The sequence below is a fragment of the Momordica charantia genome, assembly GCF_013281855.1.
Source record: "Momordica charantia cultivar OHB3-1 chromosome 1 unlocalized genomic scaffold, Mcharantia_2.0 BLBB01000001.1, whole genome shotgun sequence".
Classification (NCBI taxonomy): Eukaryota; Viridiplantae; Streptophyta; class Magnoliopsida; order Cucurbitales; family Cucurbitaceae; genus Momordica; species Momordica charantia.
Window position 1 is genome coordinate 23,173,472 of NW_028275157.1, and position 118,715 is coordinate 23,292,186.

General features: G+C 35.8%; 16 protein-coding genes, 2 long non-coding RNA genes, 1 other non-coding gene and 1 pseudogene across 25 annotated transcripts; 12 read left to right on the plus strand and 8 right to left on the minus strand.

Annotated features, from left to right (window-relative positions):
- Positions 1-4,319: 4,319 nt before the first annotated feature.
- On the plus strand, positions 4,320-6,027 carry WRKY71 (WRKY DNA-binding protein 71). The gene is made up of 3 exons (XM_022286569.2): positions 4,320-4,747; positions 5,273-5,416; positions 5,510-6,027. The coding sequence occupies exons 1-3, from the start codon at positions 4,407-4,409 to the stop codon at positions 5,904-5,906; spliced, it is 882 nt and encodes a 293-aa protein (XP_022142261.1). The 5' UTR covers positions 4,320-4,406; the 3' UTR covers positions 5,907-6,027.
- A 4,669-nt stretch (positions 6,028-10,696) lies between these two features.
- Positions 10,697-17,586, plus strand: LOC111012417 (protein REDUCED WALL ACETYLATION 3). Its single transcript, XM_022286564.2, has 17 exons — positions 10,697-11,156; positions 11,289-11,339; positions 11,844-11,935; positions 12,132-12,275; positions 12,366-12,422; positions 12,507-12,579; positions 13,087-13,245; positions 13,873-14,022; positions 14,157-14,412; positions 15,032-15,147; positions 15,243-15,329; positions 15,429-15,517; positions 15,664-15,726; positions 15,822-15,878; positions 16,753-16,849; positions 16,953-17,111; positions 17,216-17,586. The coding sequence occupies exons 2-16, from the start codon at positions 11,307-11,309 to the stop codon at positions 17,106-17,108; spliced, it is 1,629 nt and encodes a 542-aa protein (XP_022142256.1). The 5' UTR covers positions 10,697-11,156; positions 11,289-11,306; the 3' UTR covers positions 17,109-17,111; positions 17,216-17,586.
- A 1,887-nt stretch (positions 17,587-19,473) lies between these two features.
- Positions 19,474-28,882, plus strand: SS4 (starch synthase 4). Of its 2 annotated transcripts, XM_022286481.2 has the most exons (16): positions 19,474-19,875; positions 20,814-21,054; positions 22,442-22,523; positions 22,618-23,677; positions 23,750-23,801; positions 24,260-24,382; positions 24,485-24,560; positions 24,648-24,832; positions 24,900-25,094; positions 25,173-25,244; positions 25,481-25,687; positions 26,239-26,364; positions 26,526-26,675; positions 27,967-28,028; positions 28,122-28,197; positions 28,282-28,882. In XM_022286481.2, exons 1-16 carry the CDS (start codon positions 19,736-19,738, stop codon positions 28,462-28,464), a joined length of 3,030 nt encoding a protein of 1,009 aa, XP_022142173.1. In that variant the 5' UTR covers positions 19,474-19,735; the 3' UTR covers positions 28,465-28,882. The 2 variants fall into 2 exon arrangements, with proteins under 2 accessions (XP_022142173.1, XP_022142174.1); XM_022286482.2 differs by lacking the exon at positions 19,474-19,875 and having other exon boundaries at positions 20,883-21,022.
- Positions 28,883-28,955: 73 nt separating this feature from the next.
- Positions 28,956-29,905, minus strand: LOC111012357 (chlorophyll a-b binding protein of LHCII type I, chloroplastic). Its single transcript, XM_088121048.1, has one exon. The coding sequence runs from the start codon at positions 29,864-29,866 to the stop codon at positions 29,069-29,071; it is 798 nt and encodes a 265-aa protein (XP_087977174.1). The 5' UTR covers positions 29,867-29,905; the 3' UTR covers positions 28,956-29,068.
- A 1,592-nt stretch (positions 29,906-31,497) lies between these two features.
- Positions 31,498-32,489, plus strand: LOC111012353 (chlorophyll a-b binding protein of LHCII type I, chloroplastic). The gene has a single exon (XM_088121053.1). The coding sequence runs from the start codon at positions 31,571-31,573 to the stop codon at positions 32,366-32,368; it is 798 nt and encodes a 265-aa protein (XP_087977179.1). The 5' UTR covers positions 31,498-31,570; the 3' UTR covers positions 32,369-32,489.
- Positions 32,490-32,704: 215 nt separating this feature from the next.
- Positions 32,705-37,297, minus strand: FLS2 (Leucine-rich receptor-like protein kinase family protein). The gene is made up of 2 exons (XM_022286476.2): positions 33,519-37,297; positions 32,705-33,235 (listed from the first exon to the last, which is right to left on the minus strand). The coding sequence occupies exons 1-2, from the start codon at positions 36,661-36,663 to the stop codon at positions 32,898-32,900; spliced, it is 3,483 nt and encodes a 1,160-aa protein (XP_022142168.1). The 5' UTR covers positions 36,664-37,297; the 3' UTR covers positions 32,705-32,897.
- A 3,376-nt stretch (positions 37,298-40,673) lies between these two features.
- On the plus strand, positions 40,674-44,245 carry LOC111012396 (basic helix-loop-helix (bHLH) DNA-binding superfamily protein). The gene is made up of 4 exons (XM_088121112.1): positions 40,674-40,837; positions 41,439-41,581; positions 41,907-42,097; positions 43,072-44,245. The coding sequence occupies exons 3-4, from the start codon at positions 41,990-41,992 to the stop codon at positions 43,804-43,806; spliced, it is 843 nt and encodes a 280-aa protein (XP_087977238.1). The 5' UTR covers positions 40,674-40,837; positions 41,439-41,581; positions 41,907-41,989; the 3' UTR covers positions 43,807-44,245.
- Positions 44,246-45,387: 1,142 nt separating this feature from the next.
- On the minus strand, positions 45,388-48,459 carry LOC111012316 (putative beta-D-xylosidase 5). Its single transcript, XM_088121108.1, is given in 8 exon segments — positions 45,388-45,628; positions 45,631-46,020; positions 46,107-46,520; positions 46,611-46,952; positions 47,057-47,157; positions 47,248-47,417; positions 47,505-47,810; positions 47,887-48,459. Coding segments are annotated over 8 exon segments (2,400 nt in total). The 5' UTR covers positions 48,343-48,459; the 3' UTR covers positions 45,388-45,407.
- LOC148213463 (uncharacterized) lies at positions 46,376-47,226 on the plus strand. Its single transcript, XR_015789408.1, has 2 exons — positions 46,376-46,514; positions 46,598-47,226. It is a non-coding gene; the product is annotated as an uncharacterized LOC148213463 (long non-coding RNA).
- Positions 48,460-55,182: 6,723 nt separating the features above from the next.
- Positions 55,183-55,289, plus strand: LOC148213464 (small nucleolar RNA R71). Its single transcript, XR_015793044.1, has one exon. It is a non-coding gene; the product is annotated as a small nucleolar RNA R71 (small nucleolar RNA).
- Positions 55,290-63,495: 8,206 nt separating this feature from the next.
- LOC111015692 (mitochondrial ATP-independent inner membrane protease subunit 1a) lies at positions 63,496-66,260 on the plus strand. Of its 4 annotated transcripts, none has more exons than XM_022290788.2 (5): positions 63,496-63,691; positions 63,770-63,994; positions 64,145-64,255; positions 65,006-65,069; positions 65,920-66,260. In XM_022290788.2, exons 1-4 carry the CDS (start codon positions 63,563-63,565, stop codon positions 65,066-65,068), a joined length of 528 nt encoding a protein of 175 aa, XP_022146480.1. In that variant the 5' UTR covers positions 63,496-63,562; the 3' UTR covers position 65,069; positions 65,920-66,260. The 4 variants fall into 4 exon arrangements, with proteins under 4 accessions (XP_022146480.1, XP_022146481.1, XP_022146484.1 ...); XM_022290789.2 differs by having other exon boundaries at positions 65,959-66,260; XM_022290792.2 differs by having other exon boundaries at positions 66,158-66,260.
- Positions 66,261-67,650: 1,390 nt separating this feature from the next.
- On the plus strand, positions 67,651-68,828 carry LOC111015822 (agamous-like MADS-box protein AGL61 pseudogene; annotated as a pseudogene).
- Positions 68,829-81,047: 12,219 nt separating this feature from the next.
- On the plus strand, positions 81,048-84,423 carry LOC111015818 (uncharacterized protein ycf23). 2 transcript variants are annotated; one of them, XR_015791921.1, is made up of 10 exons: positions 81,048-81,363; positions 81,621-81,686; positions 82,315-82,389; positions 82,512-82,574; positions 82,673-82,732; positions 82,927-83,016; positions 83,101-83,208; positions 83,621-83,743; positions 83,859-84,044; positions 84,185-84,423. XR_015791921.1 is itself a non-coding variant. In XM_022290977.2 (9 exons), exons 1-9 carry the CDS (start codon positions 81,169-81,171, stop codon positions 83,988-83,990), a joined length of 912 nt encoding a protein of 303 aa, XP_022146669.1. In that variant the 5' UTR covers positions 81,057-81,168; the 3' UTR covers positions 83,991-84,126. The 2 variants fall into 2 exon arrangements, 1 of the variants encoding a protein (XP_022146669.1); XM_022290977.2 differs by lacking the exon at positions 84,185-84,423 and having other exon boundaries at positions 81,057-81,363; positions 83,859-84,126.
- On the minus strand, positions 84,313-87,206 carry LOC111015820 (HMG-box (high mobility group) DNA-binding family protein). Its single transcript, XM_022290978.2, is given in 7 exon segments — positions 84,313-84,713; positions 84,886-84,966; positions 85,263-85,307; positions 85,417-85,474; positions 86,366-86,542; positions 87,040-87,075; positions 87,077-87,206. Coding segments are annotated over 7 exon segments (492 nt in total). The 5' UTR covers positions 87,121-87,206; the 3' UTR covers positions 84,313-84,662.
- A 983-nt stretch (positions 87,207-88,189) lies between these two features.
- MCM3 (Minichromosome maintenance (MCM2/3/5) family protein) lies at positions 88,190-93,232 on the plus strand. Of its 2 annotated transcripts, none has more exons than XM_022290962.2 (16): positions 88,190-88,412; positions 88,511-88,620; positions 88,994-89,202; positions 89,357-89,487; positions 89,569-89,807; positions 89,985-90,221; positions 90,370-90,524; positions 90,603-90,811; positions 90,930-91,095; positions 91,166-91,365; positions 91,546-91,605; positions 91,692-91,781; positions 91,896-92,077; positions 92,297-92,368; positions 92,477-92,618; positions 92,744-93,232. In XM_022290962.2, the coding sequence occupies exons 1-16, from the start codon at positions 88,347-88,349 to the stop codon at positions 92,801-92,803; spliced, it is 2,328 nt and encodes a 775-aa protein (XP_022146654.1). In that variant the 5' UTR covers positions 88,190-88,346; the 3' UTR covers positions 92,804-93,232. The 2 variants fall into 2 exon arrangements, with proteins under 2 accessions (XP_022146654.1, XP_087984125.1); XM_088127999.1 differs by having other exon boundaries at positions 88,190-88,409.
- A 702-nt stretch (positions 93,233-93,934) lies between these two features.
- On the plus strand, positions 93,935-96,038 carry LOC111015805 (NAD(P)-binding Rossmann-fold superfamily protein). Its single transcript, XM_022290964.2, has 5 exons — positions 93,935-94,181; positions 94,477-94,692; positions 94,797-94,916; positions 95,364-95,636; positions 95,713-96,038. Exons 1-5 carry the CDS (start codon positions 94,026-94,028, stop codon positions 95,875-95,877), a joined length of 930 nt encoding a protein of 309 aa, XP_022146656.1. The 5' UTR covers positions 93,935-94,025; the 3' UTR covers positions 95,878-96,038.
- On the minus strand, positions 95,985-100,233 carry LOC111015806 (uncharacterized protein At4g18257-like). Its single transcript, XM_022290965.2, has 3 exons — positions 99,760-100,233; positions 97,095-97,415; positions 95,985-96,438 (listed from the first exon to the last, which is right to left on the minus strand). The coding sequence occupies exons 1-3, from the start codon at positions 100,032-100,034 to the stop codon at positions 96,279-96,281; spliced, it is 756 nt and encodes a 251-aa protein (XP_022146657.1). The 5' UTR covers positions 100,035-100,233; the 3' UTR covers positions 95,985-96,278.
- A 1,019-nt stretch (positions 100,234-101,252) lies between these two features.
- Positions 101,253-103,416, minus strand: LOC111015828 (large ribosomal subunit protein eL20). The gene is made up of 4 exons (XM_022290992.2): positions 103,258-103,416; positions 102,996-103,111; positions 102,781-102,844; positions 101,253-101,819 (listed from the first exon to the last, which is right to left on the minus strand). The coding sequence occupies exons 1-4, from the start codon at positions 103,270-103,272 to the stop codon at positions 101,478-101,480; spliced, it is 537 nt and encodes a 178-aa protein (XP_022146684.1). The 5' UTR covers positions 103,273-103,416; the 3' UTR covers positions 101,253-101,477.
- An 8,431-nt stretch (positions 103,417-111,847) lies between these two features.
- LOC111015695 (uncharacterized) lies at positions 111,848-113,038 on the minus strand. The gene is made up of 2 exons (XR_002602068.2): positions 112,920-113,038; positions 111,848-111,895 (listed from the first exon to the last, which is right to left on the minus strand). It is a non-coding gene; the product is annotated as an uncharacterized LOC111015695 (long non-coding RNA).
- A 442-nt stretch (positions 113,039-113,480) lies between these two features.
- On the minus strand, positions 113,481-115,288 carry LOC111015778 (cytochrome P450 710A11). Its single transcript, XM_022290929.2, has one exon. It carries the CDS (start codon positions 115,173-115,175, stop codon positions 113,649-113,651), a length of 1,527 nt encoding a protein of 508 aa, XP_022146621.2. The 5' UTR covers positions 115,176-115,288; the 3' UTR covers positions 113,481-113,648.
- Between the last annotated feature and the right edge of the window lie 3,427 nt (positions 115,289-118,715).

Sequence of the window (118,715 nt, forward strand, 5' to 3'; positions counted from 1 at the left end):
CTTCTTTTGAAATTATATATTTTTTTTAGTATAGAGTTATAGAATTTATAATTTATTTGTAGTGCGCATCAACTTGCAATTATGGTATTCTTTCTTGGATGATTTTATTGTTTTATTTTGGTGACAAATAGAAAAAAAAAATACAGGATAATAAATAGTCGTATGATTAGACATTTCTATCTTCATAAAATATAATATTTATTAACTTTCAAATCGTCAACAATTTTATGGTATTAAAATTAAAAAGTTGATACCACTCGACCTCAAAAAAAGAATATAAAAAAAACTGACAAGACGATCAAAGATAATACATCATCATGAGAAGAACTACGAAACTCAAGAAAGAAAGAGTTCTAGTAATTTCAAGTTTCTTATTTTTATAGGACACAACTGATTAATTATTACCATGTCAATGCTACCAAATAAGTATTTAAAGACATGTGTCTTAGTTCATCAGCGAGATTTGACCAATTTTTCAAAGACAAACCTTCCATCTTAGCTAGAGATACGCTCACGCATGCACTTAAGTCATGTCATTTATAAGAAGGGTTATTAACCTCTTTACTTTAGCAATATAGATGTGTTAGATGGCGCCACACGTGAAATGAGCTATCTCACCTACTTTGTTAAGTCTAGTGTATATTAATCTCGCTGGAAAGGATATCAACTTTAGTACGTTAATATTTGCTCTCCCTTACTACATTGGATGATCCTTATAAAAAAGCTAACATAATCAATTTACACGGCTGATTAATGTTATATGTAGCTGGACAAAATTTCACCTATAATAATAGCATACCCACGACTTTTTCAAAGTTCATATCGTGGGATGAATGTTAATTATTATTTTACAAATTAAGTGTATTTCCTGTTCATTTTCTCTTTTCACACCCTTCAAAAAGTATTTTCTTAGCATTTTTTTAAGAAGAACGTATACACCTTTCTTATCTTATATATACATTCCTTCAAAGCAAAAAAATTCCCCTAGTAAAAGGGTATAACAGAGAGAGGAAAAAAAGAGGCGAGAGAGACAAAAGTGAAGTTTCCATATTTATAAGGATTTTGTACATTAAATATTATTTCATACTAATGTGATATTATTCTTATTTTACTTAATTAATTACCAATCAAACTATAAAAATTGACCAAAACTCAGCGGTAATTGACATGTACCTTCAACCATGAGATCGTGAGCTAAGAGATAATAGTAAAATTAAGATATTTTATTTCTTTAATAAATAAAAGAACCACAATAAAAAAATATTTGAAGCTCTCATTTACTCTTTAGAAATCTTATATCTATCCCATGAGTTATGTTTTGAGCTGCAAAGGATTCAATCTCAAATTGAATTTGAAAATGAGCCTCTTCAAATTTGTATTAAATATAAATATAAATTAAAGCTTAATGACCATAATCAAAATATATAATAATGTAAGAAAATATAAAAATATAAATTAAATAAACGTAAAAAAATCTAGTAGAATTGAATAAATTATTCAATATATGATCACCATAATATACTTATAAGATATATAGTGAAAGAGGTAATCATGAAATGTTAGGGTAAATATATCAAAATGGTCCATCGTCTTTTAGGTAATTCAAAATTTAGTCTTTTATCTTTGAAATTATCAATTTTACACACAAATGTATTAAAAAATCTTAATGGACTCTTCCCGTTAAATTATTTTCTTATTAACATATTTTGAAAAGTAAGCATGTCATTTAAGAAAAATAGATTTTGTTGATGAGTGGATTGAATTTTACTAACAAAATATACCTTTTAGAAAATTTTACAAGAATTTTTATTAATTGAAAACGTTTTAAACATTAATAGTAAATTTAAAATTTAAAATGATGAAGGACTAATTTAAAAATTACCTAAAAATAGGGATCATTTAGCAAAAAAAATTATTAGATGTATTTAATTTTATAAATATAAAATAGTTGTCACGTTGTGTCGTCTGGGCGTGGGAGCGGTGTTAGGGAAGGGGAGTAGTGTGTAAGGAAAGCGGCAGCAGAAAAAGGCTCAGTTAATTTGCCGACATGTAGTTTCGGCTACGGTCAAATGACGGTGCCAGTTGGGGCACGTGTAACTCTGCAACTCCATTTTTATTATTTATTTATCCCTCGAAAAGACTGCTTTCTTTTTTTCTTTTTTGTTTGCTAAATCAAAAGTTTGAATTATTGACCAAAGACTCGATTTATTGCCCCTCGTGACTGACTATTACGTATACCATTATTCACCCTCTGACTCATCCTCCCCCACGCGCTCCCTTCCCCCGTCTACTCCACGCGCTCCCTTCCCACCTCTAACTCTCTTCATTTTTGTGCCTTTGACCTTTTCAAACTCAAAAACTTTCTTAGCTTTATTTTTCTTTCCTTATGTCGGGAAAGATTCCCCGCAAGTAAACGTTCTTCTCGTAAATATTTTGTTAAATTAAAATTATTAAATTAAAAAATCGTGAGTTTAAATTTACTTTTTTCATATATTATATTTTAAAAAAATAAAATTTATTTTTTAAATATAGTATAATTTTAGTTTTTTTGACCAATTATTTTTAAACAAGTTTATCTCAACTAATTATAATATTTATTTTCGATCACAAAATTGTGAGTTCAAATTCCTACCTCAAAAATTTGCTTAAGGTATATACTTAATGTTACATTTAAGATAGATTTTGTTTGAATATGCTATATATAAAATTTTAAACTTTATATTATATTTAAAAAAATATATTTATTTATGCTATTTATATAATTATCTAAAATATTTGTTATCTTCTGTAAGATAATTATCCCTCATAACACACCACATTGACACTAAGTGATCTCTGATAAGTTAAAGACTTAAATGTTGCCTCTTATAAGGTTATATTGTCACCAAAAATAAATAAGAAAAGAAATCTCTTCGTCTAAATATATTTGTCGTGATATTTCTCTTTTTAAAATTATTATTTGTAAAAATACTCCTCAATTTAAGAGATTAAATGTTTTGTATTATTTCTCTTTATTTTCTAATTCGTTTATTAAAACATTTATCAAATTATAATCAAATTTCAATGGAAAAGAATTAATTTAAAAAATAAATCGACTAAAATCCAAAATTTATTTTTATAGAGTGAAAAACTAAACAAGTGAAAACTATGAGTTTCTGTAAATATAATTTTTTATGAATTAGGTTGTTATCAAATGGATTTAGGTTATTAAAACTAACTTAGTAAATAAAAGTCAACGATATTTTTTTCCTTTAATATACCAATGATATTAATGAAACAAAGACAAGTTTTTAATTGCATTTAAAGTAATTTAGTCAAGTTTATAAGTGTGATTACTCTACACCTCTTTCTAGGTTTTATAATAAAAATTAATTAGACTTAATTAAATAGCATATATAGATCATACACCAAACTACTCCAAAGAAAAATCATACACCAAACTTCACTTTAATATCTCTCATTTTTCCGATAAATCAAAATTTGTTTTGAACTGCACACAATAAATTCTAACCCATTATTTAAAAAAAAATAATAACAACAATAATAATAAATTCTAACCCATTCAAACACGAGTTGATCACATTTTAAAAAGTAATGATAATAATAAAAAGAAATTATAGCAGTAAACTCGAAAAAGAATCTAAATTCTAAATATCTTTCATCATAAGACAATTAAAGTTGGAAACAACTTATAATATATAACAAATGATGCCTAAATAGAATTCTGATTTAAAAAAAAATTAAAAACAAATATATTCTCCCTATTAAAAGAAATATAGACGACATCGGAGATTTGAACATAATTCAAATGGTTAAATGCTTTCGAATCTCCACATATCCGATTAAAATAGTGATTTTATTTTAAAAAAATATATAATCCTCTCTTCTTCTTTTTTTTTTTAATTTCTTCTCTCAACCTAAAAATTCAAGGATAAATTTAATATTTAGTGTACTCCATATTAGCACATAAATTATTAATATGAATTTTATTTTATAGTCATAGGGACTAAAAATTTAGGAGGGGTACAACTCTTTAAAATTATCCAACTAACATTAATTAATTATTATTTTCTTAGTTTCCAATATAAATATCATGACCTTAAAAAAACAATAATTATATTAATTATGGAGTCGACCACACTATTATTACTTTTAGCAGCTATAATAATAGTTAAATTAATTTTAAGTACCCAAGAAATACAAACTAGTTCGTCAAAGGTCTTTATAGAATGATTATTATTTTACTGGTCCAATTCAAACCTAAACACTTTTCACTTTCTTATTTATTTATTTATTCATTTTTATATAAATAAGAAGAAGACGTTCTATTATAATCCAGAAGACTGATATAGCTTCTTCTTCTTATCCGTCGTCGTTTTGATCTTCTTCTTCTTCTTGATTGCGCCATGTCTGATGAATTCAGAGAGCTTTTTTTTTCGAACCCTTTTCGAGATCATGGTGGGATGGATTATACGGAGGGGATGGACTACGATTCTCTAGCGAGAGCCTTTGGGTTGGATTCTGATCAAGCCATTGATAATATTGAATCGCCCCACCAGCGCCTAGGCGCCGGTGGTAATAGCAACAGTAACGAAATTTCGGGGACTCCCATGAATTCTTCTGGTTCGTTTTCCTCTTCTGAGGAGGATGATTCTGGAAAGAGTGGGAAAGAGAAGACTGATCACCAGATTTCCAAAGAAATGGAAGAAGATCATAATTATGGAGGAGGAGAGAGCTCTAAGGCTGCGTAAGTTCTTCTTTTTTTGGTTATATTTACATCTACTTTTATGGGGTGTTCGAAATATTTTGTAATTTCATTCTCGTATGTCTAATCTGTGTAAAACTATCTACTAGAATGTCCGGTTTCTCGTGGAATATAGGTACTAAAAGTGTGCAACCCAATCTACGAAAATCAATTAACAATCAGAGATTAATCACAAATTAAAAATCTCATCTCGATTAATTTAAGATTAGAAATTTCGTAAGTAGAAATTCTCTTTGTTCTATGACTTTTTTTAGAATGACATACTTGTGTAATCATGTATCACACCCTTAGAAATGAGAGATTTGAAAATAAAACACAACATATAGTATAGATATTAAGTTAATAATTGAAAATCAATAATTAAATAAAAATGAAAGTGACGTTACAAAGTTTGAAGGCAAGTTATACCTTCTATTTTGACACCATGTTAAATTACGTAAAAGTTTAAGTTGATGAGTTACTGTAAATTTAACGAAATCTTTCGTGTTTGTTTGATGAAATGAACAGGACGAAATCAAAGAAGAAGGGAGAGAAGAAGGAGAGAGAGCCGAGATTTGCTTTCATGACAAAGAGCGAGGTGGATCATTTGGAGGATGGATATAGATGGAGAAAATATGGACAAAAAGCTGTCAAGAACAGCGCTTATCCCAGGTAATTTGATTCTCTAATTTCATGTAATTTTAAATTAAACTAATTAAAAGGCCATAAATAAATTAATTTTAATTTTCTGTTTGGTTCTTTTAGAAGCTATTACAGATGCACGACTCAGAAATGTGGGGTGAAGAAACGAGTGGAGAGATCATTTGAAGATCCATCTATTGTGATTACGACGTACGAAGGACAACACAACCACCCAATTCCGGCGACGTTAAGGGGAAACCTGTCGGTTGCCTCCGCGTTTCCGCCGTCCATGCTGACGCCAATGCCGGTGGTCGGTGCTGCCAGGTTTCTTCCAGATCAACTATTGTTGAGTAATAATAATAATGCTTCTGCAGGCCATAACCACGTCGCCGGCGCCGCCGCGTCCGCTTATTCACAAAGCAGCCTCGGCTATTCTTATGGCGGCCGGCAGCCGGAGTATGGGCTTCTGCAGGACATTTTTCCGGCTCCGTCGTCGTCGTTCTTTAACCGGCAGCCGTGAGAAAGGCCTTTGTTTTGTTTTTTTTTTTCTCTCTTTTTTTTTACATAAAAGAGATTTTGATCACAATTTCTCCCTCTCCTTCTCTCATATATAGTAATATACTGTAGATATGCTTGTTGGATTTTTTGTTTCTTTTTTTCTTTTTTTCGAATTAGATATCGTTGTTGGAAACTTGGATAGACTATAGACAATCTTTTGCGTACATTTTATACTATACAACTAGAAAAATTATCGGCTGACTGGTCAATATCATATATATATATATATATATATATATTTTTTTTTTTATTGAAAAAGAGAGAAAAGGTAGGAAAATAAATATATTTTCGTTTTCCAAAAAAAATTGTCAATTTTTTATCGATAGTTAGCAAATAAATAAATATAAAAACATTAAGTATTGTTCATACAACTATGACCTGTTGGTTTTTTTTTTTTTGGAAAATACTTGACTCGTGAGAATTAATAATTGTGTTCGACACAATGGTTGAAAAATAAAAATGAAACGTAAAAATGAAGATTTTTTTTAGTAAAAAAACTAAATAAAGGCAAGAGAAACTAATTTAAGAAAAGTATTAATTAATTAATTTGAATTGAATCGATAGGGGATGACAAAAAATTCTTGTGGGTCGGGTCTTTGCCTCACCCATGTGAATTGGGATCGGAGTAGGTGATGGAGAATTATTTTTATTATTATTTTTTTTTTAAGGGATTGAATTCTTCATCTTGACTAGACTCTCTCTGTCTGGGTTTTTAAATTATTGTTTGATATTTCTTTACTTCCTTTTTTTTTTATGATTTGTTCAGTAGGAAACAACTTTTTTTGGGTTATGTGACGATGATCTGAAATTATTGGATGGAGTTGAAATAATGTGGCTGACCACGCTTTTCATCATTGAAAGTATGAGAGAATGAAATTTACGAAATATATTTCCAATCTTGTATCCAATACAAAGTTAGTAGGGAGACATATATATACAGAACATTTATCCAATAGTATTATTGATCAGAAGATAATTAGTTACAATGTACTGTGATAGTCATATTCAATAATAATTTGTTCAACGGACTCACACGAAAAGTAGGCAATTAAATAGCTTTTATTGCCATTTATAGTAATGAATATATTTACCTTTTTTAGTACAACATGTGGGATTGAGATTCAAAACTTACGATCTTTTGATCAGATATAGGTATCTTTAACTGAATGAGCTAGATTGAACTTGACTAAACTATTTACTTATTTAATTTAATATATAACTAAATTATAACTTTCTCTTCCATTTGATGTATTCCAAATTTAAAGTATATGTTATGTTATATTATTGGTGTGAATTTTTAGGGTTGTGTCTAATAGGTCTATGAACTTTAAAATTTGTCTAATAGAGATTCTTAAATTTTCAATTTTGATTATAGATTCCAAAACTTTCAATTTTATGTCTAATAAGCTTAGTACTTTATTAAATATATATTTTAAAAATTAATTGACGTATTAGACATAAAATTGAAAGTCTAGTTAGACTCAAAGTGTGTCTAACTAGACTTATGTTGTGTCTTATCCTAATATTCTTTATTCAAAAGAAAAAAAAAAGAAATCCAATCTTCCAAAAAATTCTCCGAGTTAAAACAATTTTTTTTATCAAAGGATTGTGAGTTCGAATCCCTTAAAAAAAATTCCACCCTGTAAATCTTCGAAATATATATTTCAATATCAAAACGCCTTTTTTTTAGTACAACATCGTGGGGGTGGGGGTTCAAACTCATGACCCTTTGAGTATAATATCAAAGCGCCTTAAATGATGAGTTATTCTCTAAAATTTAGATATATGGCTATGAATTTAATTTCATGGCGTCTCTTCTCATAAATGGGCACTTTGATCTATTTCAAAAAAAAAGAAAAAAAAAGAAAAAAAAGAAAGGCACTTTGAAGTAGGTTTCTTTAATCCCATATTGTAAACTAGATACAAGATATCAAAATTTAATTAACACGTTTTTTTAATAATGTTCTAGTGACTTATTTTTCTATTGAACTTAATTAATTGGTTAGAACAAAATCAATAATAGTGCTATCAAACACTTTTTTTTAATAGAATATAAAGAACAAGAGTCAATAAATGATTATGAAAAAAAATATTTTTTTTTTCTTTCGAACCGAAAAAGAAAAATAAGAAGAAGAAAGATTGACAGAAAAATGATTTAGACCATTTGAAATTTCAATTATTTTGTCATGTTATACAAAAGCTAAACAATCACACATGGTTGTTACATGTTGGCCATCAACATAATTAAACTTCCACCGTAAAATGATTGTGAAATTTTTTTTCATAATATTTAAAATGAAGCGAGCATAGATCATCGATAATTGACATATATAAAATGTTGTGTATTCGATCTTTTAACTCATACGTTATGAAAAAAACAAACAAATTAATCATTTAAGTAGGAGAGATAAAAGTAGTTTCAAATATTACTTGACTGTATGAAAATGAGAAGATTAAAACAAACCAATTTAATTTATCTCTTGTGCTGTATATAAAAAGTTTTAATAAGATATGGGAGAACAAAAAAATGTATATATATATATATATATATATATGATGATTTACTTTTTAAAATAATAATAATAACAACATGTTTGTTGATATGTCAGAAAAATTTGGGGACTGTTTTTAATAGTTCAATAATTGTAAAGAGAAAATATTGAATCATAGATGTTTAAATTGATAATCTTAACATGGTTTAATTAAATGTATATATACTTTATTAATATAAAAAAATAATAAATATATATTCCCATTTTGAAATTTGAATGTTTGGAAGAAGTTTGAGTACAAAACAAGGCTCAGTAGGCCCAAATTGGGAAAATCGTTATCAAACCAAAGTTACCGAACCAATCTGTCCGCAAAAATTAGATACCAAAATTTAAAATCTAATCGACAGTTGACTTATGGAAGCAAATCAATTGATTACACGTATTATTGGTTTTCCTGAGACGTGGATCTAACTCACTATTCAAAATCAATATAAATGAATTTACTCAACACATCAACTTACAATTTTAGATTGAGTCGTATTTATTTATCTTTAAGATGATATTATAGTGGAAGGTTGTTGGAATCTTGTTTCCTAAACTTAAAACCTCAAATGTATCCAATAAAATATTTAATTTTCAATTTTTTGTCCAATGAAATAGTTTTTTTTGACATTTTCAACTTTTTTAAGCTAATAATCTACCCATACACAATTGAAAGTTTAATAACTTTATATATATTGGAGAGAAGAAGTTACTAATTTTTATTTATATATATATACATTTTTTAGTCCAACGACACGTAGGAGTGAAGAATTTTGGATATGATTATATGACGAATAATTACAAAATGATTATTATTATTTTTTTAGTACAATAAATTGGGTAATAAGGATTTGAATTGAACTTCCTATTTCAAGGAGAGGAATATGTGCCAATCTATGTTGATATTGGCACATTACAAAATGATCATTGATGGGTGTAGTTATTGTTACCAAATGGGAAAGAAATTCATCGCTCGTGGCATGTTTATAATCATTAGATGTAAGTATGTTTTTATAATAATGGTAATTTTAATTTTCACGTGCATCCATAACTTTATTTTTCTTTTTCTCTATGAATCAAAAACTTAAATGAGTATACATTATAAATAGGATATTTATAGGTTGAACGTAATTTTAATATAGTTGGAATTCAATTTCAATTTGCTATATATGAATTTAAAAGATGTTCATACAATTTGGTCCAATTTTGTTATCATATTGAGATTATATATGTGATAATAAATTTGTATTTTTCAATTCTTTTAAAGTTAAGCGGAATGTAAATGAAAAATGAATGACTTTTTGGATGTGTTAAAAATGAACGAAGGAGGGTGAGGCTTAACCAAATTAAAGAGATGACATTTAAAGCAATCTCAAACTATACAACCTATATTTATAACTTTATTATATTTTTTAATGTAAAGTAACCGGGTTGAATTATCTTATTTATAATATGATATTTAGAAAGAAAAAAAAATTTAATATCATTTACTTTAATACAAGGGTGGAGGATTCACAATTTGATGAGAAGAGAGACAAAATTTTGTTACATTTCCCTCGTAAAAAAAGTTTGGGAGGAAAGAAGATTTAGAATCTTAATATTGTATATGATCTTTAAAACTATTTGATATTATTTTGATTTAAATCTTAATATTGTATATGATCTTTTAAACTATTTGATATTATTTTGATTTCTCCACTTCTACTTTAATTTATTTTAATGGTGGTATTTCAATTTTAGCATACATACTTGATTCTTTTATTTTTATTTTTTATCTCACTTCTTTTAATTATAATTTTAGATGATACTATTTTTTATAAAAAAAAATTAAATGAGACTTTATCTATTAATTTAAACGTAGCATTAAATTTGTATTATTTTTTATGTTATGTATAAAATTTTATAATTAAAAATTAAGTTGATAACTTTTTAAGAGCATAAAACCAAAATAAATGTTTCAAAATTCAAAAATTAAAATGAACTAAATTAAAGTAAACAAATCAATTATTTAGTTTAGGAAAGATCCGATCGAAAGATGGAATCTCCATAATCACTCTTATTCCTTCCTTCATTAGCGGCCGTCGTAGACAATGATATTTAAAATTACAAAAAAAAATTTGTCAAAAACCAAAAGTGACGAAGCAAAAAATATAAAATATAAAATTTTACTGATAAATTATGTTCCATTAATTGTACTGTTCTTCTCAAGTTGCCCTCTTGTCTTGTAATTCTCAACCGGAAAAACAAAAGAAGAAGAAGAAGAAGAAGAAGAAGAAGAAGAAGAAGAAGAAAAAAAAAAGACGCCGGGCAACTTTGGGAAATGGGAAGCATTATAAAATATTTCAACTGTCGTCAAACCGGAGCCAAATCGGGAGTGGCGATCACAAGATCTGCGGAACAGTGAAAACAACAAGCCAACTACTGCAGAACTACCGCGTCTCAACAACATCTACTGCGAGCGACCCATCATCAACTTCCCAAAGATCAGTGGAGAACGACCCACCCGCTGACATTTTACCCAATCTTGAAGCAAACGCATTCCCTCTTCTGTTTCGTCCTCTATATCACGGGGAGGTGTTGGATCTTTGCCCTACTAGGGTTTCTTTTTTTATCTCCTTGTCTTATCCCGGATGTGCTAGGCTCTCGTTTCTGCATCGGATTGCGCTTGTGCGTGCACGGTATGCGTCATTCTTCGATCTGCATTTGTGGCTATTTTTGTTGCTTGGTGTTTGGGATTCCGTGTAATTCGATAGAGGGTGGTGGGTTCCTTTTTTTGATTGTTTTGGTTTTGTGCATTTTGATTTTGGCAGGCTTTGCTGGGATCTCTAATGGAGGATTCGCAGGGAATCAATCCCGGCCTGGTACAATTTCTCCCCCTTCAATCGTCGGTTTAATCACTTCTTTGTTGTTTAGATTAATCGTCGAGGAGTTTTTGTTTCTATACTCTGAATGGATTGCGAGTTAGTTATTTTCAGGTGCTGCTTCGTAGTGTAGTTTAATTGTCCATATATGGTATAGTATTTATTAATTTTGTCGTTCGGGGAAGTATTTATTGTCAATGGACTGAGCTGGTGGTAATAATAAATGTTAAACAATTTGCAGAATTAGCTTCGACTTTTTGATTAGTGGAAAGTCTCCGCTTAATTTCTTCATCCCACGAATGAAATCAATGTACTAATATCGAACTTGAGGTGAAATTTGTTTGTATGCCACGTGCTCAAAAAACTAATTATGGAAAGAGTACAGACTAGACAACATGAACGTACTTGAAAAGAAATCCTTCCAATTGCTTATGTTTACTTGGTTTGTTTTTCACGCAACACTTGATCTCATTGGTGATATCAAAAGTTATTGGTATGCTTCAGGTTTCATTTTTGCTGGGCGTGATTCCAATTTTTGTTGCGTGGGTATATTCAGAGTTTCTAGAGTATCAGAAGTCTCCACCTCCTTCTAAAGTGTGAGTAATTTTCTTCGATGTGTACCATGGATGGTGAAATGAATTGTTTCATTTATCCTTGAAATGCTGAGCTGGATCTTAGTTATGTCTTTGCCACCAACTTTGAATTTATAGAATAGGCTAATACATTTGTAGGGATCTGGTAATCTTATTGAGTCTCCTGGGGCTCTGAATTCGTTGCTCTCTATGATTACAGTCATTCAGACAATAATCTTGTTGAATTGGGTGAGGTGAAAGGTGATAAAATTAAAGATGATGAGGCTGCTCTGCTGGAAGGAGGCCTTACAAGATCAGTCTCTGCAAAGTTGCATAGTTCATCAATTAAGACAAACTTAATCAGGTTATTTCATATTTCTTACTATACTGCTTTACCTCTTTTTCTCACATACGCGCCAAATACATCCTTACTGCTCAAACTTTTACAATTTAGGTTTTTGACGTTGGATGAGTCTTTCCTGTTGGAAAATCGAGCTACCTTGAGAGCAATGTAAGTTGTTAATTAAGCAGTTGGCAGGTAATGATGCAAAAACTGATGACTTACAACCGTGCACTCATTAACAATCATATGTAGGTCCGAATTTGGGGCGATCCTTGTGTATTTCTACATATGCGACCGAACAAATATACTAGGAGATTCTAAGAAGGTGCTTGAACTCGATCTTACCTCTTGTTCTATCTGTAACATTTATCAGTATCTGGATTTTTATTAGCATTCCATTATACATTGCAATGTTATATTGTTCTGGTAATATAAGTCGTGGAAGTGCACCATATCTATATAGCACTGTTGTAGTGTTGTAAGCTTCTCGGTGGTATATTTTCCAACTACCATAAACTTAGACTAATGTTCTGTAAAAGCTCTTTCGATTGAGTGTCAAGTTTTGGCTTTTCAATTCTTTCTTGGTCCTTGCTAGATTGTCTCCTCCCTCCCATCCTGCTTTTCTTCCATACTGCAGATATTTCTAGCACCACACACAAATAAATAGGGACTTGCTGTCAACCACATTTTTGTTACATGTTCATAAAATTCAGATTTCTCACATTATTATATTTCTTAGAGAACAAGAAAGGAATCCGATCATACTTATCGATAGATTACTTGATGGAGTTTAGTTTACTCAGCTAATTATTAATGGTTTTGTCTTGAGCAGAATTACAATCGGGATCTCTTCCTCTTTCTCTACGTCCTTCTCATCATAGTTTCTGCAATGACTTCTTTGAAGAAACACAATGATAAATCAGCATTCTCTGGAAAGGCAATACTTTACCTAAATCGGCACCAAACAGAGGAATGGAAAGGGTGGATGCAGGCAAGTGCTTCGCTATAAAGATAAGACCTGTGATTAAATACCTAAACTAACAAATGGTACAAGTTTAAGTCCTAAATGTGAGGGGCTTATGCTATTTATCCTTGATTCTTTGTCATTTCTTTAGCAGTTGTAGGTGTCAAAAAGTTAATTTCTTGCCATAAATTGAGGATATTTTGAGTTTTTTAATTTTTTCTTTTTCTGAATGAGCAATAATATTCTACTAAACACTAGAGGTATACCAAAAAAAAAAGGTAGGATGATTAATTTGGATATTTTCATATCTATATTAAGCGATGCTTCAACTTTTGTTAGATCATTTTAGATGTAGTGTTGGGATCTTTTAGGTCACAAGGTTAACGAGTTAGTATATCTTGAAGAGAAATTTCTATGTGATAGAAAAAGTTGATATATTCCATAGAGAAGTTACCATGTGATTTAGTTCAATTGAATCTTTGGTCTAATTTCAGGACTTGTAGCTTCATGTTTGTTTCATTTGAAGTAACCTTGCTTCTGGGTATTTTTAGCACGTGTTTGTTGCTCCCCCAAGTACCAGTTGTACATTTCAATCAGTTTCTTGTGCTTCCCAACATTGTGATTGCCTTTTTACACTTATTTTGGTTCTTGCAGGTTCTATTTTTAATGTACCATTATTTTGCTGCAACGGAAATTTATAATGCAATACGGGTATTTATTGCTGCTTATGTGTGGATGACTGGGTTTGGCAACTTCTCCTATTATTATATTAGAAAGGATTTTAGCTTAGCACGCTTTGCTCAGGTGATTTTACGGCTTCTTTTTCTTTATTTAAACCTGCACTGCACAATTGTTTCACTGATCAAGTTTGTCTGGAACTTCCATCCTGAACTCCGGGATACCAACAGTGCTTGACCTTTTTCTAATATGTGATGCAGATGATGTGGCGGCTAAATTTCTTTGTCGCATTTTGCTGTTTTGTTCTTAATAATGACTACATGTTGTACTACATCTGTCCAATGCATACACTCTTTACTCTCATGGTGTATGGAGCTCTTGGAATCTTTAACAAATACAATGAGATAAGATCAGTGATGATTGCGAAGATTCTTGCTTGCTTCCTTGTGGTTATTGCAATTTGGGAAATTCCTGGAGTTTTTGACATACTCTGGAGTCCATTCACACTCCTGTTAGGTTAGTTTTGTGTTTTTTACAGATGAAGTTTGTTCCTATTTAACTTGCTCTATATTCTTTTTTTCCTCCATGGGATGCAAATTTATAAGGTGTGAAGGTATTAAGTTGATAGACATTAAGGGTTGTTTGGAAATCTGTTCTAAATGTAGTCTTCTGTCTCGTTTCTAAAATTATTTTCTTAAAATTGTGATTGAATAACAAGTAAAATTATATGTTTGTTCACATCAAAATTACTATTTAAATTAATGTTTCTGAATAAAATAAACACTGAAAGGAAATGCCAAATAATAATAATACTAAACTATCCTAACACATTATTACATAATTTTTGTTCTAAAAAATAGAAAACTTTTTTGAAGACAGTTTCCAAAAACCTCTATTTTCCCTTTCCAGAATCTTATAGTAAATTTCACTGGAGTTTATATCATTGTAAGATATAGGTTAGTGAACTAGTCATTTTCATGCTCTGTAAGTGTATCTAGTTATTTGTCCAACTTATGTAATATGGTTAATTTTGTTGTTCAAAGGTCAATTTTAGTTGTGAAGTGCCACATTCTCTGCTGACCTGACAGTGTGGAGTATAATGAATTTTTTTCTTTATTTTCCTTTTTATTGACAGGGTATACCGATCCTGCAAAACCTGATCTTCCCAAACTGCATGAATGGCATTTTAGGTCTGGTCTGGATCGCTATATATGGATCATCGGCATGATATATGCATACTATCACCCCAATGTAAATTGGTCTATGTTTTTTGACATCAGAATTTCATAGATCTTGCTGCCTTGGTCCTTCAGAAGCTGACTTTTAAAATGTTTGCAAAATTCCAGGTTGAAAAATGGATGGAGAAATTGGAGGAAGCTGAAACAAAGAAGAGAATTTCGATCAAGACAACTATTGTTACGGTTTCTGTAATAGTAAGTGGCACGATTGGAGTTCTTTTATCTGTGCTTAGGTTTGACAATCTGCTTTCATACTTTCAGTTCAATAGATCTTATTCTGGTTTCCATGATTAGGCTGGTTATATGTGGTATGAGTACATTTACAAGCTGGACAAGGTGACTTATAATAAATTCCATCCCTACACATCATGGATTCCCATAACGTGAGTGTTTAATATATTATTTATACCTTAATCAATATTATGGTCGGTTTATTTTTTTATCCTCCCAAGATGCCTTACAGATGCAGAATTTGGGTGTATGGAAATTATCACTATCTTAATTTTTCTTTTGCTTTATGTGGTTCCAGTGTCTACATTTGCTTGCGAAACTTTACTCAGCAATTGCGAAGCTACTCTTTGACCCTCTTTGCGTATGTATCTCTTTTGTCTGCCAATATAATGCTCAGACTTGATTGCGTTAATTCTCATTTCACACATTCATTTATTTGCTCCACTGTGTTGTTAGGTGGCTTGGAAAGATAACATTGGAGACGTATATTTCACAGTTCCATATATGGTTGAGGTGTGTTAAGATGATTTTATTACTACTCTGTCATTCACTTTTTGCACCAGAGTCTATAATCTTAATTATAACTTGGTAGTAGATACGAATTGTTCTTTCATTATTCTACCTTCAGATTGTTATCACAGAAAACTGACATTTGTCCATAAATTCTTAATTTCATGCATTCAAGAACTACCATATTGCTGAAGTCATCCTTTATTTTGTTTGTTTGTTCGTTTTTTTTAATTTTTAAAATAACTTAATTGAATGGATAGATACTCTTTGTGTGGAACAGAAAATGTACGTTGTGGTGATTCTTTTTCGTTATAACTTCAAGTTTGTAAATGGGTATTGAAATTTCGTGCTTACTATTATATACATTATACAGAAATGGTTTCAGCCTTCAAGTCTTCCTTCCCTTCCTTCCCATATCACCATAATCAACGTCGGTTCAAACATGGTAGTCACCTACTAAGATTTAATATCCTACGAGTCACCTTAGCAATCAAATATTGTCGGGTCAAGTGGTTGTCCGGTAAAATTAGTTGAGGTCGTGCAAGCTAGCCCAAACACTCTCAAATATTAAAAAAGAATAAAAAAAATCAGCATCGGATGTATTTAGAATTTTCTTGGCTGCTATTTACTGCTTATTGACCATGGAGATGGGGTCAGTCATGATTAAGTAAATAGAATACAAATCGCATTTGGAATATAAAACCTGAAGTGGATGGAAAATCTGCACCCCTTCCTTTCCCCTCTTGTCTCTTTTAAAACTGAAGGATAAGTGAATGGTTCGAAACAAAATAATCAATGAGAAGTTCTGAGTAAATGTTTCATTGTAATTATTATGTAATATTATTGCAATTGCATTCTAATTTATTCTTGTGTGCAGATCGAATGTGCCTAATGGACAGCCAAAGTGGCTTCTCTCAATCATTCCAGACTTCCCGATGCTCAACTTCATGCTAACAACTGCCATCTATGTCATAGTAAGAACTATCTCGGTCTTAAATCGTCAAGCATGGCGAGCATTGGTTGTTAAACTGAAACTCATAATCAATATTGCATTATTTATACTTTTCTATTTTGCAGGTCTCCCTCCGGATTTTTGAGCTAACCAATACACTTAAGACAACTTTTGTACCTACAAAAGATAACAGACGGTTGTTGCATAATTTCCTTGCTGGATCTGCAATTTCTGTATGTTTATATTGCACCTCGCTGATTCTTCTCCTGATCCCTCATTAAATGGTAAGCCTCTTTTTCTACACCGCGACCTCCATCACTCTAAGCTCGTGGTCTTGTTAGAGTTGGAATTTGCATGTTCATATGAGCTGTTTGAATGAATTTGACAGGCAAAGTAGTGAAGACTGAAGAGACGTTACATAGAAATTATTTTGAATTTTTGCTTTTCGACCAGAAGGGAAGACTTTTGTTGGAGGGAGGGGGATTGCAGATAGATAGATCATGAGAAGAAGTGTGGTAGGTTGGGTGAGAATAAAAATTCTCAGCTGGATGAGTTTAGTAGTTGCCAATTGTGTCTCCCTTGAAGAAGTTTTACAGGAAAAAAGGAAAAGGAAAGAATTTTTGTAATATTGTCATCATGTATCACTTCATTCTTTTGTTATCAGCTCATTGAAGAAAATGACGATTCTTGTGCATAGATGTGTTGTCTCAGGATCAACTCGACTTCTATTATTTCTAATGCATTCATCATTTGCACTTATTTTTGTCTTCCTTCTCCCAATGTTGGGTTATTACCAAAAATAGGCTCATTTCATTCAGCATCCCTTCAAAGCAAGAAAACACAAGATTTTCTGTGTCATGATATTCCAATTCAGGCACTAATAATTAATAATTAATAATAATAATAATAATATATATATATTGAGAATATGGATATCATGACAAATCTGATGGCCACAGATAAAATGGTCAAATATTTTGCCGATAAGAATGAACAAAAGTAACAATTCAAATTGATAAAATAAAATTACAACAGGAGCATAACTATTGGTTTATATGTGAGGTAGTAAATGAAACAAGTATTCATGCTGTTGTAATACCAAAAATTTTCATGTCAATAAACATGGCATTGGGTGTTAGAGATCCATGTTCTATTGAACGTGTTTTCTTGTTAAAGTAGATACAACTATAGAGAAAATGATTATTTTTGTACTAATGTAAGAAGGTTTGAACAATGAAAGATCTTGGTACGTTGAATTGAAAAGATTTTAATGGATCCCTTGTTACTTCTTAGAGGATAAGTAATAGGTAGGAATGGTAGGATTGGAACTGGTGACATTTTGTACCCAAAACAAAAGAAGCTTAATCTTTTAAATATGCTTATTTAGTTGTTAATATTAACATAGCTCAATTGATTAATGTATATATGACTGAAAAGTTTCAGTGTTCAATTCCTATCTCTATGTGTTGAATTCAAAAAAGAAAAAGAATAGCATGCTTGTCTGATTCAAAAACTTAAGCAACTTTATTAGAGGATAAGTAATAGGTACGAATGATAAGATTGAAACCGGTGACATTTTGAACCAAAACAAAAGGAGATTAATCTTTAAGTATTGCTTATCTAGTTGTTAATATGAACATAGCTCAATTGATTAATGTATATACGACCGAAAAGTTTAATTGTTCAATTCCTATCTCCATGTGTTGAACTCAAAAAAGAAAAAAAATGCTCATCTGGTTCAAAAACTTAAGCCACCTTATTAGACAACATAATTAAATTTGGAAAGGTCGTGATTTTATCTAATGTATCCTTCATCTAATTAATTTTTTTAAATTTATGAATTTATTAGAAACAAAATTTATTGTTTATTAGATTCAAAATTGAAAATTTAGAAACATTTAGTTTGTTGGTTTATTAAACATCTCTTAAAAATTTAGGACCAAACTTGTAATTTAATTAAATTAAAATTTTAAAGTCGCGGAATTTAATTAAGTTCATACCATAGGGACCAAATTTATTAAATTATTTATTTTGTTCTCAGTAACAAAAAAAAAGAGTTAAAAAGTAACAAATAAACTATTTAAAATTATTTAAAAAGTTAATTGCACATATCACTCTACGTTTGTAATTAAGTAAATAATTTTGATATAACTAGATGTCTTTCTTATTTTCTTATTTTAATTCTTCTTTTAATGACTTTTTAATACAATAAGCGTGAAGAGATTTCTTGGTCGGAGATAAGTATTAATTACGGTTGATTTAAACTAATATTTTTTTTAACGATTCGTTTTGATTAACTAAATTATTAAATTAGTCGTAATTAAACCATATTTTTAATATTAATGATCGTAATTAAACAATACCTTTAATATTACTTTTACGAATTCTGACTTTTGCAAAAACAGGAAATTATTTTACGAGTTCTGATCTGTCTCTCTCAGTTACCGTTTCTCAACATAAAATTAAAATCGCCAAAACCAAAACAAACAACTAAAATAGATCTTACAATTTATTCGTTGCTGATACGCAGCATCCCCACCGTTGGATTGAGATAAGGTTTATGATGCGACACTGATACTTTATGTTGTGAACCATTTTATCTGGGTCTCGCACGTGCGGCTGAAGAATCCCTCACGTGTAACGTGGTGTGTACTGGTCAGTGCACTTTTCTCCTGCTCAAGTCTCTCGCTGTGATTCCTTGGAAGTTGAAAAGAGAAGAACCGAACTCTCGCCCAACTGTTGCCTGTTGGATCTCTGATCAGATCAGTCTTCTCCTCGATATGCTCAATAAAGCTTTATGCAGCTGAATTCAAGGCCAAGCGACTGTATAATCTCGCTATTTTTCTCTCTCGAGGATGCGGTGATAATGGCATTTTGAGGTAGCGGAGGGGAGCTTAGTTTGAGCGTAATGGCAGCGAAGCTCTCGACGTGGTTTTTGAGCTCCGGTTTTGGTTCTTTGAGCGGGAAACTATCGGATAATCCACAGTTTCCTTATTCTTCTCACTATTTGCTTAATGCTTCCTGTAAAATGCGACCGCGCCGTCTCAGGTTCTTTCTCGCTGCTTCTCGTTTCAATATCCTCTCGTTGCTTATTGATTCGGACGTCTGTAATTGCTTCGGGAACTTAGGTTTTGAACTTATTCGATTCCCCGCTGTGTTTTATTTATCGGTTTCCACTGGATTTCCTCTTGTTTCTGAACGGATTCTTGGTATTCATTTAGGTTTTGTTTGCTAACTTACCTTTTTTTTTTTTTACGTAGAGAACGTGCGCTTTTGATAACCCTGTGCATTTTCTTATTTTCAGTTCTTTTTTCTGAAACGTTATTCATCTTTTTGATCAATCGAGTTTTTTAAATTTATCATCTTAACAGATTGTTGATGATTTTTTTCCCTGAATTTCGTCTCACGAATTACATTTTGAATCGTGAGGAATTGGAAAATTGTTGATATATTATAGTCTAGAGGTTACCCTTCATGCTTTATGATTTTAGTTTCTCTAATTATTATATTATATTATTTATTTATTTATTATTATTATTTTTAAAATTCAAATCAATTGAAGAAATCTCCTCCAGATGTCCTTGTCACTGGCTTCCTTTGTAACTTTTTTTCTCAGTGAAAGTTTAACAGGAGAAAATGAATACGAATATCATAAAACTAATAACCATAGATTAGTTTGGAATATATTACTAAATGAAGTTTCATGCGTTGATTTATTTTTGTTTCAATACAACAGAAAAAAAAAAATTCTGTAATGGTTATTAAAGAGTAGTTTTGCATCTTATGAGAAAAAAAAAAGAAAAAAAAAAGCAGGTTATAATGCATTTCTTGTTCTTGTAATTTATTTTTCTAAATATATATATATGTGCTGAGCGCACGTGTATTATTTTCATTTCACCTTGACTGTTGTTGTGTTTATGTGTCTGTCTGTATCATGTAATGGATACATGGTTTACTCCAATTTCTCATATATAAATTTTGTACAGTTCTCGGCACAAGAGGAAACAATGGAAGAAAGCCTCCTATGAACATCCGTCAGTGCATGCTGATAGTGATTTCCATCCAAATGATGGTGAAGACTCAGGAACTGAAATTGTGGCGGAGAGAGTCCCAATTTTGAATCAGGAGAGCTTGTCTAGTGCTGTTGTCAACAATAGCTCAGCTGTGCAGTATATCCCTGAGAAAGAAATAAGTGGTAAAACTGCACCTGGTGAAATTAAACATTCGGTAAACTAACTGCACTTGCTGATGATTGTTGTCATATTTACATCTTTGATCTTTCAATATAATTGATGCTATAAGGTGGAAGAATCTTCAGATCTCCTGAGTCATGTACTGATTTTATTATGGAGTAATATAAAATTCCAACGTGATGATTCTTGAGTATGTTATTTTCAAGATAATTGACGCTGTTCTATCGAGTGTTATTCTCTTTCTTCTGTCTCTTTTCAGTTGAAAATATGAATGGGTTATGGTTACTGCTTACATTCAGAAGTCAGTTCTGCTACTAAGCCTCTGTTGTTGCTCGGATGAACATACCTAGAGTTTTGGGACTTTGATATGCATATATTATTTTATGTATCTGATTGTTTCTGCATAGGCTTACTGTATCAACTTTGTCTATCATTCAACGAAGATTTGATATATCTCATTTATATAATTTATAGTTTTTCTTATATAATCTAGCGACGAAGTAAAGGATAACTATATAACTATGTTTCTAGTGTTTGATTAAAAAGGCATGCATTTCAGATTTTTTATGGTGCATTAAGGTTATAAAATCTTCAACATATTTAATGAAATTCGAATTAAGGAGTTTAAATAACTTATGTGAAACTTTTTTTTGGAAGCTTCAATTGGTCAAGGAGCAGAATGTCTTTTACTTATCTATCTTGGTGAAAAATGAAGTCAAATAAAAGATTGAAAAAAAGTAATGTTTTCTTGAGGGGAGTAGAGACCAGATGGACTTTCATTTCCGTGTTCATATTAGAGAATTCTTTTACTTCTTATCAATTTCTTTTTCTTTTTTTTTCAAAAGACATAACATTGGGTAACATTTTCTGAACTCAATAAATGAAGCTCCTTGGTAAGAGAATCAACGGAAACGATGTTCTGATTTTCATGCATACCAAAGTCACTCTGTTCAGTAGCTACACTGAAATTTAGCTGCTTCTGGAACCTTTCCAATTTGTCTTCCAGCTGTTCCACGTGTACGTTCTCTTGGGCAGCAACTTTAATTCAAGCATCAGTTTCTGCAACTCTCTTCAGTTTCAACCAAGCCTGAGTTCATAGCCTGGAAGAATATCTTGAAAAAAATCCTTTGAGGAGAAATTTCTGAGATTAATGGCTTGGAAATGAGATTAGAAGAAACTGAATCTGAAATTAGAGTTGCTGCCCAGGAGAAGGTACTCATGGAACTGCTTGAAAGTCGACCAGGAAGTTTCAGAGCAACTAAATTTTGGTGATGGTACTGTATAGTGCGATCTTGACTGATATGCTTGGAAATCAGAACAATTTTCATATTGGCTTTGTTATAAGTAGCTTCATTTATTGTCTTGTCTGGATATATAGCAACTGAGGCAGACAATTGAATATAAGTCTTCTGAATTTTCAGACCGGGAAAGTTGACACTGAAGAGAAGAATGCAGGTGTTCAACTTGAAGATTTGATTGGGATGATAAAAAATGCAGAGAAAAGTGGGGTTTTTTTTTTTCTTTTAATCTTTTAATGTTCTATTTGGATGTGCCCTCCTATTTCGTGCTGTATGCAATGTTGGTTCTTATTTTACAGATATCCTTCTACTCAACCAAGCTCGGGTTCACACCCTCAAGGATCTTGAGAAAATCCTTGCCGAGAAAGAGGAATTGCAGAAAGAGATCAATGGCTTGGAAATAAGATTAGCAGAAACTGATGCTCAAATTAAAGTTGCTGCCCAAGAGAAGGTGCACGTGGAACTGTTGGAAGACCAATTGGAAAAGTTGCAGAAGCAGCTAAATTTTAGTGGTGGTACTGAACAAAGCGACCTTGGTATGCATAGAAATCAGAACAGTGTTCCTATTGATTCCCTTACTGAGGAGCTTCATTTACTGAGGTCAGAAAATATTATCCTGAAGAATGATATAGAAACACTCAGGGAAGAGTTGAATAATGTTAAGAATACTAATCAACGTCTGGTGTTTTTGGAAAAAGAACGATCAGTTTTGGAGTCTTCGCTGAAAGACTTGGAGTTTAAGCTGTTGACCTCTCAGGAAGATGTTTCAGAACTGTCTGCTCTGAAAGTTGAATGTAAGGACCTACGGAAGAGGGTCGAAGACTTGCAAGTTTTGCTAGGCAAGACAACCAAGAAGGAAGATCAAGCTATTCTGGTCTTGCAGCAGAACCAAGAGCTGCAAGCAAAGGTCGAGAAATTGGAGGAGTCCCTTGAAGAAGCTAATGTCTTTAAATTATCTTCTGAAAAGTTTCAGCAAGAAAACAAACTAATGCAACAAAGAATAGATGTATTGGAGGATCGTCTTCAAAGGTCGGATGGGGAAATACAGTCTTATATCAAATTATATCAGGAATCTGTGAAGGAGTTTCAAGATACGCTGGATACCATCAAAGAAGCAAGCAAGAAAAGAGCTGTAGATGAACCTATAAATGATATGCCTATGGAGTTTTGGAGCCGAATATTGCTATTGATAGATGGTTGGTTGCTTGAGAAAAAAATATCAGGTGATGATGCTAAACTGTTGAAAGAGATGGCATGGAAGAGGGATGCACGCATTTATGAAGCTTATATGGCTTGCAAGGAAAAGAATGAACTGGAGGCTGTCGCTATGTTTCTTAATCTGACATCATCTCCAAAACGGTACAATAACTGTAACTTAGAATATATTGCCTTAGAGGAAGATGTTTAATCAGTATTCTTGTTTATCTTTAGTTCAGGACTCTATGTCATCCACATTGCAGCAGAAATGGCACCAGTGGCTAAGGTGAGTTGTAGGTAGCTCAATAGTTAATAGGCTCTGTTAATATTAATTTTTGTGTTTGAAGGTTAGTGCAAACTATGATAATGATTTTCTTAACTTCTTTTATTTTCCCTATCCTCGTCCTCCCTCCCACCCCCCTTTGGATGAGAAATGTAAGGAAAAACGAAAATGAAGATTAGAAATCCTCTTACTTGCACGTTAAGGCTTTCTTACCTCTATGCTCCCCTCACCTCTCTAGTCATATGTTCTACTCTATCCTTCTTTGGTTGCAATTAATGCAGAAAATGCAAAATAAAAAGTCAATTATCTCGAGGAAAGGCTTTTAAAATGCAGTGCATCTTCATTTGTGCTTTATATTCAAGTGTCGTTTGAAATGTGCAAATAGAATCCCACATCTTTTAGAATTGCTTTTTTTATATGTTAAGAGTAGAATAGTTTAAGGAATGACATTTCTTTTGCAGGTTGGTGGTTTGGGTGATGTTATCACTGGTCTCAGCAAAGCGCTGCAAAGTAGAGGGCATCTTGTGGAAATTGTTCTTCCTAAATATGATTGCATGCAGTATAATCGTATTAGAGATTTAAGGGTATCTATTTTTTAAGTATAAAACTAATGAAGGAATAAGCATTGCTAATATGCTATTTTGGTGTTTTTATTACTCTTTTATAGTACTCTGATTGTTTTACAGCTTCTGGATGTGATACTTGAGTCATACTTCGATGGGCGGCTGTTCAAAAATAAGATATGGGTTGGCACTGTTGAAGGTCAATATTTATCCTTTGTCTAAACTTTTATTTATTATTATTATATTTTTAAAAAGTGTCAATCTAACTTCTACTCTTTTTCTGCAGGTCTTCCTGTTTACTTTATTGAGCCTCTTCATCCTGATAAGTTCTTCTGGAGGGCTCAATATTATGGAGAGCATGATGACTTCAAACGTTTTTCATATTTCAGCCGTGCTGCACTAGAGTTACTTCTTCGGGCTGGCAAGAGACCTGATATAATTCATTGCCACGATTGGCAAACAGCATTCATTGTACGATTTTTAATGTTTGTTTATGATCATTCTATCTTTTGGCAACTGACATTAATTTCTTTCTCAGGCACCATTATATTGGGACTTGTATTATCCCAAAGGATTGAATTCTGCAAGAATATGTTTTACTTGCCACAATTTTGAGTACCAGGGCACTGCCCCTGCTTCAGATTTGGCTTCTTGCGGTCTTGATGTTGACCAGCTAAACAGACAAGACAGGTTACAGGATAATTCTGCTCATGATAGGATCAATCCTGTTAAGGTGTGTATAGTATTTCAAATTGACCAGTCTCTATATTTATAGCGAGGTTTACATGATTGGATTGACACTGTTGTCCAGGGTGCAGTTGTATTCTCTAATATTGTCACAACAGTATCGCCTACCTATGCTCAAGAGGTGCGGACAGCTGAGGTAAGATATGCATCAAATATTTACCCAAATTAAAGAGAGTACTTAGTATCACAACTTGATGTTTAATTTGCTTGGGGGAAAATCTCGTTTTCTATCAGATGATAGTGTGAAGACCCAACTTTTCTTTTAATCATACATTTTAGATATTTGCCGTTAGCCAATGTGCTTAGAAAGTGTTTGTTTGAAGTTTTTCTGTCTTCTGAGGCACTGGGACTGACTTTCCGTTTGGGCTACAGGGAGGACATGGTCTCCACTCAACACTTAACTTTCATTCGAAAAAGTTCGTTGGCGTTCTCAATGGAATTGATACTGATGTGTGGAATCCTACCACCAATTCATTTCTCAAAGTCCAATATAGTGCAAATGATCTCAAGGGGAAGGCAGAAAATAAAGACGCTTTAAGAAAGCATCTAGGGCTGGCTTCTAATGTCAGAAAACCTCTGGTAATTATATTTTCTTTTTAAGACAACAATTGATGTTATCGGGTGCCTTCTGTTTCAAAGTTTACTAGGTCCGTTTTGTTTCGTGTTTAATCTATAGGATTTGGTTGTGCACCATTGTGTACGTTAAGACTGATATAACGATACCCGGTATCATATGCATGACACCTTATATGCATTCCTTTTTTTTTTGCCCTCTTGTGTTGAGTACCGAAGCTTCACTCCACCTTTTGATTACTGGTTACAGTTGTGAAGTGGGATTTATTAATTGTATTCTGATTATTTGTTTGTGACCCCTCTTAAATGTATGTCAGTTATTTTGATTTCATGCTAGCGTAGCATATTTATAATTTAGTTATTGCATTTGGAACGAAATCCTTTTTTTTTCTTTTTAATTTGAAGAGTTGAGATATGATTACAAAGAATAGTCAATGAAATATTTATCCGCACTTTAGTTTCATTTCTGGTTTTCCATGATGTGGTAGCAGTGACGTAGGCTGCATAATGAAATTGGAGTTTCGTTGGATTTAATTCAAATATTGGTTGTGCAATAGGTGGGCTGCATAACAAGATTGGTACCCCAGAAGGGTATACATCTTATCAGGTACGCGATATACAGAACGTTGGAGCTGGGAGGACAGTTTGTTCTTCTGGGTTCAAGCCCAGTTCCTCATATACAGGTTAAAGTTTTGTGCCTCACACAAGAAGTTCAATTACTCTTGATACTGATTTCTTTGTCATTTGAGATTTTTTTGATCTGACCTTGTTGGCCTTCTATGTTTGATTTGCCAACTCTCATGTGACTAACGCCCTTCTTACAATTGCTTTTTGGTCCATGCAGAGGGAATTTGAGGGTATTGCAAACCATTTCGAGAGTCATGATCAAATTCGGTTGGTGTTAGCATATGATGAGTCTCTTTCTCATTGGATCTATGCTGGATCTGATATGCTGATAATACCATCTATCTTCGAGCCATGTGGCCTCACTCAGGTAAGAGAGAGGTTGTTGGGCTTTTTCTTTAACCAAAAACAAAAATTTTTCATTGATATTTGAATAGCTGTAGTATAGACATCAAGAAACTCCCTTTTGGATATTACAAGGATCACCCAACAAAGAAAAATCCCTGCCTATAGTTTCAAAAAAGCACCCAACAAGATTGATTACATTGGTGGAATTAGTAAATTCTTTTGATAGAATAGTGATACTAAAAAGCTGCATAGTGTTAATAATCTCTACTCTTTCCTCCCAAGTAACTTATTTGCTTTAAAAAATGAGTTGATTTCTTTCTCCCTTTTGAGTCGCTATTACTACACTAGTCCACGATAATTTAGCACTATTTTTCCATCCCATGACCTCATAGAAATATAATAAGCATTGTTTTCAACGCCCAGGTCAAAAACACACGGACAACAAAACCCTTGAAAAACTGCCTCCCAATTTTTTCTGCTACAGAAACAATTAAATAACAAACGATTGATACTCTCCTCTGCATTCCAACACAAACTGCAGCAGCTTGGATTTATTGATATATAAGGGCGTCTTTGGATTCTTTCATCCAGTTTGACTCATCCAAGAAGATTAATCGCCTTTTATAGGGCATTTAGATTTTCACAAAGTAAAATGGACTCTTAGTCAACCAAGGACGCCTGCCAAATGTTTAAACAAGTATTTAATTGGGAAACCGGCCACATCAAATTACCCTATTTCTTATGTCTTGTCTTCTACTAACTACACCTAAAATCAATCACAATCCATTTCTTCATCCCTAAGGTTTTTTCTTACTGCAACTTTTAAAGATCTCGATTTTTTCTCCCCATGCTTGACCCAGAGTATTTTTTCCTCCCAAGTTCTATAGATTATGACTTATGAGAAGTTCACTTGTAATACACCCAAACAATTCCAGTATAATAAGAATCCAGATTCTTCTTTTTTTTTTTTCCATCTATTAATCTTATTAGAGGCCTCCACTCGGTCCCATTAAGAATGAATCTATGCCCATCTTCCTTCCCACAAATTTTTGTAATGACTAAGGATTCCATTTAGAATTTTCTTATATTCGAGGAGACTCATCACTTTATCTGAAACAAAGGTTTTCCTCTTTCTTGAGCTGGCAATTATTGGAAAAGTGCAAAATTTTCATCCCCTTTACCATTTGATCTTATCTTTTTGAAAAAGACTACTCCCCTCTTAACAAATATCCATATATTCTTTCACCCCCCATGAAAGATAAGGAAATTATCTTTACAAAATCCATTTTTTCATCCCCTTCAATTTTTTGTAGATGATTGCTATGCGATATGGTTCTATTCCTATTGCAAGGAAAACTGGCGGGCTAAATGACAGGTGAGATGCACATGACCCGATCTTGTAACATCGTCTGTTTATCTATTTCTTCAGAAGTTTCTTTGCTTTAATGGTTCAATGTTTACTGTGTAGTGTCTTTGATGTTGACGATGATACAATTCCTCCCCAGTTTCGAAATGGATTCACATTTTTAACTCCCGACGAGCAGGTAGGACACGGAAAATGAACTTAATACTGAGTGCATCAATGAGATTGATCTCATAACTTTGGCAACTTATATTTGTTTTGACAGGGGTTGAATAATGCACTGGAACGCGCCTTTAGCCACTACTTGAATAACCCAGGCGGGTGGCAGCAGCTGGTTGAGAAGGTCATGAACATAGATTTCAGTTGGGAAACTTCAGCTGCGCAGTATGAGGAGCTTTATTCAAGGTCTGTGGCTCGAGCAAGAGCGGTTGCCACAAGTCGTGCTTGAGGAGAATGCGAGTTCCTTCTTCCTGGGCAATCTGTTATTCATACTCTCAAAAAGTTTCATGGAGAGAGACTGTCTGAGAAATTTTGGTGCATGATCGACTTGATTGTTACCAGACACTGAATTTGAGACCAATTTGGTGGCTTATCCATCCTAAGCTAGCATGAAACCGATTAATTGGTCATCAAAATAGCATAATATTCCTTGACAATGGACGTGACACTTAGCCCCATACAGCACTAGTTTTTACTAACAATATTTACTTATCAAACGAAGACTGCCTCGAAAAAGGAAAGGGGAGATCTGCCCTTTGGGGTTTTTTCTTCTTTTTCTGTAGATTATTTTTTTGTATATTGTATTAATAATCTTTACCTCGAATATCAGAATAGAATTTATCTGAAATTCAACCATTTTTTTTTTCTCTATTGAATTTAACCATCACCGAAGTCGATTTTATTGATCATGAAGAAAGAAACACTATTGGCAAGGCAAAATTTCACACAAAAGAACTTCCATTCATTTTTCATCTAATGTACACCACCAGCAATAATTTCAACAGCATAGAAACTCTCTCATTCGCTCCTCTTTACAAATTCTACTTCCTCACTCACTTTCCGGGAACAAAGTTTGTGGCGTAGGCCCAGGCGTTGTTGTTAACTGGGTCTGCAAGATGGTCTGCCAAGTTCTCCAATGGACCCTTTCCAGTCACAATGGCCTGAACGAAGAACCCAAACATGGAGAACATGGCCAACCTTCCGTTCTTGAGCTCCTTCACTTTCAATTCAGCAAATGCCTCTGGGTCATCAGCCAAACCCAATGGGTCAAAGCTTCCACCTGGGTAGATCGGGTCGGTCACCTCACCGAGGGGACCACCGGCAATACGGTAGCCCTCGACGGCGCCCATCAACACAACCTGAGATGCCCAGATGGCCAAAATGCTCTGTGCGTGGATCAAGCTAGGGTTACCCAAATAGTCGAGCCCACCCTCGCTGAAGATCTGAGATCCGGCCTTGAACCACACGGCCTCGCCAAACTTCACCCCATTGCGGGACAGAAGCTCAGGGAAGACACAACCAAGAGCCCCAAGCATGGCCCATCTAGAGTGGATCACCTCGAGCTCACGGTTCTTGGCGAAGGTCTCGGGGTCGGCTGAAAGGCCAGCAGTGTCCCAGCCGTAGTCACCGGGGAATTCTCCAGTGAGGTAGGACGGGGGCTCGCCGGAGAATGGGCCCAAGTACTTGACACGGTCGGGGCCGTACCAGGGGCTGCCGGAGGAAACTGGCTTGGAGACGGATTTCCTCATGCTGACTCTTCCATTGCCCTGAAGCTCAGGGGCGGAGGGGGAGAGCTTCACGGCCTTGCCGGCGAGGGATGGGGAGGAGAGAGCCATGGTGGAAGCAGCCATTGGTGGGGCTAGAGAGAGAGAAAGTTGTGATTTTGAATGGGCTGTTGGTTTCTGTGGTGGGAAAGAAGTGTGGGTTTGGGGAGTTTAAATGGTGGGCAGAGGCAATAGATTCTTATCCATTGGTATCTATATCTTCAATCTCATTGGAGTTCAAAGATTTTTCCTTTGTTTTTATCCATGTCCACTTGGCTCTCTCTCATCCACCAAACTGCTGCAGATTCATTCTGGTACACAGTGAGTCTAACGTTACATTTAAGATTTTTAGAGACTAATAATATTGAATCTCTTTCTTAGAAGGAAACTGTATTGGAAATTTTATTTTATGTGGTGGGAAGATTAAAGGGTTAGCAGCCATTTGGGTGGGTACTGGAGATTTTCTTATTCATATGTGTTTGAGAGATTCTTGTAGCTGTAGGTATGTCTTTTTAAGAGTTTGATGTGATTCGTACAATAAATTTATAAACAGATATTGATTCCCAATCAATTAAGAATACTTATAACGAGAGTATTAAATTACCGTACACATGTCTATTTCCATCTAACATTTTTATATTTCTATGGCTTCGATATCGACATTTTCATTGTATCGCAAGAAAATTGAAAAAAAAAATATATATATATATCAATAAAATATCACTAATATGAATATAATATTAATATTAATATTTTAAACTAATTTTAAAATGGTAAAATATTTGTTTGTTATGAATTTTTTTATTTTTACAACTTTTTCATAAACATCCATTGATATCGATATTTTATCAATATTTTTATAAATTGAGATCTCAACTTTTCCATCGATATCAACATTTAAGATTTTACTTACAACTAGAAAGTATTTTTCCTATGATTCCTACCAACAATGTAAGCTTGATATGCGTAGGAGGGGCCTAATAGTTAATCTATGGCTGCATGAACTCATAAACTTTTTTTTAACAGTTATTAAGCAATTGTCTCTAACTATAGTTAGAATGAAGAGTTATAAATCTACCTAACATGTTAATGAGTTATATTCTAAGATAATAGATTAGTCTAAACTTTTTCTTACGTTTCAACTAAAGTAATACCTTAAAGCATTACTCGAATTCAGATTTTTCTTTTCAACAAATATGATTTAAGACTCTTATGTCATTCGAACAAAATATCATAACATAGAGACCATTTACACATCCATCAATAATTTAGCATATTAATTTCTACGTAACTTTGCTACTTAACAACAAAGTGAGATCTAGTAAGCATCGACCAAAAATAATGGGGACAATAATAGAGCTTTGATGAGATTGAAATTAAAATCATAGCATAAATAGTTAATTTATCTACAAAAATGTAGAGAAGGAGCATATTACTCAATATCCAAAAACTCAGCCATCCTCAAATCAGCAAATGACAGGTGTATACCCAAGTCCATCAGGATATTGGGGGCTATCCAACAACACACGTGGCGAAGTTTCATTGGAAGAAAGGGGAGGCCAAGGAGTTGCCTAAGATTTTTGGAGCTGTAAGTGGCAGTGAGGAAGCCACGTGGAGTAAGGAAATCAACCTCTGAAAAATTTCAACCAATAAGGAAGCTGATATTGATTTCCTTGGATAAGGACCCTTCCCCAAAATCCATGTATATTATGCCCCATCCCACCGCTTCCAGCCCATCCAACAACTTCTCCCCTTTCAATCTTCATACCTTCTGAAGTCTAGAACATAGCAATGGCTGCTTCCACAATGGCTCTGTCTTCCCCATCTCTCGCCGGAAAGGCCGTGAAGCTCTCCCCCTCTGCCCCTGAGCTTCAGGGCAATGGAAGAGTCAGCATGAGGAAATCCGTCTCCAAGCCAGTTTCCTCCGGCAGCCCTTGGTATGGCCCCGACCGTGTCAAGTACTTGGGCCCATTCTCTGGCGAGCCCCCGTCCTATCTCACCGGAGAATTCCCCGGTGACTACGGCTGGGACACTGCTGGCCTTTCAGCCGACCCCGAGACCTTCGCCAAGAACCGTGAGCTCGAGGTGATTCACTCTAGATGGGCCATGCTTGGGGCTCTTGGCTGTGTCTTCCCTGAGCTTCTGTCCCGCAATGGGGTGAAGTTTGGCGAGGCCGTGTGGTTCAAGGCCGGATCCCAGATCTTCAGCGAGGGTGGGCTCGACTATTTGGGCAACCCCAGCTTGATCCACGCACAGAGCATTTTGGCCATCTGGGCATCTCAAGTCGTGTTGATGGGCGCCGTTGAGGGCTACCGTATTGCCGGTGGGCCGCTTGGCGAGGTGACCGACCCGATCTACCCAGGTGGAAGCTTTGACCCATTGGGTTTGGCTGATGACCCAGAGGCATTTGCTGAATTGAAGGTGAAGGAGCTCAAGAATGGAAGGTTGGCCATGTTCTCCATGTTTGGGTTCTTCGTTCAGGCCATTGTGACTGGAAAGGGTCCATTGGAGAACTTGGCAGACCACCTTGCAGACCCAGTCAACAACAATGCCTGGGCCTATGCCACAAACTTTGTTCCCGGAAAGTGAGTCCTAGGATTCAGAGAGTGAGAAGGGAACTTGTGTTTGGTTAAACCATTGATGGTGGTGTAAATTTCGGGTTTGAACAATTGAGTGCTCGGTTTGAATGAATTTCATTTTGTTTTTTCAACGATAACAAGGCGATGATATATTTCTTGAAATATGAACACTTGCACCAACTAAACATGTCTTTCGAAGAAGGGGAGTGTTTTCTTCATCTAACAATGGAGTCTAAATTGTTGTTTCAAAAGGCTTTTAATTTGTCGTCCCTGAAAATGCATTATGCATACAGACCTAAAACTCTTGGAATTTGTTCCTAAACTGTAATGCATCTGCAGTACCAACTTACAAGAACATATAAAGGTGGGAACTTGCTCACCCGCATCGATGAATTTCAGTTCAGAACTGTGTTCTTTATATCTCATGTCAAGCATGAGAATCCATTGAACTTGGCAAACTTGAACGTGTAATCATTCATACAAACTCAATATAAGACTGAGTTTTATTGTTACTACTAATATTTGTACATTTAAATCTACTATTCGTCCATCTGCAGCTTCAAAAGGGTAGACAGAACTTCATTCATGTCAGGTCTATTCTCAGGATTTTGGTCGGTACAGCTTACTGCTAGTTTGAGTAGTTCTTCTAACCTTGTTTGCTCCTTTGAGTGATCCAAGACCAGCACAGGATCCAAAACTTGAATAAGCCCTTCCTTTCCATTTGCTAAAGCTCTCTCTACCAGTTGCTGCAAGCTGACTGGGAGTCCATCAGCTTCAATGGTTGCAGTTGGCCTTTTCTTTGTCAGAAATTCCATCAGTATTATGCCAAAACTGAACACATCTACTTTTGTTGTGACTTTCCCCATGTATGCGAACTCTGATAAGAAGGGAAGATTGCATAAAACTTTTACAAAATTTTAGTTTGGATAAGGATCCATTCAAATTCTTGGATTAATTTTCCAATTAAGGTCATTGCAGAGCCAAACTAGAGCCAGTATGGTTAAAAATATCACGAACCGACCAAGTTCTTTAAATTCAGTTTGCTTATACCAAATTCATGATATGGGATGCCGATTGATTATGTGATTGATCGTAATATTTTTGCATGTGGGGTCATAGTAAGAACCTTATAATCTTTCAAATGGACTATAAGATATTACCTGGAGCCAAATATCCGATAGTGCCTTCAAAAGCTGATGAAGAGGAAATGCTACTTGCGTCTTGGCTTTGCACCCCCAGGACTCTTCTAGCCGTTCCAAAATCGCTCACATGGGCTGTCCAGTCTCCATCAAGGAGAATATTTGAAGGTTTCAAGTCACAGTGAATGATGGGAAAATCATATCCATGGTGCAGGTATTGCATCCCACTAGCAACAGAAACGCAAACATCAACTCTCTTCGACAATGTCCAACTACGTTGATCTGTTTCAGGGTTATGTATTATTCTTTCCAAGTTCCCATTTTCCATGTATCCAAGAACGATAGCCTTCAGTTTCTGGCTTTCCCAAGCATATCCGAGTACTTTCACCAAGTTCCTATGTCTAAGTTGACTAAGAATCTTGATTTCTCTATTGAAGCAGTCATCTGATTCTGCAGAGAAATATTGCAAATTGAGTCTTTTTACAGCTACAATCTGTCCATTCTCCAGTTTACCTTTGTAGACAGTGCTTAAAGAACTGGAACCTAGAATGTTGTTTTCACTGAAGTATTCGGTTGCAATCTCCATATCATTCTTATCAAACCTCTCAAGGGTACATGCGTAGTCCAATGATGGTTCAGGATTCTCAGTACTTACAGATCTCTCAAGCTTACAATATCGATTGAGGACTAGAATTAATAAAATTATAGCTAAAAGTATAATAATAGATCCAAGGGTTATGAGAATTAGTAAGGTCTTTTTTGATAGATGTCGTGAACCTTTCTTTCCACAAGGAGCAAAGAAATTGGATCCACAAAGAGCAGGATTTCCTATCAAGCTCGATGCATTTATTTTTCGGAATATTCCAGTGTCTGGAACAGGACCTTCTAGTTGATTGAAGGAAAGGTTGACGTACTTCAGAGCTGAAAGTTTTGCAAGGTTCTGAGGGATGCTGCCATTGATCTGATTCTGAGAAAGGTCCAACGAGTACAAGTGCTCCAGATTTGCCAATTCTTCTGGGATTTCGCCAGCTATTTTGTTCTGTGAAAGGTTCAAGTTTGTGAGCATATTCATTCCAGTAAAAGCTTTATCTGGAAGCATACCAGAAAGATCATTTCCTGACAGATCAAGAAAGAACAGATTTCTACAACCTCCAATTGCCGTTGGAATAGTCCCAGTGAGATTGTTGTTTGAGAAGTCAACAGATTGTATCATTTGCAACAACCCAAGCTCAGTTGGAATACCTCCTACCAGAAAATTGTATGACAAGTTCATGTATAGCTGTATATTTTTCGTACCTAAGATTAAAACCCCAGGAATTGGTCCAGATAGATGGTTGTGGGACAGATCCAACATCTCAAGTCGATAAAGATTCCTCATACTTTTAGGAATGGATCCATTAAGCATGTTACCATGGAGATCCAAATATGAAAGGAGCTCTAGTTTTGAGATGGCGTCTGGAATTGGACCTATGAACTTGTTGTTCTGCAAATGAAGATGAATCAGTTGTTTCAGATCAAATATTTTCTCTGGAATCTTTCCTTCCAATGCATTGTCATGCAAAGAAAGAGCTTGAAGAAGAGAAAGCTTAGACAACTCTTCAGGAATTTGACCTGAAAATTTATTTTCTGCAAGTATTAATGTGTTGAGTCTGCTTAAGTTACCAATTTCCCTTGGAATTTCCCCAGAAAATGAATTTGATGCGGCTCTGAAAACTTCAATATTGGAAAGCTTGCTAATACTGGGTTTTAACAATCCAGTGAAATTGTTTTCGGCCAGGTCAACGATAACCAGAGATGAGCAATTAAAGAAATCATCTGGGATTTCACCAAAAATCCTATTTGATCCGAGGAGGAGGGAAGTTAGATTCCGCAACTTCCCAAATCCCTTAGGTATTTTCCCTGTCAGCCCATTAAATGAAAGATCAATGATAAAAAGCTGGGTGCAATTGGTAATACTTGATGGAATTGAACCTGTAAGGAGATTGCCGCTCAATGTCAATCTCTTCAGGTTATAAAGTAGACCTATATTGGATGGAAGCTCTCCTGTAAAGAAATTGAAGCTCAGAGACAAATGTGTTAGGTTTGTCAAGTTTATCAAAGATGAAGGAATCACCCCAGAAAACCTATTTGAGTGAAGAGTCAAAACCTGCAATGATCTCAAAGATCCAATATCAGAAGATATATATCCATTTAACTCATTCTCTGAGAGAAGCAAATGGGTTAAACCTTTCAACCGAAAGAGAGATTGTGGTATAGTGGAATTTAGTCTATTTTTATATAGTCGCAAGGTTTGTAAGTGGACCAGAGAGCCTAGCTGTGAAGGAATTGGACCACTGAACTTATTGTTGTATAGTTCCAGAGCAAGAAGGTTCTCACATTTACCTATCTCTTCAGGAATTTTCCCAACCAAAGCATTCTCAAACAATAAGAGAGACTCCAAATTCAACAAATTCCCAACCTCCACTGGTACAATCCCAGACAAGTTGTTCTGACTAAAATCTAGAGCTTGCAGTGCCTCTAATTTGCCAATCGAGATGGGAATGGAACCTTCTAACTTGTTGCCGTAAGCAACCAGAATCTGAAGATTGACCAAGTTTCCTATGTTCAATGGGATTCTGCCTGTGAGATTGTTAAACACCACACCAAAGGCCAATAAATTCGTGCAGTTGCAAATGCTCTCAGGAATGCTTCCTTTCAAAGAGTTATTGCCCAAATCAACTGATTGCAGGAGGCCAAGGTTTCCCAACTGTGATGGAATCTGACCTGAAAGAAAATTTCTGTAAAGAGTGAGCTGAGAAAGGTTGGAACACGAACCCAACTCACCAGGAATCTGCCCAGTAAACGAATTCTGAGTCAGATCAAGAACCTGGAGAGCAGAGAGGTTCCCAATAAAAGGAGAAATCTCGCCTCCAAGCTGCTGATCAACCAGAGTAATCGAAATGACACGCTTGGAATCAGGATCACAGACAACGCCCGACCAATTGCAGTGATGGTTTAGGTCCGTCCAATCAGAAAGTGCTCCCAATGGGTCTAAATGGATGGCACTCTTGAAGGCCTTTAAGGACTCGAGTTCAACTTCCATGGCCGAAAGGTGTTGGGCAAATAGAACTGGAACCAGAACAAAACTAGCTATCATGAAAATGGCTAACCTGACGCTAGAAGCCATTGTTACTGCTTTCCGAAGTGCACTATCTCTCTTTCTCTCTACAGACACTTATAAATAACAAAATAAAAACATAACCCATCGATCACAGAAGTCACGAGTACAGCTCAGAAAAATTAATCAATGACCACAGAGATATAGGACAAATAGAATATTCAATTATCTCAATTATCAAAGTAGGAGAAGTTGACTATCGAACTTAAATTGAAGAATCCAAGCTCACTTGCCCATTTGCCACCGACTCAGGCATTGCTCGAATGGAAGAAAATCCAAAGAATCGAGAGTTCGATCGGTGATATTCTGCAGCAATTGGCTGTGTGTGAACCCGCCATACAGCTTACCAGACGCGGATTTCAGTGAATCAATGTGTGAGAGTGGAAAGCAGAAGCAGCAACTTGCAAGAAGGGCAAAAAATGGCGAAGTGGGACTCTGACAATCCCCATTGACGAGTGTGTCGCTTTGCAGTATGAAGTAAGCGCTGAAAATTGTTTGACTGTGGATGTTAGCGGCAATTGGCAATTGGCAATTTGGCCTTATCTTTCCAGAAAAGCTTCTGCACAGTTTACAGAATGTAAATACTCTGCTGTTTTTGATTTATACGTTTCTCTTCCTCTCTCTCACTCCATCTTTTGAATAATAGAGTAATGGTTTAAATAGTTGGTTCATTTAAGTCCAATCTTTTAAATACTTTTTTTTTCTTTTATCATTTCACTCGCAAGCCAGGTTTATTCATGATTTTACTATCGATAGACTGATATTTCGAAAAAAAGAATCACGAAAGTTGTGAAAATTTATAAAAATTATTTAAATTAGTAATTAAAACTTTAATTTCAACTCAATTAGGTTAAAATTGATCACAACTTACCTGAAAATGTATAGAAATATCGGAACATAATAATTATTAAAATTTAATGTTTCTTAATTTGAGATTGAGTGAGTTATGTTTCTAATAGATAAAATTGTGAAGAAGAATCGAAAATATAGACATTTGTAATAGATAAAAATATTAAAAATTCTAATAAGGTTAAACAACATTTCGATAATATTTCGACATCTCCTCCCCTTTCAACCACATGTTGAGGTGGTCGACACATGGTTGTATTGATTGATATTTAATATCTTGATTATAATATAAATTATATAGTTGACTATTTATAATATTCTAATGAAATATTTGTTATACAGTTAAAGAATATAATTAAGAAATAGGATACTTATGTAAATACCAATTCCCAAATCTCCCAAAGCCTTAAAATCGGCTCCCCATTTTCCAATCATAAATTAATTGAAAATGTTTAGCAGCTGTGTTGAAGATGGAGGAGAAATTGCATGGGAAGAAAGTACAAAAACACAGATAAAAGAGAGAGAAAAGGAAATCACGAGGGATTCATCTTCCTCTCCTTTATCGGCGCGGGGTGGCTCCAGGTGGTGGCGGTGGCGGTGGTGGAGTTGCCGCTGCATACCGATTCATGGTGGATTTGTGGACGAATGAGGCAAAATGGTGAAGATAAAGATGCATCAATTGGACGTCGCGGGGTCGCATTCTACATTCCGGGATTTCGAGTCGATATTCCAATATATCGAGATATCTTATCGAAATGTGACACGTCGATATGTCTCTTGACATTTAATATAATGATCACACGATATGTTATCTTTCTACTTACGGAACGTTAACACAAATTTGTGTATTATAATCATAGTTTTAAATATCTGTCGATACGTCGACATTTCTATTGACATATCCATGTTTTCGTGTGTTCGACATCGACATGAAAGGTGAATCGACAACTCTATTATAATACAAGAAAATTGACAAAATATGAAAAATATCGTCAAAATGTCACTATATATATATATATATTATTTTAACTAATTTAAATATAGTAAAATGTTTATTTGTTAATTTAAATATTTTTTATGATTTTTTAATTTTAAAACTTTTAAGAAATATCCATCGACATCGACATTTTATCGATATTTCCATGAAATTGAGACTTCGACATTTCCATCGACATAGACATTTAAAACATTGACGACTATGACTTAATCTCGATAAATTTAGTAAATGAATTGTATCATATGAACTCTCTGATTAAATTTTTAATTTCATAATTTTTTTTATCACAATATGTAGGGGTGGAGATTCAAACTTACAATATTTTAGTCGGAGATAAATATCCTTAGTCATTGAAGATAAATATCATGAGTCATTGTTTTAACTCGTTGAACCTTTTTTTTTTTACGGAAGTTGAACTAAACTTAGATGGGTTAATTTGAGTACCTTTAGTATATAATAAATTTTTTTTAAAGCAATTTTAGTATATAATAATAGTAAAGCATATTATGTCATCTAAAAAAAATGGTAAAAATATTTACAAAAACATATTATAAAATGCCTAATGGGCCTACCTTCATATTGTAGCCCACCAGTGTCAAGCTGGGTAGGGCGTAAGAGATGATCAAGCTCAAATATTTCAGTCCGACCGTTTGGAATCATCGCTATATTGGGCCAAATTCGGCTTGTTAGCGCCAACTAACCAAACGTAGAAACACAACTAAAAAAAACTAATATATAAATGCATTTTATAATAATATCTACTGTTTTTCGAACAATCCATTTATAACTTGTTTATTTTAGGTTAAAATATTATTTTGGTCCCGGTATTTGTAGTCTTTGTCCATGTACCTTGAAAATGTTCATTTTGGTCCTTGTACTTTTAAAAAATAATATTTTAGTCCGTCTTCGCAAGATTTTAATACAAACTTTACACAACAAAAATTATTTAGTATAAAGTAATGTTTACATGACAATAAATATATTAATTATAATGTGGAGTTGAAATTGTGATAAAAAAATGAGATTTAAATGAAATTAAATGACTAAAATTGTCACTTTTTAAAAGCACATGGATCAAAAATTTTGAAAGCAAATGGACTAAAATGAATCAAAGTAGGAAGTATAGGGACCAAAATGAATATTTTAAAAGTATAAGGATTAAAATAAACCAAAGCTGAAAATATAGATATCAAAATAATATTTTAACCTTTATTTTATCATCATTGTCTGAATTTTTTAATTAAAATACTTAATTTATCGAAACAAATGATACAATTTAACATTTGTAATACTTGACACAATAAAAAATAAATTTCTCTCTTACAATTCCTTGAAATCATCTATCAATTAATGTTTTTTTTACAACCTAAAAAAGTAAATATTATTGTCTTTTTTTAAAGTATATATTTATGCTGGTGAAAAATTACTAATTTTATGATTATAAACCTACAAGAGTGTTATAAATAAAACTATAGCATGAAGGACCATGTTAATAAAAGTCAATAACTTTTTTGGAATATTTTGTTTTGTTTGAAGAAGTAAATACAAGTTGAAAATGAACATATATACGCTTGTGATATAAACATATATATTAAATTGTATGTATATTATCTTAAAAATAAGAGGTTAAATTAGTTTTAATATAAACATATTACAATTAATTAATATACATATTTTCAATAAAAAAATTATGAATTATAATATCCTAGGGAAAAGAGACTAATATAGTTTAAACTTTAGAGTTTAGATAATTAAAGTTTTTTCGCAGTTTTTTAAAACCAATAACTATTTTTAAAAGATAAAGACAAAAGAAGTTAAAGATAACAAAATTATTATCTAACGAATACCTGCTAAATCATGGGACTAGAAAAAAGAACACCAAATCATAATTACGAAGAGATTAAAGTATAGTCAAAACCAAAATTAGCTTCTTTTTTATTTTATTTATTTTTTTCGTCCAACCTTTCTTAAAATCCCCACACGAGGAGTTGTTTTCACGATACGCATTTGTCAAACCCTGTGGACCCCACTGCTCCATCCGATCACGCGTGCTTGATCCAACGGTCATAATAGCATCCCATAATCTACGGAAATCATTTCAATCCAACGGCCATCAGCTCTCTGGGTTTGACTATTGTCTGTCTCTTACATGATGCACAGATTCCAACAAAAACCCAACTAAATTTATTAAATACCATCCCATCCCTCGTTCTCTCTCTCTCTCATCTTCCTGCCAGATCTTTCGCTTGCAGACCAAATCTGGGGACTGATCTACCGAACTCTTAAGAAATTCGTCCGATCGTCTTCGTTTTCTGCCTGATTCAGCTCTGGAATCACGTGGGTGAAAAATTTCTGTTTGATTTTTTTGAGAAAACTTGTTTGTTTGCCTTTCTTTTGCCTTTCGGTAACGAAGCTAGGGCTCGTAGAGATCCTTTTGGGGCTACTTAATTGCTGGATGCATAGTGAGCGAACTTAATTTTTGACTAATTTGTACTTTCACGAGCTTATTCTTCTGATTTTTTGTTATTTTCTTACTGTCATTATTGCTGGTGTCTGGTGCTCTTACGATGGGGCTTTTCTAAATTTAACTTTAAATTACCGTGTTATTGTTTCTGATCTCGTTGATCTATCCTGTTTCACTCTTCATTTTCCGGTTATTCTGCACTTGATTCATTTTCCTGGTGTTTGGATACTGAGAAAATTTGGTAAATGACTGATATTGAGGGTCCGTCTCCGTCTGGGACTATGACTCAGTTTGGGAGAGAATATCTAAACCAGATCACCTGGTACTTCTGTCTTTTAGCTTAATCTCATTACCCTAACTATCTTTGTTTTGGTCACTGAGTATTCTGTCTGGATATGCTTGTTTACCGCTGGAGAGGTCTTGTTTTTGAATTTGTTAAATTGTACTAACCAGTTCTCTTTATTTACCCTTCAGTTTAGGATTGGGTTCGTCTTTTTATTAAGTGGAATTGGAGAGTAGAATCAAGATGCCGTGGACATCTTCCTTGGTGAATTACAGTAGCAAGTGTGTTCGCTTGGTGGTCTTCTTTCGTGTCATTCTGTAATTTGGTCTGCACGGTGAGATTTCTAATCCTGGAACTAATTCGTTTATGTTGATTATGACTACACTTACTTAGAAACATCCACCAAGTTCTGTTTTGGTAAAAGGAAATTTTATTTTGGTATGTTAAAACAATGATATTTCACTGGCCTTCTACTCGCTTGTCAAGGATAGGGATTTGTTGGGCTCAGCTGGTTTTGTCTTTTCTGTTTTTGGAGGTCTAGTAAGAATTTTGGAATGAAAAAAAAAGAGTCTGATTTTGTGTACTTACAAATATAGTTTTAATCTTGTGCTTGTGAAATTTGGGAGATCTTTATGCTGTTTGCTTATGGTTGTGTGCAGGGAGAATAAAAAACATTGACTTTGCTGGTCTATCTTATTCTTGCGGTTGTTTTACTTTTATATTACTGGTTGGAGGAGTGAGAATGTACATTGGAGTAACGGGAAAGAGTTACAGAGCTGTCAAGGAAGTTGGGAAGGTTAACATGAGTGTTGGAATCATTGCCTACTACCAAGTGATGCAAGTTTGTCAGGTAAACTACAATCTTTGAATTTCTCTCTGCCTTGCTTTGTTTGCTGTTTACAGTTCACACATTTGAAGTATCTGAAACTTCATGTCGTTAGCTCTCTCTTGGCTAGTTCCATAATTATCTTTCAACTCTAAATTAATTTCCTAACTACCACTACTTTATATAGCAAGTTTTTACTTGCATATATCATAAATCTTGATATTGCGAGTTTTTACTTGCAACCCTATCCAGTTGATTCTTTTTTCCGTTTGTCCTATAGCTAAACTAAGGTATTATCAATTATTCTCCAAATATTGGGCATAAATGTGCACTTTATCTTGTTAGAGTCAAGTTTTTCTTTTTCACCTCTTCTCTGGCTTGTTATTTTAATTTTATATTTATTGCATCTCGATGAATTAACTGTATTTTTAGCAGTTGCACTCCTTTGGAGTTCTGTATTTGAGTGAATTTTGTAGTTTCAAGAAGTGGTGACTAGTTAAGTTATCTTAGTGCATATTTTTCATTTGTTGCTGAATAACTTGAATGAATGTAGCACATTATTGAATGGAATGGAATAATACTTTTTAGTTTACTGCTATCATTACTGAACTACCAAAGCTCATTCCTAATGCTTTTATGCTGATTACTTCCAATATTGTTCCTTACAGGCCGAGTATTTTCGTCAGTTGCTAAAACCTGTCACGTAGGGTAATATTGCAAAGAGCATTCGGACATTGGGGAGTTAGGTGGACTGGCCTCCATTTGTGCTAGAAGTGAAGAAATGCAATATTTCTTTCCTGTTTGTCTTTAATTTGATATAAAGATCTCACTTATTTTAAAATGGCAACGTATAGAGTTGCTGTGTAGTCTTCTCATTAGTTATCATCCCGTTTTTTAGCTTCCGTAAAATAATTGCAAGCTCTCCTGAGAGAAGACGCGCCAACTCAAAGTTTGGAGAGTTTCCCTTTTGTTTGTTTTTTTACATGGACTTCATGCAGAGCGACCTCAAATTTTACCTCAAGAAGGCAATGCTTCCAACAGCAAACCAAGGGGATGACAATCACATGCAGATTCCTCTGTCATCTGCCTTTCCTTCTGTTTTACCTCCTGGGAGAAAGAACTTGGGACCCTTCAATGCTGTTGAACTTCAACCTTCTGAAATTTGTCCCCAAAATTTCATCATCTTTGACCACACTGATAATCGAAGTCAAATCATGTTCCATCCTGCAATTGCCAACAAACTTAGTGGTCCGACTGCAAATATGTGCTCGAAGTACATTCAAAATAATCTTTGCGTCAATGATGAGCATTATGAGGATAGAGATATATCATCTCCTTTGATGGATGATTTGGACGGTATTGATGCATTATTGAGCTTGGAAGACGAAGACCTTGATGAATCTGAAGATGAAGAGATCAGCACTGCAAGATCTAATTTGAATTATGGGAATAGATCCCCTGATTCTTCTTCATCCTCCACTTATAGTTCAAAACCCAGGAGGAAGAACCAGACATTTAATCCTATCCAAAAGTCATTGTCAAGCAGCCGCGGAAGCATCTGCGACAGTGACATGAAACAGTTGAAAGTGAAGAAGATGGTGAGAAAACTGAGAGAGATTCTCCCTGGTGGTTACCAAATGACAACCGTCACCGTTCTCGACGAAGCTGTTAAATACCTGAAATCTCTCAAGGACGAGGTGCAGAAACTTGGAGTCGGGGGTTTGGAGAACTAAGGTTCAAACTTCCATTGGCATCAACTGAAAAACTCTGTAAGGATTCTGATCTCCTGTGTTTGTCCCCCTCCACCTAGTAAATGGGTTATATTATGATATTGTTTCATGCCACAGAAGATTCTTAGCGGTTCTTCTAAATTTCAAATGCCTGTGGAGAATGTGTCTCTAAAACCAGGATTTCTTGTCAGGCTCCTAGACATTGTTGTTACACCTGTTTTCTTTATGTTCTAGTTTGGTGCCTGGAAGATCTGGGATTGGCATTTGTTGTATTTGCAGAATGTTATCTTTGATTTAAGACCGCCATGTACTGTTCTCTATTGTCAATCTTTTTCGGAATCTCTATCAGTAGTTTCCCTTTCCTCATCTGTATTTGGGAATATGGAATCCCAGAATATTCTTGTGGTTTATGAGAATCTATCTACAGAAGAATTTGGAAATATTTGCTCTCTTTTTTGCTTGCCTCTTTGGTATGGTGAAATGTGATTTTGATTGATTGATTGCCTTCCCGAAACCATAAACTTTGTTATTTTTTATTAATAGATGAAGATTTGAGCCTGAAGAGCAGATGTCTTCCATTTTGTTAATTATCGCTGAGTCTCTATCAGTAGTTATACTCACTTTGGTAGCTGATGTCTTCCATTGCTAAGCAAACTAACTTTATTTACACGAAAAAACTAAAAAACTAATTTTTACTCATGTTCTTGGTAAAGTTAATTGGCCTTTTTTTAATATTTTTTCTCCAAAGTTTGGGGGCCTATGAGATTTTTTTTAATGAGTTTCTATAAAAGAAAAATCATGACCAAAACATAGCACTACAATTTAAGAGAGAAATGTAAAAATATGGATTTTTTTAATTTTCAGTGAAGATAAGATTTATCGTTGAGTAGCTAAGTATTGCTAATCTACCCCAATAAAACATAAAAATTTTAAATATTTAAATTTAAAAAATAATTTTATATAAAACTTTTACATTTGTAATTTAAAATTATAGTAGGACGGGAATAAAATATAAAATTTTTACATTTTTAATTTAAAATTATACAGAACAAGCTATAAATAATAACTCAAACACATTTTTATGTTCCTATTTTTATTTATTCAAACTAGAAACTAAAAATTAAAAAATTGGAAATCATAAACTAAAACCGCATGAATACCAAATAAATCCAAATTTTATACATTCAAAATAAAAAAGGAATTAAAAAACATAAGGGTGGAGCTAAATACATTTAGAAATAAGTCCAAATTTTATATATTCAAAATAACATACGAATTAAAAAACATAGGAGTGGAGCTAAAAACATTACCAATCAAGTGGGGTAATTCATGATTGATCAGAGAAATTATCACTGAGCTTAAGTTTACGTGAGCTACTTTGTCCTTTTTCGTTGCAATTATTTTTGTTCTTAAAATAAGTTTAGATTAGTTTAAATTCGTTATTCAGAACCCATTTTCGTTCACAGACATAGTAACAGATAATGAAATACTCTAAACCAAGAATTTTATTAACATGATTCACGCCATAGAAAATGGTACATCAAGATCAAACAAAACTTCTCTTCTAAAACCATCTTCTAAATCTCTAATCCCCTACACAAGCTCTAGTTCTTGTTAAAGCTAACCTCAACAGGGAAAGAAACATCTCCGTCGCCGACGACGATCGTGTGGCCGCCGGCCGGCAGCAGATTGTATCCGGTGAAATCAACCAGCCCCAAGCTCTTGCAGGCGCTCAGCTTAAACGTCACCGTTTGGCTCTCCCCCGCCTCCACGTAAACCCTCTGAAACCCTACCACCTGCTTGATGTGCGTCGAGGAAATCCCTTCGGCGGCTTCGAATACACGATCAGAACTTGGCTTCCGTCCCGATCGCCGACGTTCTCCACTTCGATCTCGAATTCGAAAGTCTCGGCGCAGGCCAGGTCGTTGATCAGCGCCGCGGCGCACCCGGGCTTGTACGCGTCGTCGTCGTAGGCGATGTCGCGGCACTGGACGGCGTCGCTCAGATCCACGGCGACGGATCGCTGCGCGGAGGTTAGGGTTCGGATGAAGCTGGTGTAGCTGAGGCCGTAGCCGAAGGGGTACACGACGGGGCCGTCGTAGAATTTGTAGGTTCTTCCCGGGTATCCGAGGCTGCCCACCGGCCGGAGCGGCATCGACGTCATTGGAAGCTGGTTCACGTAGTCGGCTTCGTACCATGTCACCGGTAATCTTCCTCCTGAAACAAGAACACCAAAATATTCGTCAAATCAAATGAAATTCAAATTATAAAAATGCTCTGTTCTCTCCTGAAATTCAAATTACCTGGGCTATATTTTCCGAAGATAAGTTCGGCGATGGCGCGGCCGCCCTCCTCGCCGGGATATCCTGCCCAGATAATGGCTTCGATGTTGGGATCACTTTTAGCGAAGGAGATATCGATGCCGCCGGCCGACAAGATGAGGAGAATGACGGGGCCTTTGGAGACGGCTGCAACTTGTTGGATGAGCTGAGTTTGGTAACCGGGAAGAAGAAGATCGACTCTGTCCAAGCTCTCGGCCTCCACCGACAGATCGATTCCGACTGCGATTACGGTGGCGTCGGAGTTCTTGGCGGCGTCCATGGCTGGAAATATGAAGGTGTCGTTTTTGCAAGCCACGTTCTCGCAGCCCATTTGGTAGTTCACTTTTGCAAATTCCGCCACCCCGTCCAGCGGAGACTTCAATCGGCATGGTACTCCTGCAAAAAAAATAACAAAAACCCAAATGATTTCAAGTACTGGGTATGATTTTTGACAAATCTGTTCTTTGTTATAGGCAGAATTTTGACCTGCATAGTTGCCGATCATGGCAGAAGTGGCATTGGCATGGGGTCCAACAACAGCTACGGTTTTGACATGTTTGGGATCAAGAGGCAGAGTGCTGTTATCATTCTTGAGCAAAACTATGCCTTGTCTGGCAGCATCTGTGGCCAATTCTATGTGTTCATCAGAGCAAATATCTTGTTTTCCAAGTGATTGGAAATTACGGTTGCCATCAAAAAATCCAAGTCTCATTAGAACAATGTATAGATAGTTTAGAGATCTGTCAATGTCTTTCACTCCCACTTTCCCTTGCCTTACTGACCCCTCTGTGTAATTTGGATAGAAAATTCCACAGTCCAAATCCAACCCTAAAAACAACAAAAAAATCAAAATTAATTGATGGGTTTTTAAGACAAATTTAAAAGAATATTACCCAGATGAAGGGATTGGAGAAAAGATTGAAAATTTATACCTGCTTTGAGAGTTTGAGCAACAGCATCTTCATTTGTGTCTTGGAGAAAATGTGCATCATCAACAAAAACTTCAATTGAGTCACAGTCTGAGACTATGTATCTGAATTAGAGAAGAAGAAAATGAATTATAATCAATATATATACACATATATTGATTAATTTTAATTGATATTTGTCTGTTATTAATTACCCATGAAGGTCCCAATTGCCTCTAATGGTGTCCTTCAAGAGAACTGGATCAGCACAAGTTGGAATGCCATTAACTCTGTTGTAAGAGCACATCACACTACTAACATCTCCTTCTTTCACACACATCTCAAATGGCTTGAGGAATGTCTCCAACATGTCTTGCTCAGTCACCTTAAGAAAAAAATACAGCAATTTCAGCACTTTGGCCTTAAAAAGTTTGTACGAGAAGTTAAAAGTGTAAAATTTGGCACGTCTTACCCTGGCATCGAAATGATAACGATCAACCCCGAGCCAATTGTCGACATCATAAGCAGCATAGTGCTTGCAACAGGCCGAGACCTTGAGAGGTCTTGAGTACAAATCTTTGGTGTTTTCAGTTCCTTGAACATCTTGAAGTCCTCTAACATAGTTGGAAGCGTATTTACCGACGACGAGAGGGTCTTCACCGGGCGTTTCCAAGGTTCGTCCCCATCTTGGATCTCGAACCACATTGATGTTAGGACTCCAATATGTCAATCCAGCCCTCCCCAGATTGTACATTGCTCTTGCTTCAGTTGACACAGCCTAATCAAAACAAAACACACCATGTCAAATTTCCATACTTCTAATCACAAGTAATTTGAGAAGCTTATAAACTTACTTCGCCAATTGTTTTCCAGAGGGCTTCATTGAAAGAAGCTGCAGTGGTAATGACAGTGGGGAAGCTAGTGGCACCCGGCACAACATCATCAAATCGGGTGCCGGGGCCGACGTTGGAGACACCGTGGAGAGCCTCCGACCACCAATTATACGGTGGCAGCCCAATGCGGGCTACTCCGGCAGCACGGTGGCCGAGTTGAGCAACTTTCTCAGTCAAAGTCATTCTATCTACCAAATCTTTAGCCCTCTCGGAGAAGGAGAGAGATGAGTCACAGAAGCGATATTGTGAAATGTCTAAGCCAAGATTGGCATATCTCGAAGAATCACAGACAAAAGTGAAGTTGTTAAAGGGTGAGGAGTCGTCGAGGGGAATTGTTCTTGTGGGGAAAACTCTGGCGTTAGCTGATACGAAGAACAAAGCAAGAATTGGAACAAGGAAAATTGATGGATTAGCCATTTTTTGTTGTGCTTTTCAGTAGAAAGAACTGATGGTGATGGATTGGAAATGGAAGCTTGGTCTCTATTTATACTGAGGCTTTTGAGACTTTTCAGATGGTTTGTTATGTAAGACTGAGAATTTGTTAGATTGTTTTGGTTAAGATTTTGAAGTCAAATTGGTTATGATCTCAAAAACAAAATCTGATTTTTCAAACTCTAACGTTTACTCTGTAAAAGAAGAAAATCTTAGTTCTGAATTTTTTTGTTTTGGCCATAAACTTTTAAGTTTTTTATTTTAGGCAAAAGTTTGAGTTATTTTAGTCATTTAGGCCATAAAGTTTATGTTGTTTTATTCATTTGCAGATTTTTTATTTTTATTTTTTTGCACTATACCCTGTAGCTTATACTAAGTACTTGAAATGATTGGGTCACACACGTCCTGTTTGGAAATAAACTAAAGTTTCTTTAATTAAGTAATTAATGAAAAATTAATGAGATAACTTTATTTTAGTTATCAATTTAGTTATTTTATGTATTTTAACTTTTAATGGGTTGAAAATCACATGTTTCTTTTATTTTTATTTCATGAATAAATACTCTAAAATTTTTAACTTCATAATTAACGAAAAATTAATGAGTCCGACTAAAATGGGTTTTTAAGTTAAGTAAATTAAAAATTTTGAAAGTTTTTGTAAACCACTGAATTATTAGATTTCTAAATTCAAGATCAGATAAAAAAAAATGGCAAAACAAAACAAAAATTTGTTATAACCTTATGGTAAACGAAAAAATAATAGGTATGTTCGGTAAAGACATGTACTGGTGCTGGCCTTTATCTTTTGTAGCGTTAGATTCTGGTATTAACAACCACGTTTGAATCAGTTTTAGAAATTTCAAATAAAACATGAAAGTCTACATCTTTTTTTAGTAGCTGATTTGGGGATGCAGTATTTATTATCAAGTTAAGATGAATACTATATGGCAGTGATATGAAATTTTTTGACAACACTTTAGAAGGGTACGCTATAGTTTGAAAAAGATTTGGCATTCAAACGAACCACCTGTCAAAATAAAATTTGGACACAACACCATTGATGATTTTATAACAAGATATTATATGATTTCTAGTATTAGTTACACTTATATTATATAATCGATTGTTCTTGGAACATTTGAATATAGTAAAATTTAGGAGAAAATATTTTCCATTCTTTTAGTTTTTATAGGGTTTCTAAGTTTCAAAATGTCACATGTCTTTACTCAGTTTTGAGTTTAGTTTCTATTCAGTTATTTAAGTTTCAAAAGAAATACCTCGAAGTAAATTGTATTATTTTACTTTTTTAACTCAACTGGGAAGATTAAATAAGTCCAACTATTTCAATAAGTTACACATAGGCTTATTGTAGAGCATCCATCAAGAAACTTCAGTTGAAACACCTAATAGCCTTATTTATTGATAGATAAGTGTTCACAAGTATTAAATACCGTCACACACACACACACACACACACACACACACACACACACACACACACACACACATATATATATATATATTAGAAATCTCTTATAATCAGTGAGATTTTGAGCTTTTGTATATAAATTTTTTAAAAAATACATATTGTTTGGGGAAGAGAATACCCTGGACACGTGGAAGGCCCCTATTGGTGCTCCAAGATGACTCATGAGTCATGCCCAGCTCGGACCGCCGAGATCACCACCATTAGCGTTGACAGATGCTAAGTATGAGGGCCGAGGTGAACCTGGCCGAGGTCCGACCTACCGGGAAGCTCGGTAGGGGCCGATGTGAGCTACTGTCAGCGGCGTGATTATCGGGTGTAACCGTCGGTCCCGAGATTACCGGGTGTAACCGACGGTCCCGAGATTACCGGGTGTAACCGTCGCGAGATTAGCGGGACTACCACCCATAAGTAGAGGACCTCACTCCACGATCAGGTATGATGATTTCTGACCTCGAACTAAACTAGGAATCCGACCTGTACTGACTTGATCGTCGGAGTGCTCACCTTTTTGTGCAGGTCCGCCCAAGTATCCAGAACGGTCCGGAGGACGAGTTCGAGCTGCAATCTGAAATACACTGTTGTGCATATCCTTGCATAAACATTTGGCGCCGTCTGTGGGAACGACAATCTAAGTCATCCCAATCCTTTTAAACCAATACGCGAGTGAAAATGGTTCAACCAGCAAACTCGACCAATACGGCAGATCGAAGGACTCTGGCCGCCAGCGATGCCCACCAGAGGGAGGACGAAGTAGCAGTGGTAGAGGGGCAAGGTCACGACGGCCTAGCAACAGAACCCCTCCGCAGGTCGGCACGAACCACCGCGCCTGTCCTACCACCTGCGCACCCAAGGACATCCAAGGCCACCCGTGGCCGAGGTGGGACCTCTAAGAAGGGCGCCCGGGGTCCAGCCCCGGCTCCACCAAGTGAGAACTTTGACGCACTCCAGAGAGAAATGGAGGCAATGCGCACACAAATGCGGTCCATGGAGGCAATGTATAAGGAGATGATACTAACTGCAGGCGCAGGGTCCCGATCTGAAAATCGAATGACGCGCATTGACATGCGGGAGCAAATGGGTTCCCACCTCGGCCCAGTCGAGGAGGAACATCCCGAAGACAACGAGAGCGAGGGGCACACTCGCCAGAGAGGAGACCTTCGTGAACACCTCAACAGAAAGAGAGGCTCATCTCTCCGAAAAGAACAGTCACCATCCCGCTCACACCAGAGCTCCAACCAGCAGGCTGAATCCTCTCGCAACCCAGTAACTCCTGCAGGAATGATTATAAGGGAGGAGTTCGATCAGCTGAGGGGCCAGCTCGACGATCAGGTGGAGGCGTTAAAGACCAAATGTGAGCAAAGAGAAGGTCCACTGAACGATGGCGACTTGGGAGAATCGCCCTTCACCTCGGACGTTTTGGAAGCACCGATCCCTCCGAAGTTCAAAGCTCCTACTGTGAAACCTTATGATGGGTCGAAAGACCCCAAGGATTATGTTGAGGTCTTTGAAGGCCTCATGGATTTCCAAGCGGCATCAGACGCAATCAAATGCCGCGCCTTTCAGATCGCGCTTACTGGCAGCGCGCGATTGTGGTATCGGAGACTGCCAGCCAGGTCGATCTCGACCTACTCTCAGCTGAGAAGGGAGTTCCTCGCCCAGTTCTCTTCTCGGCATTATGACAAAAAGACAGCGACCTATCTCGCCACCATCAGACAGAAGGAGGGTGAGACGCTGCGAGAATATGTCACCAGATTTCAGGAGGAGCAGTTGAAGGTCGCACACTGCTCCGACAACTCGGCCATGTGCTATTTTCTCACCGGTCTAGCCGACGAGGCCCTCACGGTGAAACTTGGAGAGGAGGCCCCTGCCACCTTTGCCGAGGTGCTTCAAAAAGCGAAGAAAGTCATCGATGGACATGAGCTCCTTCGAACCAAAACCGGCCGACCCGAACGAAAGATCGGCCGGGGCAGAAGTGGAAAAGATATAGATTAGACAGATCCCAAGTCCAAGGACAAGGGATCCTTTTCCAGCGGCCGAGCTGAGTATCGGAGGGCGGAGAACGGACCTACCAGGAGCCGACCTTACGAACGCTTCACCCCGACCACGATTCCAATTTCCGAGATCCTAACGAACATTGAGGAGTCTGGAATGGAAAAACTACTCAAACGTCCTGAGAAGCTTCGGGGAGCCCCGGAGAGGCGCAGCAAGGACAAGTATTGCCGCTTCCATCGGGAGCACGGCCATAACACGTCGGACTGCTGGGAGTTGAAGCGCCAAATTGAGGATCTAATTCAAGATGGCTACTTCAAGAAATTTGTGGGAAAGCCCAGGACCAGCTCGGCAGAGAAAAAGGAAGAGCGGAAGCGTTCGAGGACGCCGCCCCAGCGCACTGACCGACCTGCGGTCATCAATACCATTTTCGGAGGGCCAAGCGGGGGTCAGTCCGGACATAAAAGAAAGGAGTTAGCTCGTGCAGCCAGGCGCGAGGTGTGTATCATCAGGGAGCAGAGGCCGACCTGCTCAATCACCTTCGACGGTGCAGACTTGGAGGAAGTTCACCTGCCCCACAATGATGCACTTGTGATCGCTTCCTTGATTGATCATGTGGTGGTCAGGAGGGTGCTGATAGACGGAGGCGCATCTGCTAACATCCTGTCCTTACCGACCTACCTCGCCCTGGGATGGACGAGGTCGCAATTGAAGAAAAGCCCGACACCGCTGGTTGGGTTCTCCGGAGAATCAGTCATCCGAGAGGGTTGCATCGACTTGCCGGTCACGCTTGGGCAGGACCAAACTCGGGTCACCCAAATGGCCGAGTTCGTGGTGATTGACGGTAGATCGGCCTATAATGCCATCTTTGGGAGACCCATCATCCACTCATTTCGGGACATTCCCTCGACACTTCATCAAGTTTTGAAGTATTCCACCCTCAATGGCGTGGGCACGGTCCGAGGAGAACAGACCGCTTCAAGGGAGTGCTATGCCTCTGCACTCAAAGGCTCATCGGTCTGCGCCCTTGAAACTCTCACGAGTAGGGATGGGATGCTCGAGTTCGAGGCCGACCTGCCGAGGAGGGAGTTTGCCGCACCCACTGAAGAGCTCGAGCTTGTTCCTCTGCTTAGTCCCGAGAAGCAAGTAAGCATAGGAACCAAGCTGGGGGCCACCGACAGAGAGGAGCTAATCCACTTCCTCAGATCCAACTCAGATGTCTTTGCGTGGTCCCATGAGGACATGCCTGACATTGACCCGAAAATTATGACGCATCGCCTCAGCATAGATCCGTCATTCCGACCTGTCAAGCAAAAAAGAAGACCTATAAACAAGGAGCGGAGTGATGTAATTGTTGAGGAAGTTAGCAAACTTTTGAAAGCTGAATACATAAGAGAAATTTTGTATCCCGAGTGGCTCTCCAATGTTGTATTAGTTAAAAAATCTAACGGAAAGTGGAGAATGTGCGTAGATTTTACGAACTTAAATAAGGCATGCCCGAAAGATTGCTTCCCACTGCCGAGGATTGATCAGCTCGTGGAGCCACAACCGGGCACGAACTACTCACCTTCATGGACGCCTACTCTGGGTACAACCAAATCAAGATGCATGTCCCAGATCAAGGTCATACCGCATTCATAACAGACCAAGGTCTGTACTGTTACAAGGTCATGCCCTTCGGTTAAAAAACGCAGGAGCGACCTACCAGAGAATGGTGAACAAAATGTTCGCTAAGCAGATCGGCCGGAATATGGAGGTGTATGTGGACGACATGCTTGTCAAGAGCAAGCAGTCTAAGTCGCATCTCTCCGATCTGACCGAAGCCTTCGAGGTTCTGAGGACATATCAAATGAAGCTCAACCCAGCTAAATGTGCCTTTGGAGTCTCTTCGGGAAAATTCCTTGGCTTCATGGTGAACAATCGGGGAATCGAGGCCAACCCCGAAGAAATTAAAGTCGTGCTCGAGATGGAGGCACCTAAGACGCTGAAACAGCTTCAGTGCCTCAATGGCAGGATTGCGGCCCTGAACCGGTTTGTTTCAAGATCGACAGATAAGTGCCTTTCTTTCTTCAAAGTCCTACGGAGGAAAGGGCCGTTTGAATGGACAGCGGAGTGCGAGCAAGCATTTCAGCAGTTGAAAAGCTACCTCTGTTCGGCACCTTTGCTCGCCAAGCCCATGCCGGGGGACAAGCTCCAATTGTACTTAGCAGTGTCTGACAGCGCCGTCAGCTCGGCCCTAATCAGGCAAGAGGAAGCGCGGCAAAACCCGGTCTACTACACAAGCAAGGCTATGACGGGGGAGTAGGGGTAAAAGAAGGCTGTACCTGTGGAGGAACACTCGGGGTGTCCTCATTACCTTTTCTAATATTTTCTTTTTCTGGTGTTGTTGGATTTTCTGGTATCTTTACAATTGGTTCAGTGGACGGAATCTGTACATCTGTTGTTGGCATTGTTGGTCCATCATATGCCAGTCCACTCCTGAGGGTGACAGCTTTGCACTGTTCTTTCCCTTCTCGTTTTGGTAATTCAGTATGGCCTGGAAAAGAACCTTGTGGTCTATTCTTCAATTCATTGGCGAGCTGTCCCAATTGGGTCTCGAAATTCCTCATTGATGCCGCTTGGGATTGTATCACTGCGTCGGTTCGGGCCATGTACTCCTTCATCATATTCTCAAGATTTGAGTTGTTATTTTGAACTGGTGGAGTCTGTGTTCTCTGATTATACTGCTGTTGCGGTGGTGGGATGTATTGCTGTGTAGGTAGAACATAGGACTGTTTGTTCTGCTGGCTTTGCCCTTGATTAAAACCGCTCGAACCTCCTTGACCTCCCCATGAGAAATTAGGGTGGTGCCTCCAACCTGGGTTGTAGGTGTTCGAATATGGGTTAAAGTTCCTATTGTTCCCATGTCCTACATAAAAAACGGAAGCAGGGTTATGTGGACAATTATCATAAATATGGTTTTCACTGCAAAATGAACAAATGAGATCGTTGACTTGGCAAACAGGGGCAGGAGTGCAATAATCCGACTGCACAGGTTGTATCGGCGTGGCTAATGGATTTTTTATTCCCAATGCCATCTCTTTTAGCCTCTGGTTCATTGTAACCATCTCTTTTTGCATCGAGGTCGCAATGTCCAGAGCCAAAACTCCAGCTGGATCTTGCTTCTTTGGTGCTGCCCTAGATCTTTGCGAACACCATAGTTCGTTGTGTGAAGCTAAGTCATTTAGGATGTCAACTATCTCGTTGAATGTCTTCTTTGTAAAAGCTCCGTTGGCAGCATTGTTTAGCATCATCTTAGTAGGATGATCTAAACCTCTAAAGAAATGTTTATCTGGATGCATGCCGGCAAGCCATGGTTCGGACATTTCCTGATTAGTTCTTTAAATCTTTCCCACGCCTCGTGAACAGGTTCACGATCATACTGTCTAAAGGAGATGATCTCCTCTCTGATATCAGCGTGGCGAGTAGGTGGGAAGAATTTTGTTAAGAACTTCTCCACTAACGACCCCCATGTGGTGATGGATCCCGGTGGAAATGCATTGAGCCATGCTCTAGCTTGGTCCTTCAAAGAAAATGGAAAAAGTGTTAGTCTCAGAGCATCGTCTGTTATACCAGGTAATCGAAATGCATTTGCAATTTGAATGAATGATTTCAGATGATCATGTGGATCCTCATGTTCCTGCCCTCCAAAATGTCCAATTGTCTGCAACATTTGGAACATCATTGGTTTAAGCTCAAAGTTTGTGTGGGCTGGAATAGGGTTGACTATCCCTGAATCAAAGTTCTGAAAAGCCGTGGCGGCATATTCTCGCATTGCCACGTCTCTGTTGTCCGCCATCTGGATATGGTTGAATTCATCATTTCTTGCATGATCCCTCATATTACCGTTAACAGCAGGTGGATCAACCGGATCACGAGGTGGAATATCTGCCATTGATGTGCTCGTACTCTCTACCTCACTTTCAGGACTGATTTCACCTTCTCTCTCTTTTTGCTTTTCTAGTTGTTTTCGAAGTCTTTGCTCCTTTCGAGTTTTTCGAAGGGTCCGCTCAATCTCAGGGTCAAGGGGTAGAAGAAAAGATCTTGTGCTCATGCACTTTAACTTACCCTTGTGAGATAAACGACCAAAAATATAGAACAAAAACGGTGGATGGAAATTACACCCAACAACAATTCACAAAAATAAAAACTAAAAGAATTTGAAAATAATTTTAAAACTAAAGTCCCCGGCAACGGCGCCAAAAACTTGACTGGGCGTTTATGCTGAACGCACGCACTAAGCGTGGTAACAATTATATAGATGCAATCGCACACCTGTCAGAGTAATATAAAATGGATGGAGTATCCAAGTATCGATCCTCAAGGACTTCTAAATAATTTCCAAACTCTAAAGTTTTAAAGAATAGTGAATGTTGAAATGAGTGATTCTTGTAAAATGGGAAGTGGTCACAAATAATGGTTTTGGATTTGGGATTTGGACTTAAAATGATAAAACCTAGCCCGAATTACTTCAAGTTAGCCAACAAAGAATCAAGGACATGCTAAGGATAATATGCATTTTACTTTAGAAACCAACGACTACGCTTCTCACTTGACTTATGTCTAAGCAAGTTCAAAGTCCTAAGACATTCCCTAATATGTCTATTATGAGAGATATCTTAGTTTTAGGATGGAAATAGTCGCAACCTCGGGTTAAGGTCCTATGTCTAGGCTACTTAAGCGGAACCCTTATGTCTAAGGCGCTCCTCTCCTCGGTTTAACCACTCAACAATGCAAATAAGCAACCTTTTCAGTATTGACTTGTTAAGACTTACAGTGGCCTTCTCTAAATCCTAACTTTTTGGGAAAACATGTTGAGCAATGAATGGAAAGCAAAAACACTACTTCTTAGCAACCCTTTTTAGACATAAAAGGCTAACTATCCATAACTGGGCTAGAGACGGGAATTTAGAAAGACATATTGAAGAAAATACAGCAAGTAAAATGGTTGAATGTGGAATGCATGTGTGAAAAACAAAAGTTAACTAACGGAGAGTTTTTATCGGGATTGAGAGCTTCGCCCTTCTCTTTCAAGCAAGGGGGAGTGTCACGTGCTCTTTCCTCCAAAAACACAACTCTCTTAACTAAAAATAAAGTAAAGGCAAAGGGAAGATAAGCAAAGTGCTGGATTTTTATATATTTGAATAAGTAGAAAATGACTAAGTACAAATGGAAACAAAACAAAGCTCAATAAAGGAATGTAAAGTGCTCGGGATTTAAAAACCAAAAGCAACTAATGAAAGCAACTCAAAAGTACTTAGAAAGCAACAAAGAAACACTAAAAAATGATCAAGAGAAGGAAGCAAGGCTTGATGATTTTGGTGGAGAAGTTGCTGGAATTTATAGCTGTGCAGAATTGGTTAGGTAGGTCCTAAAACGATGGTGAATCACCCATTTCCAACTCTTTTGACTGACCAAATCGTGCTCAAACTGATAGTGGAACACTTCTTCTACACGTATGCATCGGTTGGAACCACCAAAACGCATTGGAAGACGCGTTTCATTAAGGGCAAAGTTGGAAGAAAACCAGTTTTTCTGCAGGCTTCCCAGGCGCCTGGCGCCTCCCATGTAGGTTTTTCCGTCTTTTTGCTTCTTTTGATTAATTTGCACTCCCAAATGGTCCTAAAATGTCATAAATACAATATAAGCCAACCACAAACCATAATATATGAATTTTGCATGAATTGGAACTCAAACGACCGAGAAAAATCCGAAACAAAGCTGAAACATAGTAAAAACAGCATCTAAAACCTTCTTTTTACGCATGTAAACAAGCGTAATCAGTGGACAATCTATGTCGACGGATCCTCCAATGAGAAGGGGTGCGGGGCCGGGGTCCTCTTGCTCGGACCAGGAGGCGAGCGATTTGAGTATGCCTTGCGGTTCGGCTTCCGGACTTCTAACAACGAGGCTGAGTATGAAGCATTTATTGCCGGCCTGCGAATCGCTAGAGCATTGGGGCCTCTTGTGTTAAGGTCTTCAGCGACTCCCAGCTGGTTGTGAGCTAGATCAAGGAAGAGTACCAAGCCAAAGACTCCCGAATGGAGAAGTATTTGGGCAAGGTCAGATCGTACCTCGTCTAATTTCGAACTTACGAAGTAAGCCGGGTTCCCCGAGCAGAAAATTCTAATGCCGACGCCTTGGCCAAGTTAGCATCGGCGTACGAGACCGACCTGGCCAGGTCGGTCCCCGTCGAGATCTTAGATAAACCCTCGATCTCAAAGCCAGATCTGATGGAGATCGGCGCTCCAGAGTCCTCATGGATGGACCCGATTGTGGACTTTATTAGGGGCAATTCACCACAAGACCCCAAGGAGCGCAGAAGGTTGGCGAGGCAAGCAGCTCGGTTCGTGGTCCGAAGTGGAGCGTTGTACCGACGCGGCTTTTCCCTGCCTCTATTGAGATGCCTAACCCCTGAAGAGGGCCTATACGTCCTCAGAGAAATCCACGAAGGAGTGTGCGGCAATTCTTCAGGCGCCCGGTCGCTGTCAGCCAAAGTGATCCGACAAGGATACTATTGGCTGACCCTCAGCCAGGACGCCAAGAAGTTCGTTAGAACTTGCGACAATTGCCAACACTACGGAACCATAATCCACCAACCTCCCGAGCTGCTCACCCCCATCTCGGCCCCGTGGCCATTCGCGCAGTGGGGGGTAGATATCATTGGTCATTTCCCTTTGGGCAAGGGCCAGACCAAATTCGCTGTGGTTGCTGTGGATTACTTCACAAAGTGGGCCGAGGCCGAGGAGCTCTCCCACATAACGGAATCCAGAGTCACATCCTTCGTATGGACAAATATCATATGTCGCTTTGGTATACCGCAGGCCATTGTGACGGACAATGGGAAGCAGTTTGACAACGCTAAGTTCAAAGACTTTTGCAGCAAGCTTGGCATAAGTCACCTTAGCTCGTCCCCCGCACATCCGCAAGCAAATGGGCAGGTGGAGGCAGTCAACAAGATCATCAAGCGAGGCATCAAGCTTAGACTGGACTCCAAGAAAGGCAGGTGGGCCGAGGAGCTACCGGAGGTTCTATGGTCGTACCGAACTACCCAAAGGGAATCGACGGGTGAGACCCCGTTCTCCCTGGCCTTCGGCTCCGAAGCTGTAGTCCCGGTTGAGATCGGCATGCCATCTGACAGAGTAGAGCATTACGAGCCTACGGCAAATGCGGAAGAGCTGCTCCTCAACCTCGACTTGTTGGAAGAAAGAAGAGCAATGGCCCAGCTACGCCTGGCGGAATATCAGGGCAGAATGACCAGACATTACAACGCCTGCGTTCGACCTCGGACCTTTCAGGTCGGACATCTGGTCTTAAGGAGGGTCCAAACCCATGTGGGTGCCCTTAATCCGACCTGGGAGGGCCCGTTTGAGGTCAAGGGCATAATCCGACCTGGGACGTACGTATTGGCCGATCTGAAAGGAGACGTCCTCGCGCACCCGTGGAACGCGGAGCACCTGAAGCGTTATTATCCTTGAAATGCCAAAAGGGTATTCAATGGATCTGTAAAAACTGTTTCACAAGAATTATGATCGGAATAAATGTGATGATTTAATTTCATGATTCCGAGCTCGACCAGAAATTAAATGGGGGCCACGGACTCCCACGCGATCACATTCCAGCAGTCGGTTAAAATTCAACCCTCCAAAACCTAAGGGTACGAGGTGCGATGCCAAAACCACTGATGAACTTAAAATTCGAACCTTCAAGGTAAAGGGACGATGTGAAAAGTTCAAAATGATCAAGCCTCTGAACCTGAGGGTACGATGTACGATATGAAGAACAGCTACGGACTTAGGATTTTAGCCTTTTAACGTTTTTAAGTTAAGGGTGCGATGTTAAAAAATCCAGAGTTGCTGCAATGCATTGAAAGCTAGACAAAGATTCAAATTCAAACTTTCAAGTTATTTTAATTGAAGGCGCGACCTCAAAAGTAAGAGGTGCGAGGCGACATTGGCTGCAGTTCAAAGAAAAAGCAAAGAAGGGAAAGATGTTGCCAACAACAAAGTAAAAACAAATGGGAGCTTCTTTATTGAATGGGGAGCAGAGCCAAGGCTTATAGACCTTGCAGCTCTGCCCTGACACTTACAAACAAAAAACAAAAGAGAAGAGAAGAAAGACAGCGAAAAGCCTCTTGAAGGGTGGTCGCCTAAGCGCCTGCTTGAGGAGCGCCCTCTTGAGTGGTGCCGACCTGATCCTCTTCGAGGTCGGAGTAGTCAGAGTCCAGATCTCTGACGTACTTATCCACCAACGCTTGGGGGCCAGGGGTGCCGCCATGCCCAGACGCCCACTGCTCGGCATACTTCTTCTTCAGACCACCGAGATCGATCTGAAGGTCAGACATGTCGGAAGCAATGCCCTTAATGAGGAACTTGAAGCCCGCGTCAGAGAAGTCTTTGGCAAATCCATCGAAGTCAGGATGTTGCCTAAACGATTCCTCCAGTAGGACTCCATTGCTGAGACGCTCCTTCACCGTCTCCAGCTCGGCAGTCGCACGCTTCAGCTACTCCTCCTTCGCTTCAAGCGCCTGGAGCATGTCGTCCTTCTCCTTGAGGAGTTGGAACTTCTCCTTCTCCAAGCCCCTGGTGATAGCATGGGCAGCTCGGAGCTGGGCCTTGCGTCTGTCCTCTTCCTTCTTCAGCAGCTCGGCCTTGGTCTCCACCTCGGCCTTCAAAGTTTCCACCTCAGAGTGAGCCTTCAGTAGCTCATCCTTCATGGTGGAGGAAGCAGCCTCCAAGGCAGCAGAGAACTCCTTTTTCTCCCTCGCTGCCAGAGCTTCCCTCCCATCCAGCTCGGCCTTTACAGCCAGAGCCGATTGAATGGAAGCAACAAACGCCTGAGAAAAGGTACAAAGAAGAGAATTAGACCGAGCTACCTGTTAGGTAAATTAAGCGAAAATGGAGACACTAGTCTTACCTCAGCAGCGTAGTCGATGGTCCTCTGCAGAACGGACCCTGGGTCGCTCACAAATTTGGACGCCCTCCTTAGGCAGTGGTCCAAACTTGCGGCCGAGATGCGGGACACCTGGTCCCTCACCCCAGAACTTGACGGCTCAACTCTGAACCGTGCCGTCACATTGGACATCCCGCCCATCCTGGCCTCAGGATCGTCCACCCGATCTGCGTAGCTCGCAGGCAAGACCCCACGAGCTCCGACCTCCAAGGGGGAGGTTGTCTTCTTCTTCTTCCTTCTTCGCTTCAGAGGGACTTCCTCCCTCACCTCCTCGCCCGAAGGCAAGACGTCCACCGCCTCGGTCTGATCCCTGGGGCGCTTCTCCCTCGAGGGACCCCCAGAAGACTCCAGCTCGATCACTGGGGTTGGATCTTCCGAGGCTGGCCCTACCACAGCGGGAGTGGCAGGTTTCGAACTCTGGGCGGCCTCAAGAGCATGGGATCGGCCCTTGGACTTGCGCTTCACGTTGCTTGCAAATCCGCAAACCATGGCTGCAAAATAAAAACAGGGGTCAGCACAAGGTTAGAGGAAAAAGGAGGGAAGCAAGCTCGGCATACCAAGTTCGGAGTTCGGCCTTGAGGATTCAATGGGATGAACTGTGGGGTTGTAGTCTAGCAGCCCGGACTCAAGCAGCAGCTTGTCGGTCACCAAGGTTCCGACCTTCCTACCCCTCGGAAAACGCTCCTTGTAGTATTTCAGCGTGTCGAAGGAGGCTTGCGTAAGCTCGAGGACTGGTCGGATTGAAACTGCACAAAGACAAAATTTGAGTCAGACCTGAATAACAAGAAAGAAAGTTATCACAAAAAGTAAGAACTACTTCGTACCTAGGTTCCCAAACCTAGTGGGAACGTCAAAGAAGGAACAACCTGACTCGTCCTTTGCAAGCCATTCCCCAGAAGCGTAGAACCACTTCCTCACCCATCCCTTGATGGAGGTCGGCCCCTTAACTATACCGCCTGCGCCTTTCCTTGCGCACATATAGAACCGACCAGGCTTCTTAGCTATCCTTTTCGCTTCGAAGCACGCGAGGAGTTGGTCTACGTCCAACAGCTCGGCCTCATCACTATCTCGAGCTCGTAGCCAAAAAAGGATGGCCAAAGCGAAAATGACACCCCACCCATTGGGAGCCACTTGAGCCGGAGCCAGCCCTGTTCGGAATAGAAACTCTTGGACGAAAGGGTGAAGGGGAAGTCTGAGGCCGTACTCAAACATTTTGAAGTAGAGAGTGACCCATCCCTCTGGAGGATTGTCAGCTCTCTCCCCCTCCTCCGGAATCCTAAGGAGAATGTCCTCAGGGATAGCGAACCCCCTACGAAGGGATCCGAGGTAGTGCTCAGGTAGCCTAGAAGGGTATTCCAAACCCTGACCCGAGGTGGAGGCATCACTATCCTCCCTGTCATCGGAGAACCTAAAGTTTTCTATCTCCTCGAGCTCGTACTCTAACCTACGAGCCAAATCCTCATCGGATCCTAAGTTGCTGCTAAAAGAGGACGACATGGCAACTACGTTCGAAAGAGAAAGTGAGGGAAGAGACCGACCTACCAAGGGTTCGAGCTACCTTCAGATCGAACTCCAAGAATTCAGGGAACGTAAGGTATGACTTGAGGGATTGGGTGTATTTATAGCTTGTCGGAAAAATTTCCCCACCGTACACGTGTCATCAACGAGCGGCTAGGATCCTCCCTAAGATCCGAAACGTCGGAATATTTGAATATTCCGACGATAAATCTCCCGCAACGACTATATTTTCCCACGAATAGGAAGTCGCCACGCGTCCAAAGCAAGTCGAATGAACTTCTCTGCCAGGTCGAGATCGGACCAGACAGAGAGGGGGCCAATGTTTAGGGAAGAGAATACCCTGGACACGTGGAAGGCCCCTATTGGTGCTCCAAGATGACTCATGAGTCATGCCCAGCTCGGACCGCCGAGATCACCACCACTAGCGTTGACAGATGCTAAGTATGAGGGCCGAGGTGAACCTGGCCGAGGTTCGACCTACCGGGAAGCTCGGTAGGAGCCGATGTGAGCTACTGTCAGCGGCGTGATTATCGGGTGTAACCGTCGGTCCCGAGATTACCGGGTGTAACCGACGGTCCCGAGATTACCGGGTGTAACCGTCGCGAGATTAGCGGGACTACCACCCATAAGTAGAGGACCTCACTCCACGATCAGGTATGATGATTTCTGACCTCGAACTAAACTAGGAATCCGACCTGTACTGACTTGATCGTCGGAGTGCTCACCTTTTTGTGCAGGTCCGCCCAAGTATCCAGAACGGTCCGGAGGACGAGTTCGAGCTGCAATCTGAAATACACTGTTGTGCATATCCTTGCATAAACACATATATATATTTCAAAAATTATGAAATAAATTGCAAATACTTAACTTTAAAAGGTGTGTCTCATTTTTACAATTTAAATTGGTGCGAATACGACATCATAATTTGGAAAATAAAATTATAAAATCGCCATAATGATCAAATTGAGGAATTAAGAAAATAAAGAATATACTACTTTAAAACACCTTCAAAAAAAAAATTATACTACTTTGAGTCGTTTATACCTCCAAAGGCCCAATAAGGCCGAGATAGCCCATTTTCGGTACTGGGCCTCTAATGGCCCAATAAGACCAAAAAGAACACGCCCGAAGCTGAGCTTCGGCCGATCGCTGCGGTGCTTGGGTCTGTGATCACTGTTCAGTAATGTAAAAACCGAGAGTCTGGTGAAAGAGAGGGAAATGGCGGGACTGAGAAGACTGGCGCAATTGAAACCGATAGCCGTAGAAGCGGCGGCCGGAACAGTTTTCGCCGCGAAGTTCCTGTGCGGCCTTCATGTCGCCAACACTTACGTCTGCACCGCCGCTCTCGTAAGTTGAAACTCTCGTCTCTGAAATCCATGTACATTTTTGAGGGCTCGGTTGACCGTCCTGTTCCTGTATGTGTAGACCTACGGTCCCAGCATGCTCCCTACTCTGAATCTAACCGGCGATTTCATTTTGGCCGAGCGAGTCTCCACTCGCTTTGGCAGAGTCGGCGTCGGAGACATTGTCCTCGTGAGGTCCCCTGAGAACCCTCGGAAAGTGATGGCGAAGCGCTTGATGGGCATGGAGGGCGACTCTGTTACCTATGTTGTGGATCCGAAGAACAGTGATAGGTGCGAAACTGTTGTGGTATGGCTGCTTAGAATTGCTCTTCCGTGCTTAATTTAAAAAAAAAATTGCGTGTTTTTTAATTGTTGTGCTAAGAATTGTGCCCTACATTTGGCTACTGTAATTTCAATTTCATTCTCATATTGCTTTAGAATGTGAATGTGTGTGTAGGTTCCCAAGGGCCATGTTTGGATAGAGGGAGATAATATTTATGATTCAAATGATTCAAGACGTTTTGGGGCTGTCCCATATGGTCTTCTGCAAGGGAAAATATTCTGGAGGGTGAGTAAGATTGATTTCCTTCTTCCCTCATTTGGTTTTTTCTTTAAGAAGGATAAATGTTCTATTTCCTTTTCATCCAGCAAAGTGGTCGTTGGTCCAGTAATAATATTCAATTTGTATGGTTCTTGGTTCTGTTTGCATTAGTTTATGAGGTGATAATGAAGTTGAAAGTGTAGAATGTAGTATCTTGGATAAGGAATTTAAGATAATGGTGAGTAATAACTTTATCATTATTCATCTATATCTTGTTTACCATGGTAGATATTCTCTCAACTGGTTGGTTACAACTTAGGCTTGTTTGGGAAACTGCTGGCAACAATTTTCTGCTTTTAGAAACTTTGATAGAATGGCTTGTAAAAGTTAAAATTATTCACTTGAAATCTGTATTCGCAGATCAATAATTTTGCAAAAAAACAATTTGTTTTGCAGTAACTTGTGAAAAAAAAAAACTAAAAAGAATAAGAGAAAACTAGTACTTAAAAGGGCCAGAGACTAAAAATTGCTGTAACTCATACCAAATAGTCATAGATGAAGCCCTACATCTAGGTGAAATTATGAAAGAAAACTTAGTTTTGTGTATTTACTAATCGCACTTTTATGGATTTATGATTTAAAATTTGTAAGTTACAACTTGAGCTAAGTATTCTCTGTTCATTTTAGATTTTGGTATCTGATTTTGGTTGTAGTTTGTAAGTATGTAATTGCTTTTTTTGGTCTTAAAATAGCTTATAATATCTTTCTTCTGTGTAGATATGGCCACCTAAAAGTTTTGGACCGTTGGAGAAGAGAAAATCGAATGAGACTGTTTTGTGAGGTAAGCTCAAGTATTTATTAGGTAGAAATTCAACCTTTTGGTCCATGGATGCCTTCATGTCAGTATGTCACTTGTTATATTTTTCATTGTCATTTGGGAATTATTTATTATGATTTATTTGATGACATTCTCATTTTGTGCTTCTTTTTAATTCTATTATTTGAACAGTTTCTGATTGAAAAGAATCACTTTTGAACATTTGGTTATATGGACACTAGTTAGGTTATTGTTTTTTAGAAATATTTCTAATTCATTGAATTCTCGACAGATAATGACCTTAATTGAACAAGATCTATTCTATTGGTTGTACATTTTTGTCATTGAGCTCTAATGACTTATGGACAGAGAAAGTATGGTTTCCTCTTTTTATCTAGTTTCTAATTTTGCAAAAAGTTAACAAGCTATCCCTTTTTTCTTTTTAATATTGTATATGAGTCTTGTAGTACACATGAACATCATGTAAAATGAGAACCATGAAAATTCTTAATGAAACTTCTGTAAAATATATTTTTTTCTCTTTTAAGGGTAATAAAAGCATTAGATATAGCGAAAGTGTCAACAAAGAAGACTTGGTAACCAAATGTAATTATTTTTATTTTTATTTTTAAAATTTTGATTAGTTGTTGTAACTTGTAAGCCAAAGGTTTTTATTTCCCAGTGAGGCACACGATGATAACCAAGCAAGTGAAAAGAGAAAAATGGAGATTGTTTGTTTTGTTCTGGTGTTGGATATGAACACATGAAGAAAATTTCACAAATTCAATTTCGAAAACTTTTTGTCTATTTTTGATCTTCAGAAGCTATTTCTTTATCGTTGTCGTTGTATTCATCGATATTGCTTCATCTCTAGATGTAGGTGTTGTATTCATCAATATTGCTTCACCTCTAGATGTAGGTGATTTACGAAGACGTATCGGTATTCTTCATCTTGTTATGAATCTTCATTAGTTCATTCCAGAATTCTTTCTGTATTTCTCATTATCTATTGAAGCCTTGCTGATTGAATGTTCCTGTTCTCTTCCTCCATCACAACTCATCTCTCAAACATTTTCCAATCTCATGTTAAACTATGAACGACAATCAAACAGAGTCATTGAGAAGGGATCCATAGCGTATGTAACATGTTCTCCATTTTGTTGTAAGAGGATGTCCGTTTTTTTAATCGACAACGTTGTAATCTTCCTTGGTCTAGTATGATCTTTGTTATTGTTTCCTTGCCAAAATATATGTGTAGAAGTACGATCTCTTTTTGTTAAACTTGAACAGGAGTTTGGATGAGGATCAGATGAGATTTTTGTCCTCCAAACTACATGGAATAAAGGAAAAGTTTCCCATCCTCAAACAAATTCTATTTCTTAAACTCTATTAATTTTTGTTTTAATCGTAATTGTAAAACCATGTAGAGTTTAATATAGGAGGCCTGCCCATAGAAAACTGCAGTATACAATGGGAAAGATTCTTCCTTGTAAAACTGAGAGAATAAAAACGGAAAGAGAGAGAATGAAGTTACAGAGTCAATTAATTAGAAAAAAGTTAAAACTTTAGTTTTTTTAATATATAATTTCCATCAATTTCTAAAAGTTTTAATTGTATATAAAAAATAATAATAATAAATTTAAGCAACTCGCGCAGAGGATTTTTGTTTTTTTTTTTTAATTGAGGGAAATCAAATTGATTGAACACAAATATTATGATTGCTTCGCAGTAAATTTAAAATGTTCAATATTATGTAGGTTACATGATAAATATTTAAAACAATTATAGTCATGAGGAAATTAATTGTAACAATGTGCATTACAATGGTAGATTGTTATTTGAAAATATTAACACTTGAATTTAGTGATTAAAGCCACAATTATTAACAGTTTCGTTTTTACTTTCATTTTTAAAAAATCAAACTTCCTTAGCAAATTTTTTGTTTCCTAATCTATTTTTGAAAAAGTATTTTCAAAATTCTAGCTAAAAAATAGTAGTTCTAAAACATCTTTGGAAAAATTTTTCCTTATCCTAAATCAAGATTTATCTTTAAAATTTTAGTTTCACTTAATTGAACTCTAGACTATTATTTGAGAAAAATAATATACTCTCAACTTGGCTAAGTAATGAAATTAAATTAATACCCTCCATTATTTTATAAATAGTTTTAATTATGACTAGTTTACTGGGCATTTTAATGTTGAACGAGCCTATTTTTTGTATTGATTTTTCTAGCTGCGTTGGACCTTATTTATTATTATTATTATTATTATTATTTAAGGTCTGAACATTCTAGCAGTTGGAGTTTAGTTTAAGTACTTTTTTTTTTTATCTGTTTGATTTTTCATAATGAGCATATAAATATGTACATAAAACTTCAATTCTACAAAATAGACAATAAATTATTAATAATAAAATTTGACAATATGAAATGCCAACTAAAGAAAGACTCATAATAAAAACGGGATTTAGAAAATTAGAGAGAGTGTAGTGTATGAAGTGGACAACTCAGAGTCATTAAATGTCTAACGTTGTTACAACACAAACTTAGTCCCACAAAGCTCTACTCGACCTACTATATATATCAATCAAAATTCAATAACAAAAACAAAAGAGACCATCGCAATTCAAGCAAAAATATCAAAAGAAAACCAACATTTCAGCCTCATCCCTTCCACTCTCTCCACCCCTAAGAACGCTTCCATGGAGGGCAAGAAGCAAACAAAGGGCCGACAAAAGATCGAAATGAAGAAGATAGAAAACGAGGACGATCGACTGATAACGTTCTCGAAGCGCAGGTCAGGCATCTACAAGAAGGCGAGCGAACTAGCAACACTATGCGGGGCTGAAGTCGGTGTCGTCGTATTCTCACCCGCGGGTAAGCCCTTCTCGTTTGCTCATCCCTCGATCGAATCCGTGGCCAACAAGTTCATCAACGAAACGCCGCAGCCCAACGACAACACTCACCCTCTCGTGGAAGCTCACAGGCGGGTGAGGATAAACGAGTTGAACCAACAACACAATCAACTTTTGAGCCAACTCGAGGCAGAGAAGGAAAAAGGGAAGGCACTAGAGAAAATGAAGAAGGTGAGAGGAAATAGTAATGGGCGTGGTTGGTGGGAGACTCCCACAGAGGAAATGGGGATGGAAGAGCTTCAACAAGTGGATGCTTCATTAGGAGATTTGTACACAAATGTATGCCATCAATTGAGAGAGAGAGGAGTCATTGGATCTTCTTCTTCTTCTTATTCTTCCATGCCCTTTAATGGAGCTGGTGAAGAAACTATTCCCTTTAACATTTTGGCAAATGGGCCTCCACCTCCTACTAATGCTTATCTCCCCCATGCCTTTGATTATGGACAAGATCAACTTCCATGAACAAACATGTTCTCGAGGCATCGGGAATGGGAGTGATTTCACTTTCGTCGTTTTCTAAAAGTCATTGCTATTATTTCATCGTCAAATGGGTGTATGTTCGGGAGTGATTTTAGTAGGATCAAAATCACTTTCATTTGAAACAATATTGGAGGATGACAAAAGCACTCCCAAACATGCTCTTTATCTGGTTTTTGTAATGTTTCTTCATTTCGTATTTTCTTTTGTCGAGGTTGTTCTTATCAGTCAAACGGGGTCTTTTGTTTCGTGTTTCCTTAAAAAGTCAAATGAGGGGATCAAACTTAGTCTCTAGTTCTTTTGATGTTTGTGTTTTTCCTTTAATTTGGTGGGGATGTGACTGCGAGGTTATGTCTAGGGTTTTTTTTATGGTTAAGGAATGTATGTGTATGCACCTACCAACATAAGCGAGTTTTTGTGTGTGTTTTTCCAAATTTGACTTAAATTAATGAATATTATTCATCGTTGAGATATATTATATTTTGTGCGATAATTATCATAGAGGAAAAGAATATTATCATTTATATTACATTAAATATACATATATATTAATCTCAATTCGATCCTTCTTTTTATTTTTATATTTTTATCATATATAGGTCATGATGAAACTTTTTGCATTTTAGAGACGTTGATATTCTAATTTGTTGTTTTAATTAAGAAATGATGCTATATTAACATATAGAGTTTTATTTTTTCAAAGGAAAGAGATAAATTTGGCCAACTTGACTAAGTTTTTTACTTCTTTATTCTTACTTCAAAATTTTTAAGAAGAGTCATAGGAAAATCTATTATTTTGTTAACTTGTTTTGAATAATTTTCTTTGTTGAGCCAATTTTTTTTGTAACTATACAATAAGTACATTATTCCAACATATAAAATATCCATATAAAATTAGTTTAAAAAAATAAGAAAGAAAAAAAAACTAAGTACATTAAGTCACATTGCTAGAGTTCGAATTGAGGGCATCATATATATAAACTATAGTAATTTCAAATTTTTAAATAAAATTGTTTAAAAAAATAGGCAACAACCCATCATGAAATGAGACCTTACTAATGATGTTTATATTTTTTTTTCTTGAAAATATTTTTATATCTTTGAAATTTCAAAATCAATAAATAAACATATATATTTTGAAATTTAAGTAAGATTTCGAAAAACATTCTAATAAAATGAAATACATTTATCACAAAGGGACTATAGCAAAGAAACTAAGTATTTCTTAATCAAGTCACTTTTGAGTCTCATATTTATATTTGATTATTTGATTAGAGAAAATCTACTTTTTAAGAGGAAATATCTTATAAAAAAAGAAACATGTGTTATCATCGATATAGAGGAATTCCTTACTCTTTTGAGTTGTCACAACGAACTACATCATGTTTTGAATGCCCAAAATAGAAAGAACATGACGAAGACAAATTCATAAATAAACCAAATCTTATTATGTCAATCACTAATTCCGATGTAATTTATACATTTATGATCAACAACATAAATTTAAAATATAATATAAATTTGTCTTTTTATATAAAAGATAAATTTGTTATTGTTTTTTCTTATATATATAACTTTCATATTATTTACAAAAAGATGTATTATTTTGAACAAATATATCAACTTTTCGTGTCTACTATTGGACAAAGAAACCCAACAAAATTATTCTTTTTCACAAAGGAAAAAGGAAAAAAAAAAAGGGTTTTCTGCAGTGTCAGTCATTTTGATGCTTCAAATTAATGTGTGCTGTCCTTAATAATAAATTTTTACAGAACCCAATTAAGGAAGTCAAAAATTCCAGCAAGGCAACCTTAAATTTGTGTTTTGTTTATCCCTTCATGCACATATTATTATCCATATAATTTGAATTTAGCTCAAACAAACAGAGTCCATGCAGCTGTTACAAAGTGGAGATACAGATGGAGTGAGTTGAAATTTGAATTTGAAGCAAAAAGGGAGCGTTTCATGGTACTTACAAGAAGACAAATAAACTGAAATTATTGCTTCAGTTAACTCTGTTTGTTGTTTTGTTAATTAGCAATTTGAGCATTTCCAAAACCAGGGTCAAAACAACCATTTTCAACTTCAACCTCAACCCCAACCCCGACTTTCATGGGAAAATGTAGGGGTGTAATCAGTTCGGGTCAAACTGACCCGACCCAAAATCGTTCGGGTCAAATTCAATCCGAACCGAACTCGTTTGGGTCAAGCAATAATAATAATAATTGTTGCTGTGAAAATCTAGCTTGTCTACGTGTTCTTCGATTGAGGATTGTCGAACAAACTAAACTTACAACGACGAATCTCAACACTAGTGTGATGCTCTGGCTAATGTATGTCAATGATGAAGTTAGTAATCGTAAGAGATGAGAAAAACGGTAAGCACCTTAATATTTAGTGATTATTTTTTCACTTACCATGTAGTCATAGTATCTCATCTCTTTTATAGGTGTTGGAACCGACTAGAGAGGATGCTTGACGCGAGACGTGGTGGGGCCGTTTGTGTACGAGCTCTAATGGGCTATTGATGGACGTTCCTAGCGCGTGGTGGCATCCCCGTTGCGCATCACCCTAACCCACTCCAGATGCCTTGCAATAGGGTGTGTCGCATACTAGACTGTACGCTTCTGCCAGTATTATCATCGCTCCCTTTGTTGATCGTATGTCCGTAGGAATTGGCCACCACGACTATATTTCCTACTCAATTTTCACCCTCAACGATACTATTATATTGCTAGAAGTTTTAACATTTAAATGAGAAGGTAGTAAAAAAAATTCTGTATTAAACGTAGTTATTTTTGTTAATTAAGGTGTTAAAATTTATGTAATGAATTCACCAAGTCTAAAAATCTTATAAATATCCCTCTTACTCATTCTAAAAAATATAATCTATAGAATATATTTTCTATCTTCTATATATTTTCTATTTCAAATGTAATTGACTACAAAAAGTATTGTTGTATAGTGTTTTAAGCTCAATTTCTGTTAAAACGGACGTAGTTCAACGGTATTTAACATATATCTCAAATTAAGAGATTGCGATTTTGATCACCGTCCAATGTATTGTAATAAAAAAATACAATTTATTAATGCAGAAAAATAAAGTAATAAAGCATTAGATATAATATCTTTCTAGTTTCTCTTAAAAAACTCGTGATCTTTTAAGGAAATTATTATTTTACTCCAAGCCTGCTTGTATCTAGATTTTATTAATTGTTATCTTTCATTCTTCTAAAAACTTCTATTAAGTATAATAAAGTAAAAAAAAAATGAAATAAATGTTTTTAGGGTTGATATATTGGAATCGAAAACTTTCCTTTATCCCACATATATTATATTACATACAAAAAGAGATGTTAAAAAAAAACTCGACAATCCAACGAACCTGACGAACCATAAGGATTGGATTGGGTTAGATAAAGTCTTGGGTTGGATTGGGTTGTGATTTTCCCAACTCGATCGGGTTGGATTGGGTCCCGGTTCAACCTTAAAATAATCGGGTCAACCCAATCCAACCCGAATTTATGCATATATGTGTATTTTTCTTAATTATATATATAATAATATATTTATCTTTAATGTTATCGTCCATTTAATGTTAATCATCGTCCATCATTTAAGGTTTTCATATTTATATGCTTCCATTTTTTTTATATTAATTTCAACTGTTCATTAAGTTTTAATTCTAACTCCCCGTCGCCGCCGTGATAATAAAAAATTAAAAAAAAAAACACAAATCAACAACCCAACCCGAAAATATTGGGTTGGGTTGGATTGAGTTGACCATCCAATTTAAACCCGACGATTTCTATATATGGTCAATCCGAAAATTCTGATGGGTCCTAAAATCCCTCCTACCCCGACCCACCCTTTAAACACCCCTACATACATATGTACATTATACCTTGAAAATTGTAACAAAAGAAAAAAGAAAAAAAAGAAAGAGAAAAGAAAAAGAATGTAAATGGAATAACATATATAAAACAAGCAGTCACAATTTTCGAAATTCCGCTCCACTTTCCTTTTTGAACTTTTGCGGAAATCCAGTGAATGCATAACACGTGTATGGAATTTTACATAATTTTTTTTTATATTTTCTCTGCTTTTCTTATTTTCAGTGTGCCTTTTGAAACAAAGATCATATTCTCTTCTATTTATACTAATTTCCAATTAATGTGAATTTTAAAGTGTGTTATTCAAGTATTTATTTAAAAAGAAAAAAGAAAGTAATGCTTGCCATTTTGTCTTGAAATAAAAGATACACAAGTGTTATAAAACTAACAACAAGAAGAAGAGATAGAAGAGGAAGAAGGGAGAAAAGAGATTTCTTTATTGAGTTGCGTGAGATCATATTTACAAAACCCCATATAACCATTATAAATTATAAGGCTACAATAATAACATGTGTTTACAACCTCGTCAAACCACCAATCTTGATATACATAGGTTACAAAATCTACCATAATTGAGATGTGATACTCATAAGAACAACGAGAGTTCATAATCTATAGATGATTATGAACATCTACATTATTACCATATATATTTATAATAAAAAGATTATAGTTATATGAATAAAAGGAATAATTTAATTTATAAAGGATGTTTAAACTAGGGGTATAAATGGTAGGCCAAAAAACCGACCGGATCAATCGAAACTGGCTAAAGTGATGTTGGTCGACGGTCAGTTTGGAAATTTCCAAAACTTTAGGTTGGCGGTCAGCCAGGGTAAACAACTAGAGCTCAGCTCATGGTATTTTTGGAATCGAATATTTGGAAAAGTTTTATCTTTTTGTAAACATTATCTTTTTAGAATATTTATGAATTTGTCGCCATTTCCTTTCAGTTTAGGCATCTAAAGCCGGTAACTAAGGTTCGAATGGTTCCTTTTGTTTTCCTACCGTGAGAACTGCTTTTGAATTATGTGATACAAACTGCGAAAATTTTTCAAATAATACTTTTATAGCTTTTAATATTTTCATATTCTAAATTCGAAACTTTTAGATGCAAAATTATATTAAAAAGGATAAAAATTTGGATAAATATATTATTTTATGTTATAAATTCATTTTATTTTTATTAAAATTAAAATATGTAAAAGATAATATATTATAAATTATATAATATTGTTAAAATAATAATTATACAAATTTTATAACATATATATTAATTAATTAATTAATAATATTTTAAATTTAAATAAACATTTAATTGGTAATTATCTCTACTTTTCAAATATATTACTAAACATATGTCCAACAATTTTTAAATTGTGATTCAATTTCTAAATATGTTATAAAACACATGTTAAAAAAATATTGAAAACATAAAATATAATTACGATTTTCATTGAATTCGTTGCTTTTAGATTCCTGTTTTCATATCTAAATTCACCCTAACTTATTACTTATTACGTAAACTCAATTTCCAACTTTAAAAAAAATGAAAACGTTATACTAAATAACATAAAATAAAGATGTTTTTTATCTTTTTTTTTAAATATCAAAAAGTGATTTTTAATTAGTTTAATGTGATTGTATAAGTTTTTATAAAGCTTTAACTTAGTTCTATATATATAAATACATAAAATTTTTGGTACTATTTTTGTAATTCTCTGAAAAAGAAATATTTTCACAAGGGTGTGAATCAATTGACCTCCATTTTCGAAAGGGAAGGATTAGGTCATTTTTCTTTGTTTCAGTACAACAATTTGTGGATCAAACTTCTGATCTCAAGAAAAGGAAGTATATGATAATTATCGAGTTATGTTGATGTTGATAAAGATTACATCATTACAAAAGAAAAAAAAATACGGAGGACAAGATGAAAGAAGAAAATGGGGAAGGAAAATTGACCGCTTGACTATCTTAAATTCAAAAGTTAAAAAGAAAAAGAAACTAAGATTTTAAATTGTTTCCCAACCCTAACTGAAAGATTATAAAATATAAAAAAGTTTACGAAACCGTCTTTATTAAAATTGATGGCTCCACTCCTAATTATGGGAAGTTAAGTCATTTGACCTAACAATTATTAAAGGAAAGTGAAAAAAGAAAAAAAAAAGTAAACTAACTCTGGAAGAAAAAAATCAAAACTCAAAATCCTACTGAAAAATATTAAATTTTCATCCCTACATTAAAATTTCTATATATCAATAAATTCAACCTGGATATAAATAGTTAATCAATATTTTTATTATGTATTGTAAAAAAATCGACGATTTATTACAAAATATCAAAAAAATATTATTAATATATTCATATTATTAATAGTAAAAATTTTAAATTGATTTAAAAACAAGTAAATTTAAATAAAAATTATAATTCTTTCAAAATATCCATACATTTCATCAGATATTTCTATTTCATAAAATTGACACATCTAACGTTAAAGTAATAAATAAGTATTTTATTAATTATAAAACTAAATGTTAGACGAGTCAATTTTTTCCATACAAAACGTTAAATGTGTCAATTTTTTATTTTATTTTTTTTCCTTTGACGTTTTGTATGGAAAGAGGAAAGCCGGAAGAGAGAAGGAGGACTGCCCAACTAACTACGCGCAGCAAAATTAGAATTTTATTATCAAAATTTAATATCATCAGCCGTCATCACATGCGAAGTGGATGGGATCTTCTTAAATTTCGGTTGGAAGGGTTGAATTTCATGAAAATATCCATGTAAATATTTATAAAATGTCGATGTCCAGTAGAATTTCGAGAAATTAAAAAATCATCAAAAAAATATTTAAATCAACAAATATATATTTTTCTCCTTCAAAATAAGTTAAAAATGACTAATACTAATATTATGTATATACTAGTGACATTTTGTTGATATTTTATATTTTCTGTCGAATTTTTTATACTATAATTGAAATATCGATTTACATACTTCTAGTGTCGACATCGAAACTATTGATACGTTGACATATCAATAGAAATATCGACATGTCGACGGATATTTAATACTATGCGTACAATACAAATCTAATGGAAAAAAAATGCAAAATATTTGTTTAGTCTATAATATTATGGTTTTTTTTCAGTTTAATCCTTATATTTTAATATTTTTAAGTTTATTAAAAATGTGGTCGATAAGAGAGAATTTTCTAATGTCTACTAAAAATTTTGTAGAAATGTATAGAAATTTTGATTTTGAATGGCTTCTAGTAATCTATTTTATCATCTAAATTTATATCAATCTCTCTAATTATCAGGTCATGTAAATTTACCATTAGCGAATTTTGAAGTTCACCAAGAAGGTATAATTGAGAAATATTAAAACATAGTCATTAAATTGAAAATTTTTAAATATTATAAACTAAATTGAAAATATTGAAATATTAGGATATGTGGGATAACATTTCCGATTTTGTTAATTTTTTTTTTTTTGGAAATATAAGCCTTTAGCAACTATTTGTGTTTCTTTATTTCTCGTTTTTTTTAGAAATATTTCTAAAATTGTATAGAAATTCTGGAAACAACGAAATCGAATTTATTATTTCTTGTTATCATTTTCAATTTTTTTAAAACATAAATAAATATATTGTTTTAAATAAATATTGAAAAGTTATAATAGCATAAAAATAATTTAAAAGAAATTCATTTTCATCTAATTTTTTTAATTTGAAATTTAACGATTACTTTGTTTTTTTAACAAAAAATAGATACGAAGTACATTAATAATAATAATAATAATAAACAAACGGAAACATTAAAGCGGAGACTAAATCCATGTTTCACTTTTAACTTCAACTTTAGCCAAAACTTGATATGGCCACTCCTCTTCCGGAACCGAATGAGTGGAAGCAGCAAAAACTTGGAGGCTGGAAATAACAAGTTCCCACTCTTCTTTCTCTTCTACACGTTTGACCAATCAAAACAGCGGAGACCAGCGCCAAAAGCGAAAACTACCAAAATACCCTTGAGGAATCTCAGAAGCCCCTCCTAATCCCCACACGCCCAATTTTTAGGCATTTTCCTTAGCGTTTTCCTTTTTGGTTTATCTGGAATGTTGAAGTTGAATCGTCGGCCTCAAGCAAAGCAAATGGATCTCCCACCACTTCCTCTCTCTGTATATAAACCAAAAGTTCATACCGAGTAATCGAGTTTAAGAGAGAGAAATTCAGCGCGGGTTTTAGAGCGAGAGAGAGAAAGTACAGCGATGGATGATGCGATTGCGATTGGCCGGATCAAGAAGACGAAGAAGGGGAGATCCTTCAGCTTCCGGAGGCTAAGAGAGTCGTGGAAGTGGAAATTCCTTCGGGATTTCAAGAGGAAGAGATTGAATCTCCACATTGGTTTCTTGGACGCCATCATCTTCCGAATCGCCTCCCTGTTTGAGGCCATTGCGTTGGTAGGTATCGCCGGCTTCTTCTTCCTCTGTTGTGGCTGCCACTTCTGATCGATCCTCCCAAACTGAATCGATCAATTCGTATGTAATCTAATCTCTGTTTGTAATTAATTAATATATATGAGTTTTCTTCTTCCGTTTTTCCAGTCATTCTCTTGTCAATCAATTGTCTGAATCTCTGGCAAACGTCGATCAGCTTTATTTCCAGATTTTCTAGTTTCTTTTTCTTTTTCAATCGTTTTAATAAGAATGCTTCATAGGTTCGCAAGCAAAACTCTCGAGAGTTCCGAGTTATATTCAATTCATTATAAAATTGTATTATATATTGAAGATTTTGAGTTTGTTGGTTGGTAGATAGCGAGGGGATAAAGAATTTCTCCGCAATAGTTAAGGTGAAGATAATTTGAAATTAATTTCCTTGAAGAATTTCTGGAGGAATTAAATATATTTTTCCATAAGAATGAAGAAATGAATAAATTAGTTGGGAAATGGGAATATGGTGAAAACCAAGCTGGTCATCCATGACGACGGAGGAAGAGTCGTTGTCAGGAAACTGAATATTTTTTTTCCAACTGTCTCTAATTATTCCAATATTAGAGCTTTCACGTTGTCTCCTCTCCTCTCTGGCAATATTCGCTTTTCTCTTTTGTATTCTTTTGAAATATTTTACTTTTGCCCATTAATATATATCTTGAATTTAATAATTAATATATATCTTGAACCAATAGGCTGCAATTTCAATTCCTCATTCTCACGCATGTAATACCATATTTTAATAGACGTTAATAACATTTTCTTTATTTATTATGAGATGAATATTTGAATTTTCATCCTAAGACCTGATTCTATATTTTAAACCTTGGATAACTTTCATTAATATTGTTCTTTCTCTTATCTTTGAATTTCAAAATGGCTATTTTAATCTTAAACTCATTTTAATTCTTTTAACTTTTAAAATATCTATTTTAATTTATGAACTTAAAAATAAATAATTATTTTGGTCCTTGCATTGTTTTATAGTTATTGGTTGATCATTGTTAAAATATCTATTTTAATTTATGAACTTAAAAATAAATAATTATTTTGGTCCTTGCATTATTTTATGGTTAGTGGTTGATCATTCATTTTGATGGATTTTTTTTGGTACAACGTGTGGGGTGAGGCATCGAACTCACAACCTTTTGATTAAATATATATGCATTTATTTGATGTATTGATGGTGTGACTTTGAGTATGTATATTAATATCCTGACGTGAGCTTATAGTAAGGTTATGGATAAAAGTGATAGAATAATAGAAAATATCAAATTAATGTTTCTTTTGTTAGTACAACAAGTGGGTTGGGAGATTCGAACTCGTGATTGGATTGATATTAATGTACTGTCGTGAACTTGTATAATGAGTCTGTGAATATTAAATGATAGAATAATAACAAACATATCAAAATAATGTTTCTTTTTTTAGGGCAAAATACATTTTTGGTAGGTAGGTGTCTACTTGGTCCTTGAAGTTTCAAAATGAACACTTTTGGTTCCTGAGGTTTGAGATAAGTGTCTAATTGGTCCCTAAAATTTCAAAATGAACACTTTTGGTCCTTGAAGTTTAAAGTAGGTGTCAACTTGGTCCCTCAAGTTTTAAAATAAACACTTTTGGTTCTTGAAGTTTGAGAAATAGTTCTAAATGGTCCCTGATTTTTTTTAGCTGTTAATTAACTAATATTATAACGACGTGGCAAATTGTAATTAAATTGTTTGTTATAGTTGCTGATGTGACAAATTATATTAATTAAATGATATATATCCGGTATGAATGGCGGACGATGGCGGCAAAGACGTGGTGGTCACCGGAAAAGGGTGAGAGGAAGAGAGAGGAAAAGATGAGGAGAGGAGGGAGAGAACACCATCATCTACACATATATTATTTAATTAATATAATTTGTCACATCAGCAACTACAATAAACAATTTAATTGCAATTTGTTACGTCATTTTAATATTAGTTAATTAACAGTAAAAAAAGGACCATTTATAACTATTTCTCAAACTTCAGAGACCAAAAGTATTCATTTTAAAACTTTAGTGACTAATTAGACACCTACCTCAAACCTCAAGGAGCAAAAGTGTTCATTTTGAAATTTCAGGGACCAAATAGACACCTACCTCAAACCTCATGGACCAAAAATGTATTTTGTCCTTTTTTTAGTACAACAAATGTCAGAGACATTATCAATGAACTAAGTTCGTGTTGGCAAATAATGATTGTTTTTACCGTTTAATTATTAAAATAAAATAAATTTGAAAGCTTGGTTGTTGAAATAAGAATTAAACTTAAAATATAGTAAAAGTTGAACCCAAAAATATAACTCAACTCTAAATAACATTTATTTTATCTATTTCTTTTCTTACGTTAGAGATTGAAATTCCCGTGACCTCACATTTTTTGTACTAAAAATTATGAAGGATAGAAATTACATGTAACATATTTGTTTCCAAAAGTAGAGCGAAACTTCGAAGCTAAATCTAGGAACATTAATTGGATAAACGCGTTACACATCATCATTACTCTTCGACATGTTATTCAACTTCAAATTTATTATTATTGAGTAGAGGGATTCATTTGGAACTTTCTAAAACACAAGGGCGATATTAAAAAAATAAATAAATGTTGCGGATTGAAGTTGACAAATTAGATCATAATGATATATTTAACTAAAATAAAACAAATTAAAGTAGGACCAACAATTATTCAAAGTCAAAATCATTATTTGGTTTAAATCGATTTTTGAAACTTAATAAAGTTTTGACCAGGAATAAAATATAAATTGTGGGACATAAACATTGGTTACGTAGCAATTTATAATATATAAGAAAAGGTGAATATTCTTTCGGTATATTTTATGAGATATTTTCGGATGAGTTTGTATTTTATTTTTTAGTATAACAAGGGTGGATTGTGAAGATTTAAACATTTCACTTCAAAAGAATGAATTATATGTGTTTACTGCTGAGTTATATTCAAGTTGAACTTATAACCATTAATATAATTCAATGTACGTGGGTGTTGGATAATTTGGAATATTCTACCAAAATTGAAATCCCAAATTCCTAATGTTATCTCGAAAAATTCGAGTGGCTAGTGGAATATAAATGGATGAATATTCTTGTGTGACGGTGAGGTTTGTTGATATTCATGAGGCTCTCGTGGCTTGTCTACAAGCACTCGAGCTACCAATGGTTGGTCTCTTTCACCTTCAGGATGGTGTAAAGTACATGTTGATGCAGCGTATAAGGGAAAGAACTATGAGAATAGGTATTGGAGATATTTTTTGAGATGAGCATGGGAGGATCCAAGCGACCCTATCAATAGTTGTATTCTCCCTTCTCATTGAATCTTTGGTCGTACTTGAGGCTTTACGACTTGTAATTAGACTAAATCTACAAGAGCTCGTGGTTGAATCAAACTCAACTTAGGTGATAGGGCTCATTAACGGGATATTGAAAGGATTAATGGAGTTAATATATACCTAAATTGAAGACATTTAAAATTTGGTGAGGAAGGATCAAAAACACTGTGTTTGTCTATGTTGGATGAGGTTTCAACCATGAGCTTGCCAAATTCGCTTCAAACAACTTTGTTTACACTCGTGGATGTACGATTTTTGGGAAGAAAACTCATAATTTACATGTAGCCCAAGTGACATTCACATCTTATAGAGTGAAACTGTTGTCAAAAAAAAAAAGTAACACATATTATATTATAGGTAAGAAATAAAGGTAGGTTTAAATGTTATTTTTTGTTTCTATATTTTCTGACTTTTGTTCATTTTAGACTATGTATTTTCAAAATATCTATTTTGATCTATGTGTTTTTAATTTTTATTAATTTTAGTCTATGTGTTTTCAAAATTTTCGTTTTAGTCCCTATTTATAAAATGTTAACACACATTTTATAGATAATGTAAATCATTTAAAACAAATTTATACATATATTTCAAAAAATTCATCGAGTGAATTATCATGTTAAAATTTTGAAGAAAAAAAAACAAATTAGATAAAAATAAAAAATAAAAGGACAAAATAATCTCTTTCTAAAAATATGGACGAACCAAAATAAAAGGAAATTGCAAAGACTAAAATAAATGAAAATTGGACAACTTCTCGAAATCACGAAGACGAAAATATTAATTTCGTACTAAAAAAAACCATTTAATTACAATTTGAGTAAATACAATGTCCGGGGTTTTGCAATTTTGATGCATAAATAAATATCTTATTCTTCAGAGCGGGTTCTGTAGCAGAAGATAACTGCCGGAGGCACCGCCTTCTTATCTGTTCCCGCTTCTTCATCCTCGCCTGCAAAAACCCCGCCACAGAAAAAGAGATGCAGACCTCAATCTGCTCGCCCTCTTCATCTTCTTCTCTCGCCATTTTGAAGCTTAACCAGAATCCTCTTCTAGGTCACACTGTTTCTCCCCGTTTTCCCCTAAAAAGAAGACCCGCTTCCACTACCCGAGCACGTCTATCCGCCCATAGGGAATCAGTGTTGAAGGATTTTCAGGATCGACGAGCTCTCAAGGTACTTCTAAATCAGTCGCCGCTTTTGCTCTTTCAAATTTCATTTTCTGACTTCAATTGAAAGAAAATGTGGTATTGTGATGTCCGAAGGTGCTGGTTTCATTTTTCTTTTCTTATCCGCATTTGAGGATACGGCGATTGAAATTAGAAAAAGGATTGAGAATAGATTTGGTTAGATTCTTATGGTGTTCATATAGCTGTTAGATTGAGGACCGCTTTCTCTGTCTAGTTCTTCAATTAAATTGTATTGTATTTCAGATTATTTCAGGTTTGCAGAATCTGGACAGGGAAAATGTGGCTTCAGTAGTCACTGCAGCAGATAAGGTATTAATAGTCTACCTTTTAAATCTTAGTAATCAAATTTATATTCAAACTCACACATAGAGAAGTACATTATGAATAAATCAAGTGAATATCCATCTTGACCTAACAGTTTTAAGTGTAGGCGGTTTATTGGTAATTTAACAAACTTCATTTATAAACTATCTGCCCTTAGTAAACAAAGTGAAAGTGGTTTGTCCAAAATTACTTTCCCTATATAAAAAATTTGGAAACAGAGTACTGGCCGTGTAAGAGAGAGATGTGATTATGCAAGTCCTGTTCTCACTTATTTTTACCCTATGATCAACATTTCTGAATTTTGTTATCTTCCTGATTGTCTTCTTGAATTATCATCTCATTACCAACTTGTTATAGTTTTAGTGAGTTCAACTGCAATATGTTTTATCCTCAGATATGAAATTCCTCTGGCTAATTCATGCTAATGATAGTGTACCAGCTTCATCATAATTTTCTTTGAGCCAACTAATAGAATCTATTACATCAGACTTAAATATGCAATAAAAAATGATAGTGTACAATGATCTACTGAAATTTAGTTATTTGTTATTCCGGTTTAAAGTTAAAGAAGCAAGTGTAATTTCTCACCAAGTCAAAGTCATCTCTATTCTAGGGAGGAGCAACTCATGTGGATATAGCTTGTGACGCGGAGTTAGTGAAGCTTGCTACTAGTTTAACTACTCTTCCAGTAAGTTCATAAACTCTGATGTCAGAAAAAAATTATGTTCATTATTCTGAAAACTGAATCTTCATCCTTTGTTTGCATGTTCAAAAGTTTTTCACCTAGTAAATTGAATCTTCCTGTTGCAGGTTTGTGTTTCTTCTGTGGATCCTGCACAATTCTTACCTGCTGTTGAAGCTGGAGCATTAATGGTTTGACCACCAATTAAGAAATTACTAAATGAACAAGGGCCTTATCAGAAACTCTATTAATGAAACTAACTTGTATACGAAACTGATGGAAAATGCAGGTTGAAATCGGAAACTACGATTCGTTTTACGAGGCAGGAATAGTTTTCTCTGCAGATCAGGTACAAGACGTTATGTTATCATTATGAACGTGTTCGTATTTGAAGCATTAAGAATCTAACATTGCACTTAATTGAGACAACCTCCAAGCAACAAAATCTTGAATCAAATGGTTTGACCATCAATTGGTGTTTGATTCATGACCTCAACTACTTTGATGCATATATTATTACTTCTATATTATGTTTCTATGCAGATACTAAATCTAACAAAAGAAACTAGGAGATTATTGCCATCTGTCGTCTTATCGGTCACTGTGCCCCACACACTTGGGCTTCCTGATCAGGTTCGAGCAGGCACTAATGCAAGTTAACCAATTTGTCACCAATTCTTTGTAGCTATTCTAACTTAAACTTTGATACATAAACAGGTCAAGCTGGCAGAGTTGCTGGAACAGGAAGGTGCTGACATTATACAAACTGAAGGAGGAAAATGTTCTCATCCTTCAAAGTCTGGTGTGCTTGGCTTGATTGAGAAGGTAAGATACATAATTTATTAGTCGAAGCTTGCAAGATTTATTATACGGAGCCCAAAATAAACGACATTTCAAAATGAATTTGTGACAATCTTTGCCCAAAAACAAGACAAAACCTGAAGTTGAGACAATCACCAGTTAGGGAAATGACTATTTAAATGAAGCGTTCTGCTATATCAAGATGAATCCTCTGCGTGATGTTGTTCAAGTTTTTCCCTTAACAGAAGTTTCTTCTGGTTTTGGTACATGGGCTATTTTCTATTTTCTGCTAAACTATGAAAGAACAAGGGGGAAGAGTCACTCTTTGCCTTATATGACTTCATTGAATATTTACTTTCGCAACCGCTTAGTGAAGTCCTGATACTATTGGTGATTTAAATGTTATAACTTACCTATTTGATTTTGATGATTACAGGCAGCTCCCACATTAGCAGCAGCATACTCAGTCTCAAGGGCTGTAAAGATTCCCGTCATGTGTTCATCTGGATTAAGTTCTGTCACAGCACCTATGGCTATCACAGCTGGGGCCGCAGGCGTGGTATGCGACCTCTTCTCAACCTCTGTTTAGTCTCCTCAGATTGAAATTCTGGGTCTATGAGATAATGTCTGTCAAGAGTTTAACAGAGTGATTTTGATATCTTTATCTAACACAGGGCGTGGGATCAGCAGTTAACAAGCTCAATGATGTAGTAGCAATGATTGCAGAGGTTAGGAGCATTGCGGATTCATTGGCACCATCAGCTGCCAGGCTAAGCAGACCCGATGGCGCGTTTTTGAAAATGTAGATCTATGGTTTTCTTGGGCATATGGGAATATTAGCTTGGCCTCACCTGGGAACGGTAGGAAAACCTTTGCCTTCTAAATTAAGATCCATATGTTTGGCTTTTATCATAACATGCTTTTTGATAAGGTTCCAAAGGATGTTTCCTATTGCCTCCTCTCATGTTAGTAGACACAATAATTTAATAAAAATGTCTAGTTTTGGAAGGACAAGGCATCGAACCTGCATTTATCACCGCATGTGTTTCAAAAGATGACGACTATGTTTCGGAGCAGCAAGAATTTTCCTTTGCAGAAGAACAAAAAGAATTCAAACCTGCAAATCACTAACACTGAAGAATCGAAAAAGAACTCTGCCAGAAGAGCACATTGAAGTGCTGGAAACATACAAAGTAATTATAGTCATATTCTTTGAATCAAGAATACAACTTGACAGTCTCTCGGGGTGAAGCAACTACAATTGGTTAACAAAAGATGTGAGCTCCTAATAAGCATTGAACCAGATCAAAACCTCCTAGTGATCGTTAAAGAAGCCATTTACAGCATTAATTTGTACAGAAAATAAATATTAGTAGTTCTGAAAAGACAGAAAAATTAAAACGAAATAATGAGCTGGTTGCCCTCGCATGAGCTCTTCCTACAGAATACCAGTTATAACAAACAACAGCTACACAGTTCTATCCATCAATCTCCCAATCTTCCTCAGATTCTTCATCTATTCCACTTTCCTGCAGAAGGTTGTGTAAAAGCTTATTCTCCTATTCAAAGCATAGGAGGATTATTCTGCTGTTTAATGAGAAATCAATAAAACGAACTTACTTGAACGAGATCTGTTGTATAGTGCCCTTGAAATCTAAAAATAATAAAATCACTAAACTATGGTAGAGCACTAGAGCTTACCTTCCTCTTCTTATATTCTGCCATGGCTTTATCAAACTCTGCACGCTTCTCCGTGGCAATATCATAATATTGTACTTTTTCCTGATAAAAGAAACCAAATACTTGGAATTTTTTACGTTGTTGGTCATATTTTTCAATTGCAATAATACAATGTCATAATCAATATTTCATTTATAACGTCTCCATTTAAACTAATAATGAAATAAAAACACTACACTTGCATGTTTTTTGTGTCATCTGAAGAAGGGTTGCAGGTAGATCGATACAAACCAAATTGCTAGGATTCATAACAATCTAAGTTTTGCAAAGAAAATAAATTGGAGTATTCTATCAATCGCTAAATTTGGGACAAGGTTAAGCATCAATATAATATGAACCTCATACGTCATGGTTTTCCACTTCTCTCCACATGCCTTGCCAACCTGAGATATGGAATCGAAGTACCAAATCAACATTTTACTGTAAATGAGCAAGAGAAGAGGATAAACAGACCCACAAATCCAGAGGAATTATAATAAAACTTCCCCTTACATCACGCATTGACTTGACATCTGGATTCTGTTCTTGAAATTCCTTGCGGAAGTCATCCCTTGAGATCGAGAATACAATTTAGTTTTGCAAGCTAAATATGCCAATGCTCATCAAATATAGTATCAAATCATGCTGAAAAGCAATACTGCAAGGCGACACCCAACAAATTAACTACATTTAATGAATCATAAAGTAAACTTGGACTCGAAAGTGGATTTAGATATCTTTTTGCAGATGCATCCAAATGTTGATCCCAAAATTAATGAAATTTAATAAGAGGAAAATTTAAATACAATCAGTATTCTGATACATTTTGACTCTAAATAGTTAAATTTTAGCTCAATTTCTCACTTCAAGTATCTATCACAGAGATTTACAGTAGTTACTAATACAGTTCTACACGTCCATCTCTCTCAAGATACTACAAACATTGGGTTCTCAAAATCATGAGTTCATATCAGCATGAGTCAACATAGCATGCAAGTATCATATCTTAGTTGTATACTTAAACATGGCGGCGGTGAAGGTCTTGAAGGCTCTCGTTGAGTCACAATATTGAACCATATCCACCAAGATATATGCACATGTGCCGACCATATCAAAACCAGCAGTGAATACACATATATTACTTCCTCAACTTCATTGAGTTCAAAGTTAAAGAAGCAGACTTGTAAAAGATGAACAGAAGAGGTACATTGCATCTAAGCAGACAAGCTTCACTATCTTAGATTGAAAGTACTTCATAATTCATATTACCACCACTTAAAAAAAAACCATAAATCAATAACCAATCAAAGCTTTTCATGAAATTTTATAACACCCTTACATCATTTATCATATGTGATGGAACCATGAAAACAAAAACGTTCAGGTGCTACTGACTTGTGCAGTTCAAGTGCTGAAGAAAGTAACTTATTAAATGAGATGACAATAAAAGAGGGAAACTTACAAAAAGTAAAAGAAAGCAGTAGGTGGTTTCTTCGGTTTATTTGCATCAAATTTATCATTCTTCTTCTTCTCCTTTGATTTTGGTTCTTTATTTGTCTTTGCTCTCTTGTCCGAGTTAAATCTACTAGCTCTTGCTGACCTCTTCATCTCTTCACTTCTAACACTTAATCCGGTGTCCCTGAAGGTTTCCACAAAATTTGCAATGAGTGACATACTGAGAGAAAGAGAGGGGGCAAAATATGGATTATTGATCATCCTTATAACACTAAACATCTTTATTAACAGAATGATCTACAGAGGCCTTAGGGGTTGTCTTTTCATATTTTTCACGGTTAGAATTTTACTAGAATTCATACCCTGAATGAACATAAATTCACATAACTGCTTCCCACCATTAAGATGTTTGCCCTAAAACTGTAAAGCAGCCACTCTGAATTCAATTCATCATAACTTCAAGAGGGAAGAATTGCCACTCAAAAGAGCCAAATTGGTTCTATTAATTTAAAAAATTCTAAATAACAGAAGTTGTTCGGTGTGCTCGTTCTTCTCTATTACTTTCTATGATGGTGTTTTCTGGTTTTTATCAGCCAAGAAGAAACTTCAGAAACATATCTCGACAAACGATGACGGTGAATTTAAACGAGAGACATGGAAAGTTTGGTGTTTAGTATTTACTCTTGGGACGTTTCTTCAAACGCTGCGGAAGAAGCACACAGAAGCTGAAGCTGATTTCAGGAGTTTCTTCGCTTTCGCCATTACTGTGCGCCGCCGTCGTCCTTTCGGTCTTCAATTGGTAAGCTCATCACGGCCCGGTTCAGACTCGGTCTTCCAGCGTTTGCTCCGTTTACCGGTTGGGAGTTCTTTTCTTTTTTTATTTTTTTTAATGGAAAATCAATTTAGATAATTGATATCTTTATCCATTTAATTTATGTTTTTTTAATATGAAGATCCAAATCTACGATACTGTCTATTAATTAGGGGCAAGAACTCTTGATCGAAGATACATGCATTGAATTGATATTTCGAGTTCGTATTTAGTTAAAGTGATTTTTCTTTTCCGCTCGTAGGGTGGATGTTCAACGACTTCTAATTTGAAAATACATATTAGATTAATTTAGTTATATTTATATTGTCAAATTTGCAAGCTAAAGTGGTAATTAATGATATCAATGTTTTAAGTGATTGCGTATGGAATAATTTTTTTTTGACAAATTTATTAATCACTAAAGCTGAAATTATTTTTATTTTTCAAAGAAAAATAAAAAAGAGGACAAGAGCACGAAAGAGGAATGAATTGGTTGATAGCCTTGACCGGTCCTATTCAGTCAATTTCGCAGTCGAGTATTGTTGTCAAAGTCTCACTCTCTAAAGAATGAGAAAGACTACATCTAACTCTCTCCAAAAAACTTGAATACCGATGAGATCCGAGCGATTTTTGATGCGACATTTAAATTGAACCATTAAAAAAAAAGATGCCACATTTAAATTGACTGATTTTTGTTAAAATTGGGTAAATATGAAAATGTTTACAAATAAGGTGCAGTTTTGTTTCAAACCCCCAAAAAAAAAGAGAAAAAAAAAAGGAAAAGGAAAAAGAAGGGGCAGTTTTGTTATTAGGGGGCACTTGTGAAAATTTTCAAAAAATTTAGGCGGCCCATGAGATTGGGCCTATGGGCCTGCGTTATTTTTCAACCGGTTGGGCCGACCTACGTCTAGCCCAGTTGGATGAGGCTGGTAGGAGCCTTCCCGCCAAAAAGTGAACATCCTTCGCGCCAAATCTGAACTCAATGTCTAAAAATAAATAAATAAAATAAAAAAGAAAAGGAACTTGACACGACAGCGCCCAATAGGAAGCCTTCCGTTTCGCGCCTCAGCGTTCTCTCACTCACTTTCCCTCTCTCTGCATCTCCTCCGCCGCCGTTCTCCATCTCCACCGGTTCGTCGACGAAGAAGCAAAGGAAAGGAAAGTTAGGGCCAGGAAAATGGACGTCGGTGAAGAAATTAGGGCAGCTCACAAGCGAGACTTTTTGGAATTCCTTGAACAAGTTGTGCGTTTTTTTTCTCCCTAAATCCTCACTTCACACACTTCTTCTTTCTGTTGCTAATAGTACTCACAATCTCTGGTTGCTTTACTGCATTGATTCAGGTTGGAAAGGGCATTTACATGGACGAGATCAAAGCTATGATTAATCACAAGCGACATCGCCTTATAATCAACATTTCCGATCTTCATTCTTTCAGAGATCTCGGTCCCAGGTTTCTCTGCTTTCTTTCTTCATCATTTCTCTGTCTATTGAACTATTACTCGGTTAATTCCACTTTATAGCCATCGGAGGGTAATAATTGGTTTTAAGTCGTCAAAATCAACTACTAGACCACTTGCCGCAACGAAACGGTTTTATTCTTTGGGACTATGGGGAAGAACGTTAGGTTTATACTGTGATTGTCGCATATTGGCTGGTAACCAAAGAAAATATTGCCTGTACCGAGAGACATAATTGTTTTACGTAGTTTTGTTGGAGCCCCCCCTTACCAGTTGCGTCAGAGTATTTATAGGTCCAGGATGTGAAGTGATGGATTTGTTTTTCTCTTCAGCTCTTTTAGTTTATTTCTCTTCATTTGTCTTTAGGGTTCTCCGGAATCCCAGTGAGTATATTCAACCATTCTGCGATGCAGTCACAGAAACTGCACGCAGTATTGATCCAAAGTACCTCAAGGAGGGAGAGCAAGTTTTGGTGGGCTTTGAGGGCCCCTTTGTTTCTCGCCGCGTCACTCCCAGGGAACTTCTCTCTCAGTTCATTGGCTCCATGGTCTGCGTTGAGGGGATTGTTACTAAATGTAAGATTACTATTTAGCTATTTCATGCTCATCAATCATGATTTTGATTGCCTTTAATAATCGTTTTGATGTTTGTCTAAATTTTCAAGCACGTACCTTTGGTTTCTATAGACCCAGTTAACCCACGAGTGTGGTTGGCGGTTACTGATTATAGGTTCTCTTGTAAGACCAAAAGTTGTTAAAAGCGTTCATTTCTGCCCCACAACTGGGGGCTTTACCAGCCGTGAATATCGTGACATTACATCCAACATGGGCTTGCCCACAGGATCTGTGTATCCCACAAGGGTAACCTCAAATTATTTGTTCTCCAAGTAGTCATGCTTTTAACAATAAAGGAAATTTCGTTGAAATAAGTTATTTTTTCAGGATGATAATGGCAACTTGTTGGTTACTGAGTATGGCTTGTGTAGATATAAAGATCACCAGACCTTATCAATGCAAGAAATGCCTGAGAATTCTGCTCCTGGCCAGCTTCCACGAACCGTGGATGTTATTGTTGAGGATGACTTAGTTGACTGTTGCAAGCCAGGTGACCGTGTTGCTATTGTAGGGATATATAAAGCACTCCCAGGAAAAAGCAAGGGTAGTGTGAATGGAGTATTCAGGTAGCTGCAGGAATGTTGTTTAAGAACGTTTTTGTATTCTTATGTGTGCATCATCCTTTCACTTTCTCTATGAAAGTATGGTTTCTCACTGAAAAAAGAGAGTTTCTGCATGTCTTGCATGTTTAACCCTTTGATGACTTCCAGTAGGAAACTAAACTTTGTAACCTTGTCTTGTAGGACTGTTCTTGTAGCTAACAATGTTTCGTTACTAAACAAAGAGGCAAATGCACCAATATACAGTCCTGAGGACTTGAAGAATATTAAAAAGATAGCTGAAAGGGATGACACATTTGACCTTCTCGGTGATTCTCTTGCACCTTCCATATATGGACATTCATGGATAAAAAAAGCAGTGATACTACTGATGCTTAGTGGAGTGGAGAAGAACTTGAAGAATGGCACCCACTTAAGAGGGTGAGTACCTTCAATCATTTACATTTTCTATTTTATAGAAACAGTACACATACACATATTTTATTTAAGAAAAATTTATTCTATATTTTATTAATTTAAACCTCTTGCCTACCCCTTCCTAAGAGTAGTGTTGTCTTCTTTCTTCTAGTGATATCAACATGATGATGGTTGGAGATCCTTCAGTTGCCAAGTCTCAACTTTTAAGGGCGATAATGAATATTGCACCCTTAGCAATTTCCACTACTGGTCGTGGGTCATCGGGTGTTGGGTTAACTGCTGCTGTTACATCAGATCAGGAAACAGGTAACCCTTTTTGGTGGTTCCCACATGTCTGGCATTATTATGATACCAAAAGGATGATTATATCCTGCTTTCTGCCAGGAGAGAGAAGGCTTGAAGCTGGTGCAATGGTTCTTGCTGATCGAGGTGTTGTCTGTATTGATGAGTTTGACAAGATGAATGATCAAGATAGGGTTGCAATACATGAAGTTATGGAGCAGCAAACAGTGACTATTGCCAAAGCTGGCATTCATGCTTCATTGAATGCCCGATGCAGTGTGGTAGCAGCTGCAAATCCCATATATGGATCTGTAAGTCATATGGTCAACTGTCTTCGTTCTTTTCTTGAAACATATTATAGATTGTGCAAATAGGTGATTATTATATGTTAACAATTTTAGCCCTCCTGTTTGTGTTACAAATTTATAGTATGATCGCTCATTGACGCCAACAAAGAATATAGGCCTTCCAGACTCCCTGCTCTCTCGATTTGATTTACTGTTTATTGTGTTGGATCAAATGGATCCTGATATTGACCGTCATATTTCGGAACACGTGTTGCGCATGCACCGGTATCGGTCTGATCTTGATGGAGGTAAGGAAATTGCATTCACTTGCTTAAAAATTTCAGTTATAGACACTATTTAATTACCCTAAAAAAATAGGTGAGGCAACGGGTGGGGGCTCAATGTATGGAAGAGAGGAGGAAGCTGAAGCTGACTCTTCTGTCTTTGTCAAGTATGATAGAATGCTCCATGGGAAGAAGACAAAACATGGTCGGAAGCGCGATACCCTCACCATCAAGTTTCTCAAGAAGTACATCCATTATGCTAAGCATAGGATACAACCTGACCTAACTGACGAGGTGGCCATTTATTTGCTGGCTATGCGTGGCTTTCATTTCACTTCTAATTCTAAATTGTTATATTAAAGTTGAACTGCAACTATTTTAACAAATAACTATTCCTAGTCCTCAATCTCGTCTCTCTATCTACTATTTTTTTTTTTCGATCCATTCTTTTGATAAGTCTTATGTTTAGCACAGGCATCTGAGCACATTGCAACAGCATATGCAGAACTTAGAAATTCAACTTCAAATGCGAAGGTAAGTTATATTTATCTAAAAAGTACACAACCACTGCAGTTAAGATTTCCAATTTGTCATCTGATTCAATATGCTTTACTCTGTAGACTGGAGGAACTCTTCCAATTACTGCCAGAACCTTAGAAACTATTATACGACTCTCAACTGCCCATGCAAAATTGAAGTTGAGTAGGAAGGTACATTGGTCTTGTTATGATCCTGATATTGTTTAGTTAATCTGAATTAATTTTCTTACTAGCATTTGTTTAAAAATTAATCTTCTTCCTTAACAATTTATCTGACAATGTAAGGTTTCAAAATCTGATGTGGAAGCTGCCTTGAAAGTTCTGAATTTTGCCATATATCATAAAGAGTTGACTGAAATGGAAGAGCGCGAACAAGAAAGAGAGAAAGAATTTGAAAGAAAACGCAGAGCTGAACTCCAATCAGTGGATAATGATGGACCAGATCGTAGTACTAGAAGACGAGAGGGGTAAGCTGTATACATAAAGTCTCTTCTGATCTAGCAGCATTATTTTGTGTAGATGTTTCTATATTTGATTTGTTTACCTAAAGCATAATCTTTAACCAAAGCATCCAATATGAATCCACACGTATCATATTTTCAATAATTAATATGCTGAAGAGACATTTTGATTTTCCTGTAGAAGCTGTCATTTTAATCATTTCACTTGTTTTTCTGTTTCATTAGCTCAAGAACAGATACCATGGAAATCGATGATCCTCCTACTGATGAACCTGCACCTGATCTGTCTACAGAAAGGTTCGACTGCTATCAATTGCATGACCTTCACCACATCTTAGTCTCACTTTTTTCTTTAAGAAGTATCTCCATTTTCATTCAATTTCTTCTTTGACTATTGTCTTGCAGAATCGAAGCATTCAATTCTTTATTTGGTCAGCACATGCGTGCAAACCACCTGGATCTTATATCTATTGCAGGCATCGAGAGCATTGTTAATGCTGCAGCAGATACTCGTTACAATACAGCTGAAATAATGTTGCTCTTGCAGGTAAAAAAAAAAAAAATCTGCCCTTTGAAGTTATTTGATCTAGGCCAGAATCTGTTGAGAAGATTTCTTAATTGTAAGTTCTATAGTTCGAGAGACAAATTCTAACCAATTTGGAAAATTTTCAGAGGCTGCAAGATGATAACAGGGTAATGATAGCTGATGGGGTGGTGCATATGATATCATGATTCATGAAGATTATCATCGGCAGGAACATAACATAGGTAAATTGGCCAATTGAAGTGTCTCAACTCAGAACGTGGATCTATCGGTAATCTTTTTCATATGTTCCTCAATTGGTAACAGAAGTAGCACATTTCCAGGAGAAACTGACTTGGTGGAAGATTACTTTTCCAGTTCAAAGCTCAAAAATTCAGTGGGAATCGCCCTCTTTCTTCTGTTGCCTGTATTTTATTAATTCTGAACTGTTACAGTTACTGGGCAGCCTTACTAAACTTGCTGGGTCAGTTGGTACATATGTTTTTTTGGAAAAATTCATGAGTAGCCCTCCTAGATAATATAAACTTCAAATAGACAACAGTTGGTTTCATCAACACCCTGAGAAGGGAGAGAAGAATGGATTTCCAATTAAAATTTTAACTTAGCCTTCAGTTCTACTTGGTTGCTCAAGTAAAAAGACTTTTTATCTATTCGATTTTGCGACTAGGTTCAAGAAATTTCTCGATTGGATTTGGATATTTTTTGGGTATGATTTTAAGTGTTTTATTAATTTAATTTTGTCAGAATAATCCATATATATAATCATTACTCAAGGTCTGGATTCTCATTACTTAGAATATATCTAGAATATATGGGAATTTAAATTTTTACTGATTTTATTTTTGGAGTTATGTTGAGAATAACGGGCATTCTAATTTGTTTGATAATCATTTTAATTTTAGTTTTATGTTTTAAAAAATTATGTTAACTTTTATTTATTACTTTTTTTTATCTCTTGAAATTGGAGAAAAAAAATTATTTTTTGAATACATTTTTTATTTTTAAACTGTCCTAAAATTTATTAATATTTATAAAAATTATAAAACAAAATGATAGAATATATAGGCGAAAGTAATTTCTTAAATTTGAAAACAGAAACAGAAAAGATGGTTCAGTCAGATTTATAAAAATTATATAGACTAAGGTTACGAGTTATCTAGTGCATTTATGAGTACGTATAGGAGCATTGTTTGTAGAACGAGACTCTACCAATTAGAAAATGCAAAATTTGAAATTAATAATAATTACCAATTGTATTTATCTGAAAGAAAAAAAAGAAAAAAAAATCAGACAGAAAAGAAGAAAGAAAACGGAGGAACTGGAAAGCGGGGCAGCGAGTAAAATAGAAATGGCGAATGGGTGGTTACATGGCGCCATTAGAGCCGCAGGAGAGAGATCCGTGGCTCTGCAATGGCCTTTCTTTTCCTTCCCACCGCCACCACTTCCTCCTTCTGCCAATTCAACTCTCAACGTCTCCATTTTTATCCTCTCTGCAAATCCTTTCTCGCCCTTTCCTACTTCTCCTCCAAGAAATCCCCCTCCCTCTCCATTCTCAACTCCAACAAGGTAATTCTTATTACTATTCTATCTCTGGTTGCCTCTGCGAAGTTGTTCTACCACCATTCACTGTTTAGTTACGAGAAAATGCTGGATTTCCATAACTTAACGAGTTGTTTAGGGCGTAATCTTACTCGCACTCTCAAGTGGGCTATTAGACTCGAGTTTCCTCTCCGCCGATCGCGCATATGATGTTGTGCAAAGGATCGGGAGGCCCCGAGTTTTAAATTTATGTTCATAATGTTCTTCGCGAGGTTTTTATGATCTCTAGTAATCTATTCTAAGCTCGATTTCCTGTTGGCAGATGGAAGGAAGTGAAATTACGGAAGAAGTTGCAGAGAAACAAAATGAGGACAATTTAAACGTGAAGAAAAAGATATTTGTGGCCGGTGCATCGGGAAGTACCGGAAAAAGGATTGTGGAGCAGTTGCTGGCAAGGGGTTTTGAAGTCAAGGCCGGGGTTCGAGACGTAAGCAAGGCGAAAACTACTCTTTCCCCTGGCAATCCTGATCTTCAAATTGTAAGTAAGTTTGTCCATTTTAAAAATTCCGATTCCATGGTAATTTGTTAGGTTGCGGAATATCTTGATTTCTTTCAGTTCTTAATATGTTAATAACATTTCAGGTGAAAGCTGATGTGACTGAAGGCTCTGCTAAGTTAGCAGAAGCCATAGGTTCCGATTCAGAAGCGGTAATCTGTGCTACAGGGTTTCGCCCAGGCTGGGATTTATTTGCGCCATGGAAGGTTTGCTTCTTACCATGAAACTATATTTGAAACATCAAACATAATTGTGAAAGTAGGAGCATCATCAAGTTAATGACCAGCTTGCTAATGCCAAGGGTTGAGTAGAGTAGTAAATTTACTCTTGGGTTGGACCTTGTCTCATGGATTTTAGACCCCTTTTGGATCCATTTAGATTAACCATCTGTGATAAAGATTGCTTGAGTTTAAAGTCTCTGTTCAAAGGTTTTGAAGTGCCAAAGAAAAAGTTGGAAAATATCTTGATGTGAATTGTGAAATTACCAGTAACTGCACACAGATTTCAAACAATTTCAGAATTCACATCAGTGAACCATAATATCCAAAGATTTCAAAACCCCAGGAACTTGTGTATGCTGAATATTCAACGTGGTGCTATCGTTACGCCATATTCTTCAAAGGTATAATCTAGAAACGATTACATTGCTGCAGGTTGACAACTATGGCACTGTAAACCTGGTTGAAGCATGTCGTCAGCTGGGCATAAACAGATTCATTCTCATCAGTTCAATTTTAGTCAATGGAGCTGCAATGGGGCAGATTCTCAACCCAGCTTACATCTTTCTGAATGTTTTTGGACTCACCTTGATGGCCAAGCTTCAGGCGGAGCAGCATATCAGGAAATCGGGTATTAACTACACGATTATTAGGCCTGGAGGTTTGAAAAATGATCCTCCCACTGGAAATTTAGTCATGACAGCAGAAGTAATCACATTCTCCCTTCTTGATCATTGCTTCTCTATGATATTTATGTGGCTAACTGAATCGTGGTTGTTTGTAGGATACTCTTTATGAAGGAAGCATATCAAGAGATTTAGTTGCAGAAGTAGCTGTCGAGGCATTGGTCCATTCTGAAGCCTCTTACAAGGTCGTTGAAATAGTTTCTCGTGCTGATGCGCCGAAGCGTACGTATGAGGATCTTTTTGGGTCCATCAAGCAGCGTTAGTTGTCTTTAGAGACCATCATATTTTCAGAATTATAGTGTTTGATATCTTGATTCAGCAGCAGTGCCTCATTTTCCAAGACCCCTTGGGGTCTTTAGCCTGTAATTCATAGCACTACGAATATACATGCATTTGCTAATGATGATGTGAAGCTTACATATTCTATCCTCTTTCTCAATAGGAAGATTAAGAATTACAAGAATTGAGGCATAAAAGACATCCTCCTCTTCCATGACATTAATTTTATAATACAAAGTGAAAATGAAGAAGTTTTGACAATGGAAAGGATTGATGGAAAGAACAAACAAAATCCATCATCTTTCCCCCCACAAGGATATATTGCTGTCAATGGAGGAAATCTTGTACTTGGTGGCAAGCTACACGCTATAATTCTATTCCTCAGTTAGGTTTGTCCAGAATTTGACGAAGCCTTCAACTTCTCTATTTGTTTCCGGAGATATGCCTGCCTCAGTTTCTCGCGCCGTGCTGTTGCCTGCTCTTGCCTGCGTAATTTCACCTCAGATGCCTTCTCTCTTGCTTGATTTACTTCTTCATGAACTTCCCTGAAGCAAACAAAGATCTCAACTTAAATCATTGAATGGAGGCCTCATTTCAGAACAAAGTTACAATGAAATCAGTGGCCAAGGGCTTGTTTGATACTTGATGTTCAAAAAAGTTTTCTACGTTAATCCTTAAAATTACAAAAAGTAACTATTTTCGTCCCTAAATTCTCATCACATTTGTTTTAGTTTCAAACTTTCATAACATAAATAGATTCTTAAACTTTCTAAACGAAACCATTTTGATACTTGCTGTATCATTTTTCCACCCAATATCTGTTTACCCCATACTCAGACTTCAACTTATGCAAATGTACTCACATAAACACATTAATACTCAAATCTACAAGATCAATTTATTAAAATCTAACCCATTAATACACACACTCAAATCTACAATATCAATTTGTTAAAATCAAAATACAGGTAAAGAAATAAAATGACTGTTTTCTTTTAAGTTCAAGGAGTGAAATAGATATTTTGAAAGTTCAGGACCAAAATAGATCGAACTTGAAAGTTCTGGAGGCAAAATACATGCTTTGAAAGTTTAGAAACCAAAACAAGATTTAAACCAATTCTATAAAAACATATTTGGATTACTGTCTTCTAAAAGTTGCTCTTTCTGGTTGTCTAATTAAATAGGGAAAGAGAAGTTCTACCTCACAAAGCGCTTGTGCTCATTGTTGTCCATTGTTCCAGACGTCCTCCCAAGTCCCGTTGTTTTTGGGTTAAACAAGAATGATGACTCAGTCTCATCTTCTGGAATGTCCATTTCTCCAGGTGCAGTAGCATCACGATCTTGCGATAGCTGTGATTCATCCTGCTCAAGATTCTTGCGGAAAAAATCGACACAATACTTCTCCTTATCTTCCTCGTCTGAAAGTTCCCCTTTCACTAGCTTGTCATATATCGCAGCCTTCTTCTCTAATGCCGCATAGCTTACCGATCCATCATTAATGGCCTTCAGCTCAAGCTTGTCCCTGGATTTTGACAGAAATATATTTCAGAGCTAGTTAGCTACATTAGTTTTAACGAGAACAACAAGAAAATTGACGTTACACCTGAAAATCACCATACAATATTTAAACATGATAACAATAGTAGTGACTCAAACTTTCTGTGGGTAAAACATCTCCGGTAATATCAATATCAATTATTTTACTTCAGTCTACGCTTAGCCTACACCTACACTGCTTCCCAGTGCATATAGTACAAAATTATGAGTTAGCATCCCACAACTCTGTTGTTGCTTTCATTCTCCCAGGACGTCAAGTAGAAGAGCGTGTGCCTATTTCTAAGGAAATGACAAAAGAAGGGACTTGAAACACAATACATTCAAAATACATTTAGCTGAGCCTGTCAAAGAGGATAATCAGTGGAGGGGAACCTAGAAAATAATTTGATTTCATTCAAAATACTGCTGCCTATACCAGTCAAACTTGCAGGAGTGAGGGGGTGAGCTCTAGAAAGTAGTAGGCACACTGCAGAATAACAGAGGATAAATGACTTTTTTGCCAAAATGAGGAAGAGTTCTTATTTTTCCTTTCCTTTTCTCCTTCTCCATTTATCTCTACTTTCTTTTCCTTTTTCTTTTTCCCGTTATTTCTTCTGGCTAGAATCTGCACTTGGCTTGACTTCAGAAAATTGGTTGGTTTTGTCCCAAGTCCCACTCAAATGTGCAAATACTATTAACTGCAAATGTCCAACCACTTCCGAATATATAGTGCAACATTGTGTTCGAGCTCTCATAAAACTGTAACATGGAGCAAACATAGGCAACCTGCCTGCCAAGAATTTTCTTTTTTGGGAATAGGAAATAGATATTTTATTGATGATACCAATATGAAATATTACAAAAAAGGAGAGAGGCAGACCCCCTATGCCAAGGAAGGTTACAAAGATGGGAACACTTAGATAATTGAGACTATAAAGTAGCATTTAGATCAAGATAGAGCAACAACAAAAGCCGTTTCTAGAAAAGTATCAAAGGTTATGTTGCGCTGTTGACAGTTTTGTTGTTCCTTCTAAGCCAAATTTGACAAAATAAAGATCTATTAATTTGTAGTCAAAGAATCCCCCTTTTATTCTTAAAAGGAATGTCCAATCATGATGGTGACAAGGAGGCCATTCAATTTAAGGAAATATTACGACCATTAACCATTGGCAAAGGGATGATGAGAAATAAACAACCTTGTGTCTCTATATCATTCAAAATACACCACCCTGGAGTGAACTTGTGTTGGAAATTCTCTTCTGGAATCGCATTGTGTGTGCTGAAACTTACCTGACTATACTCCTCTGGGAGAATTTAAATTTTTCGGAAAATTTACCATGCCAAAGTCCACTATAGATAGAATGGTGGGAAAGGACCTATTTTTGTACCAGCTCGTTGAAAAGGGAGAAACCTGAAAAAGAGCTGAAAGGCTCTAAGGGCCACTGCTAGATATCTTAATAAGGTTCATTCGATGATATCTTCCTCAATAAGGAGTCTTCTGGAGTTGCAATCCCAACTACGAGAGGTGGTTGTCCTAAACTAGGCCCTATTTCCTCACTCATAATTACAATTAATATTGTGGCAAAATCAGACCAATCAACATCAAACGGGGTTACCTCTTACCTATCATGGTAATATGGCAAGATGAGCACATCAGTCCATTATCTATGTACGATCAAGAAAAAGGACTTGCTTTCACGCCTACTAAATATTTTGCTCAGTAAAATGACAAACAGTTATTAAACCCATGCATCGATTAAGTGTTCAGATACTTCCCATTGTCAAATGGAATTTGATTACTTTTAGTCCTTCATTCTGCAAACAGCCCGGATCAAGCCTTACTCCTGGAGGTCGAGTAAGTAGCTAATACTTTAATTAGCTTCAAAGTTCGTATTGATGTTTAGTTCATATAAGAGGGATAAGCTTCGCCTTGCTAAACTTTCACCTATACAGGTGTAAAGTTCTTGTTGTAAATTAGTTAAGCTTGAAGGTTCTAATGTATTACTGCATCTCTATATTCTTTTTATACTTCTATTATTGACAATTTAAATTACGACAAATGTTTCAAATTGAAGAACTACAAGAAACTATTCATTTGATCTAGGTTTGTTTTCTTAAACTTAAATGATACAACTCCATTGTCACTTTGTACCTAGGTATTGTCTGCAACAAGTTGACGAAAAATACTATTAGAAAAACAAATCAATGAAATATTTGATGCTCTTATCCCCCAAACTCCCAATGACCAAAGCCAAACAGAAACTCGCTGATTCGATCTCGAAAATTAAAACAGGGAACTGAAGTTATAAAGGAAGAAATCAGAAACATACTTGAGAGCGCGAGCCTCAACGCCGGAATTGTGGGAAGAGAGAAGGTCTTTTGGAGTAATCTTCTTCTTGGCACGGTGGAACTCAACGCCGGGGCCAGCCAATTCCTTGGACCTCTTGGACTCTTCTTGAGACATATAGAGGTGAGCCTTGAGCTCCATGATTGAAGATGCGCCGACGCCAGCTATGGCCTTGTGCTTCTTCGGCATGATCGAAGACTCCGTGAGCCATCCCAGCGATTCCACAACCACCCTCTTCTTCTTTCCCTCCTCTCCCATCTTCGTAAGCCTCGTCAGTACTGGCGAACGAGTAATCGAAGAGAGAAATTATCAGGAATTTCGAAGCCCTGCTCCTTCAGATTCTGCTTCTTCTTCTTCTTCTTCTCTGCAAAGTTCGGAGATGAAACCCCCCTTGCGCTTTAAGCCTCAACCTTCCTTATGCAATGTTGCCGATGATTCGGGCCGTGAAGATGGAGCTCAAACTCGACCCGACTCGGTTTCAACTTTAAATACAGCCGAAAATGCCCTTTTTAGTTCCTTGTGGAAATTTATATGTCGGTTCCTCTAATAAATTAATTTTTAAAAATGTCAATATTTAAAAAGTTATAAAACTAATTAATTATCGTTGGAATAGTATTTTAAATTAATTAAAAATTTTCTTGACATATATATTTTATTCGAGAGGTTGTGCGTTTGATCTCTATACTCAAGAGAAAAAATTAAGACGATTAAAAAATTAAAAAATTTTAAGAAAAAATTACTTTGCCAAGTTTTGACTCTGATTAGATTCTTAGCGCAAGAGAATCGAGCGTGGGCCTTGAAGACCCGACGAGTGCGTCGCTTCATGTTTGTAATGTTATATTCCTTTTTAAAATTATAATATCTTTTCTCTTGTCAAAATCTCAAAGAAAATAGAAATATCTTAATATTATCAATTTGAGAGTATAGATTACATACTTATCTGTAATGATTTAGCATTATTCATCTCTTATTGGTCCATCCAACCCCAACCTATAATAATACTAATTGTTATTATTCCTGCAAAAATCTCAATTGACAATCGAAGAGTTGTTTTTCACAAATAAAGGAACATTGGTCATGCAATGGTACGTAAAAAAGAAGAGGTATGATAACTCGAAATGGCATCTTTCATTTCCCGATAGATTAACAAAATAATTGTTCCATGCTTTGGGGCATTATCTTTTACGAAGTTAAAACCAATATTACACTACTATTTTTTTTAGTCTACAACTCATCATGGTTTAAAAAGCAAATAGTTCTTCATGGAGAATGAGGACTGTCTGTCCAGACCACAAGGATAGAAGCCAGACATAAACTGGTACAATCTTAAAAGTCGATATCAAGAGTCAATAAGATTCACGCTTCGAAGTTACACAAACCCGATACTCGATATGTTTATGAACCTTATCATCCAAACATTACACCCCAACATCAACGTTTGAGGTCATGACATAACAGGCACAATAAGGCGACACATGAAAAACAATATGATATCCAAAGATTTCATAATAGGCCGATCATATAGTTCCATAAGAAACAAAAACACATGGCAATAAACCCCAAAAATTAATGTCTGGCTCTGGTACTACATAATAAGAAGATAAACGTTGAAGAATCCACTGATAGGAAGGTCTCTACCATAGATTTCAAAATAAGACAACTCTGATAAATTTTTTCTCATTCCCTGAAAAAGCAAGAAAATTACATAAACAAATTGGGCCTTGAAGCCTTGTAAGTGGTCTTCAGCTTTCTGGTGGGTGGCCTAACAGTCCTGAACACCAAGGGGAACTTGATCTTGGAGTCATGGAATTGCTTGGTGCTTTCCCTCTTGCAAAGCTTTGCAGGGACAGTCGCAGTCTTGATGATTTGGATGCAAGGATACCTGACCCTATGGCGAGAAGCCATTTCGTTGTACATTGCCTCCACCGCTCCATTTAAGGTGGTGTCGCGGTATTCCTTGTACATGTTGTGATATCCTGTACGACTTTGGTAGCGCAACCAAATACCATAGTTCTTGATCTTTGTTGGATTCTTCTCAAAGATCTACAGACAATGACAATTCAATGAGAACAGCCTAACTAAAAAATAAAACTAATGATGTTTCAGTGCGTTATGATAAAATTTAGCAAACCAGAAATAGGTCAGAAACTCAACCCTGTTAAGTAAATGCTTATTAAAAAAAACTTGGAAGTAAGAACCACAATCATGTCAAATTTTGTTCCAGCAAGAATCAATAGTTATACTGGGAGTCGAAGCTTTGCTCCGATATACCCAGGGGCACCCGCGCCCACCCAAAGACCCAAACCAGGAAACATCAAAGGCTTTTGGTATTAAGCTCACCAGATGGTCCACCATATAGATAGATCAAAAGCATTCATTTACATAGTAGATACTTCCTTTTCCCTTATATCATAATATTTGCATTTCAAAAACCATTAAAAATCTTTAACCAATAAAATATCCAATATCCAATAAAGTTAATAGAACAGAGAGTGTACAGTTAATCCAAATACCATTCACAAGTGACAAGAGTGAATAAACACAAAAAAACCCCCCACAATTCCTCATCCACCATAAGTTATTCAGCAATAACGTGGAGCACCATTCAATGTTCATGAAATATTCACTACAATAGCAATCCTTCCACGAGTACTAAAGGTGATGCCATACCAAACAAACACTGATAGAGAATCAAAACCCTATGGAAGTTTTCACTATTACATTCAAAGAACAAAGGTTGTATAGATAAACAAAGGAACTGAAACGAGCACTGAACAAGAAGTTATAATCGTTCAGAAAAAATTGGAATCACAGTAACGGGTTACAAGGAAAAGGGGAATAGTTCAACACTAATGCCTCTATTCTTTCTTGGAAAATAACAATGTATTCACCTGTGAGCCAACATAACATCACCTAAACCAATAATCAGACAAAAGGGTGTAACCCCAAGCAATTAAATCTAGTACAGTTCCAACTGGGAGGACAGGAGACAAACACACATTACCTCGTTGATAGCGAGCACCTGACCGTTGCTCTTCTTGACTTTCTTCAGCTTCCGCAGAAAATACCTAACACAGAGCAGGAAAGACAAACAAAGGAGGGTTTAGCTAACAGTGAAATCAAGAAAGCGTAGAGCATCGATTTTATTAATCGATAAACCAAAAAACATAGTAACCCTCTTCAAACAATGTGATCAAACAAAAACACGAAAAAACTCACCAAAACTTGGATTTAGCGCGGACTTCGTTAGTCGCCCAAAGCTTCATTCGGTAAATCTTGGGATGCTCATCTGCTTCAGATGGGAGAGCCCTTCCCACAACCTGGTATTGGTGGAACTGCAAAAAGAAACCCCAAATCGAACCGAATCAACAAAAACGCAGAGAAAGAGTGATTTGAATCTCATGTCCGTTCACTTATTCAACAAATCTTCAAAATGGAGAAAGATAAAGAGACAATTGCAGCTCAGAGTGGGAATGCTTACCCTGAAAGTAACCATTTGCGACGAGTTTAGAGCTCTGGACGGTCCGCCTGGTACTTTCTCGGAGATGCAGGGTTTCTGCGGCTAAGAGACAGGAACGAAAACCCTAGTTGCTCTCTTCTATATATATTGTTCAATCGGCCCAAGGCCCTATTCTATTATAATTGATTTTTTTTTATTTGAGATAATTTCTTTTTTATTTTTAAGTGTACTCTGTTATTATACCAGTAATAATAATGACTGGTTTTAAAAATGAGTATCTAAAAGTAAAAAGTAACGCCGAAGAGCTCACTAGGTTAAGACACTTGGATTTCAACAGGTCATGAGTTTGATTTTTTCTACTTCTACATGTTGCACTCAACAAAAAAAATGTTGATACTGAAGAAACACTATTGTGAATTTGATGTATTTTAGCCTCATCCTAAACAAAATAAATGTGAACAAAATATCATTTTGAAAAATGGGTACTAGAATAAAACTGAATGGATAACGGAAAAGCAAGTTTTGTTTCTTTACGAAAACAAACTTGTTAACATTTGAGGAAGAATACTTTTAGGGGAACAGTAAATTATAAAATATGGGAAGAGCTTACATGTTAATTGTCACGTTGTTTTAAAATCTTCTACCTCTACTTAATATTCAAAATATTAACCGATGTTTGCTCAAATTGCATCTTTTTAACGTTTGTGAAAAGTGAAAGGTAGTATTAAATTTTTTTAAATAATATGAATAATTTTGTAATTTACCCTAAATTGTATCATAATGTGTTTTTTTTTCGAGTTTATATTGTCATGTTTTAGTTATTTATTTTTAAATTTTAATTTTGAACCATTCTTTTTCGAGCACGAGCCTGCATCGTAATAACATCGTAAGGGCATAACAAGAAGGAAGAACAATGCCACTATTTGTTTGTTTATATTAAAAATATATATATTATTAATCTAGTGAGAGCAAAGACGATGATGGAAAACTATCTACATCATCGCTCCACTGTGATAAAATTTTAACCTCCAACTTTAAGATAATAAATTAAGTTATTTTACGACTGAATTATGTCTATATTTATAACATGGAGTTGAAACTACGTCAACTCATCAATATTTATCGAACACGTTAAAAAACAACTAAAGTAGAATGACATGTATTTTGATCGGAAGGTAACAAATGAGTTAAGAAAGGAAAAAAACAAAGGGTAAAAAAGGGTGATGCTAAATTATTTCATTCAGTACTTTTTAAAAGATTATTCATTAGAAAAAAAAAACAATTTTAAAGCAGTATTCCTTAATAAGCCCACCATTTTCAACGAGCCCAGTTAATAGAACAAGTGCACGCGGCCCAGATAATCCAATTCAAGAAGCCCAATATTATGTCCTCGACGAGGCCCAAAGTCTATTCGAGTCAATGTTATTTTGAAATAAGAAAACAATAATAACAATAAGAATATGTTTCAAACAAAATAATAATAATAATAATAACAATAAGAAAATACATTTTGAGACTTGGACGTGGTAATATAGTTTTTTTAGTACAACATGTGAGAGTGGGATATTGAACTCACAACCTCTTGATTGAAGATATATGTCAATTATTGTTGGATTTTTAATAGTGAAAGAAAGTGAAACTTGAAGATATTGAGAAAACCGTTGAGTATACAAATTTAACATCTGGATATTAAATTTGTATATTAAGAATTTGAAACTTATTTTACATTTGCAACAATTTCATTATTTATTTCATGAAGTTGTTTTTGTTTCAATTTTGTGTTATGTAACTTTATTTTGTTAAAGTTACATGTTGTTAAACTTTAAGTTATACTTCAAATGAGAAGTTTTTCTTCATGTTGTTAAAGTTGAACTTAATTCTTATGTGAGGAGTTTCATGTTTAAACAACTATATATAGTTGTGATTTTCTTCATTTTGATATATCTAAGCATACCACAATTGGGTATTCTCCTATTCCCACAAGAATTCTCTCTTCTTTTGAGTTGTTCTTCTTGTTTATGTTGAGAGCAAGTATCTAAGAGTTCTGCCAGATCCGAGTAGTTCGAGGTTGCAGTTCTACCGGAGTTAGTTGTTGTATCATGCTGAGACGATCGTTGCAGTCTGCTAGCAACTTGTGCAGAGCGAATAATTGTCTTCAGGTCAGCGCTATTGAAGCGTGCCTCGACTATTTTTTATCAAGTTTTGGTGTTCATCAAATTGTTCAAATTTATATCGTTTATAGCCAGTTACGTTGTAATCTGTTTGTCAGTATTACACAGTTCATATATACAGCGTATATTTACCCAATAATTATCACTAGCTGTTCACTTTGACGACGTGGTAATATAGTTTGGAACCTGGACGAGATAATAAAATATACATTCATTTATCCAAGCACAAACTTGACACATGTTTTGAAACTTGGATGAGATAATATAGTTTAGCACACCCATTTTACAAATTTTTTTTCCCTTCACTCCAACAACAGGATTGGGATGTAAGTTAAATTATCGACTTCTTGAATAGTAGTAGATGTCTTATTCACTTAACTATATTCGAGTTGACCATCGATCATTAGATAAACTTAGAAGATTTATTAAGCATCTAAAACTGAATAATGAAAAATAACTTACTATGCGGACTCTTACTCTTAAATTATCTTTTAGAAAAATATACTCTGGAGCTCTTTTTGTTTGAAAAAAGTTACTTTTTAAGTTATCTTATTAAAAAAAAGAAAAATTATACTCCTAGAAACCATATGTTTCTTGAAAATCCAAGTTTTTTATGAGATGGACATTTGAATTCTCACGCTGAGGCATTATCTTATACCTATACGGAAGGCATTGAGATGTTTTGTATGCTTTTTTAAAGCACGATTTTCAAAATTTCTAAATTATCTTTCCCTTGCATTTTTTTCATTCATTCTTTTTTCTCTTCCATATATTTTCTTTTGTTAATTTTATTTATTTTTAATTTTAATTTTAAAATTAAAATAACTTAATGTATTCAATCACTAATAAATAACTTTTTGCAATTAAGTAATTTTATATATTACAGTTACCTATCAAATAAACTTTAATATGTTTGTAACTTCTCTCAAATTTGTTATTAATTATACATGGAAAATAAAATTAGAATTCCATAGAAACTGATGTTATCATACCCCGCAATTTTTTTCTTCTAATTTGATAGTGTAAAAATATAATCAAAACATGTCATCAATCATATAATTTTATATTGATAAAATAGTTCAATTTTAAATTGAAATTAATAGTTAATATTAAATGTTTTATCAAATTAATATAAATTAACGTGTTCTACCAAATTACGTTTAGAGATAATATAAACCAAGTTGATAGAAAAAAAAAACAAACTATTAAATGAAATGAAAAAAATAAAAGTCAATTTACAGATTGAATGAATATTTGTTTTTTTTTTCAAGAACTAAGTATATAATTTTGTAACATTCGTGGGAATACGCATAAGTACTATAAAACAAATTTAGCTATTCAACTATCCTCAGAACATCGTTATGAATTTTCATACAAAGCAAATATGTCTATTTTTCTTTTTTTTACATTCAAATATGTATATTTGAAGATGAATATTTGTACTTGAGAATTTCTAAACAAACATACTATCTATCTATTTAAAGATGCATTTATATTTCTAGATATTTAATTTTTATTAGTATGAGAATTTGAACCCATGATAAATAATCTAAAAAGTTTTTAACGAGGAAGATATCAAACGTTTGAGATCCCTAAAAACACATGGTAGCTTGATATTTTCTTTAAAAAGTTGACATGTAATTTGCACGAGAGTGATTTTCTTAATGTTATAACTAAAGCTATAATGTGCAAAATCATGTGAAGTATATAAATTATTGGGAAATGCTCAACTGTCAGTCTGTCACCACTCACCAGCCAGGTTTACGGATGAACTGTCAGTCAAAAAAAAAACAAATATCTTATATATTTTCAATTTATATGTTTAACAAAAAAAATAATAATAATTTTTTTTTTTTGACATCACTCATAAATTCCACACTGTTATCTTATGCGTCAATAACCAGCAAAAACCTTTGTAACACTCACCATTAAAAAGACAAAATACTTATTTAATTTTTTTTTCTTGTTTTTGTATTAAATTGCGAACTTTTGTTTTAATTAATAAAAAATATAGTTTTCTCTAGGAATGGGCAATCGGAGAGTCCGAAGCTAGTTTTGTTTTAAGACTTTTTTATTGTTAAAAAAAAAAAAGAAGAAGAAGAAAAGAAGACGACTTTTTGAATCCCCAATGAGCTGTTTATCTACTAACAAACAAACTAAGACCACGTCATTTTTTTTATTATTGGCTCAAATTTCAACTTATTGAACTTAAAGAATCGTACATTTTTAAAAATGTTTTATGAATGACCATAGAAATTGTACTAAAAAAATTGACCATAGAAATGAATATGTGTGAGTATACGTTGAGTCATAAAGTTGGTTAGGAAGTTAAACAATATTTTTTAACAAATAAGAAAAAAATCAATTTGTACACATTAAATTTACGACAAGTATAAATTTTTAATTTCATCAACTTGGATCTTATATTTAAGTAGGTGTGACAGTTTTTATCTTCTCATAAATTTTCGTTCGAAGAATTCTAAAAAAAAATATTATATCCGTTAATACGAAAAGTTAATTCTTAGGTAGGTGGTTATCACGATGTTTGAGTTTATTCTCTCCAATTTTTTTTTTTAATTATTCACCTCGATCCAAAATGAGCCCATTCATGATGATTTCATTAATTAACAAATTATAAAATATATGTCAGTATAAAATTGGCCGAATTAAACAAAAATGACACTAGAAGTCTAAAATTAGGTTTTTATTGAAATTAATGAGTTTTAAGAAAATTTTATCTTACATTTTTTAAGAAGAAGCGGGTGAATTAAGTATTTTTTTTTGTTTCGGTAAATTTCGAAACTTAAATGTCTTTTTTCTTAATAAATATTTGTGGGCCGATTGAAATGTCTATCACGATGAAAAATATTGAGATTCATAATTTTATGAAAATGTCGAGTTCCCAATTTAAAATCTTAGAATTATGGTCATGTAAAATTAAAATATTGTGTTACATTACAATAATAAAAACCCCAAGCAGACCTACTTTTAATATTATACAAAGTGTTTAAGTGAGAACTTTTTTAATAATAACTTTTCTTAGCTTTAATTATTGATAATTTTGGAAGAGTTGCGACTTTTCATTAGAAAAGTTAGGTACCATGGTTCATGACCGGTCATAGAAATCACTATAGAAGAGTTAACAAGAGTTGAGAGTGATATTTTCACAAAAAAAAAAAAAAAAAAAAAAAAGTGGTATGGAGTGCATGTAGAAATATTAGAGAATCTTTTATTCTGCTGAAGGAAAGCTATATTTATTTTACTTTAAAAGATTAGAAATTTTTACCTTTTTTGTTTCATAGGTATATATCAAATGTTTGAGAGTTAAAAACTTGGGATTGGATGTCTGGAGATAATAAATATTTGTGTTTGGACAATTAATAGAATTAATATCTGAAAATTAAATGTCTATGTATAACAACAACATTCTTCTACTTTTTTTGAAATAAAAATTTAAGAATGTGTGCTAACCAACTGGAAAAAAAAATAATAATATCTTCGACCACGAGAATGTAAGTTCAATCTCCCACTTCACATTAGGTATAAAATAAATAAATAGATAAAAAGAGAAAAAGGAAGAAATGTGGGGGAAAACGTGAAACTTAAAAATGAAAATAAACTAAATGAAAAGGAAAAAGGAAAAAAAGACACCTCAAAGTAAAGATAAGGTTAAAGGATAGAGAGAAAGAGAAGGGAAAAAAAAAAGTAAGAAAGAAGAGGGAAAGGAGAGATGAAACCAGACGAGGAGGAAAGGAGAGAAATGACACGAAAGTTGCCGGAAAGTCGTCGTAAAAATCATGGTTAATAACGGATATGGATCGAGGAGGTTTATAGGCAAAGATTTCAAGTTTGGTAAGTCGATTTAAACGTTCTTTTAAACTATTTTCAAGTAAAATAAGTAAGAATTTCCTTTATTTTTGTTCAATGCTTTAAATGAGTTCTTCATTTTGTGTATTATTGTTTGGTATATGGGAATTTAAATGGGAGGAGAGGAGTAGAGGACGAGGGATCGAAGAAGAAAAGATTAATAGAAAAGTCGTGCATTAGAGTTTGAGATTGACTAAGAATAAAAGAGAATGGAAAAATTGGAGCTAAAATTATACAAAGTTATGGGTTTTATGAAAAGCAAGAAAACTCCAACTTGTATGAGATTTATTTCACTATATTATGCTTGAAGTTGATAGGGAAAGAAATTAAAAGAAAGTAAGTTGGTTATTTGGGAGAGGGAATAATTAATATGTTGATAGAGTTTTATGGGCTATGTATGGAAATTGGAAATTGGAAATGGAGAGGAAGGGTTTGCTGGTAGAAGAAGAGAGAGAAGAAGATGAGTTTATTTTTTTATTATTATTAATTTTTTTTTGGAGAAATAGAAGATGAGATTAATTATTTAATGGATTCAAGGCAAATTAAGAGAATAAAATATGAAGAATGAGGACAATGGTAGTACATGGAGAACTAATGGGGAGAGGAGAAATTTAACTACAAAAAGGTTCTTAGTGTGAACCTTGGGATATTTGGTGGAATTAATGTACCATAAGAGAGAGGGTAATGAGGATTTTTTTTTTTTTTTTTTGTTTTTTGGAGATAGGGTAATGAGGAATCGAACTCATGGTCAATATTCATTGGTGAAAAGTTGATTTAATTGTATAGTATGAATTTATATTCATTCTTTTCTTTGCCTTTACTAATGAAATGATTATTATATTACTATCTTAGTAGTAATGATGAATTTGACTTTTAGAATAACAAATGATACGGGACTTCTGCAAAGGGTCTCATATTTGAAATTACGGAGATTCCAAGAAATTTATGCTTATTAAGTAGTTTATTTTGTTTTAGCAAATAATGAAATTTTGGAGTATATATGGGGAGGTGATTTGTGTTTACTTAGTTAAATTAAGATTGAGTAGTATGAAATTTCGAGGTATTTGTTTTCATGAATGGATTTAGTTTTCTTTTTTTTTTTTTCCTTTCTAGGGTTCCAATCCAAAAAACAACCGTACAAGAGGACGTCTACTAAAGAAAAGAACTCTATTCTAAGAAAAATAACACCAAACTGATAATTACAAACGACCTTAGAGATTGATCTCCACAAAGAAGTATTAAATCTAATAAGATCTCAAACAAACTCTACGAATCTCTCCATCTTTAAAAAAATTTTATTGTTCCTCTCCAGCCAAATACACTCACAAAGTAAAGTATGCCACAAAAAGCAATCCTTATGTCGAAACGTAGGGGCCAATAACACCTCCTCCAACATAGGAATGCCTGATCGATGGAGCATTCTAGAATATATGAAGGTTTTCATATCTTTTATGTTACCTAAGCACATATTAAATCCATTGCAAAGACGATTTTTAGTCAAGTTAAGAAGTATTTATGCTAATTTGACAAGATGTGCAAGAGGAACTATTTGTTAATTGGACGTTGGTGAAGTAGTGAAGTGATGGGATAAAAAATAGATTAATTGGTAAGTTTTTCAAACAATAACTATTTGATTTTTCCCTTCTACAAGTTAAAAACAAATAAGTAAGCAACAATAAGGAATAAGAAACAATGATAGAAAAACTTAACACTAGAAGGATTATATTGGTTCGCTCCAGTCTTGAGACTACGTCTAGTCTTCTACAAAAGTAAATTCTACTATAGTTGAGAATATTACAATGGAGATCTTGTTCAAGATATCATTATATAACTACCATTCTTGCTTCTAAGTACACTATTAATGACTACCTAGGATTACACAGTTGAAAACACCCTCAATAAATCTACGAATATAGACTTTTTTCATACACTGCCCATAAACACTGAAGTCTCTTTTCTTTGAATTATATACAACTAAATACAAGCTCCAAATCACTCATTTACTGGGTGGATCCATAATCGTAGCACCACAGTGCTGCGGGACAGTGGCCAACACCTGAGCTCTGCCTTCTTGGCAGCTTGCCTACTACAGCCGCTCTTTTGGGTTCATAGCGCAACGTCTAGGCATTAGGCCTTGCAGCTTCGACTCTCCTATTTTAACTCCATTGATCCAACATGAAGTTCCTACTAATAAGTTAAAGCTGACTCTCTTATATTAATTCCATTGGGAAATCAATGATCTTGAATAATTTCCCCTCCTACAAGAATATCCAAACACACACCACAATATGCAAATAAGGAAGAAACGAAACTATAAAACACAAGAAACGACACAATAAAATTATATTAGTTCACCAATTAAGGGCTACGTCCAATCTTTCACTCAGATGTGGGTAATTCAGTAATATTGTCGAATTGCATTACAATAAACTCCCCCTAAAAATATCTCCAAACTCACAAAATAATCGATAACAAATTACTCAAAAAATATCGATCTAGATCTGTTCTTTTTGTGTTGCTAACACTTGAACCGCCTCCTCTTTTAACGCCACAAAAATCTCCCAAAATGACTGCCAAAAAACTCCCACGACTTCCCACTTTTTTGGTTCATCACAACACCCCTAACACGAAGTAAAAAAAGTATATAAATCTGAGTGGCAAAGAGAAACCTAAAAAATTGGCCCATTAAATTTATTTATTTATTTTATTTTGTATCCAAAATCTCAATACATTAACTATTTGACTACTTAATTTTTTTGTATTGGATAAACTTTAAGGAACTTCCTTTCCAAAAAGGGTAACATTTTGTAACACTTGCCTCTGCTTGGAAAACAAAATATGCAATGAAAAAGACAACTTGGAAAGCAGATTTATTAGACAGAATTTTGAGGACGAAATTCTCCAAATAAAACAATATTTTAAAACACCCTTCTTCTATTTTTTCAAAGAAAAAAAAAGAATAAAAATATAAGAATGGGTGCTTGCCAACTGGACAATACGTGGAAACGAAAAGAAACTAAATTAAAAATTAAAATGGCAAAAATAGATGCAAAGACACCTGGAAGTAAAGATAGGACAAGGAGAGAGAGGAAGAAAATGAGAAAGAGGAGGGAAATGAGAGATGAAACCAAGATGGAGAAGGAGAAAAGGAGAGAAAGGATCCAAAAGTTGCGGAAATTCGTCAGAAGAAAAATCATGGTTAATAACGGAAAGAAAAATCAAATCTTGTCCTTACCGTCCTTACAATTTATTATATTTTTTAAAAAAATATTTACTTTTATATTTCTCTTAATTGTCAAATATTTAATATTGATGAGAACAAAATTCCGTTCAGGAACCATGTATTTTTTCTAAGGAAAATAGATCTTACAGAAACCAAACCAAAACAGATGCTACACTAATACACTTTAAAATTCTCCATTCTCCAATGATGATGCTCAAAAGGGAAGGCATAAATAGACAAAACTTAATTGACACACCCATAAACAACATCAATAAGAGGCTTTAACAACTATCATATATATACATCGGCAAAAACTATGGAATTGCTTATTATGGGAGTTCAAATAAAATTAGCTGCCTTTCCCTATAAAACCAGGCAACTTCGCTTGATTATGAAAAAGCAACATATGAGGCTATACGTACCATTTATAGCACCACAACAGAGCGGGACGGGATCGTCACTCTAGATTCCTTTTCTATCCCTGCCCCCACCACCGACCCCGACCCCGACCCCGTCTCCATCTTGATGATCCCATGGACAAGATAAGATTGCCATTTATAGGCTTTAGGTTTAACCCCAACTGATGTGGTACTTAAGAGCAATATCGGAATTTCTATCTAAAGCATGATCGATAAGAGAACCAGAAGTCATAAAGACAATACAAAAAGAGGAGAGTCGGAGAGCATGACCAGTAAATTATTGGACAGTAGCATCGAGAAATTGCAAGAGAAAAAACAGAGAGAAAATATTACATTTATTAAATAACAATACGAGTATTGGCCATGACAGGCGGCCGGCAGATCCACGTGATGCTGATTTGTATATTATAAGCTTTAGGAAAAGGACAAGTGATCGCCAGAGCAGCATCCCTTTTTTAAAAAACATTATTTTCGCTTATCTTCTTCAGATTTTCAATTGGCTCGGCAGTTGCAATAATCAAATCAACAAAACCAAAAAAAAAAAAAAACAAACACACACACATCTTCACCAAATGAATCCCAGCCGTCGATTTGTCCACGCACATTGAAAGTAGTAAGAAAACAGGGGAAAAAAAAGGGGTTCAGTACAACTGCAACAAACAAATGCTTTTTTTTTTTAATTTTTTTTTCTTTTTGTTTTTTAATGGAGAGGAGGGCAATTTGGAGATTTGGTCAATTATTGAGGGATAGGTTGGGGAAACGAGCGCGCCTGCGGATGGAGACCATGCAGTCGTCCTTGGGACAGATGGTGGGATTGAAGGCGATGTCATCACAGCCGTCGGATTTGTGCCGCTTAAAATCGAGCAGCGTACAGAACATGGCGATGAAGAGCACTAGTTGGTTGAGCGCGTACCGTTGCCCTACGCACTGGTGCGACCCAGCCCCGAAAGCCAGAAAGTTCCTCTTGAAAATCCGGTCCTCTTGCCGCTCTTCAGAGAACCGTTCCGGGTCGAACCGCTCCGGTTCGACGAAACCCTGGAAGCACGACTCGTACGCGGACGGGAACACGATCGCCCCCTTCGGGATCGTGTAGGAGTCGGTCAATGGGAAATCTGCGGCTGCGACGTGCGGGACGACGGTCGCCGGAGCGCGGTACCGGACCACCTCACGCGCCACCGCTTGAGTGTACTTCATTTCCAGAAGCTGCTCCGATGTGATCAGCGAGTCCGATTCCGGCGACCAGATCGATTTGACTTCATCGCGAACTTTGTCGACGACCTCCGGATGCGAATCGAGGAGCGTGACGGCCCAGAGAAGCGACGAACTGGAGGCGTCTTGAGCGGCGAAGAGGAAATCGAAGATGTAGAGGCCGAGCTCGAAGTTGCTGGTGTGAACCGGCTCCGGCTCGCCGGCCTCCGCCGCCTCCACGAGCTCCTTCACCGTATCCTGCATCCAAAAGTCGATCAAACACGACGGCTCTTCCTCTCGCCTCATCTTCGCTTTGCTCCGCTTGGCGCAGTCGGAGAGGACCTCCACCAGGCGGTCAACGGCGAGTCTCGCGTTTCTGAAACCTGTTCCGGGCAAATCGATAGGCAGTTTCATCAGGCCGACGTTGAAGATATTGTAATCGACTCTGAACTTTTCGCGAACCTCTTCGCTCAAATACGGTCCGACGAAGACCGTCTGTGAGGTCTCGAGATTGAGATCCCGAGCGAGAAACCTCAATGGAATCGGCTTGGGCGAGGATTCCGACGACTTCTGGTCCCAGAGTTTCAAGTGCTTGAGAATGGCAATCTGCTGGAGCGCGGTGTATGTAGACAGGGCTTTGGGCGTGAAATTAGGAGCGATTCGACGGCGGAGATCCTTGTGCTTTTGCCCTAACATGTAAATCAGATTATCCTCGCCGAATAGCTTCTTCCCGAACGGGTGGCCTACGAGATTCATAGCATCGGAACGTACATTGGCGAAAATCTTGTGAGAGAGCTCGGTGTCGCTTATGAAGACGATGAAATTTCCGCCGATGTAGTTGACCGAGAAACCGGTGCCGGAGGATTTGGCCAGAGACGCCTGGATTTCCCAGAACCGGGCAGGGTTTCGGACCAGCGGAATCGCGTTTCCGACGAATGGGGGGACGAGAGCGGGGCCAGGAACGGATCGTTTCTTCTTCAAATAAGAGATCTGCTCGAGAAAGATAATGAGAAACACAAAGGACGCCACAAAAGGGAGCAGCGGCGAGAGAGTAGCCGCGAGAGAATCCATTGTCTCAGAAACAGGGAAACAAATCTGAGCAGTGAAAGAGAGAGTCGAGAAACAGATGGTTGATTAGAGCGCCATTAACGTGTTGGAAGCAGAGCTCAGAAGAAGAGGGTTTGGTTTAGGGGAGAGGCAGATGGAATTTTCCACACCATCCTTCTCTTATAAAGGGAGATTCAGAAATATTAATATTCAATTGTTGTCAAGCTGTCTTTCTTGTAATATAATTAAGTTCTACTTTTAGTATAAGATTTGCTCCTAAGTAACTTTTAAATTTCAATTTAGTCTCTATTTTTAATTCAACGATAATATTTTATCAACTAAAAGTGACTCAATGATAATATCTTACTGGAAAATATTAACTTACATTATACCGTGTAAATAATAATAATAAAGTCACATATTCAATAGTCAAAATCAGCATAGCAACGGTAATAGAAAGTAAAATTAAAACTCATGGAAAAAAGTTTTATGTTTTGATCAAATGACCCAAAAATAAGAAATCTCACTTTCCTAATCCAAAAATAGTCTTGGATCGCCTTTATTTATTTATATATATATATATATATATATAATATCTTCGGACTGGTTTGTAAACTTATTTTTACTCATGTTTACATATTTATGATATTTATATTTATTATAATTAATTTTTTATTTAAATATAAAATATTGAATACTCCGAATTTGATATTGTAAATATTAAATTATTGTAGGATCTAAATCAGTTATTCCCATAATCTTCGAATTTACTCTTCAATATATTCTACTAAAGAATAAAATTTGTTACAAAATATTTTTTAATTTCATTCCAATTTTTTCTCAATTTCAATACATTTCAACTGCAATATTTGGCTCAATCTCACCAATATTCGTCGAATAGCAGCACCACATTTTAGGAGAGTAAACTTATCGACATGATGAGGTAAGATGACAATAGAGTAATGCGGCTGCATGTATATTTATTTATCACTTACATTTTCGTTTATATGGAGATATAAACTATATTCAACTATAAACTACAACCATAATAATATATACTTATATGGAGATATAAACTTTATCGGGCTATAAACTATAACTTATATATGAACTATAAAATATATACGACATTACCATCAAATACTTTTTAAATATCCAAAATCGAACACCCAAAATCAGAAATAAAAAACAAAACCTATAATATTTAAAACGTAAACGACAGAAAATAAGTTACCGAAAACAATGGTGAAAAGCGAGCGAATTGGAAACGGGTTACTGGAGACGGAACACTAAGAAGATGAGAAGACGATTTGTCGGAAATAATGGTGAAAAGCGAGAGAAAAGAAGATGAATGAAGAAGAGGAAGAGATAACTAAAAATTTGAGATTTTTTTAGGGGAATGAAAAGAGGCATAAAATTGGATTTAAAATGTAAAGTCCCAAATCAACTATTTTTCCATTTTGAATTTCGATATCTTGATAATAATTAGCATATAAAAAAGGATATAGTGGCAAAATACATATGGGTTCTATGGTGTATTTTAAGATAAAAGTGTAAAATTTGCAGAATCAATCGCTTTGTGTAATGATCATCTCCAAATAATCTATTACTAATCTCAAAAAAGTGTCAAATTGAAAGCCCAATAGATGTTAAAATTCGAGGGGATAGCATAAATCACTGTCACGTTTTAATGATTTTTACCAACCTATTTATTACTCACCAACTTTCACCAACTTTTTAAAGAAGTCTAGCAAAATTGTACTTCTCACTGATATTTGAACCAAATCTTGTTAGATGGATTCTCTTAGGAAAGCATCTACATCTTCCACGTTTTTCTCACCATTGAAAGGAATTCACATTTGCAACATTTAGATTCTTTGAACCGTGAACTCCAACATTTATATTTTCACGACTGAATACATCTTCTACATTTTGAACGAGATAAGATATTTATTATTTAAGAGTCTGAGTTATGTTTTAATCTTTTCGTCATTTTTGGTCAAAACTCATGCGAGTTGCTCATGACTGTTGACCTAGATTTAGAAATTTTAAGAAACTCAATGGGTTGTTTATGAATTTCGATAGAGTTCAAGAAATTTGGGTCGAGTTTCTTATACCACTTGAGGTTTTATTGATTTTACCTTTCTTGAAAATTTAAAGATACTCGAGCCGAGTTTATGATCCCACTTGAGATTTCGCAAGCTTTTTAGATCCCACTCGAGATTTTCTAATTTTGCCTTCTTTAGAAATCAAAGAAAAGTCGACAATCAGAAATCGCCCAACACCCTAACCCATTTGCTACTCAACATAAAATCGTAAAAATTTAGATAAGTTGCAGAAATTTGAGTTCAAATCATACCCACCAAGTCCATATAGAATAAAGAAGAGAAAGAGAGGGAAAAATGAAACGCTCCAAATAAAATTTGGATGTAGTTTAGTTTTCTATATTTGTGTGTGAAATTTTGAAATATTGAATTTTTAGAAGTAAAGTAAAGATGTAATGTAGCCATAATTTTAAATTTTATTTTTTTCTGGAGAAGCGTAATGTAGCCATAATGGGGCTATATTTTAATCAACTTTTAATTATTTAGTTAGGCAAGTAAAAGGTTTGAAAGTTGAAATTATATCCAACTTGCCTTTACAACTCAAGTAAGAATTTGAATCTCAAATGAAAACATCAAATCAATTATCCTTTACAACTCATTAGGGCCGCACACCAAAATCATCGAAACCGATTGCAATTCAGTTCGATTTCTCAATTAACTCAAGCCGAAATATGTGTTCATACCTATTTGTTTTTTAATTATTTAACAATAACAGTCAAATTTCTGACAAACTTTTACTTATTATTTTTGGTTAGTGTGAACCTCTTACTTCTTCCAACGTGTTGCTTTTCCCAAAATCCACCCACATATTCCCAATCCCCATATCATTTATTTATTTGTTTATTTTCTTTTTTCATGAGGTCTCCCTATGGATTCAACCGCCAGCTTCATCTCTCTCTCAAGCTCCCCCTTTCTTTCTCCCATATCCTTATTCTCCGGCGACGGCGGCTCATGAAAATACCGGCGGTGGTCCAGGGATCGTGTTCATGGGCGTTCTTTTCGACCAGCCTCCACCAACGCCAGTTTTTCGCTAGGGCCTTCTCATTTACGCTACAGCCATGCGAAACCCCAAACGGGATAGACTAAATCGTTGGTTTTCGGTTCGGTTCGGGTTTTTGCTTTTTCAGTTTTAAAATTCGGTTCGGTTTTTTACTCTTAATATTTAATAAAATCAAATCGAACCGTTAACAAGAGCGGGCTGAACTTTGGAAACCATTTGTTATCAAAATTAGACAAGCGCCTGTGCTCGAACCTGAGCACGGACAATATTATCTTCAGAATTTTTCCTCTCTATTCAGTTGGTTGAGCCCTTGCCCCTGACCCTGTGCACTGTTTCATTCGAATTTCCTTCACATTTTTTCCATAAGTTTTGTAGAATGATAAAACTTCGGCGATTTTATTTTTAAATAAGAGAAAAAAAATGATATATTAGGTACTTTTAAACGGGACAAAAAATAAT

What these genes read in the sequence shown, in the direction of transcription:
- LOC111012417 (XM_022286564.2), top strand. Translation starts at nt 11,307, where the DNA reads ATGGAGGATTCGCAGGGAATCAATCCCGGCCTG. An exon ending in TCTCCACCTCCTTCTAAAGT is followed by an intron (nt 11,936 to 12,131) that starts GTGAGTAATTTT and finishes CTATGATTACAG; the next exon opens with TCATTCAGACAATAATCTTG. An exon ending in TACTCTTTGACCCTCTTTGC is followed by an intron (nt 15,727 to 15,821) that starts GTATGTATCTCT and finishes CTGTGTTGTTAG; the next exon opens with GTGGCTTGGAAAGATAACAT.
- LOC111012353 (XM_088121053.1), top strand. Translation starts at nt 31,571, where the DNA reads ATGGCTGCTTCCACAATGGCTCTGTCTTCCCCATCTCTCGCCGGAAAG.
- MCM3 (XM_022290962.2), top strand. Translation starts at nt 88,347, where the DNA reads ATGGACGTCGGTGAAGAAATTAGGGCAGCTCACAAGCGAGACTTTTTG. An exon ending in AGTGTGAATGGAGTATTCAG is followed by an intron (nt 89,808 to 89,984) that starts GTAGCTGCAGGA and finishes CTTGTCTTGTAG; the next exon opens with GACTGTTCTTGTAGCTAACA. An exon ending in TCGGTCTGATCTTGATGGAG is followed by an intron (nt 91,096 to 91,165) that starts GTAAGGAAATTG and finishes CTAAAAAAATAG; the next exon opens with GTGAGGCAACGGGTGGGGGC.
- LOC111015818 (XM_022290977.2), top strand. Translation starts at nt 81,169, where the DNA reads ATGCAGACCTCAATCTGCTCGCCCTCTTCATCTTCTTCTCTCGCCATT. An exon ending in TTGAAGCTGGAGCATTAATG is followed by an intron (nt 82,575 to 82,672) that starts GTTTGACCACCA and finishes TGGAAAATGCAG; the next exon opens with GTTGAAATCGGAAACTACGA. An exon ending in TGCTTGGCTTGATTGAGAAG is followed by an intron (nt 83,209 to 83,620) that starts GTAAGATACATA and finishes TGATGATTACAG; the next exon opens with GCAGCTCCCACATTAGCAGC.
- FLS2 (XM_022286476.2), bottom strand. Translation starts at nt 36,663, where the DNA reads ATGGCTTCTAGCGTCAGGTTAGCCATTTTCATGATAGCTAGTTTTGTT. An exon ending in TATCGGATATTTGGCTCCAG is followed by an intron (nt 33,236 to 33,518) that starts GTAATATCTTAT and finishes CCTTCTTATCAG; the next exon opens with AGTTCGCATACATGGGGAAA.
- SS4 (XM_022286481.2), top strand. Translation starts at nt 19,736, where the DNA reads ATGGCAGCGAAGCTCTCGACGTGGTTTTTGAGCTCCGGTTTTGGTTCT. An exon ending in ATCGTATTAGAGATTTAAGG is followed by an intron (nt 24,383 to 24,484) that starts GTATCTATTTTT and finishes ATTGTTTTACAG; the next exon opens with CTTCTGGATGTGATACTTGA. An exon ending in CTAATGTCAGAAAACCTCTG is followed by an intron (nt 25,688 to 26,238) that starts GTAATTATATTT and finishes GTTGTGCAATAG; the next exon opens with GTGGGCTGCATAACAAGATT.
- LOC111012357 (XM_088121048.1), bottom strand. Translation starts at nt 29,866, where the DNA reads ATGGCTGCTTCCACCATGGCTCTCTCCTCCCCATCCCTCGCCGGCAAG.
- LOC111015778 (XM_022290929.2), bottom strand. Translation starts at nt 115,175, where the DNA reads ATGGATTCTCTCGCGGCTACTCTCTCGCCGCTGCTCCCTTTTGTGGCG.
- LOC111015828 (XM_022290992.2), bottom strand. An exon ending in CGCGCTAAATCCAAGTTTTG is followed by an intron (nt 102,845 to 102,995) that starts GTGAGTTTTTTC and finishes GCTCTGTGTTAG; the next exon opens with GTATTTTCTGCGGAAGCTGA. An exon ending in AGGTGCTCGCTATCAACGAG is followed by an intron (nt 101,820 to 102,780) that starts GTAATGTGTGTT and finishes CATTGTCTGTAG; the next exon opens with ATCTTTGAGAAGAATCCAAC.
- WRKY71 (XM_022286569.2), top strand. Translation starts at nt 4,407, where the DNA reads ATGTCTGATGAATTCAGAGAGCTTTTTTTTTCGAACCCTTTTCGAGAT. An exon ending in GGAGAGAGCTCTAAGGCTGC is followed by an intron (nt 4,748 to 5,272) that starts GTAAGTTCTTCT and finishes TGAAATGAACAG; the next exon opens with GACGAAATCAAAGAAGAAGG. An exon ending in AAGAACAGCGCTTATCCCAG is followed by an intron (nt 5,417 to 5,509) that starts GTAATTTGATTC and finishes TGGTTCTTTTAG; the next exon opens with AAGCTATTACAGATGCACGA.
- LOC111012396 (XM_088121112.1), top strand. Translation starts at nt 41,990, where the DNA reads ATGTACATTGGAGTAACGGGAAAGAGTTACAGAGCTGTCAAGGAAGTT. An exon ending in AAGTGATGCAAGTTTGTCAG is followed by an intron (nt 42,098 to 43,071) that starts GTAAACTACAAT and finishes GACTTCATGCAG; the next exon opens with AGCGACCTCAAATTTTACCT.
- LOC111015806 (XM_022290965.2), bottom strand. Translation starts at nt 100,034, where the DNA reads ATGGGAGAGGAGGGAAAGAAGAAGAGGGTGGTTGTGGAATCGCTGGGA. An exon ending in GTTGAGGCTCGCGCTCTCAA is followed by an intron (nt 97,416 to 99,759) that starts GTATGTTTCTGA and finishes GTCAAAATCCAG; the next exon opens with GGACAAGCTTGAGCTGAAGG. An exon ending in GAGCACAAGCGCTTTGTGAG is followed by an intron (nt 96,439 to 97,094) that starts GTAGAACTTCTC and finishes TGTTTGCTTCAG; the next exon opens with GGAAGTTCATGAAGAAGTAA.
- LOC111015692 (XM_022290788.2), top strand. Translation starts at nt 63,563, where the DNA reads ATGGCGGGACTGAGAAGACTGGCGCAATTGAAACCGATAGCCGTAGAA. An exon ending in ACGTCTGCACCGCCGCTCTC is followed by an intron (nt 63,692 to 63,769) that starts GTAAGTTGAAAC and finishes CTGTATGTGTAG; the next exon opens with ACCTACGGTCCCAGCATGCT. An exon ending in ATAGGTGCGAAACTGTTGTG is followed by an intron (nt 63,995 to 64,144) that starts GTATGGCTGCTT and finishes ATGTGTGTGTAG; the next exon opens with GTTCCCAAGGGCCATGTTTG.
- LOC111015805 (XM_022290964.2), top strand. Translation starts at nt 94,026, where the DNA reads ATGGCCTTTCTTTTCCTTCCCACCGCCACCACTTCCTCCTTCTGCCAA. An exon ending in GCAATCCTGATCTTCAAATT is followed by an intron (nt 94,693 to 94,796) that starts GTAAGTAAGTTT and finishes ATAACATTTCAG; the next exon opens with GTGAAAGCTGATGTGACTGA. An exon ending in ATTTATTTGCGCCATGGAAG is followed by an intron (nt 94,917 to 95,363) that starts GTTTGCTTCTTA and finishes ACATTGCTGCAG; the next exon opens with GTTGACAACTATGGCACTGT.